Source organism: Podarcis cretensis (genome assembly GCF_951804945.1).
Source record: "Podarcis cretensis genome assembly, chromosome: 9".
NCBI classification, from domain to species: Eukaryota; Metazoa; Chordata; class Lepidosauria; order Squamata; family Lacertidae; genus Podarcis; species Podarcis cretensis.
In genome coordinates, this window is record NC_137178.1 from 48,713,583 (window position 1) to 48,857,761 (window position 144,179).

At 40.9% G+C, this 144,179-nt stretch overlaps 1 protein-coding gene and 2 long non-coding RNA genes across 5 annotated transcripts; 1 reads left to right on the forward strand and 2 right to left on the reverse strand.

Annotated features, from left to right (window-relative positions):
- Positions 1-8,283: 8,283 nt before the first annotated feature.
- Positions 8,284-88,712, reverse strand: GLRA3 (glycine receptor alpha 3). 3 transcript variants are annotated; one of them, XM_079991415.1, is made up of 10 exons: positions 88,016-88,712; positions 58,375-58,502; positions 49,649-49,716; positions 36,859-37,082; positions 34,378-34,460; positions 27,835-27,972; positions 25,380-25,462; positions 21,289-21,435; positions 15,541-15,660; positions 8,284-10,034 (listed from the first exon to the last, which is right to left on the reverse strand). In XM_079991415.1, the coding sequence occupies exons 1-10, from the start codon at positions 88,084-88,086 to the stop codon at positions 9,753-9,755; spliced, it is 1,344 nt and encodes a 447-aa protein (XP_079847541.1). In that variant the 5' UTR covers positions 88,087-88,712; the 3' UTR covers positions 8,284-9,752. The 3 variants fall into 3 exon arrangements, with proteins under 3 accessions (XP_079847541.1, XP_079847539.1, XP_079847540.1); XM_079991413.1 differs by having other exon boundaries at positions 25,380-25,594; positions 88,016-88,710; XM_079991414.1 differs by lacking the exon at positions 15,541-15,660 and having other exon boundaries at positions 25,380-25,594; positions 88,016-88,706.
- A 16,767-nt stretch (positions 88,713-105,479) lies between these two features.
- LOC307224152 lies at positions 105,480-111,858 on the reverse strand. Its single transcript, XR_013842446.1, has 3 exons — positions 111,602-111,858; positions 111,087-111,181; positions 105,480-105,716 (listed from the first exon to the last, which is right to left on the reverse strand). It is a non-coding gene; the product is annotated as an uncharacterized lncRNA (long non-coding RNA).
- A 17,282-nt stretch (positions 111,859-129,140) lies between these two features.
- LOC307223459 lies at positions 129,141-136,998 on the forward strand. Its single transcript, XR_013842096.1, has 4 exons — positions 129,141-129,265; positions 130,812-130,933; positions 132,808-132,877; positions 136,839-136,998. It is a non-coding gene; the product is annotated as an uncharacterized lncRNA (long non-coding RNA).
- Positions 136,999-144,179: the final 7,181 nt, after the last annotated feature.

Below are 144,179 nucleotides of genomic sequence, written 5' to 3' on the forward strand. Positions count from 1 at the left end.
TGCATGGCCAATGGCCAAAGATGAAGTTGCAAGTTTAGTTCAGCAACATCTGGAAGAACAAACGTTTCCCACCTGTGAGCTAGCTCAGTATTGCCTACACTTGACTTGCAGCACCTTCCTAGGGCAGATATGGATTTTGGCTAACATCTGTGCATACGGCTTCCTGTGGGAGTGCCCTGGATGCAGAGTAAACAGGAGTACGCACACAGCATTAATTAGAAGAGGCACCCATATTGAAGCTGCACCGCTCAGCCATTAGCTATACAGCTGAGTGGGATGCAAAGGAGAGATACGAACGTGAGGTAGGCATGGACTTTGCTAAAGTGTTTTATCTCGTCGTCAGCACTGCTGCTATAGTGAAATAAAAGCAGCCTAATTAGGCACACAATTTCCTCTAGCGTGCACATTCTCCTGGTGCCTGATCAGGGTTCCTAATTAGTAACACGGCACCTTTCAACTATGGTTTATTTGACAGTAGGAATGAAGCTCAGTCACCTTATGCATTACACTCTCTAACGGATAGGGAAAGAGAGCCATCTGGTGGCAGGCTTGCCGTGATACTGATAAGTAGACTGTGCTTGTGAACAGAGTAGCATTAGGTGACATTCTCAGGAAGTGATAAGCTGTGAAATAAAACCACATAATGGATACCCACGGCATATTTGGAAGCGATTCACATGGAGAAGAGATGGCATGTCCAGTGTTGTTGGTCTTAATAGCTTATAATTTCTATTTTCTGCTGACGTAGGCCACCCAATAACCCAGTCGGAGAATGCATGAAAAAGGTCCAAGTAAACTGCTTAAAGAAACTTTTGTGTGCTTTTTAATGTCCATTTATAAGAAATAAGTCTACACTTACTTCAGTCTTCGGTGCATATTTATACTAATTTATGACACTGATCCTAGCTGATTTCTTCCCAATTTTCAGGCGTGTAAATGCGCCAAGGTAAATGGTGTTGTAAATGATTTGGAAAATGTGGCAATTAAACAATTGCAAATGTATATGCCTATATAATTCCAAGGTTACAGACTGTGTGACAGAAAGCCAAATAACGTCTTATGTTGAAAAATCTGTGATTGGATCTCCAAACATAATTGTCTTCATCTAAAAGTAACTGGGGGGGGGGGCATGTCCTGATTTTGATAATATCATGTACCCCAAGAACTGCCAAGAGATGCACAGGGGGGAAGTACTACTAGGAAAAGAAGGAAGAGTATTTTGCTACCACCATAAAAGGATCAGGTCATATGGAAAAGTTTCATTATAATAAAGTTTGGGCTGCTTTCAAACAACCTGTTCTATTGACTATTCATCCTGATTTGTTTGCACAAAGTTTGCAGGGAAGTTTGATGTTTACTATTTCATGAGCATTTTCCCCAATCTGTTTCAACAAAGTTGTTATCTGGAATGTAAGCTGTGGCTAATTCATCAATCTATTTATATACTAAAAACAGTGCTTCCCCCCCTAAAAAAATGTTTAGGGGTACTCTCATTTTGACTCAAGAAAACCACCATTTTATATTTTAAATCAGGGAAAATAAATACAGTAAATGGACAAAAGTACAGAGATTCACAAAATGTTTAGGGGTATGCGTCCCCCTACTTCGCCCCAGAAAAAAGCACTGACTAAAAAGAACCGCACACGTGAAAATCTTTTTAAACTGATCACTTTAGTTTCTATTTTATCTTAATTTCATTATCTCATGCTGTAATTCTGTACTCACTTACCTGAGACAATGTCCCACTGAGTGCACTGTGCTTACATGTTCAACCTCTAAGTGAAAATGTAGAGGTTTGCAATGTTCACACGCTGATTCCATTGTGTCCACATAATAACTGCTACATGAAATCATCATTTCTATTCTTCACAACTTCTGCTTATCCCATACAATAATAAAACTGCATATTTTTCTACTTTTTCAATCAGTGAAAACATCTTAAAAATTTTTTATATGCTGTAAGCTGCCCAGAGTGGCTGGGGAAACCCAGCCAGATGGGAGGGGTATAAATAATAAAATTATTATTATTACTACTACTATGAATTGCAGGTTCAGTCCCTATATGGGGCAACTGCATTGGAGTGAGCTGGACTAGATGATTCCCCAGGATCCCTTTCAAATCTACAATTCTATGATTCTATATAATGTGTTCATATTATGTTCATGAATGTATGTGCTTTTATGCACACTTTCCCCCTAATATATGCATTTTTGTAAACAGAGGTTGGAGTGCCCTGTTGCAAAATTTGGATAAGTGCACATTTTGAAAAATGGCTGTTTTTCAGTTCTTACATTGTTTTGGAAAGTACTAATTTGATAGACAAAGAGTGAAGTGAATCATATTTTTTCCTTGTTGTTGCTGGAGACTGAATCCAGAGTTAAACTTACTAAAAGTTTAAAAGGTACTGGTATTTGGGGGATTTCAGCCCATGCATCTTCTTTCAGGATAACTGCTTAGACAAGCTGATGTGCATGGACTATTGCTTTTGTAGACAAATTATTCACCTCATGGCACCCACATGATATGCATACATTATTTTTTAATATTTCCTTAGAAGCATCTCCCACTCTGTAGTGAAGCCCCTGAACTTTAGAAGGCACTTGGGTATTGGGTACTGAGTGTTGCTCATCGTGGGAATTTCCATATTAGCTGCTCTTGAAGGAGGTAGTTCACAGGATTTTTGTTTATCGTTTCCTCTCATGCTTGCTCCTGTATTTCCACCAGAAAAAGCATTCCTTTCCCTGACCCCAGATTGTTTTCTAAATATTAGCGATTTGACACTCAATAGTCAGTGCTTAAATTGTGTTAACAGTCTGAGCAGAGTCTTGAAAAATGGTAGCTTTTATTCTTGTTTTAGAACAAAATATATACAGTTACATGAACACCATAGGCAGCACACAACTTAATACCTCTGTCAGCAGAGCATGTTAGCTGTAGTGCTGAATATAGGAATACAAGAAAGAAAAGGAGTTTAATTAAACTCATGCATGACACTTTTCATTGGATTTTACTGAAAAGAAATACTTCTAGACACAAATTGGTATTTCCTGCTGTCTAGACAGAACTCACAGGATGATATGTTTAAAAATCACAGACAAGTCATTAACACACTAGTATAACCATATATTTTTTTTTTGCTCTCACCTTTTAAAGAAGCTTGGCTCACTATCACACAAGCTACTGTATATAATGTTTAAACTCCATGTTAAAAGCTTATGGCACAGTTTCTTTTCATGTGGCTCACAATTAAATATCCATAGAATGTCAAAATTTACGCAGTTCATTTCATCCATTGATACTGTCCTGTTATAGGTTGACGTTTGCTAACTTAAGGAATGGCTCTTGCATATTTCATGGAGATGAAAGTGAAGAAGTGCAATAAATATCAAAGCATATCAAGAATACAGCATGAGCCATCATTTCATGGACTTTAACCCAACTATTTCCCTCAGTCTCATCTGTTTGCACAATTATTCCAAACTGATAATGGTTACGAGACCACTGTGCAATGTATGTTTTGCCAGGAGGCACCATTCTGTAACCTCTGCAAAAAGAAGAAGCTCCCGTACAATAGACACATCCCAAAACCTGTATGCACATCTTTGTATTTCCATATAGGTTAATTTGCAAAATAGATTTCAGAGCTGTTTTGAAAGCAAACAAAAACACCATTAACTCAATGTTCTCTTATCAAACTAACCTCTGTTAGTACAGATTCTGCATTGAGTTACAAGATTATTGTACGAATTACTATGAAGCAAATTTTGGAGAGCTATCAATGCATTGAAGCAAATTCTACCCCAACTGAGAATTGGAATTACATGTGGAGGGTTTATGTTGTGCTCTTAGTCTTACTGACTATGTCACTTTCTTGCAGTTACAATTTAAGCTGGGCTGAATGATAATAACAAACAGTTCTTTCATCTAGTAGAAAATATCATGAAGTAAAAATACAATTTTTATTTTTAAGGTTAGAGAATTTATTACCCCCAAAATATTTTTAATCTAAATATTTCTTAACCCTAAAGAATATTCCTTAAAATGATTACTTATCAGTGCTGTAACAGGCAGAGCTATGTTGTATTAGCATTTGTCTTTCCTTATGTCTAAAGTGCACGTTTAGATTGCTTTATAGAACTCTACCTGGTATTACACAGACAAAATATGTGCTTTTAATAAAGATTTGTATCAGTACTCTCAAATATAAAAATTTATAATAATGCCTAAAATAAAACTCAATGAAGAAATATATATGATTAAAATGGAACTGGTGGGAAACAAGACGTTTATTTTGTAACATCTCCAAGCCCATTTAAACAAATGGTACATGCACTCAAAACTCCTCTAGCTATTTTAAATACTGGGTCATATTTCCCTCTGAAATAACACCTCTTTCCCTCCACTTATGGAAGCTTCGTGGTGAATGAGAAGCAATAGCACAATAGCTGCTATACTTAGTAGTACAACCATACAACTTTACGATATCTTGCATCTAAATGTGTACTAAGCTGGCAAGAATTGAGCTGCTTTAAATTCAGGAGACTGATAATAGTGTGATATGCCTGCAACACAGGATAAATTGTAATGAAATCGTTCCTCGTTCTCCCTTCACATTTTATGTGGTTATAATGTATAAAAGAAGCCAGATCCAGGCCTCCAAATTTCAGGTCAGATATCAGTGCTTCATATGAAGCTGCTTTTATGCCTGATCAAATCATTTGTCAATCAAGCCCAGTATTGTCTAGTTTGACCTATAGAAGCTCTCCAGGGTTTCCCTCAGAAGTTTTTGATATGCTTTCTGCCTGATACTTTTAAATGGAGATACCAGGGATTGGACCTTGGACCATCTGCTTGCAAAGCTTGTGGTCTTCCAATAAGCCATGTCCCATCCTCCATGGCTTCTTCTGCCACACAGAAGACAGAGTGACTAATGCTGTCCTGAGCATTAGTGTGCACCTCAAAGCTAAGTTTCTTTGTGCTTGTTCCCAAAAGAGTGCCTGCATGATTACCTATAACTTCACTTTCCACTCCTTCAACTCTCTGATGGAAAAATCTAAATATCTGCCTGCCATGTACCAGCTCAGGAAGCAGGACTTGCTAGTGATCAGAAGAGATCAACTGGATTTCATCATGGTAATCTAACAACAATTAAATTTAAATGCATTTCCCATTGCACGGTCTTATGACCAAATAAATTGTTCTCAAAACATCCTGTGGTACCTTCTTCCACATATTCTACAAACAATGCTCTCAGTGAGGTTTTCTTTAATGTCCTCAGGTAAAAAAAGTAGGCTTTCACCTCAATTGGTGTCTAACATAAATTTTAACACCCTAGTGGTCAATATTTGCATTTGTGCATCTCCTGCAATGCCAGTGGGCATCGATCTCTGTCTGCCCCATTTCAAAGCACTTTTTAGGGGGGCAGCACAGATTAAAATTGTGCCCAAAATACATTAGGTATGCTGTTCCTTTTTTGGGGGGGGAAACTACATGGCTACAGTAGGGAGAATCCGAGTGTGTAAACTGGATTTTGAAGTGTTTGCATATGTTCCATAAGGATATAATAATGATACTTGCCTAAGATAACTGAGCCCTTTGATCATAATTTGGGGCTGATAAGGTCATTCATATTTCCATATAGATGTGGACTACAAACAGTTCTTGTGTTAGTGGACTCCGTAATAAATAATAATATTTAGAGAGTGGAGTAGGAAACAGAATCCTATTCATGTGGCTAATACATGAATGAGAGGTAGAACTACTATGCTGTCCTTTGTGTTGTGCATACATGTCCAGTTCTGCACCCTGAAGTTCTGAAGGTGGAATCAAGCAAACCTTAAGCAAACCCAATGTAGTTGGGAGCCCTGATCACATACAGGACCTACACAAGTACAACATATGGGGCTGGAGACATTGGAGGTAAGGCCAAATGATAGGGTTCCTATCAATGCATTAGCTGTCTCCATGGAAATACTAATGCCTGGAAGGGGTTAGAGACTGAAAGAGATAAATTCCACATATCTCCACCCATGAATGTTTTGAGCTTCACATATTTCCATATGGCACATAAGAATCCATGGTTCATTTAAGACAGCATTTTGGTTCCAGCAAAAGCCAGTCGGATGCTTCTATTCATGAAAGGGCTTGTCTACAATTCCACTCGTCCCATGTCTAGAAAGCATGGGTCCAAGTGGGTTCCCACTTTCCCCGTGCTTTCGAGGCAAGAATCTGAGTGGTTTTGCTTTTGCTCTTTCATGCTAAATCAGGAAAAAAATGGGAATCTGTGGAAAACGTGATTGCCGTTTGTTCCAATTCAGCACTTTACTGCAGCCTTGTTTAGAGGTTGTGAAGTTGCATCTGATTTTTGTTGTTGCTTTTTTGTGTGTGTGTGGAAGGACATGAAGTTCAGCCATTCTGGTGTCTCTGCCTCCTCCCTTATCCACGACTTCCAACACTAATTTCTTCTGGGTTTGTTCACAGGCAAAATAATGATCACCATGTTGCAAAACAGTGACATCAGATCAAAAGTGTTGCCCAGTTGCCTAGGCAATGCAGATACACTTCTCTGACTTTCTGTACTTTGCTGCCTGCATGACAGTGATTGAAGATAGGAAGAAATGTCCATTTGACTAGGAAATGTGGGGATGCTTCATTATCTTCCGGCAATTTGCTGGAGATCTTCCAATTTTCTGGCAAATGGTTCTTATCATCATGACTGTGAGCAGCCATGAATAACAAAATTGGTGTAAATTGGATTCTCTCCCCTACTGGGGATTTCACACACTGGATATGTCCTAATTCACCTCAGAATTTTGCAGTGGCTTATACTTCATCTCAGTCCCAGCCGTAGCACTATAGGGTGTATTTAACATAGAGCCTGCAGTAACCTGAATACAGGGGAAACATGTTTGCTAACTTTTGTCACTTTGCTAAAATAACTGGGGGTTTTGTAACAGTGCACTAAATCCGTAAGAAGCATTAGTTTGTCTGACAGGGTCTGCAACACCATTCCTGGATTTATTTGTGTGATAGGTTGTCATATGCCTGCTGGTATTTTAGACTTAATAAAATAGGCACTAGTGGGTTGCTGGTATTTTTTGGTGGCATGAGACAACACAAAACCTTCCTTTATCATTCTGCATTGTAAAGAAGTGAAATGAATTTGACGATATGCCCTTATGCCTCAACTTTATCCCGTTACCTGCACTCTATATTCAATAAAAGAATAATTTTATGCGTAATAGTTAAAACTTAGTTTAAAATGCTTTGTGCAGAACATCCCCCTAGGCCGGGTTAAAAGGTATATCTTAGTATCACACTCACGGCTCATGAACTGAGAAATACTGGATTTTCTCTGTAGGGCTGCTTGCCTCCACTCTTTCAAACTCACCACCTTTCTCATAGATTAGGCACCACATCCTGTTCAAATAGAAACTATCTCAAGCCATTCGGATCCTCAATAGACATGCCTAACTTTTTATGTTGAGTTACCAAAGTAGTATGGCTGCACAATCTGTGACTACTGGGAAGAAAGCTGAGAGGGCTCCCTCCTTTTTTTCTATTCATAGCCATAGAGTGTCTATAGAATTCTGTTATGTTCAGAAATTGTACAAAATTTATTTGCACGAATATTTAGTTAGATTTAACAATGCATTTTAAATCCTTAACCTTTGTATCGATCACACTGAAGGCAGATTCAGAAATGTATAAATGAGATGGCACAGTCCTCACAGATTGGCCACGCCATCTCAAGTTTTGTATTGGGAATCAATTGTTTGAAAGTACTTGCTCAAGAAAATATCTCCTGACACCAATATACAACAATGTTAGATCTGTTTTTGACACAGGGCGCAATTTGCATATGGTTTCCACCCACCCATACTTAAATAGATCTATTTAAATCAAATTTTCTTTTTCTTTTTTTCTTTTTCTTTTTTTCTTTTTCCTTTTTTCCTTTTTGCTTTTTAAAGTCATCTTAGTAAATATTTCTATAACAGACACATTACGGAAATAGTCCTGTATCACATTTGTTCTTATTTAAAAATCAAAGTAAAACTTCAGCTTTGATTTTCTTTTTCCTTCAAAGCAACATGTTTTCTCTCCCCTCTCTGGTGTACAACAATAAACTCTTGTGTTTTTTCTGTTGGCACATTTTCAGAACATATATCATTCCACTGCATTAGATATGCTGTAGAGCAAATATACTCTGTCTTTGCTGATGAGAACTGTCCGAAGAAACAAAAAACAGCTTCTGGGTGCAAAGTTCTATTCTATATTTTCTTTTAAGCCTATAACACAATATATAATTATTGAGAGAATTAATTTAAAGGGCTGTGCAATTCTAGAAAAAGGAAATAAATTTCCTTAATTTAAATATCTAGATGAACATTGCACCAGGAGGTGTGCTAGATTTTACTTCCACCATTCACACTGGGGCCCTGCAAACTACACCCAATCAGGGTTTCCCAACTACGCAGAGCAGATATTGGGAAATGTGGATGGGTGGGTGGAATCGGGAGGGAAGGGAACAAGAGCAATTCCTATTTGTGCAAGTGACAGTCAGTTGCACAAGTAGAATGCCATAGTTGGCTATATGGTATCTTTACTAAAGAATTTGACTTTCATAGGAAGGTTTTCATTTCCCCCAATTTTGTTCTAGCACTTCTTTTGACGTTCAGCACATATTTATGTAAAGTCATTTAAAATAAATGGGAGCTACATATGATTTTCAGCATGTTTACCTGGAAGTAAGTTGAACTGATTTCAATGACACTAACTTCCTAGTGTATATTATGTGTATATTACAGAATCAAATATGCACCACTGCCCCATAATTTCAATAGCTTTAAGCATATTTAACCTTCATGGAACAAAATCCTCTCCCTCTCCAGGGCCCTGGAGGTGACAATACTCATTTGAGTGAGTCAGAATATCTGACCTCACATCCTATCATGTAGAATCTATGTTACATTTTAGAGTAAATACCAGAAGCAAGTGATCTGTTTACTCAACAGAAGGTCTAGCCTGCTGAGTCATACTCTCTGTACTGGTAAAGGATGTGATTAGACAGTTTCCTGCCTTGAATGCACAGAGAAATTTCGCCAAGGCATACTTTTTCTTTTTATAAAACGGCCAGCAATCAACAAACTGCTTATTCCAGTGCAGAACTGAAGCCTCACCAGAAACACCAGCAGCATTTCACAGAGTAAGTGGTTTGTGGATTGTGTCATTATGAAGTATTTTATATGAGATTTCTCTCTTTAATGTGCAGCCTAATATATGCTCGGTGTTTATTGTAAAAGACGTTGGCAGTGTCTTTAAATTGAGAAAATGTGCTTTGTCACTTAAAGGGAAACTTCTTTTTTAACCCCGCCCCCATGGCAAATCTTGACTTATAAAGTTTAAAGGAAACTTTAAAGTGGAATAGCATTTCTGTTAATATGGCACTTTGCTGCAATAAACGTCAGAAAATACTATACCATTATGGAACAGCATCTATAAACACATTGGCAGTAGAGTTTTAATTTAGAATGTTGTGGTTTTTCTTTGCAAAAGCTGGCTACTTTTAGCTAATAAGAAGTTGAACTGCTGTTGCAGCAGATACTGTAGCTTCTTCGGATTCCACTCTTCTATCCTTTTGTGACTTTGCATAGCAAGTCAAATGTGATTTTTTGCCCTCCACGCCCTTTATGAGCCAATCGGTATTTGTACCATAGTAATAGAGAACCAGAACCGTTAAGCACTGGAAACCTTAATCTTGTTTTTGGTGAATGCCCTCGTGCCGAACGATTTTGTAGATGACCCAGTAAAAAATGTTGAATATCAGAAAGGCTAGTGGGAAAGAGGCTCGGGAGATGGTGTCAATTTTCTTGGCCCGATCAATGAATACCTTCCTCATGTCTTCAGGGCTTTTTGGTGCAGGTTGAACTGGATTGTTTGGTGCTTTTGGAACCACTCCATCTTTTGCTTGTATACATGGTGGCCCCATTCCATAGCCTGTAAAACTGAACCGATTTTCTCTTGAATCTTCGTCCTGTAAAAATGAACAAACAGGAAAAGTCTTCACCTGGAAATTCTAACAACTGAAATCTTTGAGACCCTTTATATCATTATTCAAAAAAATATTAAAACTATCGCTGTACAGTGGTACCTCGAGTTACATATGCTTCAGGTTACATACGCTTCAGGTTACAGACTCCGCTAACCCAGAAATAGTGCTTCAGGTTAAGAATTTTGCTTCAGGATGAGAACAGAAATTGTGCTCCGGCAGCACGGCAGCAGCAGGAGGTCCCATTAGCTAAAGTGGTGCTTCAGGTTAAGAACAGTTTCAGGTTAAGTACGGACCTCCGGAACGAATTAAGTACTTAACCTGAGGTACCACTGTATATCCTCCCCACCCACAATATAATCAGCTGCTGAAAATGCAGAAATACCAGTAGCCCAACTACTGATGTGTTGGCTGCAATTTGATTTCTATTTGAGTCGCAATTCAATACTTCTAAAGTACTTGTTGGCTATTTCATCTATGAAGCATGTATCCCTGGTTCCATCAACTCCTTCAAGCTTCTTGCATTGAATGAAATTGTCTAAATGGAGATTGTAAGCATGGCCAGTTGAATATCTTTTCTGCGATCTGGTGAATTAACATTCATCTGGACACACTAACAGTAACCCCTTCTGACCTTCCTGTCCAACGTGGGAAGTCAATTGCAGGGGTTGTGGAGCAGTATGCTCTCCTTTCTGTATTCACTAAAACAATTAAATCTGCATAGGGCTTTTGACATCTGCCCATGTGAGAAATTTTAAAATCCAATATCTGTTCCTGCCTGTCACTGAGTATTATGTTTCTTAGGATGCTATCTTACATCTGCCTATAGATGATCTTGTTAGCTGTAGCCAGTGCTATTTTTCTAGAAAAAGAAGTGCCAGAATTCACCACAAACACCTCCCTTGTTCTGTTAAAGAAGGCAGTGGCACTCACCTGAGAAGTGCCAGAACTGAGTTCTGGCAAGTTTCAGCTGAAAAAAAAAAAGCCCTGGCTGTAGCTGGGTAGATTGTAGCTTTCAGTTGCTTGCTGCAGTGGAGGACATTATATAATAATCACACCTCTCATAATAACTATGCTAACTTGTGATCCTGGGCTAGAACTGGGCTGTTACCAGTTATACATGTTATACATGCAATAATAGTTAATGGCCTAGATGACTATTACAAGTGTGTACAGTGGTACCTTGGGTTATGAACTTAATTTGTTCCGGAGCTCCGTTCTTAACTTGAAACCGTTCTTAACCTGAGGCGTGCTTTTGCTAATGCGGCCTCCCGCTGCCACTGCACGATTTCCGTTCTCATCCTGGGGCAAAGTTTGTAACCCGAGGTACTACTTATGGATTAGCGGAGTTTGTAATCCGACGTGTTTGTAACCCGAGGTGTTTGTAACCCAAGGTACCACTGTACTTGGTTCAGATGGATAACGAATTTTGGATTGAATCAGGAAGATTCAGAGATATTTGGGGATCTTCCAAGGCAAAGTGGGTCTCCTTTGAACTGAGCTGCTCCTGAAGCATCAAATAGACTCAGATTGTTGGTCTCTTTGAAATTTCAAGTGTCTAATGCAAAGATCTTTTTTTGCATAAGGTCAGGAAGGGGACTTTAGTTTTCTTTCTGACAGATCTACCTTCCAAAGAGGGAATAACTTTTCTACATTAGGAGTGATGAAAAAGAAGGAACTGACTGTTCTCAACTGAGCATAAATTTCCCTGCAAAACCCAAAAACTGCTTTTATTGATCACAAGTCCTTATCCCCTGCACCAATTAATTCTCCTGAAACATTACCGGCTACTGATCTGCAGGCATTTCTACAACATTTGCTATTTTCATACAAACTCTGCCCAAACCACAGGAAGGTAAGTAAATCCTTTTCTTCATTTAGTTCTCCAACCCCCCCAAGTGGTTTCAAAGGAACCCAACACAAAAAAATGTTGCACCTTTGCTTTTGAAATCTAGCATTTTTGAAACCTAGAAGCACCTCTTTGACATATACTGCTTTCATACCAACTGTCTAAGAAACAACAAAATTTGGTGAGGGTTATTGGACAACAAAACACAACAAGCAAGCACTTTCTGGGCTACCTTTTGAGTGCTGGCTGAAAACTTTTCTATTCCACCAGGACTATGCAGGCGATTAAGAATGCACACTTTCACAATGGTTAATTGGTTAATGTCTGTTTTTAACTTTTCTATGTTTTTTATTGTATGGTTTTATGTTTTATTGTTCTAAAACACGTTGATATAGTTTGTATGAGGTAGTGGTATATACATATTTTAATAAATAAATAAAAATTACCTGGGAAAAGAAAAAACCCTTTAAAACCACCCTAAAACTGTAAAGACTGTCTTGGTAGAAACTTCCTTGTACCTATCCTCCTTACATTTGATGGTACTCCTCCCCAGAGAAAGGGAAATGCCACCTTGCCAATGGAGTGGAAACAACTCTATCAGAAGCCCCTCTGGTTGGCTGCTGGAAGGCTCCACTGGCTGTAAGCACTGGCGGAGGAATGGGGGTGCAGAGGGAGCGGACCGCCCCGGGACCACTATTCCGGTAGGGTGCCATCGCAGCGGGGGCCCCCCAGATGTGTGCAGCGCACCCCTGAGCGCCGGGTGTCACACCCCCACAGGTGGCATGTCGCACCCCCATAATGTGTGTAATGTCCCCGCGGGCGGTCTGCCACACCCCCAGGATGTGTGCCACACCCCCAGGGTGCCGTCATGCCCCGGCTGCTCTCCGCCCCCGGTAGTGGAGCATGGAGCTTCGCCTCTGGCTGGAAGGTTTGCTGGCAAGACCTCCCAAGAACAGGATGCGAACATAGCTAGGTGTCTGTGTGTGTGTGTGTGTGTGTGTGTAGTTTCTGAATCACTGTGTTTTCGTCCTCCCCTTTTGAGTGAGAGACAGCCTGCATGCAGCGGAGCAACTGTTGGCAGACTGGGGGTGGGCCTCAAAACCAGAAGATTCCTGACTTTAGTACTGCTCAGTGCTGGACAGCTTCCAGGTTAACTCTGCTAAGATAATGTCACGTGAAGATTTTTGCCATGACATTTTAGTATGTTGAATATTGCATTTCAAGGCACTCCCTCGTGTGGTGAGATGTGGTGCTTTGCCCTCCAAGGGAACATTGTTTAAGGAAAAAACAACCTGTGCCCAGTGTGTAAAATGCTAGTTTCCTCAATGTGAGACCATATTCATACAAAATGAGATTGAAAGAGTTACCTCTTGGTAACTTTTTCACATTAAAAGGTGATGTGTGATTATACCAAATGATGGGTAAAGGTGGTGATTAAAATTATTAAATCATTAATTGATTTTAAAGGGTCTTAAAAACAAAAGAAGACAATAGACAATTATTTTATCAAGAAATACAGATGCATTATTTCCATAGAGTACCTTCTAGAGGAAACATGACACAGAGTTCCATGACAAGGGATTATTGTTTCTAGGAGACTTCTGCGCTCCTAACTTTCTCTAGACTATGTACTTAGTCTGCAACTGAGCTTGATTAAAAATGTTCAGTGCGAAATAGTGAAATCAGTGCAACAATAAAGAGGAAATTGCTTTCAAAGCCTGCAGGTGTATCCAGAAGAACTCACAAATAGGATGAACTGAAAACATTAACTGGTATCCAAAGAGAGCTCTTTTCAACAAGAATGTCTACATTGGCTTTCCTGCAGGTATGGCTCCCTCCCCACCCCTGAGATAAACAAACATAAATGAAGATTGAACACAACAAGGAAATAAATAAGCTGTGGATTGCTAACAAATGAAGAATAACAAAGATATAAAATGAAAATAGGACATGAATGGTATGACATGATTCAAAATTGTTTTTACTTCAAATACAGTGAAATATAACTTCTTCATTATAGTTAACCCTAGGCAATTATATATAAAGCTTGATATACATGGTCAGCAAATGTCAGGCATGTAGATTCTACTAATATGGAACCCATTTTAAACCCCTAGCAATGTATTATATTATCTTATCATTTTACCCTGTCTCTATATCCTGCATCATTCAACGGAATGAAGTCACATTCAATATATTTTTTTTCAATATTATTCATAATTTAACATTCTCCTATTGACTGCAAATAATGCGATTGCAATCCTTTTACTATTACTAACATTGTGCTGCCACAGTATGGTCACACCTGTCTGCCATTTTTAGTGACATAGAGTTGGATTGAACTACCAGATTCTTTTCTAGAAACGTTTTGGTGAAGTTTAATCCCACCCAAATTAGATTTTGGATTTGTAGTGGCATCTGGTAAAATGACAGACTGATTTCTAAATGGCTGTCAAATGGCTGCTAGATCTTGCCACACATATGTGGTAGCTTTTCATATGGCACATGGCCATGAGGGCCAACAACACTCTCAGCCTATACTCGTTGATGGAGATGCCCACAATCAGTTATAGCAGACCGAGAATATTCTGAAGCTAGTATTACCTCTCTCTCTCTCTCTCTCTCTCTCTCTCTCTCACACACACACACACACACACACACACACACACGTGAACTGGGCCTTTCTCAGATAATAATAATAATCTGATTAATTTTTATAGCAAGAGGATCTACTTAAACATACCACTTAGAAACATTTACAAATATTCAGTCCATCACCTCTCTACACCATGTCTTTTTGAATTGTTGTGATTATCAAAGATTGTACCTGATTTCTGCTGCACTGTCTCCTGTTCTCCTTGACTGACCAAAACTATAAGGTCTCACATACCACAGATGTACTTTATATCAGGCCCCTTAAGCTTACCCTGGTGTAGGGCCCTCATGAAGTACCCACTTGAGTACATTTAAGATTATGGAATGCACCTGACACTCAGTTGCATGGTTGAATCATTGAAGCTTCCAGAACCTATCCCACCATCTCCAGTAGCTTTTGAGAAATGCATATGCTTCTTTACAAAGACACAGTAGGAGTGAAGCAGACAATATTAGATCATTTCACAATGGTCATGTGCGAAGCATATTCATGCTCCTTTCAAAGAAGTAGATCTGGAGCTGCATTAGTAAATGGTGAGAGGTTGCTTCTTCTGGACCATGGGCACAAGGGGCACCCTATCACTGACTTTTTTGCTTATCTACTGAAGGTCTCTCAGATCCTGGCAATGCTTTAACATTGCATCAGTATAGGAAACCTTAATTGTTTCTTAATATTTATATTGTTTTTGCAGAAGTATTTAGGTGTACCATATTTAGATGTATTAATTTCTAAAGTGTGTTTTGAGGAGAAAGAAAATCAGATGTGAATTCTATGTTACGAGCTCCAAATTAACCACCACAAATTTTATTTCCATGATGAAGGGAGGCTGAACCTCTCTAGTTAACAATATGTATCATCACACAGAGGTAGTAATGGAAGTTCACAGAGTCCACATGGAAAGACATTAGTTCAGACAAATGGACTGGGCCTTTGTTAATGACTGGGTAGCATGTTAGGACAAATGGGACATCTTCTACATGGTTTACCCTTAAATTTATATTGTAGATTTGAGGCAAAGTCCCGTCTATGAATTCTGTACTTCTCAAGCCATTGCTACGCCGCAATGATTCATTGATTTCATTTCCATCAAGCACTCCCTCATAAAACTTTCATCAAAATGGAAGGCAGACCACAAAGACAACAAAAGAAAATAAAAGGGGAAAAAGGAAATGATTATTAGTGAAAAAACATATAATCAACCTAGTCTACAAGTAGTATGGCATATAGAACTTGGGTTAAAAGGTTGAAGAAAAGTTGAAAAGTAAATAAAGACTAGTAAAATGTAGCCTTAGATGTAAAACTATATTTTCTTCAACACAAGCACAAAATTAGTATGCATGCTTGCTTCTTTTAAAGTGGAAATTCCAACAAGCAAAGCAATATCCATATGTATCATTTATTTATGATACACCTCCAACTTACTCTCTGCAACCCCTTGTAAGTGCTTTTTAAAGGGCAAAATGGGTGTGAATTTTAGATGTATTCATCCTAAATATCTTTAGATCCAGTTCATGAATTTAGTGATACTGATTCATGCAAAGGCAAAACCCCAACTTGCACAGATGACTGCAGAATCTTCAAAATATAAATACACAATTTCCCAACGCCTCTTCCAAAAGTTTCCAGTTGTAATCACTGTTTTTTTAATCAGCTGCTGTATGTTTTGCATGCTTGCATTACTGATACCCCTCATAGATGTGATGTTCTCTCTTCTCAAAAATATTTCAGAAGGTACAGCTCCCCATCATTATGTGGGGAGCCCACTTTGTGCAATGCCCATGTGGCATGATGGAAGGGAGCCCCACTTCCTCCCCCTCAGAACCTCCCTTGAGGTCCAGGCCCATCCTGCTCATAGAAGCCAATTGGAAGTCCAGAGGGTAGAGCTGGGCAAGCAGATCTGAGGGATAACCTGTTTCCACAGGCCTGTTCCTAGATTATAAATTTGGGTATGGACCATAGGCATGGCACTTATCTTGTTGTCATGTTTCCTACCCACCTTCTTTCAGATAATGGGCATCGTTGCTATGGGCTTTGGTTCATCACTGGTTAATAGGCCTAGGAAGGAATGTTACTTGCAGCTGCAATTGACCAAGAAGCTGTGAGATATATATATATATATATATATATATATATATATATATATATATATATATAATGTTTATTGTCAAAACATTTATTTGGTTGGGATTCATAACATATTGAAAGGGGGACCCACCTCATAAGGGGTCTTGGGAGTGTCTCACTACAGCATCAGAATATGCTTGAGGGGCTGAGCTGCCCCACATCCAGGCTTCTGAAGGGTCTATGGACCATGTGGACTAGGGGAGACATAAGACAGCAGATGTTGTCTGCTTGTTTTGTCAGGATACTTGCCTATACGGTGTCAAAAGTTGTGGCAAGTTCCAATCCACATCAGTTGTCCTGTGTGTGTGCCGTGCCTGTAGAACATGCCATAAAGTGTGAGGGCCACAATCTCTCTCTTTGCTGTAATGATTTCAGCAGGTAGTGTGGAAACCTGTCCATGAATTTACTTGTTTGTAGTATTAGCTTCTGAGTATTCTAAACAGAGTAGCTGAAGTCAATTTGCAACTGCAGCTCAACCCTGGAACTATCTGGTGCAGATTTCAAGGTTAAGCATCAATTGACTTTTCAATATCTAATATTCAGTGCTCATCCAAAATTATCTGATCTTTGACATGTGATATTTTATATGCATCAGTATGCAGTGTTCGACACATTGTCTGTCAGGACTGCTGGTTTACCATATTTCCCCACATATTATTTCTCATTGAGCAATATTTGATACTTGGCACTTGATACCCGTCATTATCAAATGATCTGTTATTTAATAATCTGCACATAATATAGAATTTACTATTTAACATTTAGTTTTTTGCTATTTCTTGTGTTAGTTGGAGGCTGTAAGTGACTATTTGCTCGGCTGCCTATAGCAGGAATAATCTCCAGACAAGTGGTCAGGATTTTAATTTAAAAAACAAAAGAATAAGAAGATAATTGTTGGCATTTGTGGGCTGGTGGGCTCCCCCCCCCTTAAGGCCTAATTTCTCATGTGGGCATTTTTTCAACTAGAAGCTCTCTGAAGCTGGTGTTGTTTTGGGAAAAGGTCAAGCCACTTGTTTTCTCCCTCAGTTATATAGCTCACTAGGAAAAATAAGTAACACCAAAAGCATGTTTGAATGACATAAATTGAAGTGATACATGGAGTGATTCCATTAAATGAATGCTTGATGAGAATAATAAAAAAAGGGAAACCCAAATGGAATCTCACAAAATATTTACGTATCAGTGTTTGACTGATCACAACTTTGCTCCAAGAACTAATAGGAGGAACTGTGGTGAATTTGACACTGGAAGGGTTAAAAGGAAAAAAAAGAGTATTTTCTACATCTTGTCCTAGAACAGAGACTGGTCCAGCACTATAGCTCTGATCATTTCACTTTTTCAGTCAACTACAATTTGTTGACCTGAATATTCTACCAGAAACCACTAACCAGAAGACTATTTTAGCACTAATTCATGCAGTCTCAAAAAGTTGTGTGTGTGTGATGAGAGACTGTGCTCCTATGCATTTCCCATTGCATATAGATTGTAAGGAAGGTGGGACATACACATCTACAGCCATATAAACACAGGTTTGACTGCAAAAAGAATCCTTCCCAAAAGTGGAAGAATTATGGAAATCAAATGTACCTCTGTGCAAATATACATACCGGTATTTGTTCCATGCTGTATGATGCATACAGCATTTGCAGTCTACAGATTATATGGACAGAGCATTATTCAGCAAAGCAAAGCAGGGGGATTTAGCTAACAATGGTTCTCCAATCAGGAAGGAATGTAACAATTAAATGTCAATAATCATCTCACCAAGGGACAACCCAATCAATCATTCATTCTCAATTCTTGAATGCTGAAGTCAGATTTCAAAATCATTAACAGGTTTCTAGATCATTGGCCTGATAGTGTATAAAATAGCTATCCATATGTGAGAAACTTTGAGTGGATGGCATATGATTATTGAACGGCAGTTTCATTATTCTGACCACACTTCTCATACAGTATTTAATATTGCTATGTCAGAAATGGAATACAGTGGTACCTTGGTTCTCAAACATAATCCGTTCTGGGAGTCTGTTCAACTCCCAAAACTGTTCAAAAACCAAGGCACGGCTACCGATTGGCTGCAGGAGCTTCCTGTACTTAAGCGGAAACCGTGTCAGACGTTTGGCTTCCAAAAAACGTTCACAAACCAGAGGAGTTACTTCCAGGTTTGCGACATTCGGGAGCCAATATTTTTGGCAACTAAGCCATTCGAGAACCAAGGTACGACTGTACTGTGTTAAGCAGCACATTTCTTTGATCAATTTACACAGCATGCTTCTAATGTTCATGAAAGGAAATAAATGTAGAACGCAACAGATACCTTATGGTTGTATCCAACTAAGTCATATTCATAGTAGACCCCATGAAATCAATGGACTTAAATGAATTAATACCAAAAAAATTCAATGGATTGACACTGAGTAAGCCTTAGTTGGATAGAGCCCTATGGAAAAATGTTATTTCTTGATCTCTGCTCATCTCCTGGTTAGATAAAATCCAACTGGCTAAGTTTTTTTCTTTTTAACCTGACTGCAGATTAAAAAGAAAAAGAAAATTAAAAGTCCTAAACTAGAAAACTAGTGACTGTTTAACCACTGTCAGATGGATAAAAAATTAGAAACTAAGCTGTATAATTATCTGAGATCAAAAGGGAAAAGCAAAGCAGGATATTGCAGGTTGTTAATGAAATCCAATTACATGTTCTAATTTTCCAATGAGAAAATCCATTCCTCTTACAAACTGAAATGGAACCAACTACCGGTATTTGCCCGTGTTCACTAAAATTCATTTTTGTTCCATAGGGGCTTCACTTCTGCAGATTCTATCACATTATAATCTGGATGATTGAAGCTCATCTGCTAGCAATGTTAAATACTTCTAAGTTCTAGGTCACCTCCAACTGCATAAGCCTATAAAACATCTGTGCATATGTGTATGTATTTAAATTTGTGTTGCATTCAGTACCAAGAAGAATATTGGAGTTAACTCATTGTCCCATGAATACCAGTCATTTTATAATATGATAAAACATTTTAAGATTTGTCAAGACTCAATGTTGTGTGACTGAATTTATTCCTGCTGTTATCTGGGAAGAAAGATGAATGTCAGCTTTGAAACAGGAGGACTTTACAGCCCAGCCCTCAATGAGAGTTACATTAGTCACCACCCATAAGGAGCTGTTGGGTTATGAGATCACATTGGCACTCTTCTTGTCCTTGGATACTCATTTGCATCTATTTTTATTGGTGCAAAAAAGAAATGAAAATGTATTACAACTTATAAAATGGTTGATGTCTATTAAGTTGTGTGTGGGGTGAGTGTTAAACATCTTGCATTGTTTTGTTCCATTTACAACATCTAGAGTGCTTTACTTTGAGCATGCCACCAGCCTGGTGCTCACAGGTGTCATGGCACCCACAAAGTCTTCTAGTAGTGCTACACACTGAGTTTCCCTTCCTTCCTTCCTTCCTTCCTTCCTTCCTTCCTTCCTTCCTTCCTTCCTAGAACGCTTCTAGCCCTCCCAGAGATGAAGTTATGGGAAGGCACCTTCTAAGCAATTTATATGAAATGAGAGTGATATGGTTACCTTACATTTTCCCTCTGGTACTGAGGAATGCTCACTGTTGTTGTTAGACGGGAACAGCACCAGTTTGTGTGTGAACACCATAATCAGGACCAGCAGGACACAGCTGACTTCCCATGGTAAACACAGAGTTGTTAGGGTGATTGTCTCTCTAATTTTGTGTTATGCCATGCTCTTTGTGGCAGACATTTTGTTTTATGCCATTCTCCCTCCACAGCAGCCATTTTGTCACAGACACCCCCAGCAAATTCAAATGTGCACACTAGTAAAAACGTGATTGGAGACCCCTGATGTAGAGAATGTGATATGGATTTGTGGTGGCCGTCTGCATCCATATATTATTTCCTGCTGCAGTTTCCAGCCCCTTCTTGTTCTCCAGAGGATCAGTTCATAGGTGTCCTTCCTTCTTATGATGCAACTATGTCCTCAGGGTCCTTGTACCCCTGCTCAGTTTCCTAACCCCTTGGCTATTTTGTGGGCTCATCTTCAACTTGCTGCACAACCCATTTTTAAAAGGTCATGATAAAAAGATAAACCCATATTGATGCTGTAAGTGTGGAATCGAACTGCTAAATACATGCAACGTCTAATTCCCTCTCTTGCCTTTCCCCAATACAAAAGTACCAAAAACAAGTCTTATGTAAGTAAGTAGATTAAACAAATGTGAATACATCTATCAAGGTCTTCCATTGAACCATAGTAGGAAATTATTTTAACACATTTCAAACCATCAGTTTCCATCGTGAAGGGGCAATCTGCTAGTATTCTCAGAGGGTGAAATTAAACTCTGTGCAGCAAGCTTCCATGAGGCTCTTGTCCCACTTAAATCCCTTTTTAATCCTTTCTCTGAAGGTTTCAGCGGGATTTGTGAATTACACAGGCCTTGTGCTGACCTTAGGCAGACAGAATGTTATCCTGTGTTAACATGTTACTTGTACAGCCACTCCTAAGACACTGTACCATTGTTACAAAGCAGACAGCCCTTTCTGCTGCCTGTATTTCTTTAACCTATGGCTGTCATATTTACCTTGTTCTTCTTCCTCTTTCGGTGGAATCTCAAAAGTTCTTTATGCTGCCTTGACACAAAGTTTACAGCTGCATATTCCAGAAGTGCCGAGAATACAAAAAGCAGGCATACAGCCATCCAGATGTCAATAGCCTTGACGTACGAGACCTATAGATAGCACAGAGTATAAGACTGCTGGTATTAGAAACACAGATGGGAAGTGCAGTGTCTCCTAATGTCAAGGAAAGAGAAATGTGTTTCCCCAAGCCCAGAGAGAAAGCTAGTTTTACGGGGGGAAAGGGCAAAGGCCAAATCTATATTTCCCATAAAAGTAACATTTCCTGAACACTTCACACTAAAAGCACTATCCTAAGATTTCCTGTGCCATTACATATAAATATATAGGGTGAAACCTACCAGCTATTGCGCTAACACAGCATTGCAAATCATTCTTCTTTCTTCTTTGGCAATCACTCGTAGCTGAGTAAGATTGTCTTCCATAAACACGGTTTTAACAGTGAGTCTGTAAGTGACTATGGAGGATGATTCTGGAGCCACACGTCCTTCCACAGTGGGGACATTGGTTTATGGGCAGGAGTTGAATACCGTGTGGATTTGCCAAGCGTGCCTTTCTCTTAGCACATTTCTCCCTAGCGTCCTGAGTTCGAATGTCTTCAAAGCCCATGACAGCTTTGGTAAAGGCTGTTTTCCAATTGGAGCGCTCGCAGGCCAGTGTTTCCCAATTGTTGGTATGGAAGGAACAAAACCTCAGCACAAATGCTCACAATCTCGCCCACTGAATATTTTTGAATCTAACAAAAATGTATTATTATTCTAGATAGGACTATGGCTTTGAGCTCCACATGTCCCCACATGGTCATATGGTTCCCATTTCCAGCTTAGATGGGTAGAGTTCCACAAATTAACTTATTTTAGGATTTAAGCTGGTGGTAAGATTCAATGATGCCGGCTGCTTTTGGAATGGACCTGCTCATTTAACAGCACTTGCCCTTCTCTTTCCGCTGCACCCACTATCCTTGAAATCTACATTGTGGGGTTGGGGAACCCACTGTGGAAGATTGGGGGGCAGGGTTGCAGGAAGAACAAGAGGAGAGTCCTATTGCATCCATTTCCACAACACTGACACATACTAAAATCAAGAGCAGAAGGGGGGCCACTAGGTGGCGCATCGGAAGATGGCTGACAATAACATCTCTCCGACCCACACGAGGTAATTTGGAGGCTATGATGGGGGTAATTAGCCTCCTTAACCCCCCAGGATTATGGGGGGGACGGCCCTTGCCTGCTGTGCCCTATACCACCCCCGAATTTGTGGGGGTGGGGGCACTAGGCACAAAGCCCTCCTGTGGGATTTTCGGCACTCCTCGATGCCGTCCCCGATTCGCGCCGCTGGTTGCAATGATCTTTAAAAGAAATAATTTGGACATGATTAATTGCACATACAGCAAGGAAAAAGGGGAGTAAATACTGCTGACAGAAGAGATCTCTGATAACAACAATAAAATACGAGAAGAACGTCAAGATACGGTAATGACTGAGGGGGGAGGGGGGGAAAAAACCTGCCTCTACCTTTTTATGTGATTTAACAAGAATCCCCCTCCCCTAATGAGTCAGAAATTAAGGACTTAAGCTGTGGATTTAAGGCTGTGTGGAGATAAACTTTCGATCCAAAGCAATGTTTCAAGATGAAGCTGGAAAGCTAAGAGTTTTGGAGTGACGCAGTCAGGAAAAAATGCCGTTCGCCATTTTGTGAGGCATTGTGGGAGCTCTTGGGTCTGGGAGGAGAAAGAGAGAAATAGAGTTGTTTACATATCGTGAATCAACTCCTCGGTGGGACTTAAGAGCGACAAATGCCAAAATTTACGATGGATAAAGTGATGTTATCTACGAAGGAGATATATGGAAACCATCTGGACTTAGTGGAGGAACGGGAAATCCACGCAGGATTATTACACTTGCTATTGGCTTAAGGAGACTAACAGAAGAGATCGTAAAGGAAAAAGAGAAATTATACGAACAAGATATGATGTGGCAACACCAAGATAAGACTGGATAGAATTATGAACTTTGTTTGGACTGATTGGGACTGATTTGGACATTAACGCAGTAATAAGAAGATGATCTGAATTCCCCTTTGGATCTTGAAGTATGGGTTCCCCCAACAAAATTTAAAAATTTGGCTTTGTAATTCGGAATTTATATGATGTGATTTAATTTGATGTGATTGGCCAGTTAATAAAAATTATTTAAAAAAAATAAATAAAATAAAATCAAGAGCAGATGAGCTCATATCAGGCATTTAGCTTTTTAAAGTTGTTTGCCTGAATAGGAAAGTGAAAATTATCTGTATTTTGTTTCTAAGATCATGCTCTTTACAAGCAGTATTTTTTTAAAAAGAAATATTTCTTAAGTACTAGTGAGAAATAGATCAGTTCTCTTTAGATATTTAATCAGATTTGATGAAAATATTCACTGTAAGCCAAAAAGGAGCTGATTCACTTTGTTAAAGCATCTATAATGCTTTAACTTCAAAATAGTGCATTCCAGCTATTCAAAACCGTCAGAACTTTAGCTTTGCATCAAAAAAGCTTTGGAGCTAGAAAGAAATATTTTAATTTTTCTCTTATGAATAGATGGGATGTAGTATATATCTAGAAGCATTTGGAACCATTTAAAGAAGCAGCAAATATTCCACTTTTAGGTGCTGAACACAGTATTTTAGCCCAGTTCCTCACCACATCCATTATGACAAAAGAAATTAAGCTACACAGCCAAGTGGACTATTTCTTTTCTTCAGAGACATTGACCAATTCTTTCTCAGAACTGAACATCTAGTAGTAAAAGTTTCAAACAGTACAACACTTCAGAGCACTTTTTAGTTTCAGTTATATTGATGTACTGTTCCGTTGAAGTCAGCATCAGGGTTTCTTCAAAGTGAAAGGAAACGGAATTTGACCTTGAAACAGTAAATCAAATAACAGAGATCTCACACTCGTGATGCTTTATGTCTGCCATCACCTTGTGAACTACAGGGAATTGTAAGACCTGTATGTACAAATCAGGGTGTTGTAACTGCCAAAAATGTGTTCAGGAGAAAAATAAATAAAGCTACTACTTACAACTATATTCACTATTTTATGGCAATGGGTATCAAGTGGCTATTGCACAAGAGAGTTGCAATACTACTTCTGAACAGCAGGTTTTGTAATCATAGATTTATTATCATACCTAGCTTAGTCATTCAAGTGCAGCTATATAGAGATTTACACATATAATTGAAATAAAGGCTGAAGTGCACTACACAAATGGTTTAGCTTTAATCCCCAAAACTTGCCCCTCTTAAAAGATCTTTCAAGGTTTATGAAGGTACACTAGCCACCCCCCATCCAGATTCTGCTGAAAACACACTTTCTCTTCAATTATAATGTTTGCAAGTATCAATAGCATGAGATACCCCATGATTTGTGAATCCACCCACACTGGATTCTTGGTGGTATCTGGAGAAAGGCCAAAACTTACAAGATGATGGGCTAAGGCAACAATGAGCATTTACAAAGATTATGACCAGGAACGGGTATTGTTTGCCTCAGGGAAGCTATTCTTGGCAGCAGCAGCATGGCAACTACAGCTTCAGCTCTAGCCCTCAGCTTGGATCTCAGCAAATCTCTGGACAGTTCCACATGTGTGGGTCTAATATAACTGCCTGTCTTAAGTACTTTCGCTTCCAAAAGTAGTTGTCACAAGAAAGCACCGTTAACTGATCCTAAGAGGTTCTGAGGGAAGGTGGCACAAAAGGAAGTAGATCAATATAAAACAAACGCCCTACTGCGCAGTAAGGAATATCTCCAATGAGAATCTACATTTCCACCACCAGCAGAGAATTTGACATAGCTGAAAATGATTAAAGCAATTAAAGGTTAATTTACAAGATGAAAATGTCCTTTGCTACTGCAGTTCTTCCATAAACTGTGCAGCACGTGTTTTAAGACTAGGAGAGCTAACACACGATATATGAAAAAAATAATAGCCCCATGTTCAAGGAGGAGGAAAACACACAGAGAGTGTTATATAAAGTCCAAGAGCTTGCATACCTTTGGCAGGGAAGCCCGTGACCCTGAACTCTGTGTTGTCATGGTGAGAACTGTTGTTATTCCTAAAGCCACTCTTGCTGGCGCTGCATCCATATTGATCCAAAATGACACCCAGGAAAGTATGACAATGAGGAGGCTGGGTATGTACATTTGAATGAGATAATAGCCCATCTGCCTTTCAAGGTGGAATCGAACTTCAATGCATGTAAACTTGCCTAGTTACAACAGAGACAAATTGTTAGCGGAATTAGCTGTGGTTTTTTTTTATCAGCGGTAAGAAATGCAACAATACAGCAATTTTTAAAAATAGCTTTCTGTTTATAACAATTGATGAAAGTGACTAATCCAGGGGTTGGCAACCTAAGGCCCATGGGCCTCCGTGTCGGAAATAGCGTTTGAGCATGCGTGCATCCGTGCATACTCCAGCCCACCGCAGTGTCTGCAGGACCAGGAACTGGCCCAAGCTGTAAAAACTTTGCCGGCCCCTGCACTAATTCATAAATTTTTCCAGGCTTTTCTTGCTCTTTTCCATTTCTATTTAGTGGGGGGAAATACATTCATATGATTCACAGTATACTTAAATCATGTTACATGCCAGAGACAAACAGCGGGTAGCCTTTCATGTCATGATTGTGAACTCCTAGAACAGGTGATACTGTTCTAGAGAGAACAGTTATGAAGAGAATGCTGGACTAGGTAGACTTTTCATCTAATCAAGAAAAGAGTTTCTTAAGACTACAGTCACAACACAACTTTGAAGGCCACTTTAACAGCCATGGCTTCCCCCAAAGAATCCTGAGAACTGTAGCTTGTTAACAGTGCTGAGAGTTGTTAGGAGACAACCCACAGAGCTACAGTTCCCAGTACCATTAAGAAACTACAGTTCCCAATAGTCTTTGAGGGAAGTCATGACTGTTAAAGTGATGTAAGAGTACTTGAATTGTGTAGTGAGGCTATGACCTAAGTCAATTGGAGTGCTTCTCATGCAAATAGGTGTTTTAACCTACAATATTACAAATGTCTTCATCATAATCTGCTTCTGCATTAAGGAATCCAGTTTGAGCTTTGTGCAAGGCCTGATGAAAACTGGAATATTAATTTGGGAAGACAGGGAGTATAAAGATCAAAAATTAAATTCATGATAAATGCAAGAGAGTGAGTGAGAAAGAGAAAGAGAAGCAAGCAAAATACCGTTGGCTGTGTGTGAGGAAAGTCGTCATGCTGTTTTCTTGGGAAACTGCTTACTTAAATCATTGTTAATAATTCTCCATTTTCCCCTCTCATCATTTTATTTAATCAAGGAACTCTTATTACAGGGATTGGCATATGGTTTGTTCCACAGGTTGATCAACAGAGGCAGAGGCATAGCTCTGCCAGCTGACACAAAGGTGATTAAATTTCTGTTTTGCTATCTACCCAGCAGCAGTCTAGCTCTACTATATTTCTGTCCAGAAGCTAAAATATAGGCTAGGGTTGTTCTGAACATTCCACCTTGCTGAACTTTTGGTGGGTTCAAAGAGGGACCATTTTTTTTTTTTTTTATGCTAGAAATAATGCTACATTACCAGGCAGCACAATTTCCAGGGACATTCCAGGGCTGGTTTGAAAGCACATGGCTTTGTAGCCACATGCCCTAGTTCTTACTTTTAAGAAAAGTTTTTTTAAAAAAATGGATGTAAAGTCCTCAGACCACCTCATAGTATTGTAAGCTTACTATGTACTCTCCAACCCCTCACATGACTTTCTTTCTCCCCTGGATATTGCCAAATTCCTTCCCTTTTATGCTTTTCTTTCAGAGTCCATGGATAATGGGTATTGATACTTAGGATGCAGGTGAAAAGATGTGGTATTATTATTATTATTATTATTATTATTATTATTAATTACCCGCCCTTCACCCTAAGGTTTCAAGGTTACAATTTTTTAAAAATAGTATGTTCCAGAATGTGTGAGACTTAGGTTCAAATCTCTGTTCAGACATGAATTTATTGGCTTCGGTTCACTGAGTCTAAAAAGATCTCTGACAGGATTGTTGGAAGACTCCAACAATCTACCTGCTTTCATTTGTGTTTCATTGCATGCCTCTTCCCCAGCTTCTTTGGCTTTCACCCAAAACCAAACCTCCATGCACTTCTGCTCCTTTGTGTCTTCCTGCTTCCCTCTTGCCTTTCTTAAGCTCCTATATGTAAAATGGGCTCATAAAACTATACTTTGGATTCTTTTTTTCCTACTTCAAAAGTCTGGTGCTGTTTTTCCTATGAGATTATGATCCCCTTGGTTGCCACTTGGTAGTGGCTGCCATAATGTTCAGCAGACAACATCCCCATCACTCTCCACAAGCCATTGCTGCTTTGTCAGCACTTGTTTTGAGTACATTGCTGAATACTCCCAATGACTAACAGGAAAGAGAAACAATGGGACTTTCAGTTGTCAACAAACTACGTGATTCTTCTACCTGTGTTGTAATGCTTGGTGCAGTAACATAAATCTTTATCTTCTTTCAAGAGAAATTGTGGCAAAGTGAGTCCATCGGCCACCTGGACAGCCCCCTTTTCTTGCCACTCAAAGATGAGATCGTTCATCGTGTATCCAACTAGGAATTAAAAACAAAGCATACAGAAGATGTTGTCATAACATAAAATTTGCTTAATCTCCAGATTCCATTATGAAGGGAAATTTTCAAATTTTGCCTGAGATTTTCCTAAATGAAGAAAAGACATTTTCTTCTTTATCATTCTTCTTATTATTAATAGTATTATTATTATCACCATCATCACCATAATCATCATCATCAGTGCAAAGTGTAGGAGGAAAAGTTTTTGACATCCTGGCTCAAATTAAGCTCAGAGTATCCCCATTAAATGTGCTGATCTATGAAATCAGTCCTTATTAATTTCATCAAAATTGACCAGATGTTCTGAAATATTCAATCTATTTGTTTGTCTTCCATGAGGTTTTCCTTTGATGCTTAGCTGGGCAGTGATGAGAAGAATGCAAAAAGGTGTAGTGTAAATGTTTCCTGTTTTAGTTTGGATTCCTGTGTTCTTTTGTGTTTGAAGTTTTTAATAACTATCTAGAAAGCAACCTTAGCTCTAAAATGGTGTTATCATGTATATAACCTTACTGCTGTGTTTCTCAGTGAACAATATCATGCAATATTACCCTATTACAAATCCACAGAAGGAGCTTACAGAGAGAGAACCACAGATGCATATATTTTATCACACCTTGTATACATTCAGATGAAAACCAGCTGTGTGTAAAACAAATTATCATTTGAAGCATGTAGATTCTAGCCAGGAGTAAAATCTCATGAGTGCAACTCATTGAACTGACAAGGAACAACTGCTATGTCAAAATGGATTTTCAGAAATGAGATTCATTCATTTAATATGTATTTTAATTATAATTATCTGCCATGGCCACTAACTCGTTCTATGTTACAATTCATTTAACTATGAAAAATGCATAGGCAATTGCTGATACAATATCTTCTTTCTACCTTTTGTCCTTTTGAAGACATGAGACAACCTGGAATTCACTTTTTCACTGCTATGTTTTAAAATCACTAAGAAAAAGATATCAGACTAGTGAAGGTTGAGATAGCATAAATTATTCTACAGGGTTGTAGCTGGGTTGAATTTGTGCTTTTCATATATACACACTATATAGCCTGCGCCAAAACTTGCATTGCACCAGCGTGTACCTAATCTGTAACAACAGACATGCCAATTTTAATAAATCTGGCATTATGGGAGCAACAAGACAGCACCCTAGGCAGATATGCCAACAAAACACATCTAAGTATTTGGGTTCCATTATCAAAAGTAAACCATTTTAGCATTATATAATAGGCACATGGAAGAGACACTTAAGGGATTTTCTCCACAGATAATACATAAATTAAGGTGAAAGCCTTGGATACTCAGATGTCATTAACTGAGCAATCCTGTAGTTCCTTGGAGGGCATCTCAGGGGCCATATGAAACATCAGATCTCACTCTCTGAGTTCAGAGAGAGCGCTACAATAGGAATGGTGGTCTGATTTAAATTCCTCCTCCCCAGTGCTGTGGAAAGATGTAAAGCCTGGCCCCAAAGTCAGGAGAGTTCCACAAAGGGATCTGTTGGGGTGGTTTGGATCGTGTGACAGAGTGGTTTAAGAAAAGCTTTCTAAACCTTGGGTTCCCAGATGTTGTTGGACTAAAGTTCCCATCATCCCTAGCTAGCAAGACCAGTGGTCAGGGATGATGAGAGTTGTAGTCCAACAACATCTGAGGACACAACGTTGAGAAAGAAGGGTTTAAGGAAATGTGCACTAGCTCAGGAGCTGGTGTAAATGAAGCATCAGGAAAATCAGGAAAAGTACACAAAACACGCCTCCACCTTCACTTTCATCCTACTGGGGGAGAGCTCAGTGGGGTGTTTGATAAGGCAGAGAAAACACCTTCAGTCTCCTCTTCTACCCCATGGTCTTATGGATGTTCACAGGAAGAAAGGTTCTTGTTCTATCCTTTCCCCTCAAAATGCATCTCTGGAAAGTTGAGGGGGTCGTGCTCCATCCCTCATGGCTCAGGAGGCCCCCTCAATTGTTCAGAGAGGCTTTGAGGACAATCATGTGCCTGTGAGGCACTATTCTTGTGTGAACTTACCTAAGGATGGAAGCTTTTAATCTCAATGTGTACTTTACACACCAAGGAGACCCCCTTTCTGTCTCTTCCATATACCTATTATACGACAGTATGTGTTGTTTTTAAAGATGTGACCTAACACTATATAAGCCTGAGATTTTACACACTTCTTGTCTATCAAAGAATAAAGAGTGGTGGCATCAGCACTATTTTTAGGGTGTCTTTCTTCGCCAGTGTGTGATCCCAAACAATCAGGAATCACAAGGAGAACATGGTGTCCTTGTATCACATAGCTGGTCAAATTCATGGTGGTGTCACAAAGGGTAGACAAAACTTTTCCACTGCTCTCTCTCTGAATTGGGCAGGGAGAATGAATATGTTTGTACACATTAAAGGTAAAGGTACCCCTGCCCGTATGGGCCAGTCTTGACAGACTCTGGGGTTGTGCGCCCATCTCACTTAAGAGGCCAGGGGCCAGCGCTGTCCGGAGACATTTCCGGGTCACGTGGCCAGCGTGACATCGCTGCTCTGGCGAGCCAGAGCCGCACACGGAAACGCCGTTTACCTTCCCACTGGTAAGCGGTCCCAATTTATCTACTTGCACCTGGAGGTGCTTTCGAACTGCTAGGTTGGCAGGCGCTGGGACCGAGCAGCGGGAGCGCACCCCGCCGCAGGGATTCGAACCACCAACCTTTCGATCGGCAAGTCCTAGACGCTGAGGCTTTAACCCACAGCGCCACCTGCGTAATGTACACATTACCCAGGCAACAATTCCCTATTTTGCCACAATGCGCTAACAGTTATATTATTTTCCAAGGCTACGGTGCAAGAATTTTGCCGGAACCAATTTCTAGTTGCACTAGGTTCTGCATGTCTGGCTGGGTCAGATGGTAGACATAATGTAATGCAATCTTTATGTGCACCCCCATTTACATTTTGCAACAATGGGAAGTTAGTTAGGATTGGTGAAAGGAATTCTACCGAATAGGAGAGAGATGTTATGTGAGATCAGACTAACACTTCATGCATTAAGTTTGTACTGCAATAAATATATTACAGCACATTCCATGATCACATTCAGTTCAATGGGATTGCATTTTAAAGTGCCACATGACTATTTTCTGCTTTTGCTATAACATTGTCCCATACATGACAATGTCAATGAGAAAGCTATGTATCTTTTTACATGGCTATTTAGTTCATTTTAATTTATAATATCAAAATTTATAAGTGATCTTCATGGACAACTAGGAGACAACATAACATACTAAAGTATGAGTGCATCATTGGCTATAGTTTAGAAATTATTGGAACAGCCTGCCAAAACAGTGAGACTTTGGACTGATCCTGTGAGCAGTTGGCAGTCCCCCGTTCTTTCCCAATTCAGTAATATTAGCACTTTAGACTGCTTTGTTGATAAGAGTGTCAAACTTATTTCATTTCATTGCAATCATGAGCTGACCCAAGACATAGAAATATATTAGGAGAACTCTGTGTTAATGCACCAGAAATGACATCATTATCAAATACAGTTTGTGCACCAGAGGGCAGAAAGTCACTGTGCTTGCCTCAGTGGGGAAGAGTGGGATTGTGAAGAGATGGGAGCAGACAAGCAGACCATGGTGTGTTCAAACAGCCTTTCAGAAGCTGCCAAGCAAGCTACATTTTTGTAATTCTACATGCTTGATACAGGGTAGAACCAATAGGGATATGATTAACAGTCAGTATGATAGGACAGACTTGGATAATAAGCTTGTAGCATGATGCCTACATAGCAAAAATATCACCCATGGGCATCAAAGTCTTATTTCTCCAGCCTATCTTCTATGATTGCCATATTTTGAAGAGCAAAAAAGAGGGCACTCTGACGACTCTGATTTTAAATACCCCTACTATATTTAGCCTATAGAAGTTGCTGAGGGGGCGGGGAGGAGAAGAGAAGAGGAAAGCAAGTTTTCAACCACCAGTTATGTCTATGTCTCATCCAAAATGTATAGACAGAGACATTTTGGCAAATTTGAAAAATCCACTCAGAAGAAATTTAACCCCTGAAAAAGCAGTGTCCTGGAAAAAGAGGCACATATTACCCTACTTATCCCTAAGCTTTGACTATGTGCCATCTGCAGCCCAGTCATCCTGGATGAGAAACAAGCCCTCTTCAGGCATTGTCTGCACACAATCCAATTCCTGTGGAGGAAGGCAGTGGAGATGCATCCACTTGTCCTGCTGCCATCATCACATCCTTGTGGCCTGCTCCTCCATTGCCCACATGTTGGGGTAGTGTCTGAAGAGTGGCGCCTATTCTATATGTGACAGAGGTTCTAAAGCACAGGGAGACAAGCAGGCTCTTTCTTCGGATATCCTACCCGGCAACATGTAGCCACCAGGAGTATTGGATCTGTGGAAATGCTAAGGAGATAGTGGGAGCAGGAGACACAGCTCCATGCTCTTCCTCCATGTGATTATGGTCCATGAATAACCATAGTTTAGTGGTCCCGGGCCCTAAGGAAGTCAGACTATCCTCCACCAGGGCCAGGACCTTTTCAGTGATGGCTCTGACCTGGTGGAATGCTCTGTCCCATGAGACTAGGGCCCTTCAGGATTTAACCTCCTTCCGCCAAGCCTGTAAGACAGAGCTATTCCGCCTGGCCTTTAATTTGGATCCAGCCTGATCTTTTATTTCCCTTCTCTTCCCTCCCCCTCCCCTTTTATGAAGATTACCCGCTCCAAGACCCCACAGCTAATTCTCCCCTGGCTTCCTCGCTGGCCCAAGTAGGACTAATTCAGCCAGCTAGCCCTGGTGACTATCTAATGCTTATTAGATGGATTTCCTCCAAATTGATTTCTGAACTTTGAATACTATTGTTATTCATGTTTTTATACTGTATTTTATACTGCTTTTACAATTAAGTGTTTTAAATTTGTTGTTAGCTGCCCTGAGCCCGGTTTTCTGAACCAGGAAGGGCGGGGTATAAATAAAAATTTATTATTAATTTATTATTATGATCATATGGAGGAAAAGACCTTAAACTATGGTGAGGGGCTTTACTAGGGAAACTGGTGACCTATATGTGTCCCACAAAGCCTAGTCTAGTCTACATGTTGATAACTAATACAAGTGGTGGGCTCTGTGGCCTTAAAACAGAAAAAAGGAAAACTGGAAGAAATCTTTAATTTTATTTTTCAGTGTTACTTTTCCATTCTGCAGAATGACCAGCATTTATTGCTGGATGCCATCCCCATCTCTTAGTTTTGTCATATACACAAAAGTGCCCTCAACACAATGGAAGGCTCCATAGTGTTTTTGTATAGGAAGCTTTTGTTCACAAAGATCTCGATTGGTTTAGACATTTTGCCTTATAGTTCTCTGAGCTGAAGTGACTTATTTGAGTTCTGTTCTCATTATTTTTTTACAAATTACTATTTAGGGCACATGTTCCAGAGAAGCTTTGCTTTGCTGACTGAATCTGAGTGGATCTCTAGGAATCCCGCTGTGGTTCAAAAATATCAAAATGTTGACTGCAGTGATTTTACTACTTTTCTGCAAAGCAACCCAATAACATGCCTTTAGCAGGCCCAAATCCACAAGGCTCTACTTGAAGAGTAGAATTCTAGGAACTAGATATATCAAACATGCTTTTCAGTGGGACCCAAGTTCCACTGAGAAAAACAAGTGGATACTATGGTTTAACATTCCAGCCCGCTTATTCTAGTCTGACTAGAGGACGATCACTACTATTAATATAAATCTCACATACATACAATATATATCACCCAATAATTGCCATTTTCTGCTGCCCTATATCAGGACCATTACAGGTAACTACCAGTAGCAGGGCAGTTTGGTTATGACATAGAAAATGTGAAAGAGAAGGCATCAGTGACTGTGTTTCCACTCTCCAAAATTAGGGGTATCATTCAAAGAGATTGGGGAGATGAGTATATTCTTCATGGAGAAACGTGTATTCTGATCCCGAAACAAGGGGATCATTATAATTATTTAGAATTGATTTTTAGCATAATTCACAAACTTTGGCCACTATACTGCTGCTCATTCAATCAGACTTCCCTTTTCTCTCTTCCCCTGCAACCCCTCATGCTCCCCAAATTAGCTTTGAAGGGTCCTACAAGCAGAAGGAGAGGAAGGTCTGATTGTGCAGAGGGAAGTCCATTTCACTTCTGCATGGATACCATTGGATTTCACCCATTACTGCCTATAATATTTGATCCATATAACATCAACATGAAACGTGATGCATTTGAAGAAGGCAGCTTTTGCCTGTGAAAGCTTATGCTGCAATACTTAAGTTGCCTTCAAGGTGCCACAGGACTATGTGCTATGAACATGAGAATACTATGTTCACACTTACAGCTTTCCAGCTGCATGATACATGTTTGGACATCCATTGGGAAATTTTTGAGGTCCATTGGGCAGGAGAGTATTAAAGTCAATCTGAAAGAATACAGAAGAACTATTATAAAGCGAATGTTGGCCAACACACATTGTCTCATATTCAAAATTACTACACACACATCCATTATGCAATAAAGAACAAGTGTCTTGGAAAGCAGGCAGGTGTACAAATCATTTAGGCATTTGGAAAATAATATGAAGTCAGTATGCTTAATTTGTGGGGGGAAATTAGGTTTTCAATTCTACCTTACTTGGAAGTAAACCCCATGAAAATAAATGGAGCTTACCCCTGAGTAAACAAGTTTTTCACCACAGCATTTTCTAAATACAATTCCTGCCCTGATCGAATTGTATTAGCCTAGACCCTAATCCTGCAAGTCCGTATTAGTTGTTTGTGATATTACAACCAACAGCAATTTAAGTCTTTCAAATAAAAGCCCTCTGAGCCTGCTGGAAGAAACCTTCTGTTTCCTACAAGGAAAGCTGATCCTTTATGATTTCAGTGAAAGTGTTGCACTGGTATCCTCTGTCTACAGGTGCCAGAAAGGTAGAATGAGTTAATGGAAGAATCCCCTAACAAGAGTGCAAATGAAGGACCTTTGGGAAACAACATTCACAGAGTTGTTTTTTGTTTCCCCCCCGGGGAGGAACTATCTAAGAAGGGGTGAAATATAAACAATGTTACACTTTGCACAATGTTGTACAATGATCTACACATAGATTTCTCAAAGGATGAAAAGAGTAGCGCCAGAACTGGCTCTGTGTGTGTCTCCCATTTCATAAAGGCAACAGGGAAAAGTCATTTTGTGTCTGAGACCTGACCAAGGGGCAGCTATTACTGGGTGGTTAACTTTCTGGATCATGGTCAGAACTTGGGTCCAAGTCAGGTCTTGAACCAAGAACCTGAGAAACATCCAGCAGAGATTTCAAACCCAGGTTTGATGGTTACTTCAGTTCCAATTAACTTTATCAGTTTAATAGATTGTATGCTGCTGCTACATGATTGTGGTCATGGAGGGGAAAAAGGCAATTCTGCACAGCTCTTATTTATTTGACTTCACTTTAAATGTTTTCATAAAGGTAAAGGGACCCCTGACCATTAGGTCCAGTCGTGGCCGACTCTGGGGTTGCGGCGCTCATCTCGCTTTATTGGCCAAGGGAGCCGGCGTACAGCTTCCAGGTCATGTGGCCAGCATGACTAAGCCACTTCTGGTGAACCAGAGCAGCACTTCTGGTGACGTGATTTCGAACTGCTAGGTTGGCAGGAGCAGGGACCAAGTAACGGGAGCTCACCCCGTCACGGGGATTCGAACTGCCAAGCTTCTGATCGGCAAGTCCTAGGCTCTGTGGTTTAACCCACAGCGTCACCTGCGTTAAAACTACTATTATCTGCTGTATATGCTTAACTGAGTCATCAACACACCCCAATTGGTGGGAAAGACTTCTTTTTAACACACATTGCATACTTACACTATGGACTTCACTAACACTAGATAGCCACCAGGTTAGATGGTTTTAAAAGATTATACAACTTCATGAAGACAAAGCTATAAACAGCTACTAGTAACGTGCTACCTCCTGGATCAGAGGCAGCATGCCTGTGAGTATCAGTCACCAATATCAGGCAACAGTAGGAGAAAATATTGCCCCCATGTCCTGCCTGCAGCCTTCCTATAGGTATCTGGTTGGTCACTGCAGAAGCTGGATGCTGGACCGTTTAAGATTTGGCCTGATCCTGCAGGGCTTTTCTTACATCGTGTTTTTTGTTCTTATTTTGGTAACTGCTGATCTATTGTGGTCAACAATATATGAGAAATTAAATATTACAAATCTCTAGACATCTAGAAGTGAATAATCACTGAACTGTTTCTGAAGTAAGGAATTCAGAGTAGACATTTATCTAAGACTTCCATTCAACAGTATTACTTTACCAGAGAAAAGACTCGCCCCTAAAAAAGAGACACAACTCTTATTAGCACAACACTTTCCTCCCACATCTAAGCTTTTTGTTGTTGTTTAGTCGTTTAGTCGTGTCTGACTCTTCGTGACCCCATGGACCAGAGCACACCAGGCACTCCAATCTAAGCTTTAGTTTGTTAATAGAAGGCTAGAACCAGTAAATAAAACTAAAAATAATGGGTTGTGTTTTTTTTTGCTTTCAGAAGAAAATTCAGCAGTGAGACCTCTGTGTGCAATTGAAAGAAATGGCCTCTACATGGAACCATGGCATTTTAAACAGCCTCCAGTTATTTCACCAATTGAATTACATATGGATGACTTAGAGAAATCAGCCTATGTCCTTGTATCTATGTATGTGAACAATCCACAACAAGGGAATGCAGTGACTGTTTTCATTAAGGGAATGTGTACCGCATCCAAACTAAATCATAACCTCATTGCTTCCATATCACATCAGAGCCTTTTATTTGCAATTTACCTGATGGAATAGAGAACATTTCCATTTTTAAAAATCCGTAGCAATTTGTTGTCTGTTGTTACTTCATGAAAATTGGCGCCTTTTTCATTGGCAAAGAACAAGTCAGGTTTCCAAATAGAGTCCAACATGGATGGGTCCAAATCTAGAGAGTCATCTGGATATTCACTATAAGCAAGACGGGGGTCATTCCAGTTCTGACGGAGAAAGATGTTCACACGATAATCCTAAAGTAAAACCAAAAGTATTTAGTGTTTTTAGCTCCTACCTTTCATTTGGTTGAATAATATGGAATTTACTAGCTGTATCCTTCAAATAAACTCCCTGGAGTCCTTGATTATATTACTCATCCCTGGCTTCAACCTTATACTGTTTAGTCACTGAACATAATACTGTATTAAAACCTAAATTGCATTACAAATATTAATCCATCAATTTGGAAAGAAATGGTCACAGTCCTGAAACACTAATTATTTACAGAGAATAAAGCTTAAATGATTCAAACATGTATTATTTTGTACAATCAAAGAGCAGATTTATATTTGCAGAGGTAATTTGCTTTCCTGTAAGAGGATTATTATATAATAATTCAGTTTCTTCTGTTCTCAATTAGTATTAATGGACAAGAAATAAGCCTGACCTTATATAAGCCTAACAGAACACGCGAGTGAAGTACTTTCCCAAAACTCTGGAGAGATATTTGGGGGACTACAATATCCTGTTGTATGGCATGCCACTGACATTCTTCAATGAACTCAGCAGCTTCAGGTGTGGAGCAAAGAAGAGAGAAGGCAAATCCTCCTGGATAAGGAGTTGCCTCCTTTGTTCCTAAGGTTTTTTCAAATGGCTGCTAGGGCCAGTGCAGTGTAGTAATAAGAATGTGTCATCTGACAGAGGACTTACATCACTCCTGAGCTATGAAACTCACCGTTGTTTCTTATTTCATATATCAAGTTTTTCAAAAGGGAATGAATATGTCTCAAAATATAACAAAACAATGTGCAAATGATAAACATATAATATCCAAGAGTGATGCAAATGTATATTGGGAGCTTGTAGTGTAATACATTATGAGGACTGGGATAGCTGATAGTAACTGTGAATGAACAGGAACAAATGCAACAGTTGGAGATGTGAGTGTCGAGGGTGAATCCGTTGCGGGGAAAGCTGGATAGTGAAATATATAATATAGCCCTCCTGGTGGTAAAACAAGTAGATTATTTGTGCATTCGTCTCTAGCCAGTAGAAATATATATGAATCTGGAATAAATGGGGGGAGGGCATATAGTGGAAAAATTATGAAGTGCAAGGATCTTTACCCCAGTTATTACCGTATTTTTCGCTCTATAACATGCACTCGACCATAACATGCACATAGTTTTTAGAGGAGGAAAATCCGTAGGCATGCCACCTGTAGGCATTCCCTCCATAACACGCACAGACATTTCCCCTTACTTTTTAGGAGGAAAAAAGTGAGTGTTATGGTGCAAAAAATACGGTATGTTTTAGACATTAATTTCCACTCTTTCTTTTCCATTTCCATTTTCCATTTCCCCTTTTCAAAAAAGGGAAAGTCCAACATTTATATGACAATTATATTTACTAATAGTTTACAGTGCATGTTCACCTGATACATTTTGACAGCTTTCTAACTTTAGGAACAACTCAGTGAGCCATCAAGGCAGAATCAAAACCCCTCCGGAAATTTTGCACTTTCTCTAATAAAGCCTATGAGAGTGCCCTCAAATTTGGGAGTTTAGAGACTGCTGTTCTGCTGGGGTAGCATACATGCTCAGTGACATTATTCTTCCCATACATCTTTTATTCCTTTAGACTAGAAGTGAGAACACCTTTTTTAAAAAAAACAAATCTCTTGATAGTAAAATCCTTTACGTGGAATAGTTGTCGTAAGTGTGTGATGAAGAGACTGAAAGCTGGCATCGCTGTCAGTAGTGTGAGTCACAATAGTGCTGCTAATTTCATCAAGGTCATGCAATCAAAAGAACTGGGCACATTTCAAGGGAACAACAGGCTTGCACAAAACAATTGCTTTTCCTGCTGCACCAGCCCTTAAAGGAACCACCTTTCCTTGTCACCCTCCTTTTGCTTCATTTCAATATTTTCTTCTTCTTTGCTTAAAACACAAACACAAAAGCACCTTTAGCTGCTTGAACGAAATCTCCAGCGTCCCCTGACCTTCTAATTTCATTACCGTTTGCTCAAACTTGGATGAGCACACTGGGTGCATGTGCCAACACCCCCAAGCAGCTTTAGCATCTAATCTTTTTAAACCTCACATGGTAGAACTGCATTCTATAATTAAAAATACAATGAATGATTTGCAGTTAATTTGGATTGCATGCTTTACATGCTTACAACACAGAGATGTTTTAAAAAATCACAAAATGTTGTTTGACTAGGGCAAAGGATGAATGCAGCCTCGTTTCCTCAAACTGCAGACTCTTACAGAGCGTCCCTCCCAGGAATTGCATGCTCTGTGCCACAAGGTTAGCTTACCAGAGGAGGGAGCTGATAACCTCTTCTCTGCTGTACTTTGATGCAAATGTAGCAGATTGAAATAGGGTAGTATTGTAGGAGTTAGGTGCAGAGCTGAGCTGAAACAGTGTCTTTGGTTTTGTTTTCAGTTTCATTACAGTGGTACCTCGGGTTACATATGCTTCAGGTTAAAGGCTCCGCTAACCCAGAAATAGTACTTCGGGTTAACAACTTTGCTTCAGGATAAGAACAGAAATCAGGTTCTGGCAGCGTGGCGGCAGCAGGAGGCCCCATTAGCTAAAGTGGTGCTTCAGGTTAAGAACAGTTTCAGGTTAAGAATGGACCTCCGGAAAGAATTAAGTACTTAACCTGAGGTACCACTGTATTGCCAAAAAGCACTTCCGTTTTTCAGTGCATTTTCCACGGCTTCCTGAAATTTCATTTATTTTTCAGTTAAACTCTGCACATTAAACCTCAGACACAGCTGTAAAAACCCTCAAAGGATGTTTGTTTAAGACTCTGTGGTAGTGTTCAGGCCCTGAGCTAGCTCAGGGATGGATGAATCAGCTTGTTTCCTTACTGTGCTCAGTCATAATTCTGTTCCACCCTGTTTCCACATTAATCTGTGATCTGCATGCATATTTGCATAGTATTTCAAAGACACATTTCTTCTCCAGATAAGCATTTCATTTCTAAAGCTAGGATTTCTCAAAATATATATTTTGAAATGCACTTTAAAAAAGAAGACAATAAACGTGTCGCCGCAGAGCAAATCTGATAGACAGCTATGTTCTGATCGACAGATTACTCCAAGAGGTCCAGATCAGGTCAGTTCATATCAGGATTCACCAGAATAGATTCCTCCTGCATCCTTTGCTCATCATGCATAGCTCAGGTGAGCTCCAGAGCTTTTGAAGCAAATGAACTGTGCAGACAGGCATGTTGGAAGCTCTCAGACAGAACAGAAATGCTGTGACAACTAATCCCTAATCTTGTGTAACCAAGCCCAAGGAAGCTCCTCACCCAAAATTGCTCTTGTAACTCTTCTTTGCTATGTAGGGCTGCCAAATATTTAATCAGCTCCTACTACTTTGTTTATAAAGCAACATCATCTGCAGGCAGGTGATAATATTTATCTCCATGCTGTGAAAAGCAGCTTCACTTATTGATTTTTTTCGGAGTAGCTCAAACTGCTGGTCAGACTGTTTAGCTTTGATCTGGTCAATTGGCAATGCTGGGAGGGTGTTTTTTTTTGGGGGGGGGTCTTTTCCGCTTCTTTGCCCACCAGCCATTTAACCAACTCTACAGCTGCCACCATACAATGCTCAGAAGGTGATGGAATGGGAAATAAGGTAAGATCAGAACAAAAAGAATTTTGTCTCACTCATATAAATAGTAGGTAGACAGTCATCAATACCTTTTTAGATTATCTTGAATCTTTGCTGTCTACAGAATTAACGATTGGAGAAACAAGTCTCTTTTCAGATGGTGAAAGAATTTATTTGACAGACAGGCTCAATAATGAACCATGTACCTAAAGGTGTGATTACTGACTGTGACAGCAGGCGTATGGATTTTTAAAAATGTAATCCCTGTGTTTATCATCAGTGCTACTGCAAACCAGTCACCAGGGAAGTGAACTGTGGCAAACAATTTGCTAAAGGCCTGCTTGGTAAAACACGCAGACTTTTTGCTATTTTCTACGTACCATCAGTAAGCTACCAAAAAAAAAAAAAAATAAAATAAATGGCGAGCCTGATCCTATGCATATTTACTGACTGTGTTCAGTGGGCAAAGAACAACAGCACTGGCGTATGATATTGTTGTATCCTTTGTGTTTCTCTTGACTCATCTAACACTTTACAGATAGAATTCAAAAGTGACTAAAACTATGGAATGCACTTGCTGATACATTGTAAATGGTTCTAAAGTTAAAGGGACCCCTGACTATTAGGTCCAGTGGCAGACAACTCTGGGGTTGCGGCGCTCATCTTGCTTTACTGGCCGATGGAGCCGGCATACAGCTTCCGGGTCATGTGGCCAGCATGACTAAGCTGCTTCTGGCGAACCAGAGCAGCACACGGAAACGCTGTTTCCCACCCCCCAGAGCGGTACCTATTTATCTACTTGCACTTTGAGGTGCTTTCGAACTGCTAGGTTGGCAGGAGCAGGGACCAAGCAACGGGAACTCACCCCATTGCGGGGATCCGAACTGCCGACCTTCTGATCGGCAAGTCCTAGGCTCTGTGGTTTAACCGACCCCTCCCACTCTCCAGGCTTCAGGAAGCTATCAGCAAGCCTGGGGAGCCGGTGGGAGTTCCCGCAGGGCTCCCCAGGCTGCGGATAGCAGCCTGCCGCCCGGCGCGCAAGGTGCCCTGAAGCGGAGCGCCCCGCGTGCCAGGCAGACATCTGCAGCCTGGGGAGCCCTGCGGGAGTTTCCGCAGGGCTCCCTAGGCTGCGGATAGCAGCCTGCTGCACGGAGCACAGGGCGCACTGAAGCAGAGCGCCCCGCGCTTCGGGCAGACATTGGCCAGCCCCACAAGCTTGGGGGACAGTGGAGAGGTGCAGCGCCGCCATCCTGCTGTTCCTCGACCTGGTTTTGGGGGGGAAATAAAGGAATTTTCCCCTTTTATTCCCCCCCCAAAAAAAAACTAGGTGTGTCCTATGGGACGGAGCGTCCTATGGGACGAAAAATACAGTATATTTACATGTTATTTGTCTCAAAAGTTTTCATAAATGCATCTTCAGTTGATTTAAAACAAAACAGAACAAAACATGGGAGCAAGCTAAATGAAAGGCAGAAACTTGGGTAGTAAATACTTCAATATTTACTGTATGCAGGGGACGCGGGTGGCCCTGTGGTCTAAACCACTGAGCCTCTTGGGCTTGCCGATCAGAAGGTCAGCGGTTCGATTCCCTGCGACAGGGTGAGCTCCCATTGCTTGGTCCCAGCTCCTGCCAACATAGCAGTTTGAAAGCATGCCAGTGCAAGCAGATAAATAGGTACCACTACGGCAGGAAGGTAAACGGCATTTCCATGTGCTCTGGTTTCTGTCACGATGTTCTGTTGCACCCGAAGTGGTTTAGTCATGCTGGCCATATGATCTGGAAACCTGTCTGTGGACAAACACCGGTTCCCTCAGCCTGAAAGTAAGATGAGTGCCGCAACCCCATAGTCGCCTTTCACTGGACTTAACTGTCCAGGGGTCCTTTACCTTTACCTTTTATTTACTGTATGCAAAATATTGTACTTCAGTTTCCACATGAGAATAACTTTATATTGGTTTCTTCTTTCATTTACCTTGATAATCACTTCACACAAGAGTTAACACAGCAGATTCAATTTTGAGTGTGCAACAATTTCTGTTACCATCATGCAATTTATGTATATCTATACAGTTGCCCTTATTGTGTCAAATGCTTCCCTTGTTTAATTTGTGAACCTACTGGGACCAGTCTAAACATAATACGTGTTAAAAACAAAAAGTAGCCAGAGGGAAATAATTTTTTCCAATGTCTCCAGCTTTTAGCTGTCTCTCCAAGTGTGTAGGTTAATCTCAGCTTGATATATAGATGATTTTACCCTTAACTCCTATTAGAGTTAATGGCACTTAAACTCGCAAATCCCTCTCCATCAGCATAATGCACTCTTCTAGCCTATATTCCTTTTGCAGCTGACAGTTTATTTGCAGTCTTCTTTCAGAGCCAAAAGTCACAGAACTTTACAATAATGTGAAATCCGAAATAAACACAGAAGCAAAACAACCTGCCAACTTCTTAACCATCCATGGTAGTTGCACCATTAACAGCTGCTTGATATGCATCCCTCAGCAGGTGACAATGTTTATTTATCTACAAGGTGCAAAAAGATTTGCCTGTTGATGTCTGCCAAGCAAGTGGTGGCTGAAGGCTTCAAAAAAAATTCTCCGGCTATTGTAGATACAGTACAATACAACATTCTGTTAAATTTCTTCTCAGGACCAATGGACAACTGAAGCCTGAAACTTTCTATGAAAGTTTCCATGAAGCTTCTATGGGTAATCTAAAAGGTGGTGTTTCTAACATTTATAGAGGTATTTTATCTTGTTTAATGGTTTCCAACATGAGTTTAAAAGGAAGTATGGGAAGCTGATATCGGTTTGACAATAGATGATAAAACCTGGCAAACATTGTGGCAAAAGCCTCCAATTAGTGTTATGTTTGCTATCCATGATGAAAATAATGTTATGCTAATATTTTACCCCTGCTAAAATTGCTAGGAAAAATGCTGGTCTTTCAAATATATATTGGAGAGGGTGTCGGGGGTGGGGATTCTTCCACCCCTCTCTTTTTATTTTAAACTAATAAAAGTGTTATTTTTTAACAGAAAAAGTCAGGCCCCATTTTTTTCTCCATCAGTTAAAAACCCCATACATTATCATTTCCTTTATGATTATGGTGCTTCAGTTCCTAAACACTCAACAACAGTTGCCCCCTCAAACACTTAATTCAAAGCAGTCTTATTGACTTTCGTCTGCTCATTATGAATGATGTATGGTCTGCCACATTTTGCCTTTTGAACATACACAAGGCATGTAGCCACTTCTTTTTTACACCAGCAGCATGCAACCCGGTGCCCCCACATGATGCTGATCTACAGCCTCTATCATCTCTGACCATTGATCATAGCTGGGGTTGACAGGGGCTGGAATACAAACACATTACTGGGAGGGCATCACATTGTTCATTCATACTCTCTGTACCCTGGATTGTCAATGAAATGCAAAGCTACACACTTGCTTCTCATGAGCTTTCTGGAGGCTAGCTGGGCTAGCAGCTTTGGAGTTGGGACAGCTGAGGTTGTCACATCCAAACAATAATTATCATTTTTGCTGTTCAGGCAATCATCTGCTGTTGGCAATCATCTCCTTGTGTCTTTAAGTCTATTTTCTCAGTATGAAATGCAGGGAGTGAAAGTTCCACTTGTTGAATTTTTGTCACACAGCAAGGTACATGGAGTAGGGACGCGGGTGGCGCTGTGGGTAAAACCTCAGTGCCTAGGACTTGCCGATCGCATGGTCGGCGGTTTGAATTCCCACAGCGGGGTGCGCTCCCATCGTTTGGCCCCAGTGCCTGCCAACCTAGCAGTCCGAAAGCACCCCCGGGTGCAAGTAGATAAATAGGGACCGCTTACCAGCGGAAGGTAAACGGCATTCCGTGTGCTGCGTTGGCTCGCCAGATGCAGCTTGTCACGCTGGCCACGTGACCCGGAAGTGTCTGTGGACAGCGCTGGCTCCCAGCCTCTAGAGTGAGATGAGCGCACAACCCTAGAGTCTGGCAAGACTGGCCCGTACAGGCAGGGGTACCTTTACCTTTACCTTTACCTTAAGGTACATGGAACCTGCCAGAAGTGAGTTAGCATGCAAGCCTAATTTCCTAGGTCTTCTTCAAACTGTGAATAATGTGTTTCCAAGGCTGACTCTCTCTATGATTATGAGATTAACAGCCTCTTTGACCTGAGTTTTCTAAGAATAAGACAACTAGACAGCCTCACACAAAAGAGCAGATCTAGTGCCAGCTTCAGCATGCAAGTCAGATCAGTCACTTCCTGTTCCTGGTCCAGTCAATGTGCCTATTAGCAGCCAGCCTTGAAATGCCTGTGAGGAAAAGCTTGGCAGGACTAAGCAAGAGACATGGTTCCTTTACACAGATAATTGGCTCCATTAAAGTCGCTTGCTGTTCGATCCCTTTCCAAGTGTCAATGAAACAGTGGCACATTTACTAGTCTCTTAGGATCTGCTACTTATTTCAGAAGTGCTGCTGTATTCTGTTAAGCAGCTTAAGAACAACAAAGAACAATCTCTCTCATTTGGGGAGATCATCGCAGAACTACGGGAAGGGTCACTGGCAGGATCTAAAGAAAGACTTCCTGAAGAATGGGAGATTCCTGATGACAGGAAGCTGGCAAATACAGCGCTGACTTGCTGCCTCCTCTCCTTCTAACCCAATGTGACATGTAACAGCCATGAAAAATGCTGAAGGGCACTCTGCAAACAATATACAATGGTACCTCGGGTTACATACGCTTCAGGTTACATACACTTCAGGTTACAGACTCCGCTAACCCAGAAATAGTACCTCGGGTTAAGAACTTTGCTTTAGGATGAGAACAGAAATCGTGCTCCGGCGGCACGGCGGCAGTAGAAGGCCCCATTAGCTAAAGTGCTGCTTCAGGTTAAGAACAGTTAAGAACGGACCTCCGGAACGAATTAAGTACTTAACCCGAGGTACCCGAGGTATTGATAATGAGAAGAAGAGTCTACAATAAAATAGGCAAAAAATCATTACAGTTTCAAAACATACATCCCAGCAAGACGTACAAAGAACCATATAGCACAAACATTGTTACTGTATATATGTCTCTCTTGTATCGGTCTCTACAGCCACAGCAGGTGTTGCAGCCTTCCAACAGTATGACTTCACCCCAAAGGCACATTCCTCCATAGTATCCTGGGACAGATGGATGCCAGACCCAAGAATTCTCTAAGAAGCAGATGAGAGGCTTGCAGGTAAGATCCTGTTTGAAAGAACTTCCTAAGATGGTAACACCTTAAAAGCATTTTTTTTAACTTAAGGCCTTGATTGCAGTTTTCACAAATGGGTGGGGAGACTTCAGGAATGTTTAACTCTCCAAACTAACTTGATTCCAGGAGGGCAAACCCACTGCAGAGGTCTAAAATTATAGGCAGGTGATAATTTTGGGCTGCCTGGACATTCCTTGAAATCCTTTATGTGCAGTTTGGCCATTAGGCAAGCATGGTGATGTGGCAAGTGTGTTGTTACATAGAATGGTGCCCTTGCATTTGATTCCCCCCCTTCTTTTTTGTACAGTGTTCTGAACTGCCTAGTTCATGGGTAGGAAAATTGTGTTCCTACAGGGGGTGTTAGACCTGCAACTCCCATTGTCCCTGATCTCTGGCCATGCTGGCTGGGGCTGATGGGACCTGGAGTCCAAAAATGTCACCCAACGGCTATAGGCTAGCCACCTTCTGCTCTCATTCATTAGTACTCCTTGCTGGTGACAGGCAAACAGTGCTATCAGGCTACAATTCAGGATGCCTCTGTAAACCCTCCCCACAAGCAAGGGGGAGGAATGCAGCTGTGACTACCAGCTCTTGCATTTTTATTCCAAGTTTGATGGAAAGGAGAGACCAGCTGAAGAAGCAAAGCAGTCCCATCCTCTCTTGGAGTATATAAAGGTATAAACTATTAGTACCATATGCAGGCGGGGGGTGGGTGGGTGGTAACTTAATAAAGCTCAGCCTACTTGGATACTGTCACCATCCTAAAATTTAATTTTAAGAATTTATTTTGCATGTAGATTTCCTCTTCTTCATTTGCTCCATTACTATGTTTTCTACATTAGCTTCTAGCATTCTTTGATAAATGGGGCACAACTGAGCATGAGTTGATCTATGCTTAGAAACTATAACTGACCAAGCACATTTCTGTTGTGTTTAGGAAGTTCCCTTCACGCTCAGCTTCCCTTTTTCACTTAATGTAACAGAATCAAGCATGACCCATTTGGGAAGGGCCAATTCTTGGTGGTAGAGCATCTTCTTTAAATGCAGATCACCCATCCAATCCACAGCATTTCTAGGTAGGACTAGGAGAAAGCTCTGTCTGAAACCCTGGAGAGCTACTACTGTTCACTGTGGATGATGCTAAACTAGATGGACCAATGGTCTGAATCTTCATAAGGCAGTTTCCTATGTTTCCTTTACAGTTTAAAGAGTTATAGACAGGGTATAATGCAAAAGAGGATAAAGCTCCTGCGTCATTATTAGTTGTAGAGAAGAGGGAATTTCATCAGATGTAGCTTGCATGACACTCTCGTTGAAGATCTCTAACTTTTTAAAAGCAACCATCACACACACACATACACACCTTGTTTTGAATTTACTCAGCTGTTGGTTGTTTTGTTATGACCAAGCCAGGGAAATAACAGATTTTGGTCTACATATATTAGAGTAAACTACATTAAAATAAAATGGACTTTAAAAGTATTTATTCGATTCCTGTGAAATATCATGAATGCACATTTGAGAAGGTATGCATGTTAAATAACATAGATAGTTCAGAATATAGAACATACACTTAATATTTTTGTCTGCTGTGCACTTAGAACATAGTAAAATGTAGGGGAAATGTTGCACGCCTAAATTCTAAGCTTTCTTCAGAAAACTTCTCCTTCATCCAAAATAGTAAGTGAAAAGTAATAGTGTCATGTATAAAATAAAACAATATCTGAAAGGTGACCAATTGTTCAAGAAAACAGCATCAAAATATTCCCTAGCTATATTGAAGTATCAGAAGTTAACCTGTAACTAAGGTACATAACATCCCTACTTTAATTTTAAAGAGCTTTTCTTGTTCGGTACAGTGAAGTTAAAGAATATAGATGCTAAACCAAGAGAGGTTACAAATAGAGCCAAGTGTGTTTTAAACATGCTCATATTCTCAAAATGATGGCTTTGATTCTGACAGAATTTGACAATTGCTGACCGCAAGAAAGTCCTCCTTTGCGCTGCATCAATGCATAATTTAGAAGTGAACTATTACAGAGCCCTGGCATTCCTCTACATTCAGAGCAGCAGTTTACTAGGGAGTTCTGAAAATGATGTACTATGAGCAGTGAATTTTTTTTTTAAACTATGCAATAATTTATAATTGACTGCAGCCAAGGCCCTAGAGATGAATATGTATTGCATGTACCCAACTAACTGCAGCTTTCATTTTAGATGAGTGAGTTTCTGACTCTTATCATGGAATGAAAATATCTCAATGTGTGTGAGGAGGGTCTGCCAAAGACTGAGAAACTATGGAGTCTGTATGATCAGGATACAACACTTCTGTATATATCTGTGCATCTTCCTCTCTTCCCTAGGACCTTCCCGACTTTGTCCACAATATAGTTCCACTCAGTTGCTCCAGTCCAGTGGTACCTTGTTTTGATAGGATTCTTATGCAACGACTTATCCATTCACTTCAATGTAAAGAGCAGCTTTGCACATGTAGATCTTTCATTTCCATTCAAATAAGTGTGAATGTTCTCATATTGTTTCATAATGTGCAAATATGATAAATTAGGCTTGAAAGATGAAATGCATTGAATTTCTCCTTCACATTCACCCTTCTTTGAATTTTGCAATGCAGTTCTCCAATTTTTTTTTATAAAAATGTACATAAAAACAAATACAATAGTGGAAGTAACACAAAAAATGCATTATATTAGCAGAAATTGGTTGCAAAAATGTATGTGTTAGTCAAAACTACATACAAAATGTGTTTATTAGGAGAAATCCACTCTGAATTTTCATGAGGATTTGGTTTTTTGTTTTGTAAATTGCTGCAGAAACACTGAGAACTGAATTTAAGATTAGCAAAATGAGACAACTGAAATTGGCAGATCCTTCCATCCCTAGCAGTAAGGTGAAGGAAAATTAAATACAGTGGTACCTCGCAAGATGAAATTAATTCGTTCTGTGAGTTTTTTCGTCTTGCGATTTTTTCGTCTTGCGAAGCACGGATTTTGGAAAAGCTTCAAAAATCACCAAAGTCTTCAAAAACCTCAAAAAAGGCTACCACACCGCGTGCTATGAGTTGCTCCTCGAAGTCAAGTCGCAACTGCACCCCCTGAATGCACGGTTTTAAGAAAAAGGAAACAAACTTGCAAGACAAAGGAAACAAACTTGCAAGACGTTTTCATCTTGCGAAGCAAGCCCATAGGGTAGAGAGTAGAGGGATGAAAAGACCACCAGGTCACATAATAGCAGAAAAGAAGTAAAAGATCATGCATTTAAAATAAAGAAACCCAGATAGGTTTGTTTCCTTCAAAGGCATTCAACAGCCAAGTCAATCCTTAGCATTTAGAAGTTAGATTTTAATACAAAGTTCTGGAATTCTAATACAAATTTTCTTGAATGTATGACATGAGGAATAATCCTTCATACTTGGCAAAGGACATGAAGCTGCCCTTTTCAGTGAAAGGAATGGAGATGGTTATGCAGGAACCCTGCAAGTACATGGAAGCATATGCCCTGCTCAGCACTCAAGGGTTTAACCACAAATGAGTGTGTTTCATTTTAGAAGGCTCCACCTGCCATCTAAAGATCACTGATCAGGATTTCATGCAAGTAAATCCAAAGATAAGTGCTAGTAAGATCTGTAAGACTTACTTCCAGGTTAGTGTGCACGTGATTGCAGTCTAAATCTAAATAATTTGAAATGTAATTGTTTGTGATAAAGAACATCTTACCATGGTTGTTTCTGCAATGGATCCAAAACTGTTTATGAAGATGTTGCATGTCACATTTACTGGAGGCCCTGTAAATGAAATCAAAACATGCAGAAATTACTGCCCACACCAAACAAACAAGCCAAAACCTGTGGCTGCTAAACCAGGGATGGCAAACTTTTTTTTAGCTCAAGGTCCACATTCTCTTCTGGACAACCTTTTGGGGGACCACATGCCATGGCAAAAGGAGACGGAGCAATGAAGGTGAGGCTTATCTTTGCACATACGCTAGTTTCTACCCACCCACCCACTCTGCCCTCCATCCAAGCAAGAAAGAGACATTGTCAGGAGAAGGCATAGCAGGGGGGCAGGGTGGGGTGAGGATCATTACTTGAGAGAATGTGTGGCCTCTGAGGGCCAGGCTTTGCCCTCCAATTTGGCCCCATGCATGAGCTTCCCTATGCATGAGCTAAGAGAAAAGGAGGTAGTACTGCAGCCCTAAGACCACCTTTCATATATCCTTTTCTTTGAGTACCTTTCCATTTCTATGTGCATTTTAAAGAATTTCCCCTTAAAACTCCATAGAGAAATGGCATAGGATGGGCTTACTTTCATTCCCTTGCAGAACTGGAGTGGAGATTTTTCCACAACATCTTTTTTCTGTAATCCACAATAGGCTGCCACCCAGAGACCATGAAAGCCTATGCAAAGTTCATCTGAGGGCCAGATGTTTGGAGAAAAGGCATGTGGGTGAGTAGATGCAGAAAGTCCCAGGTTCGGTCACTGGTATCTCCAAGAAGCTGAAAAGGCTCCTGAATGGAGCTCAAGGACAGCCACTGTCAGTATGGGCAAGAATGAACTAGTTGAGCCAACAGTCTGACTCAACAGCAGGACTGGGACCATGTTGTGCTGACAAAATCACAGAATTGTAGATTTGGAAGGAGTCCAAAGGGTCATGTTGTGCAACGCAGAGATCACATAGAGGTTTAACTCTATTCCTGTGCACTAGAGTTTCCCCAAATACACTCATGTAGCAGATACTATGGGACGCAGGTGGCGCTGTGGGTTAAAGCCTCAGCGCCTAGGGCTTGCCGATCGAAAGGTCGGCGGTTCGAATCCCTGCGGCGGGGTGCGCTCCTGCTGCTCGGTCCCAGCGCCTGCCAACCTAGCAGTTCGAAAGCACCTCCGGGTGCAAGTAGATAAATAGGGACCGCTTACCAGCGGGAAGGTAAACGGCGTTTCCGTGTGCGGCTCTGGCTCTGGCCAGAGCAGCGATGTCACGCTGGCCACGTGACCCGGAAGTGTCTCCGGACAGCGCTGGCCCCTGGCCTCTTGAGTGAGATGGGCGCACAACCCCAGAGTCTGTCAAGACTGGCCCGTACGGGCAGGGGTACCTTTACCTTTACCTAGCAGATACTAGCAATCAAACTTTCCCTCCCAGAATTCATATCAGCTTTGGGAAATTTTTGGGCAGGACAGGCGGAGAGTAGAATTAATGTGGCTCCCAAAATCCTTGGCTCTGCTTACATGCATGGTGGTGTCATAATCTTTGTCCTTTTGGTTTTCAAGCATCTCATTCCGCTGCCCCCCCCCCCAATTTGTGAGTGGGAAGAAGAAAAGGCTGTTGCCAGAAGGAAGGTGATTAAATGCTCCAATGCACGCATGGAATACCATTATTCCAACACCTATTGCACAATTGCGCAAATTTAATTTAAACTGGATGCTAAAATCGTTTACCTTTGGAGGAGAAAAAGCAATCCAGCTGGTGCTACCAGTTGGTAGCTGATCAGCGCGATCAGCTAAGTGCCTGCTATGAGACCTATAATAATGGGCAGTATGCTTGTCACTTTCAGTGGAACAATGTACACTGCAGCCTTTCGGTGCAATGACTGAAAGTGACACTGTTTCAACAGATCTATTCCTTTAAGTTAAATCAAATCACATTTTACCGCCCTGACAAGTTAGACAGGGTTGTCAAGTAGAAGAAAAGGGACACACTCCCTCAGGTATCTGTCAAAGGCAGTCTAGACATGTTTCCTGCCTCAACATCCAACATTTGCAGAGGTCCAAAAAAACACACAAAACCCGCACACCCCATTCTGAACACTGCTTGTGTAGCCCTTTGTTTCACATGCATTTGAATGTATATCACTGGATTTTTCTATTCTTTGCTGGGAGATCCAGTAGTGAGGAAGGGGAACCTGTGGACCTCCAGGCGTTGTCAGACTCTGGTGCCCACAGAGGTGTGCCTAGCAACTTTACTGCGTTCCTTTTGCCATGTGCTGAAGATGCACCTCTTTACCGCAGCCTTTGACAGCTAAGGTATTTGCTGAATTTGTACTCTTTTGTTCCATTGGGATTGGTTTGATAGTTGTAATGGTTTTAGTTGTTTCTGCCCTTGTGCACTCCGTTGTTCTATCCTGCTCTGGGACCTTGCGGCAAAGTGTCAGCATGAAATCTTCTAACTAAATAAATAAATGAGACCCAGCCAGCATGGTCAATGGCCAACGGATAACTGGGCACTGGATCACTAGAGATTTTTCATCCCTGAACTAGAAGAACCGTATGTAAATTGCTTTGAGTCCAGTGATTTTTTTCTGGGGATACTCAAGTCTACGCAGTACTGGCACCTTCTCCCCCTCCCCCAATGTTAAAAGTGTGTCATTTACTGTAACAACTTCATGGTGAGTACCAGCACCATTTTTTCTTTTACAAAAGCACTGTTTGAGCCATTTCTGTTAGTAAAGTGATTAATTATCATTACTAATAATAAACACCCGTGGTTCTGCTCACAGACATGCCCTTCCTTCATGTGGGTACTGCGAGGATGAAATGCCCCTCAAACTCAACACTCAGGAGTGCATTCACACTGCACTGCTGAAGAGATGGAGCAATTCAGAATTGTTGCATAAAGGGATAAAATTTCGGAATAATAATCATTCAAACAGTTCTTGTTATGTCTGAAATGCAGCTTTTGTATGGCTGATGTAAGAAATAATGGATTATTCTTCTGACAGGAAAAGTGCTTTTTGCAGAAGTAATGATCTCCTTTTTAAAAAAATTATTCTTATTAAATATTTTCTTGGTTTACAAAAGTACATGCCCTGTCTCTTTTTTCAGGTTGTGCAGTCATTCTTACAAATCAGTTACATTTGTTGTGAGACATTAGTGTTGAGTACAGTATAAGGTTGGGGAAGAAGAGGGGGGAAGAGGAGGGGTGGGGTGGTGAGGCTTATATTATTTTGTATAGTGTACGTATGTGATCTCCTTTTTTAAAAAAATAAAATAAGGTGTCTTTTGAGACTCAGTAGTACTTGCTTATTGACACTGTAGTTGCTGTAGCCTCCTCACTTATATATATATGGTAACAGGCCAGTTTTGTTGTACTTTCCCTCTTTTCTTCTAACATACTGGGTGCACTTGTGGGGCTAAAGGTGAAATTCAGAAATGGGAAATATAATAAACTGTCATGTGAATGCAGCCAATGTTTCTCTCTCTCTCTCTCTCTCTCTCTCTCTCTCTCTCTCTCTCTCTCCTGCTCTGCAACATATCTAAGTTTCTGTCTGTTATTCAGGGAATAAATGTTTGGATGGTTTAACTTGAATTTTAATCACGAGGGGCAACTTGTATTAGTCTACTGAATGTTAACCTAGAATGTTTGAATTCCTCTCCCACCATCAACTACCAAGTGGACTTGGATATCCCAGACTTAGATACACATCTGTAAAATGGGAATAATTATATATTATCCAAAGTAGTTATAACAAAAGGAGGATATTAGTGCATTTTATTAATTTCCATTCTTATCTAATTCCAGGAAAATTAAACTAAACCTAAGAGCTTCCGTCTTTCAGTCCCAGCTCCTGCCCACCTAGCAGTTCGAAAGCACCCCTAAGTGAAAATAAAGACCGTATTTTTTGCACCATAACACTCACTTTTTTCCTCCTAAAAAGTAAGGGGAAATGTCTGTGCGTGTTATGGAGGGAATGCCCACGGGTGGAATGCCTACGGATTTTCCTCCTCTAAAAACTACGTGCGTGTTATGGTCGGGTGCGTGTTATAGAGCGAAAAATACGGTAAATAGGTACCGCTTTTTAGCGGGAAGGTAAATGGCGTTTCCGTGTGCTGCTCTGGTGCTGGCTCGCCAGAGCAGCTTCGTCACGCTGGCCACGTGACCTGGAAGTGTCTCTGGACAGCACTGGCCCCTGGCCTCTTAAGTGAGATGGGCGCACAACCCTAGAGTCGGACACGACTGGCCCATACGGGCAGGGGTACCTTTACCTTTACCTTTTAAGGTCCTTCTTGGATAACACAATAATTAACATGCAAGGTAGAAAAAAACCATTAAAAACCACTATGAAGAACCATAGGGTTGTGCCTGAATGAATAAAGCAATTGAATCACTGGAAGATTACAATGATGCTTTGCCACCATTTTGCTACAGGCTAAAAAACAAAAGTTTTTTGATTTATTTATAATGAGCTAGACTGTCATAAGGGATAAGCGGTTGTGTCACTGCTAATGCTTTCCTGCACAGAAGCCAGTAGTAAGAAAACAATGTTCTTGACAATCAATAATTGAAATAATAATTTGCCTGCCGGAAAGTGCTTGAACCATCCTAGAAAGAACCTACATACCCCCTCTCTAAGGTATGCAGTCCATACACGGCAAAGCTTTTTCAGATGTAAAGCTGATCGAATGGTGTCTATCAAGCACCAATTATACTCTACAATAGAGTTTGCTTTTTAAATGATTTTGCATTAGGCTATGGTTTACCATGACCACTTGAATGTGAGAGGTCCCAGAGAACAATTTGCACCTCCAATGCCCCTCTGTGGTTTTTTTTTTAGCTAACTGAAGTGTGGCAGAGTTTGTAGAAGATTTAGGACGGATAAAAGAAACCTCTACTTCATGCAGTGCACAGTCAAACTATGCAACTTGGTCTCCAGGAGGCAGTGATGGCCACTGATTTAGATGGTTTTGAAAGAGGATTAGACAAATTCATGGAGGAGAGAGATAGCTACCAATGGCTACAAGCCATGATGGCTATGCACCACCTCCACAGTTGGAGGCAGCAATGCTTCTGAATACCAGTTGCTGGAAACCACAGGAGGGCAGAGTGCTCCTGTGCTCCTGTTCTGCCCTCCTGGTTTCCCACCTTGTTGGCTGCTGTGAGGACAATATGCTGGACCAGATGGGCCATTGACTGTTCTTAGCTCATTATGAGTCTTTCAAACCAGTAATCACAGCTAAGGTCTCTCCACCTTAACCATGACCTATAGCCAAGGTTTGTTCCCATGCTTACAGTTTGTAAGCATACAGTTTGTAAGGAGGAGAGACCTTAACTGCAACCCCAAGTTCAGATTACATCCCATTCCAAACTTTGGCATAGTTGATGCACCATACTGAGCTAAAAAGCCCAGGGAGGAGAAGGAATGTGCAATTCTGCCCATTTCGGTTTCTATCGGGCCTCATCCACGCTCTTTCCCCCCCTGTGCCTAGAAAGCACAGATCTGAGCAGTTTTCTGCTAGTCCTGTGCTTTTCTAGGCATGGTTCCAAGTGGTTTTGCCTTTACCCCACCACTTTCCCCCAGAAAACCCACTCTTTAGCCCTAAGTCAGAACCAACAGCTATCCATGGAAAAGCCAATTGCTGTTTGTTCCAATTTAGCACTAAACTGCTGGTTTTCCCACAGGGAAAGCAGTGGGGCACACAGGGATATGGATAAGCCCTTAGTTTCTCATTTCCCCCACATATGTTGTTTTCCACATTTCCACATCAGTTTGCAGATTTTTTGAAAAAAACAAACCCCTTCATGATAATTCAGCCTTTTAGTGTGATTTTCTCCTAATATACACATTTTTGTATGCAGTTTTCCTTATATACACTTTTTTCAATGCAGTTTCTCCTAAAAAAGAATGCATTTTTGTATCATGTTTTCATTAATATCTGCATTTTTATGCACCCTTTAGACCAGTATATGCATTCTTATACATGCTACTTGTCTGGAAAACAGCACTGTTTAATTGGGAACAGTGTGAAGTTCAAGGGGTGTTGTGCCTTGTTTAAAAAAGTGTGAATTAGGTAGGTTCACATTTAAATTATAACTGAGTTGAAATTCTTCCTGTTCCTGGCAAGAAGCAATGTGGCTGCCTCAGGAGCCAGGACATTTGAGCATTCATGCTAAGTCATTGGTTGGCTTTAGGTGCAGAGTCCAAAATAATGCGAAATTCTATTTGGCAATATTTTCTCCCACAGTATAGAAACACACACAAACCAAAAACTCAGCAAAGAGGATGCTTATCTGAACAATAAGTCTGAACCTCTCCTTGCAGGTATTCCTGCAACTGACATCTTTAAATGGCATCTCAAGATGTCCCTGTTTATCTTTGCTTTTGGAACATGAATTGTATTGTTTCTGGGCTATGATTTTACAGATAATACTTAGTGCTTTAGTATTTTAATTGCAATCTTGCGATTTTATTGATATTTTTATAGCATGATTGTTTCAGTTTTATGTTTCTATTAAGCCACTCTGCGGCAGGACAGGACTTAAAAACATTAAAACTAACTACCACATAATAGTTCAGATTTATTTTTTTTGCAAAGTACGCTTTTAAGAAAGAGAAAAATGCCAAATTAGACTTGTGTCCCTTCTGTATTCCAGCAATTACAAAATAAGGCTTTTGATATTTGGAATACATGTTGCAGAATAATTCACTACTGGCTCAACATCTGCCCTATTCCACAGTTGGCATGACCTCCTGGCGTCTATAATAAGCTCCACTATCCAATCTCCAAATGACCCTCCATGCCTTCAGCTTTCTACTAATGCTTTCCCCTGGAGATCTTTAAAAGATTCCAATAAAAAGTGGAAAGACATTGGATTGCCTCCTATTATTTGCCTGAAGTCATCTTCTGTGCAGTGTAGCTAAGGTAGATTGAACTTGAAGTTTATGTGCTAATGGGAATAACTATGGTAAGTAAACGAGAACAGCTTCGGCTGCAAAGCAGTGGCAGTGGGGGAGAGAGAGTAATTAGGAAGATGATACCGCCACAACATCAGGAAAGTAATATTAGAAGTGCATATCTTATGTAACTGTGCAAGTTCACTTATATAGCAACCTTCTTTTTTCTCTCACCAAGCAAAAAACCCAAGCACACAAGGCTCAGCACATATGGAACAGCTGCCCATGGAGGCAGAATTAAATGGTTCCCTATGGCTAGGAAACTGTTTGTGTGAAGTGGTTCACTGAGTTGCTTTGCAGATGAAGGAATTCAGGCTGCTCCTCTGCACATGTTTGGGTTTAAGGTTTTGAGGACACTGAGAACACTGATAGCTTACTATGTGGTCCAAGTCACCATGGGGAATGATTTAAATAAACCTCCCTATGGAAACCATTTTATGTGAAAGAGAATATCTAGAAAGGGGGGAGCACCGTATGCAAGCAAATGGGATAAAATGGTCTAGCAGCCTACATTCCCACATTATTCTGAGTTTAAACTCTGCCACTGAAGGCTCTCTCCTGCATTTTGAATCCAGGCACCCAGCCAATCCATACACATGGGTCAAAGGGTTTCATATTTTCCTCCCACATATGATTGCATGATGCCGTCCTCCACAGGGATGGTATGCACACGGATACTGGACACGAATAATGGAATCGTGGGCAGGACAAACTGGGTGTGCCTTTCCCAATTAGGTGATTATTGTGTTTGAAAGACCCACACAATTGACTTATTCATACACATCACTATTGAACCCAATACAAGGGCAGAGCCAGGATCAGCTATGGCTGAGCCATCTGAAACCCATGTGGTCTTCTCCCTCCTTTAGGAATGGTGGGCATTGCTCTCTATTCTTACCCTGACCCAGTGTTTTAGTTTTAGTTTGCCCACAACACCTGTGGGGCCCTGACAGCATTGCAGCATCTAAGTTTTAGTTCTGACCAAATCTCTAGCACCTGATGGCTTGAAACAAACAGAAAAAATGAATAATGTAAGTTCTCAGCACTGCCCATAACAGTCCATCTTTTCAAGGGAGCATAGCAGAGTACCACTGGCCTAAGGAATCTCATATCTGTCTATTTTTTAATATTATTTCCAGCCAGTTCTAGAAATACTTGCACCTTTGTATATTTACATAAATGTCATGCAATTTCTGTGGTTGCTTTTAAACTATGTGGGCATGTGGATGTTTAACTGCAATAGGGTGCATTTTTTCACCCCATGCCTACTGATAACTAACTGTTTTATCACTGTGCTACCTCTTATAGCTACCCGCTTGTGTGATGTTTTGGGGACTTTCTGCTGGATAGCAGGGAGGACTAGCTGGGGCAAAGTCAGAAGGTTGGCAAACTAGTTCTGCTTTCTTCCCATTTTGTGTGACAAGACTGTCACATCCAGTTTGACACTTCATAACAGGCACATTACAGAACTGTTTGGCACTGAATAGCTGCAGTATCCTTTAATGTTTCTAACATAACCTTAACTACATTTTGTAATTTATATTCCGTCATCCAAAAATGTTGCAGGAATTCTCCATTCCAACTGAAATTTAGCACTGTAACGTCTCTAGAAGTTTGAACCAGCAGAAGAACATATAGTTGTTGTTTTAAAAAAGAAAAGATTGCTGAAGTGTCAATGATTGAAACTGTATTATCAATTATAAGCCAAACATTTTTCTTGCTTCTAAAACAATTCAAGCAACATTGTAACCCAAATGGACACCTGGGAGATGACATTACCTTTGAAGTTCGGTCTTATTCTTGCATCGTAGCCAGACATCCTACCCATTAATTTATCCAGGAAATCTGATGGAGACATTGGCACGCTGCGTGATCTTGCACTGTCTGTTTCCTTCGTGGCCACCAAACTAAAAGCAAGCAAAATCCACACTTTTAATCAGCTTAAGCATCCAACATTTTTGAGATTCAAAAATGATGTCTTTGTAAGAATGAGCTTAAATGATAATTGTTGAAAACTAAATTGGGAATTTCATTGGTACTACTTTCCATATTTTCCCCTTACCCTAAATTAACCAAACATATTTTCACAGAATAACACCAAATGAGAAAATGAATATACAGTATTTTGAAGGTTGCCATCCTAAGCAAATATCAGTGGAAACCAAAGTTGTGGCTTAGTGGAAAAAAGTTGTACCAAAGCTCTTTTAATAAATTTCATCTGGGATGCCCAAGAAGTGAATGACTCCCATTGTGAAATATATTTCCATGGGAAATAAACCCTATTCAGGAGTTCAACTCATGAGTAAGTGGCCCAAATGCTACAACGGAGGTTCTTACATGCAAGTAAGGAGGAAAGCTTTATTTATGGCTTACAATGACACAGGTCAGGCTATGGGTACAGATTGCCAAAAGCACAGCTAGAGAATTTAAGATCAGCATCAGGGATCTAAAACTAGATGAAGGCTGAAAAGATGTCCCAACTAATGGTCACACCTCCCTGTCAGATTTTGAGTTCAGCTGTGGCGTGCTCTCCCTGTGAGACTGACACACTTGGAGGCACAAGCTTCTATGAAGAGCATGTATCTGTTACCAACAGCAGAGGCAGCCCTGAGTTTTCAGTGATGGGATGGAGGTCACTCCCATTAGCTGAGGTACCACTCCAGCTGCCCAGACTCCCCTCCTGGCAGGTTAAAACCCTCATCCATTGCTAGGGAATCTTGCTGCTCCATGGCTAGAGCAGGATAGGCAGCTAATGGGACTGCCTACATTTCCCCCAACATCTAAATGCACAGGAGGCCACATCCTCCCTCTCAGCCTGCTCCCCACCTGTGGTGCCTTCCATGCTCTGCTCCTCATCTTCCTCATCGAACACCAACAGCTGCTCCACTTGGACTCACGATAGTAGAACATGGGAGTAGAAGTGAATACCTTAAGCTTTGGCCCCTCCTTCACCTGCTACAAACTGTGGCCTTTTCCTATTCATGGGGGCTTCCTGCACCACATATAATCCTGATTTCCCAGAGCTCCTCTTTGTGTGGGGAACCTACACAGTTAGGGCAGCATTCCCCAACCCACAGCAAATGGTCACCCTCCAACTTACTGAGGGAAACAGCAGGGGTAAGAGACAGCACATTCTGTTTGCCACCATAGCTTACTGGATGTCCACAGGAAGACCACAAGCTGAATTTGAGGGTAACCACCCTCTCTCTCTGCTGTTCTCCAGTGGTTAGTGTTCAGAGAACTGCCTCTGTTGATTCTGGAAGTAGCATACAGTGGTACTTCTGGTTACGAACTTAATTCATTCCGGATGTCCGTTCTTAACCTGTAACTGTTCTTAACCTGAGGTACCACTTTAGCTAATGGGGCCTCCTGCTGCCACCACGCCACTGCCACACCATTTCTGTACTCATCCTGAGGTAAAGTTCTTAACCTGAGGTACTACTTCTGGGTTAGCGGAGTCTGTAACCCAAAGTGTTTGTAACCCGAGGTGTTTGAAACCCAAGGCACTGTTGGTTTCTGCTCTCTTCACTGTGCAGCGAAGTGCTTGTCACGAGGCAATGTTTACATTCCACACTCAGAGTTGCTGTTGGAGTTTCTCACGGGAAAGGAGACTGGATGTGACGTACACTGGTTTCCTGTTTTTCACAGTTCTCTCTGTGCTTCAGAGGGAAAGGATGCCTCTCTGCTCCTTGCAGAAGCAAGATGCTTGTTTGTAAGCTCTTAGCATTGAAGTGTAAATAAAGTAAAATAATGTAGAGTATGTGGCACGTACTGCTCATCATTCCGCTGTGCTCGGGACTCTGCAAAATCAACATTCCTGGTTCCGGGCCCAGAAAAACGCAATCAATCTGACGGATGGACTTCGGAGTGCCGGCAAAGAATGCAAAGGAATGCAGAGGGACGGATCGGACGATATCTCTGTGCGTCAGGATGATTGATGAGAGGTATGTTGCTCATGCTCCGGGCAGCCTGCCAGCTTCTAGTTAATGGCTTTATGGCTGGACTTTGAACTTTTAGAGCTGTTTGCCGGGCACAGGCAAAGGCTCAAAGGCACAAGCTTAAAGGCTTGGGGAGGCTGGAAACTGAAAGCGTTTTTGAACTTGCTTTTGGAATGAGGTTTGAAGCAGCAGTGACGCAGCTGATTTAACGCAGCAGAGATGGCTAATGCAAAGCTAGCTGATGCTTTTGGGATTCCTAAGCTCAATAAGAAAAATTACACAGACTGGGTTCTCTATGCTGAGGCTGTTCTGCGGAAAGAGGGTCTTTTTGAGGTGATTACAGAAAACCCCCCAGCTCCATTGACAGATGCATGGAAAGCTAAAGATTCCAAAGCAAGGGGAACTCTTACATTGATAGTATCCCCAGAAGAGCTCTGTCTGTTGCGTGGTAAGACCTCAGCCAGAGAAATTTGGGACGCTTTGAGAGAGGCTCACTTGAGGACAGAAGCTGGATCCACTATGTTTTACTTTACCAAGCTGCATAATATGGCTCTTGCTGAAGGTGGAGATGTGCGTACACATCTGATGGAGATGCAGAATCTGAGACATGAGCTGCAACAGAGAGGACTCGCTTTTCCAGAGGCTGTGTATTCCTTCATGATACTACATTCTTTGGGTTCAAGTTGGGAGTCTGTTGGCACTCAGATTGCTGTACAGCCAACTGCTCAGCTGACAGTGGACTATGTTACTGCCGTGATTCAGAATGAAGCAGATCGCCGGGGTGCTAGCTGCATGGGTAAGGGGGAGTCTTCACAGACGTCATCCCAGAGTGCAGTGGAACCACCAGATGGCGCCAAAGCTTTGAAGGCAGTGAAATGCTACTCGTGTGGACGTCTAGGCCATATGAAGAGGGAATGCAAATATCCCAGGGCCAAGACAGAGCAGCGCAGCGGAAGCTCATCGCGTGGAAGAGGCCAGAGCAAAGGCAAAGGTCCGGTGTCCAGGACAACGCAGCACAAGGCAATGGTCTCACGCTTCACTCCAGAGGTTGCAGAGGTCCAGAAGACGTCTAGATCTTTCTTCGTTGTTGATTCGGCTGCAACGCACCACATGTGCAACGATAAGCGACTGTTTGTGTCTTTTACATCGCAGGAAGGTGCAATTCACCAGGCGAATGACCACACAATCCCCAGTAAAGGCTACGGAACTGTTGTTCTTCACAGTTTGGACTTATCGATAAAAGATGTGCTTTACGTACCAGATGCCAAACATAATCTGCTCAGCGTTGGACAGCTGAATGAGCGGAAAATTGACGTTTCCTTTAAGAACAGAAAGTGCATCATCACAAAGAAAAATGATTATGTATTGCATGCTGAATATGTTGATCGTTTGTTTGTTTTATATTTTGATGATGTTGTGCAGGATGAAACTTGTTGCATTGCAGGTTCTAACAAAAGTTTGCATGCAGAATGTATTCATGATTTTCCCCGGAAATTTGGTCATTTCCATTTTGAGGCAGTATCTAAAATGCCTGCCTTGGTTGAAGGTATGACTATTAAACCCTGCAGGTACCACATGAAGTGCAAGGCATGCGCAGCAAACAAGGTGAAAATGGCTGCGAAAGGTAAGGTGTCTAGTAGGCAAGCTACAGAACCATACCAAATTGTTCATGCTGATTTGGTTGGACCACTAGCGCCCTCTTTGGGTGGAAACAGGTACTTCATGGTTCTCATTGATGCATTTTCCAGGTATATTTATGTGCACAATCTCAAGCAGAAATCAGAGGCTTTTCCTAGGTTCAAGGAATTCTGTGCTTGGTTGGAAAATGTGCATGGTAAGAAGATAAAAATTCTTTTCACTGATCGCGGGGGGGAATTCACTTCTCAGCAGTTTGAAGCTTTTCTCTCTGAGAAAGGAATTCAACACGATTTGTCTAGTCCTCGCTCGCCATGGCAGAATGGACTTTGCGAGAGGGCAAATCAAACATTGCTTCAAGGGTTAAAAACCTTGCTGCATGATGCAAATCTTCCAGAGAGTTATTGGGCCGAAGCTCTCTCGTGTTTTACTTACAGTTATAATCACAGGTTATCTTCAGCGATTGGTTGTACCCCCTATGAGAAGATGTTTGGCAAAAAGCCATACGTCAAACACATGAAAATTTTTGGTTCTGACATGTGGGTTCACTCACCACAAAACTCCAAGTTAGACAAGCGTGGTTTGCATGGTATCTTTCTAGGTTATCAGAAAGGGTCTTACAGAATAATGATGACTGACTCTAAGACAATTAAGCTCACAAGAAGTGTTGAGTACAATGCCAAGTGGGGGGAGAATGTGGGAATTTTCCAATGTTATCCTGATGACAGTGATGAGACTGAGGATAGTCAAAAGCAGCCACAGCAACCCACACCCACTGATGAAGGTTCTGATTCTGAGTCTGAAACTGAATCGGGTGATTCAGAGGATTTCAAGAGTGCGAAAGCCTCTATGCGACCCTCTGAAAGCTCTGATCAAGAATTGGAGGAACCATTGTTCACAATAGGTCACTTTTCTCCTAAGAAGGAAGAGGAGAGTGTTGAAGACCTAAGGCTAATTCGCAGGTCACAAAGAGCCACAAAAGGCAAACGTCCAAAGAGATTTGCTGATGAGTTTGCTAGGATAGCAGTAACAGCTGTTAAAAGCTCCAAAAAGGTATTTGAACCTTCAAGTTTCCAAGAAATCCAGGATTTGGATTCAAAGGAAGCTGAGCCATGGTTAAATGCCATGAAGGCTGAGCTTGATTCCTTAGAAAGGAACAAAACATGGGAGCTTGTTCCAGTAGTTCCAGGAATGAAACTGCTTGGAAGCAAATGGGTCTTCAAAGCGAAGACTGATCAAAATGGCAAGATAGTCAGACACAAAGCCAGATTGGTAGCCAGAGGTTTTGCACAGGTACCAGGTGAAGACTATCACGAGACCTACTCACCCACAGTGAGGTATGAGAGCATTAGGCTTATGCTCAAGCTAGCTGCAGAGGAGAATTTACACATTAGTCACCACGATGTGAATACAGCTTTTCTGTACGGATCTCTAGGTGAATCTCTTTATATGCTTCCACCTGATGGCGTACTGGTAAAACAGGGATTTGTTTGTGCTCTGAAAAAGTCCCTTTATGGTCTCAAACAAAGTGCACGGTGTTGGCACACAAAACTCACTGAGGTATTGTTTTCTCTAGGTTTTCAGCAAGGGAAAGCTGATCCATGTGTATTTATCAAAGAGGAGGGGCAAAAGAAATTGTATTGCTTGTTTTATGTTGATGATCTTTTATTCTTTGGGGATGATGTCACAATGTACAATAACACCCTAGCTCAACCGAAAGAACACTTTGACATGAAAGATCTTGGTGAGGTAAACAACTACCTATCTCTTGAAATAGAGAGAGATCAAGATGGTAACATTCTAGTACACCAGTCACGGAAAATTGCTGATGTGTTAAGCAAACTAAACCTGATGGATGCTAACCCTGTAGACACACCGATGACAACAGGTTATCAGGTAGATGACACTGAAGAAGCATTTTCTGACACTACACTGTACAGAAGTGTGCTAGGCAAGCTAAACTTTATTGCCAGATGTTCAAGACCAGACATTGCTGTTAGCTGTAATTTGCTAAGCAGACAAGTCAACAATCCTACTGTTAAGGATTGGAAAGCTCTGAAACGTATAGCGCGGTATTTGAAAGGCACTATGCATTACAGACTGAGATTTAACAATCAGAAGTCTGGTGGTCTTGAGATATTTGCAGATGCAAGTTTTGGAAGTGACACTACAGACAGGAAAAGCACGTCTGGAGTTTGCTATATGTACAATCAGGGTCTATTTGATTGGTCATGCAAGAAGCAAACAACAGTTAGCTTAAGTACTTGTGAAGCTGAACTGAATGCACTGTCTTATTCACTCAAAGATTGTGAATGGTTGTTACAATTGTGCAAAGACATGAAAATTCCTGTCAAATGTCCAATCCAGGTTTACCAGGACAACAAAGCATGTTTGGCTTTGCTGAATTCTGAAGGTTGTAAGCAAAGCACGAAGCACTTGCAATTGAAGGTGCAACATGCTAGGGAACGTATTCAGAAGGGACTCGTAACGGTGTCCTATATGCCAGGTAATGAAATTCCTGCTGATGTATTGTCCAAGATTGTATCAAGGGATCAACACTGTACCTATGTGCAGAAGTTGGGTTTGTACTGATATTGTACGAACACGCTGCCCAGTGATGTTCACAGAAAGGGGGAGGATGTTGGTTTCTGCTCTCTTCACTGTGCAGCGAAGTGCTTGTCACGAGGCAATGTTTACATTCCACACTCAGAGTTGCTGTTGGAGTTTCTCACGGGAAAGGAGACTGGATGTGATGTACACTGGTTTCCTGTTTTTCACAGTTCTCTCCGTGCTTCAGAGGGAGAGGATGCCTCTCTGCTCCTTGCAGAAGCAAGATGCTTGTTTGTAAGCTCTTAGCATTGAAGTGTAAATAAAGTAAAATAATGTCGAGTATGTGGCACGTACTGCTCATCATTCCACTGTGCTCGGGACTCTGCAAAATCAACAGGCACCACTGTATAGCCACCATTACAGCATTACACAAGAATAAATTACAAGACTGACTGGTAATGCATACAAAGATTTCCCCAGTCACCCACCGATGGCCTAATCTTCTGTACTTATGCCGTGTTGTATAAATAACATACAGTCGTACCTTGGATCCCAAATGCTTTGGCTCCCAAACAAATCAGCTTCCAAATGATCAAAACCCATAAGTGAGTGTTCCGGTTTTTGAATGATTTTTGGAAGCCTGGCATGGCTTCCACTGCTTCCGATTGGCTGCAGGACACCCCTGCAGCAAATTGGAAGCCACGCCTTGGTTTTTGAATGGTTTTGGGAGTCGAATGGACACCCAGAATGCATTCTGTTTGAGAACCAAGATACGACTGTATAGGAATGGACTTGGTAGCACAGCCATGTGCATATATTCACAGTGTTCCGCTGGGTTTACATCCATTTAAATGGGCATAGATTGCAGCCTCAGAGTCTGAACATGCAGCTGAATGCAAGCAGGTTCCAATAATTAAGTGTCTGGATGTTGCAGCAAGAGCCACCCCTGTTGGGTTTTATGCGTGAAGGTGCCTATGCAAATTTGACTGCCAGTCATAGACTTTGAGGGTGTGGCAGAGAGAAATTGGGTAAAGCGATCAAATCCTATTCCCTTTTACGCATGTTGGATGAACCATTTGCACAGAGCTACTGCTGTATCTCAGATTAAAAGTGTTCCATGTACTGCAACCCAATGTCAAGCACACCTCTTAATGTCAGGGGGAAAGCATTAGAGTTTCAGAACAAGATGCCACCCATTATCTTTCATTCTTGTCTTTTTAACTTGGATCATCCTTCGACATGCTTCCTTCTGAATCTACTTCAACGGTTTGTCTCAGCCATTACCCAGAGCAACACAAATCCATTTCATACAAACGGTGAAGTAGGTGACTCCATATGAAAGCTCGGCCCACAGGAAAAACACATAAAGTACCCCTGCATCATGTGACTTTTGCTGCTTACACACTACAGCTTAAATCATATCACACACAGCTCCCTAAGAGGCTTTGCATCACAACAATTTAGCACGGTGGCAGCAATGACACCACAAGAGTAAAACACGTATTAAGCTTCTAGTGACTACTCTTCAACCAGGCCTTGGACTGATTAATACTCTACAGCCTTTTAAGTGTGTCTGTGGGAAGGGGGGGGTGTTATTGTTTTGTTGTTTTGGTTTAATTATTTACTTGTGTTTTACCCTGTATTTTATTCTGTGAACTGCCCTGAGATCTTCTGATGAAAGGCAGTATATTAAATAAATAAAAATAATAAAATAAGAATATCTTCTACATTTTACCTGTGTCACACATTTCGGGGGGGGGGATACATCATTTTCTTCTAAATGCATTTGAATGACCCTACAGCTGTGCTTCTAAAACAGTGGGGCATATGACCCACTAGTGGACCTTGGTGCCACAGCCTACCCTGCCCTTTGCTATTCCACCCCCCTTTTGCTTGGACTAATGCCAGCATCATAATCTTTTTGTATGCTGAGTAAAAATGGCTAGAAATCAAAAGAATTTGGAGGGTAGAGGAAAGTCTCCTTCTTCTGAGGCAAAAATGCAAGAGAAGGTGCTGAAGGAAAATTGAAAGTGAGATAAAATGTGTGGGTGGCATTCAGTTCTTGTCCAGATTAGATCAATTGAAGTTAATGGACATGGCTAACTTAGATTTATTATGGTATGTTCTACAGAAAGACAGCTTACCTAAAACTGCCAGCATAGTGCTTGAGGTGTTGTTATGCACGCCATAATCTGGATAAAACAATATCTCCCCTGAAGTAAACTCTTCACCCCAGAAGGTCATATGGCACCAGATTGTTCCAGATAACTCATTGTGCACAAAGTTCATCTTCCTTTAAAAGAAGCCTCTGCAGTAGAATTACAACTAAAAGCAACTCTCTCCCAGGCAAAATTGTCATCTTGGCCCAGCATGAAAAGTGTCATTTTTAATATCTTGCTCTTCTTGTGCGTTCTGAACTCTCTGTGACATTCTAAAGGATGTTCACATACACAGAAGATCACAGTCCCAGTATAACCTATTTCAACTACAATGTTAGTTTATTTTTATTTTGAATAGAATCGTAGGTCCCCTAAAAAGAATCTAGTCAATAAATACAAAGAATTATTACAGCAGTCTGTGCTGAAAAGAACCCAAAACACCCCTGAAGGGGAAAGAAATGTAATGTTTGGCTTCATACTATTTTTTACAAGTTCTTGACCCCCTCAATACATCACTCAGTACTCATCACAATATTACTCCAGTTACCAGGAGTCATGCCTGATTAATAAAAAATGTTTCTTTATGAGGCACTCATTCTCTGCTGTTGCTTCACCTGCTCCTGAGCCTCAACACTAAGAATTAGGTGTGGTGGAAAAATAAAATAAAAACCAACCTATACTCTGCACAAACTCAGGCATTCTTGATTCTTCATATCTGTAGTACATGACTTGAGTCCTGGCACTGAACTGAAAACAACATGTCCCTTCTAGGCCTAAGTCACTGACACAATGCTGTTGCTTGAGTGCAAAACCAAATGATACCAAGAATCATAGAGTTGGAAGGGACCCTGAGGATCATCTAGTCCAACCCCCTGCAGTGCAGGAATATGAAGCTCTCCCATACAGGGGTCAAACTTGCAACCTTGGCATTATCAGCACCATGCTCTAACCAACCAAGCTATATAGGCTGACATACAGTTGAAAAGGACCTTAATGCACAATGAAAACAAATATGTTGATGCTGAAGATCTGTGCTGTGAACATACAGCAATAGCTCAAGGACTTCCAAAGTTTATGCCACCACAAGGAGTATTTCTCTTCATATGATAACAAAAATTCCTGGATAATGTACATAATGTTTCTGTTGCTCTAAGGGTCCTTCTAAACACTTCCAGTATCAGTGGCATGTGGTAACCGCAGTTTCTGAAAGTGCAAACTTATAAGAACTTACATATGCTCAACAAATTTTCAAAAGAGACTACTTGGTTTGTCAATTATATCATTTGAACATGCTCAAGCATCAGCCCTTGACCTGAAGGAACTGGTGGCCAAATCAGCAAAGGAAAAGGCATGCAAAGTGATATTTTGATGTGCCTAAAATTGAAACTTTTTAGAGACAAGATTATTCAAAAAGATTTGTGTGCTAAAACATCTTCTGCATTTGAGAAAGATAATAAAAGATTGTTGTGTTACTTATTCTTGCAATTTAAATGAAATTTAGCAGTTTCAAGTTTTCTGCTTTTCATTTCCCCCCCTGCAAGTTATCGGTTTTCGAAAATTGAAGATAGAATTCTTTTCAGGTAGGATGCAAGTGCCTAGCCTTGCCTAGGGCACAAGATAACCCTGACAGCTGCACTGAACACAATGCATGCCTGAGAGATGGCCACCCAACTTTCTCTAACATCAAGGAATCATTTACAACATTCTGAGATGCTGTGAAGGAGCCCACCTTGGACCTAAACACCCATATTTCTGGTCTGACTAATGAAAGAGCAAAGCTTCAGCTTGAATGCTTGCTAAAAGCTGGAAAACACTTTTCAGTGGAGTGTGATAAGGGAATTCATGGAAGAAACACATTCAAGCACAGGCAACTAGGCAAGTACTTACAGTAGATGGGCATTAACAACATCAAAGTTTTATAAGCAGTGCACTGAAGGAAAAACTGATATCAGTTTATGTCTACATCTGACAAAGTATCAGTCTTGTGTGGGCATGCATACTGAATATCAAACATGTATACTACATCTGAAGAACATACCATACTATAGTGGTCTGACCACAGCTGGAGAGGACATCATTCTTGAATAGCAGTTAGGAAAGAATGACAGCCACATGTTAAGAAACTGTCCTTCCAAACAGACACACCCTAAATAATATCAAAGTCTGCTGCTGACAAAGAACTGCCAAGAATATTGCCACCTGTATATGTATTGTGCATTATTAAAAAAATATTTGCAGAATATTTTCAAGAGCGGAAGAAAAACAAACCAGCTTAGGTACTAGTTTCTTCTCCCACCTCTAGATTAGAGACTGGAAGCAATAAAGCAGTAAAGTCACCATAAGTGCTTCCTTACCAAGTAAAATCTTAGTATTGTGTTGTTATGAGTTTGGGGTGTTGCTGAGACCCACCAGATACCCTCACCTGGTTTAGCTGGCCAGTCGAAGCCATTCCCAGGGTGTGGCTGCTGTCACATACCAACAGCTTCTAGGAGCCACGGGTGAGAGCTGAGTGCAGGGTGGGGACCAAAGGTGGACAAACTATCCCAGAAGGAGTGTGATATGTCACCCACCAAAGGTACTACCCCTCCCCGAACCCCCATACACCCCAAATACACAAGCAACATTCCAAACATATAGTACATTGTCCAGAGGCCCCATCCAGCCCCCACAAGGACGACACACAACTAGAAGTTTAGTTCTTTATTGGCAAAGGACTAAATTACATCAGCTCCGAAGGCACAAGAATTGCATGCACCACTCCTGCTAAAGAGCTTGCTAGGCACGTCCCTCTTCAGACCTGTGCTCCTACCCAACAGTTGGAGCAACAGCGTGCCATGCCCCCTTCAGCACATTTAAACCCCTCCTCTGACATGGTGTGCACAAGTGTGGCATTCGTATGGAGCCCCCAGTTGTTTCAGGACTATTGACCCATCCACTGCCACCAACCAGGTTCTCCCCGGTAAATCACTCAGTCTCAGTCGAGTTTTCAAGTTAACAATGAAGACTGTAGTTTATTGCAAACACAAATAAACTTTAAATGCATTCGAAACGCTGTTACCCTTTACCCTCTTAGTCTTATTTTATCCTGTCTCTAACTCTTCTACCTCCCCTCACACAAGAACCAACTGCACTAACTGTCTCTCTATTTCCATCTGTCTTCCAACTGCTTTAACTCCCAACTGCTTTTCCCCTACTGCTTTTTACCATCTGTCTAAATCTCTGGCTAAGTCCTTTTAAAAACAGGTAGGCTCTGCCTCTGGCTTTTCTATTGGTCTACCTATTAACCCTTTCTCTCCCCCTGTACTGACATTTCCAAAAGAACAGGCAAATGCCGCAACAAGCAACCAGCAACTTCTCCTGCACTGCATTTCCAGCTGCTCCTGAAACTTTAAGCCCTTCCTTGTCCTTGGAGACAGTGGGGGAGGAGGAGGAGGAGATTCTAACAGCCCAACTCTCTTTGGGACTGTCTCTTCCACCTCTGCACCATCCTCCATCCTGCAACTCTTCCCCCACATCTGAGTCTTTTCTCCCTGTTTCACAGGTGGAACAAAACCACTCAAATCACTGGCCCATTTCTCTGGATCATTCTCCTGCCCCTCTGCCTCCTCTGCACAACCTTCAGATTCCTGCCTGTTCCTGACATAGAAAAATGCAAACAAAACAAACAAACAAACAAACAACAACAACCCCCAGCTTTTCAGGTTTTTAGTCCAGTGTCACAATGACTAAGTTCTGTATGTTTAGCCTAGATGGTAGATTTGCTAGCCTAGCCTAGCTCCACTGTAGGTCACTTCTAGTTACTGTAACATCGGCAAGTGAAGGAGTAAGTAGAAACACAGTTAGCGGCTATGTATTTATATATTTGACAGAAAAACAAACTCGTGCAGGGAACCTTTACAAGAAACTAATGAGACATATTTTGCTCACAGATAGTTTCTGTGAAGAATTGCCCAGTTATATCACATGCTGCCTTTGCAAAACAAGACTCTTTAATGAGTGGGTGCACAATATAAAGTCACGTTTCTTTATTACCATTGCAGTTACAGCTTCCATTAGTAATAATGCAAGTTTTATATATGCAGAAAGCATGGAATTATTCTCCCCATGTTCTGCATATCTTTATTAGCAGCTTTAAAAACAACACAACACTCGGACTTCAAGTGTTTAGACCAGCCTTCACCAGCTTGGTTCCCTCTAGACTACAAATGCCTACCAGCTCCAGCCATCACTCTCATGCCTCTGTGGGGTTGGCAGTCCAATGCATCTAGAGAGCAGTTGGTTGGCAATGGCTGGTCTTAAGAGAAGGTAAAATAGAAACTGGATGGAGGTCACCAAGAGAATTTTCACTAACTTGGCTTTGGAGAGCTACATTGTTTATATGAATGGATGGGAAACATTTTAGTTCCTCTTCCATGCCAGAGATGTGGACAATAACATTTTCTAGCTTCTTGGATTTCAGCAATATGCCAATGAAGGTGAGAAGGAGACACTGCAGCTGGGTCCCTCCCATCAAAGAGATAGATGAAGGTGCCCAACCATACTCCTTTCCCCACAGTTGTAGCCCCTGGCCAATATACAAATATGGTCTTGTCAGAAGCCATCACCTGGCTGATGCTTGGTGGTGCAGATCAGGACATTCTTAAAGAATTGGTGGGCACTGGAGGCCTATCACATCTGGGGAGTTCTCTGGGGCCATAGAAAGAGATTTCCCCACTCCTGCTATAGGTTATACTGGATGTTCTTAGTACCATAATGGAAGGCAGGGGGATCCCATGGGATTTAAACTTAGTGAAAAGCAGTATGTAGAGCTTGTAAAATAAAATAAAATAAAATAAAAAAGATTTTAAAATGCTGGTTTTAAAAGCTTAGGCTATATTAAAACCAAGGCTATTGGTTTTTTCTTTACAAATGCATTGCTATTTCATAATAGCACATTGATTCCAAATGCTAGAAAATTAAACTCCTCTGAATAATTAAACAGGATGATACTGTTTGGTTAAACATTATAACATTATTCATATTTTGAAGAGGAGAGGAATCCCAAAGGCTCCGTCGACATAAAGTGTTCCTGACCAAGAAAGGGTGGGTGGGAGATATCATCAATAAATCATGCTGCACAGAGCTACAACTATTCCATGTTATTTATCAAAATCTATTCTCATCTGAGTGAACTGTAAAACTGAAATACTGCAAAAGGCAAATTACAAGGCTCTCAATGCAGCTGCAATATATATTTTCTTCTTTTGTTTTAATTTATTCCTCAAAGTGAAACAGGATGGTTTAGATCAATAGCCTCCAGATGAGAGATGTAAAACTTCTAGAAAATTTGAAGCCATGGGAATGAAAACCCTTTCATTTTGCTTGTGTATGTGTGTGTAGGAAAAAGCAGAAATTATATATGCTTCCTTTTTTCATTGTAGAGATGGGCAAGCTCTCCCCAGTTTTGGATTAATTTAGAAGTGATACAAGTTATTAAAGAAAAAAATCAGCAAGAACTCTGAGACAATCCAAAGCTTAGATAATCATCCCATCCCATTTTTGCCAGACCTACCAATCACTCAAACAGCTTCCCTCACAGCCCCCAAACACAATCCCCCTTTCTCTTCCTTTTCCAGTGAAGCACTGACATAAACAACAGTAGCACATGGAGACAATGAAGGGATGGAGGTCTTCTCCTTTCTCCTCTCTCTCTTCACCACTAAGGTGTGCTGTGGAACAGCATGCCAGGAAGAAGTCTAGGTGGCCCTTTGGACTGGTAATTTACCCAGTGGCTACTGCAATGTGAAGACTATTAAGTTTCAAGGGCCACTGTGCCCTTCAACCACAGCATGCCAGAGCACAGAAGCAGGGAGGAGACTATCTCCCGTACCCTCATGTCCTGTTGTTGCTCCTGTTGCCACAAGTTTAGTAAAGGAGAGTGGAAGTTTGTTTGAGAGGTGCTGGCAGGAAGGATCTTGACCACTCTTTTGGACTCAGATTTTAGTCTGAGCTGGAGAAGAATTGAAGGGCTTGAAAAAGATTATTTCTCCATTCAGGAGAACTTTTGCAGTCTCCAAAATTCTCAACTGAGGCTGAGCTTGGAGAAGGTTGCTGGCATCTTGTAATCATTTACCAAAGGTGTCATGGACTTAGAAGACGCTCAAACTCAGGACGAAAGAGAGAAACGTGCAAAGGCACGTTTGGCAAACCCTCACCATGATCAACTCCCACCCTGAAACGTATGTCTCCACTGTGGAAGGATGTGTGGATCCAGAATTGGCCTCCACAGTCACTTATGGACTCACTGTTAAGACCATGTTCATGGATGACAATCTAGCTTGGCTACGAGTGATCACCGAAGAAGAAGAAGAAGAAGAAGAAGAAGAAGAAGAAGAAGAAGAAGAAATCATTTGTGAGGAGAAAGCTACATGATCAATTTGTGATCAGCACACAAATGGTTCAGTCTGTCAACAGCATCTCATCTTTCTGGATTGACTTAAAATTGACCTCTCCCTGGCCAATTTGTGCACATTTGCTCTGATTTCTGACATGCTACCACATTCTATGCAAAACAGAATCAGGTGATGATGAGTATCATGTTCCAGAATCAATGGGGAAAAGCTGGGGCACTTGCTAGACCTATCAAGAGCCCCATCAATGCATCCTAATGTCATAGCTGTGATGAGTTGTGGCCAAGTAGCCTCTGCAAATGTTACAACACATTTTTTCATAGAGCTACTCTGCAGAACAGATGAAAAATGCAGGGGATATTGGATCTTCTAACAAAAAACAAGATGGATGAATAATTATGTTGATTTTTGCAACCCCTGCACTGGCTAGATCAACTTAAGAATGAAATTGAAGGAGCTGATTCTTACCATTAAAGAGCCCTTGTGTATCTTAAGAATATCTCCTTCTGTAAAATCCCATCCATCCACCCACCCACCCATCCATAAAGATCTAGCGAAAGAGCTCTTATCATATCCCACCTATGCTGGAGATAAAATTTCTTGTCCATAGAGATCTCAACCCTTTGGAACCAATTGACTTACCATCAGAATAAGACTAACCTTAAAATTATAATGAGGCAGCAGTGATGCCTTCTGTTATTGGAAGACTTTCTAATACTGGTACACTTCATTTATTATGACCCATGGCTAGTTAGTAGCTTTCTGAAAATATGGCTGACTTATTATTCCTTATGACACTTAAATGACTGTTGAGTTTTTAAACTCTTACTTTATTACTTTGTAAGTGACTTAGAGAAGTGATGATGTATTTCAGTTATCGATAACTGAAATGTGGGCCATAACAGTTTTAAATTAAACTCTGTCTTGAATACATTGGAGGCCCACCAAACTCAATAATGTTAGAAGACAATTCAATAGAAAGATCAATAGCGCTCCAATGGATGGTGGAATTAGTGAGGAATGAATGTTATAATATCTTTACTTCACTGTTCAAGGAGAAGTTTAGCCCAGTAAAACCAGCAATCATTACTATTTGGAAACTTGCATTAATACAGGAGCTAACACTGATTTTCTCTGTTAAGTTAGCGCATATATGTGTTAGGGGGAATATAAATTGGGCAGTTAATGCGCATAACAACTGGCCATTGTGCACCTTTACCAGGCCTCATAGAAAATGTGCAAATAATTTGTCTATGAAGAGGGAATTGTGAAGATTTCCAGGTCAAAATAAATAATCTTTAGCCAGAGCTGGCTGAGGTGGGGTGAAGCAACTGCCTCAAGTTGCTAAGATGCAAGAGGTAGCATTTTCTACCCTACCCCACTGCTTCAACCACTGGTGGAGAAGCTCTGCTTTGTTGCTGATCTACAGCACCAAAGCTTTCTGGAACGCTCCCCCCCCCCACTTGCCAAGCTTTGACAAGAGTGGAGTGTTCCAGATGCCCTTGCAGAATTCCACCACCCAGCAGAAAATACTTTGCTCCGACCACAATGCAGTAAAGATGGAAATGAGAACAACAACAGCTGGCTCTTTCAGATGGAGAATGAATGACACCCTATTTAAAGATCCAGAAGGCCCAAAAGACTTTGAAGGACTATTTTGAGATAAATCTAAGGACAGAAGTGGAGAAACGAGTGATCTGGGACGCAAGCAAGGCCGTGATGAGGGGTTTCTTGATACAGCAGAACTCCTTGAAAAGGAGGAAACAACAGGAGAAGAAAGATAAAATTTTGGAAAGGATAAAAGACAGTGAAAAGAAATTGAGATCCAACCCAAAGTCACATGAGATCTTGAGACAAATCAAACTGTATCAGAAGCAATATATGGAATTGATGAATCAGGAGATTGAATGGAAAATTAAACGAATGAGACAAAAGACATTTGAATCGGCAGATAAATGTGGGAAACTCCTGTCATGGCAATTGAAGAAGAGATTGAAATTGAACACAGTTACAAGTTTGGAGGTAGATGGAAAGAATATTTCGAAACCAAATGAGATCAGCAACTGTTTTCAGAGCTATTTCAGAAGACTGTATGCACAAGGGCCGGAAAACGAAAGAGATATTGAAGAATTTCTTAAGAAATATGGATTACAAAAAATTTCGCAACAAAGTACAGCGTTTTTAAATGAGAAAATAACTGAACAAGAAATCGAGGGTGCCATTCAAAACATGCAATTGGGGAAATCTCCAGGGCCAGATGGACTAACCTCCAGATATTACAAAGCTTTGAAAGACTGGATAATTCAGCCACTTAAGGAGGTTTGCAACGAGATATTAGAGGGGAAAAGGGCACCTGAGACGTGGAAAGAAGCCTTCATCACACTTATACCAAAGACTGAGGTTGATAAAAAACAGATCAAGAACTACCGCCCTATATCACTACTTAATGTGGATTACAAAATTTTTGCAGACATTTTGGCAAAAAGACTAAAGAAGGTGCTGGTGGAGGAGATTCATAAAGACCAGGCAGGCTTTCTCCCGGGTAGGCATATATCTACTAATGTAAGGAATATAATTGACATTATAGAAATGCTGACAGTGAACATTAATACGAAGGCAGTTTTAATTTTTGTGGACGCGGAGAAAGCCTTTGACAATATATCTTGGAAATTTATGAAAAAGAATCTCCATGGGATGGGGGTAGGCCAAAGGTTTGAAAATGGTATAAGTGCAATTTATTCTGAGCAAAAGGCGAAGTTAATTGTAAATAATGTGGTTATGGATGAACTACCTATAGAAAAAGGGACACGTCAGGGGTGCCCAATATCCCCATTACTTTTTATATCGGTCCTGGAGGTCCTGTTAAATATGATTAGGGGAGACCAGCTGGTAAAAGGGATTCAGGTCGGAGCCAGACATTACAAATTAAAGGCTTTTGCAGATGACTTAGTACTGACCTTGCAAGAGCCAGACACTAGTACCAAAAGAGCTTTGGAATTAATTCAAGTATTTGGCCAGGTCGCAGGATTTAAGTTGAATAAACAAAAAACCAAGGTATTGGAAAAGAACTTAACAAATGTTGAAAGGGAAAGATTCCAAGAGGAAACTGGGTTAGTGGTGGCAAAGAGTGTAAAATACCTGGGGATTAACATGACATCTAAGAATGTGAACTTATTTAAGGACAATTATGACAAGTGCTGGACTGAGATAAAGAAAGATTTAGAAATATGGTCAAACCTGAAGCTTTCCTTGTTAGGTCGAATTGCTGTGATCAAAATGAATGTATTGCCTAGAATGTTATTTTTGTTTCAGACATTACAAATTGTTGATAAACTGGACTGTTTCAAGAAGTGGCAGAAAGACATATCTAAATTTGTCTGGCAGGGCAAAAAGCCCAGAATTAAGTTTAAGATACTTACCGACTCTAAAGAAAGAGGGGGGTTTGCCCTGCCGGACTTAAGACTTTACTATGAATCGGCAGCTTTCTGCTGGTTAAAAGATTGGCTACTTCTTGAAAATGCAGACATTCTAGATTTGGAAGGATTTGACAATAATTTTGGTTGGCATGCATATATCTGGTATGACAAGGTTAAAGTGTATAAGGGTTTCAAAAATCATATTGTCAGGAAAGCACTATATAATGTATGGATACGGTATAAAGATTTACTGGAAAACAGAACTCCCAGGTGGCTTTCACCTATGGAGGCTAAGGAAGTAAAGAAACTTAATATGACAACCAATTGGCCGAAATACTCTGAGATTTTAGAACAAGAAGGTGGTGAATTTAAATTACAAAGTTATGAGAAAATAAAGTCCAAGGTACGAGATTGGCTCCATTATTTTCAAATAATGGAGGCTTTCAAACAAGACAGGAAAATTGGTTTCCAGGTGGAGAAATCGAAATTGGAAACAGAATTGTTAGAACCCAATACTAAGAATTTATCAAGAATGTACAACTTGCTGTTGAAGTGGAATACAATAGATGAGACAGTGAAGTCTGCTATGGTTAAATGGGCACAGGACATAGGTCATGACATTATGTTTGCTGACTGGGAGCAGTTATGGACCACAGGTATTAAATTTACGGCATGCAATGCCTTACGAGAAAACATTATGAAAATGATTTATAGGTGGTACATGACCCCAGTCAAGCTTGCGAAGATTTACCATTTGCCCAATAACAAATGCTGGAAATGTAAAGAGACTGAGGGTACCTTTTTCCACCTTTGGTGGACCTGCCCAAAGATTAAGGCCTTCTGGGAAATGATTTATAATGAAATTAAGAAAGTGCTTAAGTGCACCTTTAACAAGAAACCAGAGGCATTTCTCTTGGGTATGGTCGGCCAGTTGGTGCCGAAGAAGGATAAGAATTTCTTTTTGTACGCTACTACGGCAGCAAGGATTCTTCTAGCAAAGTATTGGAAGACACAAGAGCTACCCACGCTGGAGGAATGGCAGGCGAAAGTGATTGACTTTATGGGACTGGCAGAAATGACCGGCAGAATCCGCGACCAAGAGAAAGAGACTGTGGAAGAAGATTGGAAGAAATTTAAGATGTATCTTAAGAATTATTATAAAACTGAGGAGTGTTAAAATGCTGAGGGAAAAGAAGACGTAGAATTGCAGCGATAATTGGGTTTAAAATTTAGGGTGGAATAGAGAAAGAGGACAAATTTTTATTTAATTGGGTAAGATAGGTTGCTGAATAATGGTACTAAACTAAGGATGCAAAAAGGGAATGGTATGGGGAAGTCCGGGAAAAGAGGGTTATGAAAATAAGGTTATGAAAATATGAGTTTTTTGTTTGTTTGTTTTCTCTGTTGTTTTTTGTTTCTGTTAAAAATTGGAAATTAATAAAAATATTTATAAAAACAAAATAAATAATCTTTAGCCAGAGCTGGCTGAGGTGGGGTGAAGCAACTGCCTCAAGTTGCTAAGATGCAAGAGGTAGCATTTTCTACCCTACCCCACTGCTTCAACCACTGGTGGAGAAGCTCTGCTTTGTTGCTGATCTACAGCACCAAAGCTTTCTGGAACGCTCCCCCCCCCCACTTGCCAAGCTTTGACAAGAGTGGAGTGTTCCAGATGCCCTTGCAGAATTCCACCACCCAGCAGAAAATACTTTGCAAAGACTTTTCCCTGAGGGGAGGGCAGCCAACCCTGGCTCCAACAGGCTCCTGAGAGCATGCATATATTGCCCTAATATTGCACATTCTTCTGTCATTACGCATAATCTTTAATAGGCATAGTCTCTATAAGTATTTGTGAAACTGCAAATTGGCCAGTTATTTTGCACATTAACTGTTAAACTTACATTGCCCTTAAAATATTTATCTGAAATATATTTATTTTTAAAAAGCAAATAACGTTGTCTTATACAGTGGTACCTCGGGTTAAATACGCTTCAGGTTACAGACTCTACTAACCCAGAAATAGTATCTCGGGTAAAGAACTTTGCTTCAGGATGAGAACAGAAATCGTATTCTGGCGGTGCGGCGGCAGCAGGAGGCCCCATTAGCTAAAGTGGTGCTTCAGGTTAAGAACAGTTTCAGGTTAAGAATGGACCTCAGGAACGAATTAAGTACTTAACCTGAGGTACCACTGTACATGGAAACATACGGTACATTTAATTACTCATAATCTGAATTGTGGGCCAACCATACAATTATCAGACATGCACATCATGTAACCCTCTTACCAATAATTATTAATCATATTGACTTAGCTAATAGTATGTACTTGATTCTTTGTACATTGTGTATATTAGTAAATGTTCTCAATCTATCTGTTAAAAAGATTTATGTTGCCTTTCATCAGTACAAGAACCAGAGTGGGGAACAATATAAAAAAACTAAACCTATAAAAGACGCCAGTAAAACCAAAGCCCACTTCTTAAAACACCAGTAAAAGAAGACAATTTTAAAAGGATTGACAGAGGTGAAGGCTAAAATAGATATATCTTTATGTATTAAAGTGGGAGAGCATTCCACAAATGGGGTGCCACAATGAAATGAGCCTCTCTTGACAGCGGAATTCAAGAAAGAGTCCCCTTTGCTGCTTCTAAAGCATGGACAGGCTGGTAATAGTGAGGAGCCCTTTTCACGTATTTATGACAAGGGTGAGAAACTGCATCTGGATGGAAGGCCGGATCATTCCAGATCATTATCTCTCTCACCACCCATATGCCAAGTTGGACAGGTGTGCAAGTCTGACAACTGGGCGAGTTAGACAAGTGTGCAGGTGACCCTTTTTTTGCTTGCATGGTTTGAAATCAAATTGTGAGGGCAAAGGCATTACCCATGGTCTTGGAAAGCCCCATGGAAGCCCCACCTCCAATCAGTTAGACAGCAGCGCTTGCAACCCTCATTTTGACTGCGTTGGCTTGGTTGAAATGGCCTTGTGGACACATGGGAAGGCCTGGTGAGCCTAATCAGACCTTCAGGCCAGAGCTTGCACACCCCTGATGTGGGGCTTTAAAAGTATGGCACAGTTTACTGCATCTTCACGCCTTGCTTCATAATTTCACTTTCCCATAGGGAAATTAGTATTATTTTGGAGGAGTTTGCACATTCTTTGATTGCTTTTCCATGCACAAGTCCATATAGTATAGAGTCATCAATATCTAAAGTCCTTAATATCTAAAGCTGAAGGGATCAAAACTGACACTAACTTTTGTATTTTTCTTTACTTAACTGGTTTGTGGTTTGGAATTCTAGTGACATGTGTTGTAAAGAATAACAATATTACTTCCACAGTGACTCACCTCTATTTGTAGAGCAAGTCAGTTAGCTTGGAGCATATTAAGAATGGTTAATAATAGGAAAATGAGTTTAGCACAGCATGAGGTGTGAAATGTAAATAGAAATCCAAGCATCATTTTAATTTGGTTGTCTTATAAACTGCCAAGTCCCATGATAGTTTCCAGCCTTGGCTTTTCCTTCATCTGAAAAGATGAACTGTCTCACTTGGACTTTCCTATGGGCAAGCCGATAATGTGCGTTGAGTCCATGTGTGCAGAATGTGGAATGTAGACAATCAACAAGGTCTTATGTACCATAGAGCAATCACATAGCCACTCTGTAATGTGTCAAAGTCCGCATGGAGCCGTTCAATTTCTAGTTTAGGCATGGCAGTCCCATTGCTCCCACGACTTCAAGAAGAGAGTCATTTTCACTGTCTTGGCTGAGATGAAGTCATCTGAAATCTGCAGCTTTGGTCACATTTAGTAATTTTATTATTAGGTTTAAACCTTTCTGTACTGGACATTCAAAATTCAATAGAATATATATATTTTTTAAAATCATTTATTCACAAAACCATTTAGAAGCCTGTACTTTGCTTCTAAATGAAGCGTAGGGAGGAGCAAGATGAGGGGAACCATTTTAATTCCTTTTTGAATGCTTTGTAGGTTGCTACCTTTGTGGCCATCAGAATTCCCACCCCCCTTGCTAGCGCAACAACACAACCAATGTAACAGACATATTCCTAACAGTTGTACAAGCGTAGCAATCGACTGTTTGCATGGGCATTGGAGAAAAGATGGTGGGATAAGGTAGTACAGGAGATGACACATCTGTGATGCACCATAACAAAGGCCTTGCCTGGTTTCCTGGCTCTATGCAATTCTACATGCCAGTTGTATCAGGGTAAGCCATGCTAATGGGATTTAAACGGACAGGCAGCATAGTAGGCCAGAATTGCTTCACACAGAATGCCTGTGAAGCGATGTCCTAACAAGCCTCTGTGTGCACTTCTGCAGCTACTCATATCTATACATCAGAGTGTGAAAGCGGAAAAATCAAAGGAGATAACAAAATACTGGTTTTCCAAAAGCAGAACAATCCTACTACATTTTCTTTTGATGAGATATTGTTAGACCAATTTGTGAAACGTATAAGGAAACCTTAGCTGACAAAGAATTTGAAGCCCTGACCAAGATTTGTGAAGAAAATGAATAGAATGTGATGGAACTGGCGGAAATGACTGGCAGAATCCAAGACTAGGGAGAAGAGTCGGTGGAAGAAGACTGGAAAAAGTTTAAAGACTATTTACAGAAATACTGTAAAATTAATGAATGTTAGAAAAATGTTAGAATGAAGTTATATGGCTTCAGTAGGAATGTTAGAAGGAATCAAATATAAACAGATTAATAGAGTATTAAAGGAAAAAATAAGGTTAGAATGTGTTAAGATAATTATAGGATAGAAAACAGAGGAAGATGGAAAGGAATTGCTGAAACAATTAACAGAAGTGGAATACAAAAAGGGAGGTGTGAGGAGGTCATTGAAATAAGTGAATGAAAGATAAGAGATTGAAATTGTTTGATGTGTTTTAAACTGTTTTTGTTTTGTTTTGTTTAATGTGCTTGTGTTATGTCTTTTTATCTTTGTTGTTTGTAGTGTTTAAATTGTTGGAAAACTAATAAATATTATTTTCAAAAATCAATAAATCAATAAATAATAAATAAATTTATTAAAAGATTTCCATGTAATATATATATATATATATATAAAGAAAATGAATAGAATGTGAAAACGAGCATAAAGATTCGTGACAGATTAATGGCATATCCCTCCCCTATATTGAACTTTTGGAAATAACTTTTTATTTCTGGCTGAAAACCTACTTTAAATGCATCTGTAAAGTTTGAAGGCCATAGAAATGGCTTGAATTAATTCAAATCTATATCTTGTTCTTTGAAGACCTTAGAATGGGTCAAAACATTAGAACAAGAACAATAATAAAACCATAAAACAACCACAACCATCCTCCAACTATCTGTAAACATAATAATACACAAGCCAGACATGCAGAGCTGTTTTCTGGGGGGGGGGGGGACAACAATTAAAAAACAGTGTTCATATATCAATAAAAGTGTTGTGGGTGCTCTATGCAGCAAAAATAGAAGTAATAGTACTCTGTACTGTTAAGTGCTATCACCAAAAAAGCAAAAAGCAAAAGCAAAACAGTGCAGGTGTATCAGTCAAAGGTATAACAAAAGAGATTTTTTTCTTTTAACCTTCCACCTAACAATGGACAATGATGTCACCAGCCAGACCTCTAGGTGTAACATATTCCACAATCTGAGAAAGCCGTATGCTGGGCTATAGATTCCTGGGTTGCCCTAAGAGATGGCATTTCCAAAAGGACCTCATATCATGAACAGATCTCAAGTCATGGGCAGGACTAAAAGAGAAGGAGTCCTTCAGGTAACCAAGACCTAAACTGCTCAGGAATTTGTATATCAAAACAAAAAACTTGAATCAGGCTTGGTAGCAAATAGGCATCCAGGACATGTCTTTACAGACTGCCTGACATACAGCACATTGTAGCAGTCTAGATGCGAGTTTACTATGTAGAACATGGATTACTGTTGCCTGGCTATATCTATTGAGCCATAGCTGAAAACAGGTCCTCTGACCCTTACACTTCTAGCAACAAGGTAGAATCACCTCTAGATCAGTGTTCCCCAACCTTGGGCCTCCAGTTGTTTTTGGACTACAATTCCCATCATCCTTGACCACTGGTCTTGCTAGCGAGGGATGATGGGAGTTGTAGTCCAAAAACAGCTGGAGGCCCAAGGTTGGGGAGCACTGCTCTAGATTATGCACAAAAGCAGATTTAGGACAATGTGACCGGTTTCCCAACACAGGGTGCAGGGGCCAAAGAGGCATCTTCTGGCCTCCTTCCCAATGTCTAGCTAGTGCTTGCCTGGCTTTGGAAAGAAGACAGGAGGGCTTTAGTACTCTGCCAGAGCCTTGTGCTTCCTTCCCAAAACCCAGCACCTACTTTGGAAAGGCGGCTTTGTCCCAAATTTTAGCCTCACACAGGATGCCATATTGCCAAGATTCCCACCCCTGTTATTCACCTGGTCCTTCAGGTGCAATGCAGGCCCATTTAGAACATACCTAATTCCTGCCTACTTAGTATATGTTTATTAAAGTTCTATACACTGGTACTTCGTGTTAAGTACTTAAGTTCCGGAGATCCGTTCTTAACCTGAAACTGTTCTTAACCTGAAGCACCACTTTAGCTAATGGGGCCTCTTGCTGCTGCCACCGCACGATTTCTGTTCTCATCCTGAAGCAAAGTTCTTAACCTGAAGCACTATTTCTGGGTTAGCAGAGTCTGTAACTTGAAGCGTATGTAACCCGAGGTACCACTGTATATGTTTCAGAATTCAAAAGAAATAACAAAGAAAATTATAGATGCAAAGATATGCCCCACAGAGTCACAATGAGCTGTTTATTCTAGAGCAGGGTTTCCCAAACTTGGGTCTCCAGTTGTTGTTGGACTACAACTCCCATCATCCCTGACCACTGGTCCTGCTAGGTAAGGGTGATGGGAATTGTTATGCCAAAACAGCTGGAGGCCCAAGTTTGGGAAACCCTGTCCTAGAGTAACAATGGGGAACCTGAGACCTTCTAATCAGCCCCAGCCAGCCTAGCCCAATCCAACTACATCTGAAAGGCTTCAGGTTTCCTATTACTGATGTAGTTTGGAACCCAGTATGCATTCATTTTGAGATTTGGTTCCCATGCCTGAAATAGTAACCTTCTGAGCATGAACTATATATGACCTACCTTAATGTCTTCCCAGTGTGAGGCAGGCTTCACCAACCTGATGCTCTTCAGATGTTTTGGACTACAACTCCCATCAGTGTTGGCCATCATAGCCAATGGTCAGGTATAATGGGAGCTGTAGCCCATAACATCTGGAGGATAATAGGATGACAAAGACTGGTTGAGGTGTGTGTGTGTGTGTGTGTGTGTTTGTGTGTGTGTGCAAGCTCCCATGTTCCCTATTTCATAAAATAATCTAAATGTGATACTTCGGTATCAACATTAGTGCTTTTTATTGCTCAGTATTCTCACTCATGGGGAAAAGGAACATAAAGCACTATCCTGGGCATGTTACCATGCTTCTTATAGTAACTATTGCTAATTATGTTTATACAAGTATATTTATACAACGTTTATAAAATCTTGCAGTGTGGAGTGCTCCAGTTCATGAGTTCAGCTAGCCAACCGTGTGGTCTTCTAGGCTACACCATTCCATTCCCTGTTCCAACATTTAGCATTCCATTACTACCGAGCATTCACAGTCCTCATTTGGCTGTTTAGTCCCCCCACCCCAATATTTTTGGTAGTTCTGCAAACCTTGGGGACCCCTGGGCATACAGATACTGTTCTCTTGTTTTTCAGTGGCCTTGAATTGGCTACAGTCTTTTCAGCACCCGTCAGATGAGTTTGCTTCTAGAGTTTGTGATATGCCAGAAATTTCCATCCACATAATTTCACTCAGTCTCACTTCACTCTGGGCGTTGTAGTCTTAAAACTGCACAAACTCCTTCCCTTCCCATCTCATCCCATGTCTGTTCTCTGTCTTTTATTTTGTTCTATAAAATCTTTAATTATCGTAGGATGAACACATAGTGAATCCAAAGCAGTGAGAATATAACTCATGCTTCGTATGGTTTGGTAAACAGTAGTCTTATATTTCACACAGGGATGCATTTAAAAGACGATTTCACCACACAGAATACTGCAGCAAAAAAAAGTCTGCTTCTGGAGATTTTTCACATAATACATATTCTGGTGAATTTCTTGTAAGAATGGTTGGATGAGAACATACACCTCCAAGTGAAAATTAGTTCTAACTTTAAATTATAGGATGATAGCTCTTATATTCTATGCTCCTACGTTATTGCTCAACACACCCACTCGCTCCATTTCCCTGTTGTGACTCAAGAACAGATCCCTCCAACTAGAGGTCACTCTCACTTGTCACAAACACTTTTATATGCGTCATTACCTCTCAACTATTGTCTGAGATTATTTCTCTCTCACTCAGATAGGGGGCTGAAGCATTGTGGCATCTATGTATAAAAAAAGCAAAATGTACTCTTCTCATTATTGTTAGCTTTTTTTTTAAAAAAAATGAAAGTATATTACCTCTAAGTTTTGGCACATCTGCGAAATTTTATCCAAAATTAGAAATACATTTTCCATAAAAAGATCAGAGGTATTGTCTACTGATCTTCAGCATATACAGGTCTGCTGGTCCCTACGTATTGGACATGGAATGGGGTGATGTTAGGCACATTTGACTAATTTTGAGACTACTGCTTCTACTCTCCAAACAAGTGGGGCACATGGCAACAAAGCAGGTGAGGAGTGCTTCTATTCTAGGTTCAAGACATGACATCTCCCTCTCCCCAGTTGTTCTTTTCCCTTCCAACAAGCAGTTAAAATTCCATGCCCACTGAGCATGCTTAATTTTCCTTGGGCTGGTCATTGAGATGGTATGCCCCTCTCCATTTTGGGGTTTTCCTTGGGCTGGGTCGAGGGTTATTTTTCTACGGGGGAGCAAGCTGGACATGATCTCAGTCCCATTACATTCTTAATTTTTCAGTTGATGCCTACATCAACTGTCTCAAGTACCTGAGGCATTAAGTAACTTCTCCGTGTTATCGAAGAAGTCACTTGCTCAAATAGGTAGACAAATACAAATATCTTCTTCTATTCCAGGCATCCCACTCTGTCACCTCTCCCCACAGTTGTATGCTTATCCCCCTCTCATCCATTCAACATTCTATCCCCCACAAAATTAAATATTGTCAATCCCGGAACCTCTCTCATTCTCTTAGAATGGCAATGGCGTCCACCAGAGAGGTGCTGGAACCCACCAGAGAAATGCCAGGACTGAGTTCCTGTGAGTTCCCCCTGAAAAAGCCCTGCCTGTGTGTATCTCTGGGTTCTGCTGTGTCTGAAAGTATTCTGTCTTGTGCATCAGTGGTTCACATAAGCACAAACATGGGAAGACTCAGATTACTATTAGCATATAGACTAATACCTCACTTTTTAATAGTATACCAGGAATTCTCAGGTGCACCTATGTCCCATTGAAGTAAGTGGATTTTAAGCGTGTGCAATATTTATTTCAAGAGATTTATATACATTTCTTGCTTTTCCAAATAGTTTTTGTCATACATTAAAAAACACATCTGCTTTAGTAAAATAAAATTAACAGCTAAAGCTAAAATATGTGGCTTGTAAATAACATGCCAATGGCATATCCTGTGAGGGCTCATTTTATTTCATTTCCCCCTCTAGCTCTGCATGTCCTCGCAATGTTGTGCACTTTCTCCATAACAACCTGATTAGGAGTTCCTCCCTTTGACCCTCTCACCCTTCCTAGTACCATCATAGCTATTATCTTTTAACCAGAGCTTGATCATTTTACCAGTCTGCGAAAGTGAAATTAAATGAGTCCATCCTGGCTGGTGTTCAACTGAAGATATAACCCAATAACCTCTGGAGTCAATATGAACTTGAAATGAGTTGGGGGTGCAAGGCTTCAAGTATAATTGCCCTGTTGACTTCTGCTTCTCAGAAATGCACCTAGCATAGTACCACTGAATAAAAATGGTTTAAAGAGCCCTTTGTAATACCCTTTCACCAAGTTGAGAATGGAGGCTCAGTTACTTGTTTTGTACATGAGCCCTTCAGAAAAACAAGATTTATCTTACCAGCCATGCCATAAAATAATCACCAGATCTACTTCATACCATTCCCTTCCATTAATGTTATAACCATCATGACATTGAGGCACAACCTAAAGAAATTAGTTTTGCATTTCATAATGTAAATTAGCAGCTTAAGAACATGCAGACAAACATGCAGAAGCTTCAGGTGATACTTGCTAATTTAAGTGGTCCCTCCATGTTTTTGTAGCGCAGCTCATGAATATTTGTATGTGAAAAGGAATTTCAGTTACACAACAGTTTTCTTCCTGCATGTTTCTGTATTTGAATATGAATATGTGCATAATATTTCAACATCTCGTGCATGTTTGTCATGTATGCTGTATGAAAAGTTCTTCAGATAAAAACATGAATTGCCTGATATTTCTGTTATTTTGGCATGCTTTTCTTCACAATAGCTGGATATCACTGTTATGAATTTTATTTTTATCATGAAGGGTATATAGCTTGGATACTCCTTTACGTCATCACTTATTTCTAGTTTTTATGGTTAGGTACTTGAGTTGGATTTTAAATAAGTTAAAATTATTACATTTAAGCCAATTCTGATGCATTTTTTAAAATAAAACTAAACTGGCTTAAATTCAAACATGTAAACTGAACTGTGGAATGGGCTATATCATTATTTTTAGGGTTCTGTGTGAAATATCCCAAGTGAGAGTGGAGCAACCCACTAAAATACACATTTGAATATCTGGCACAGAGAGTACACAGTGTAGTTTGGGGAAAACAATCCAATATCAAAGTCTTTCTTTTCTTTGTGAAGCTGGCAGCTACTGGGACCTGGGATTGGCTCTTAGGGGTTAATTGTCATATATTTATTTCAGTATGAAAGAATAACAGAGAGATTACTAGTTCTGAATAAACACTGTACAATTCAAATATTGCTCAATAATATTCTGTGCTTCGTAACAGAATAGCGGACAAAACAGGCTACAGAACTCCAGGAGAACCAAACTTGGGGAGGGGGAGGCGAAATTTAAACGTCAGGCACAGGAGTACAAAACAACAATGACATGGGATGCAAGAGACTATTGCACAACAGTATCAGAATGTCCACATAAATCTCGCTTGCTAGTCGACGTCTGTGGGGGCATTACGAGTGGAAGAGGCATTTTCCACAGCTCCGTCCATGAGTCCCGTTGCCTCTGCCGCTCAATCACACCAAGTAAGGCACATCTGGGAGATCTAGCGGAGACTCACCTGAGCAGCACCGCAGCTTCCCACAGATAGAATCCCGAGACAGCTGCACGCAGGTATCTAATCCGGGCCATGATATGGTGAGGAATTCACAACCTCCTCCCAAGCGAACGTGTCCGAGTCATGAGGGAATCCAGGAGAGAAAGCGGAGGAAGGGAGAGTTCAGCCTGAGAGCTCTTGGAGAGGCTGCCGAGTGTTCAGCACCTTGGAGAGCTCCCCGGCACCCTCCAGCACTTGTAAATCCAATCGCGCGAGGACGCCTCTGCCCCGGGTCGTCTATTCTCCAGCGCCTGGGACTTCGGGCATTTTGGGGTGGTTGTTGTTGGCAACCAGCTCGCCAAGGGTTGCGCTGTGCATTTAAAGAGAGAGGCTGATCCCAGGGGGGAAGACCAGGCAGTCGAGCAGAGGCATCGGGAGAAGCGAAGCAGCGGCAGGGAAGACCTACTTTCCGCCTTCGCTTCCTCCGGTCCTTCTTTCTCCGGCCAGAAGCCAGCTCGCCACATTCCTGAACACTGGGAATGCCAGGGCTCGGGAGGGGAGGAGAGGGGAGGGGGAGGGGGCGGAGACGGAATCAAAGCAGTGGACTTTCCTCAGCCAGTCAGGGGAGCTCCCAGGACGACGGAGCAGATAGGCAGAGCTGCCTCGCGAAGACGCAGAAAGGGGCGCTCGGTGGGAGCGCGTTTGCACAGAAGCACGGGGATTGACGAGGGATACTCTAGGCAAGGATGCTGTGGAGAAGGACGGAGGAAAGGATTCCCAACCGCCTCAAGGAGGAGGAGGAGGAGAGGAGGGAGATGAGGGGAAGTGTTGTTTGGGAAGGGGATTGCTCCTTACTGTTGCGGAAAGACAAGAAAGACCTTGCCCGAAGGGACACGTGTCCCCTTAGTGCTTTGTCTCTTCATGACGGGAAAGTTTATGTTGTGCAATGGTGTTGTGGAAGCAGTGGGGTCTCTCTCTCTCTCTCTCTCTCTCTCTCTCTCTCTCTGTGTGTGTGTGTGTGTGTAAACATCTGGAACAAATGTGGTGAGGTTGTCATGATTCTCCGGGTCGAAGATGTTGATGGATGACTCGCCCTAGAGTTCAGAAAGAGGACTGTTACAGCCACCAAGTGTGGCGAGTGACCATCAATGTCCAGCGCAATCAGTTATCTAAAATGAAGAAGGGAGGGAGAGAGAAGGATCGGCAGTACAATCCTGTGCATGTTTGCTCAGGAATGTCCTACTTTATTTAGCAGGGTTTACTCAGTAACTGATTTCAGGATCTCAGCCCACATGTGTATATTGGTGGTGGAGCCGCTTCTGCTGTTATCTTCATTGACAAAGCAACATGAACAACCTTCTTCTCTGCAGATGGTTGGGATGCATACAAATTGGCTTCTGCTCTTTTTGGTAGCATATCAGTTAAATTATAAAATTAGACCAATTTAATGACTTGGTTTAAAAAACACGCACACAGGCATAGTACTCAAATTTGGTTTTAGGCATTCTTCCTCACATTCATCTTGGGCAATGAATCCACCCACTACAAGAATAATGTTAGAAATCATTATATTATTTTAGGCTGCACTGCTAACTCTGTACTTGGATATAAACCCCAATGAATTTCAATGGAACTTACTTCTAAGCAGGCATGATAAGGATTGTGCTGTTAGTTATGTAAACATTGGGGGCTAGCCAATGTTGGTTATACTCAGAGTAGACGTACTGAAATCAACTGGGGTAAATAAATTTCAATGAGTCTTCTTTGAGTAAAAGTTAGTTGGATTCAATCTCTTATTTTTAAGAAACTCTGAACTGGCACTTTAAGAGAAATGTAAAAAATTCATTCAAATTAGTTTCTACAATCAGCTTTGATAAGCATGTGCATGTATCAAAGGTGAGAAAAGAGGCATAAAACACATCTCCTCATATTTGGAGTACTAACTTTTTAAACTAAGCCATTTAATTTGTCCTGTTTCCCACAGAGACTTAAGCAGATGTGTTTTGCTTTTCACAGTATTAATTAAAACTACTATCAGGAGGTTTCTAGTGTAAATAGGCTGCAGTTATAATTTATATACACCATCCTAAGTATGCCTTATTCAACTATGGAAATTCTTAAAGCGAAAGCATGTTGTAAGTGCTGGTTTTTCTCATTGTTAAATTCACTAGGCATATTTTGAATTGGTTCACTGATTGCCTTGTTCTTTGTTTTTAAGCTTATAGAATGGGGAGCTTGTGGAATGGGGAAATGTCTGCAGTATTGTATTAAAAAAATCTATTTGAACACACAAGACACAGGATGCACAGTACATTCAAACTTTCCATATTTTACTGGTTTTGACTGTGTAGTCACAACCTATTTGTTTGTGACTGGGATTGAGAATCTGTGACACTTTAGATGTTGTGTACGACACTCACATCCTTTTACTGCTTCTTTCATTGTTAACGCCACTAGACATATTTCCTGGTTAACTTCTTGACCATTGGCCATAATGGTGGCAGCTGATGGGGTGGAGGCCAGCAACTTCTGGAGGGACACAGGTTTCTCATACCTTAGGGTATGATCCAGGCAAAGTTAAGCACTTAACACCTACTGGGGAAAGCATGTGCTCTTCACATGTAAATCAACTGGATTTAAAAGTACAGTGGTACCTCAGGTTAAGTACTTAATTCGTTCTGGAGGTCCATTCTTAACCTGAAACAGTTCTTAACCTGAAGCACCACTTTAGCTAATGGGGCCTCCTGCTGCCGCCACGCCGCCGGAACACGATTTCTGTTCTCATCCTGAAGCAAAGTTCTTAACCTGAAGCACTATTTCTGGGTTAGCGAAGTCTGTAACCTGAAGCGTATGTAACCTGAAGAGTATGTAAGCCGAGATACCACTGTATACATTTTTTCCCCTAGGTTGTATACTGATTTGTACTTTTTATTCCTACACCAACTAATAAAAACTAAAACTGACAAAGGATCAAAAGAAAACCTAATCAAGTGTTGAGCAATGCCTGGGTTCTATTGGACTGCACAGCTATTTACACGGATCCAAGGAACCTTTGGGTTTGTTAGCCCTGTGCTAGATAGTACACTTTAAAAAACAACAACAATAAACTAATGGAATTTTTTTAAAAAAACAAACCATGTTATTGTATGGGCCATGGGTCTGCTATTCAAGGGGGGGGGGGATCCAAAACTACTTCTTGAGTTCACCTAAAATTTATTATTATTATTAACCAGGGTTTATTAGTCAACTGACTGTAATACATACCAGTAATCTTAGTGCCTGGAGTGTGAGAGCAAGCTTCATTTTTCATCCTTCTGTAGCAGCAACATAAATAAGTGGGCAGCAGAAAGTTGGAGACTAAAGGAAGGGAAGGCTGGAAAGGTTTCAGTTTTTCCTCAGAATCAGATCTGAGCTAGAATATAATTTAGGTAGTCAAAATACTAACCACAAAATACTAACCATCGCGGTCATGTGGCTGTTCCCCCTCAAAGTAGGGGGCAAGTTGACACCTCTGATTGCAGCTTGCTTGATTGTTTTGTTTAACTAGGAAGCAAACCTTGTTCATCTTGAAGTCACAAAGGTGATGTGTGCATGTAATTGAGTTCTGTGATGTGTCTTACAATTTTCCAGCTATCATTTATACACACAAAATTGTTCCAGTGTTTGGACAGGGCTCAGAGTACTCTCCCTGTTTCAAGTGTTTGCTAAAGCCCATTTTAAAGATTAAAATTCCCACACAGTGCCATCCCAGCACAACTAGCTATGAGAGACTACTACTTTATGGAATGATGGAGAACAGACAGAATTAACCGCTTAAAGGTTCAGGCCCACAGAATTTCTAGGCATTATCTGGGCATAAGCGGTTCAATTGCTGGGCACCTCCTTGAAATCTAACCTCCTTAAAATCACGATGGTCTTTTGTGCTATGGCATTATAGCCCTCCTGATATTCCTGAACTCCAATTCCCATCAACCCAGACAAGCATAAGATGATGGGAGTTGTAGTGTAACAACCTCTGGAGGGTCACAAGTTTCCCATCACTTGTCTAGATCATTTACATGCCAACTATTTGCATAAATCTTAAAGAACTATTTGTGGCGAAAGGTGTAAAAAGAAAATACTTTGTCTTACTCACTATGAATGGCTGGTGCAGTCATGTTGAGTGATTAACTAGGGTACCCAGTTAAAACAACAAGAGAAATGGGTTTCTAACTTGAGAATTCAAGAAAGAAAAGAAAGAAAAGAAAATGTGTCTTCACAGTTACAACCCCCAGTGGAAATTATACCACTATAATGTAGGGCTTAGGTTTCCTGATGTCCTTAATATCTACAGGCTTATCTAGTTGAATGGTCTGTTCCCAGAGAATGATAGATTCAGATGGCTTTGTGATGATTCTTCAGCACTTTCTTTTTGCCACTGCTTGCCATTGAGTTCAAGTTCTTGACAATATTGAGGATGCAGTAGTGTCTTGACGAAACCACTCACCTGGTTTTCTGAGAAACTACAGGTAGTGAAATGGAGGGATGATGGTAGACCAATTGGAGAGGGAAAACTAATGACCGATCTGATGAAACACAGGTTTTGTCTCACTTACAGGCCCACTCCATGGTGATGATGGTGGCAAAAACTTTCCTACCACCATTTCGATTGCACCGTCAGTCAACATAGCGATTTTATACATGTCTGTTCAGAAGTAGCCTCCACAGAGTTCAACAGAGCTTACTCCCAGCTCAGTGTATATAGGGCTAAAGACTAAAATGTCAAACTAAACTGTGACAGCAAAGCTTCATTTGATCCAATACTTGTTTCTCTTCTGTTCAGATAATTAATGCCTGTTGCTTAAACTGATTCTCCTCTTCTGAGATGATAGATGAGAGGATAGGTGTTATTTCTATTTGCTATGTTCCTCCTCATAAACCTCTGACTGCTGAAGGTCTGGAATGATAGATAATGTTCTAAGCCCCCTAAACAAGATGGTATGGAACATAATCCATTATGTTTGATCTCCAATAGCCTAGTCCAATGAAAAATAATATATTGCAATGAATTATGCAGTTCATATTTTCGTGTTTATTTTTAAAGTTAAGAATGGTTTAGTTATGTCAGTTATGGTGGTTTTCTTGACCCCAAAGTTTCCTCAAGATGTAACTCAATCAAGTGTGCAAGCCCAGAGGCTTTAAGCTATCATTAAACATACAACCACAGAGAAAATGTCCTTTGATTCATATTGCCTCACAATTCAAGAGACCAAGGAAACAGAAAGGACTGAGGACAATAGTTGTTTAAAGTTTCATACAATGACACTGATCCTGAAAGCAATTCAGGATACAAACCTAATAATTCTTACTCGAAATATCAATGAAATTAGTAAGACTTACTTCTCAGCAAACCTACTTAGAACTAGGCTTAAGACACTGATTTCTATTGTATGTAGCAGCTCATGTTAATTTTAGAGTAAGCAATTTGTCAACTACTGTGGAACAGCCTCCAGCATCTTCAGGCATTATGGAAAAGGAGGAATTACCATGTGAGATGAGACAATGGAGATGGGAGGACTTGGTCCTCCCCCTTCCACTCCTGGCTTTATTGCCTCTCACAAATTGGAAAGTAGCTGGGAACCTCTTGTTCCTATGGAAGTTCCTCATGTATTTTGGAGCCCTGGTTTTCCACAATACATATTCAGCTGATTATTTGCCATCAGGGAGCACTTGCTGCTTGATGAGTAGCATCTTCTCAGACAGTCATGGTCAATTGCCTTAGAAAAATGCAGAGTGTCTGCCAAATGCCGATTAAGTAGCTGCTCATAATTATCAGTGAACACCTATCAGATGCTCTCAACTAGCCTTGAGCAGCTTTCTGTTAAATTGGTTATCTTAACCCACCAACTTTTGTGATGTTTCAATAAAGGAGATTGGGTAGGATAGTACCTGGTAGACCCCGTCTCTAGTCTCCACAAATTGATCAGGTCATGTAAACAGAGCTGTAGGCCCCAGCTACAAGCAAGTTTAGTTATATTTTAGTCACGGAACATAAAACCCGAATTGACTGTATCCATAAGTGGAATTGTTATTGTTTGTGGAGCAAAAGAGACTCGCCATTTTTATGATAAGTGTAAACCATTACTCATGGTGCACTGGAAGCTGGACGTGTATTTTGGTGCCATTGTGGTCAAATTGTAACTGAATATTATGCCTGCTTTTCTATCAATGGAACAGTGGTAGGAATGCACTAATAGGGAAAACTTTTTTGGGGGGAAAGGGCCAGAATAAAATGCGTCCTAATAATGAGCGTAGTATAGCATTCTGCACTCTTTGAAGACTTGTTACTACACATTTAAAAAGCCATTAGGTAAAGGTGTGCAAGCATGTAAGAAAGGTACATTAGAGAGCTCCCCCGGTGAAAGCATCTAATTAAATGTCTAAGAATAGAATGCTTACAAATTAGTCATGGAACTTTCAAAATGAATGCTGATGCTTAAATACAGAAGAGCAGGTGTATAAATAGGATGATTTGTATTCCATTAACAGCTTGCCACTGAAAGATGAGTTCTGAAATTAATCTCGGGTGTTTATTTCTGAAATTGTAAATTATTAATGGGGTTCTGATTTGTACTCTTAATATGATAATGCTATGCTAACCTACATAGACTCTCTAGTTGCAGTTGCATCTTGAAACAATATGCTGTAAATCTTCCAATTATTTTAATGGATTTTCATTGCACTCACTAGTGCCCAGTTATAAGTACTTTGGTTTCAGTCAGTGTGATATAGTGCATAGTGCTGACTTTAGATTAGAGCAGGCATAGGCAAACTCGGCCCTCCAGATGTTTTGAGACTACAATTCCCATCATCCCTGACCACTGGTCCTGTTAGCTAGGGATGATGGGAGTTGTAGTCCCAAAACATCTGGAGGGCCGAGTTTGCCTATGTCTGGATTAGAGAGAACTGGGTTCAAAACCTTCTCAGTCATAAAGCTCACTAGGTGATTGTGGGTCTCTCACTATCGCTCTAATTAACATCCCTCCCAGGGTTGCTGTGAAGATAAAATGATGGATGAGCAGGATGCCCTTGAGGGTCATTTCACCCATTTAAAGCCCATCATGTTGTTGCCCATCATTAAGCCCATCATGATCATTTCAGTTACTGAAATGATTCTCTGTTTTTGGTTCTCCCTTGAGTTGGAAGGTGCTTCCAGATGGATGTTTATTGTCAGATAGGTGATCTTCATATATACAATGTTCATACAATCCCAGTGGCATCAAAATGCCAGCCCATATTTCCCCTTCCCAATTTAATCTGGATTTACCCTTTCCAGGAAAGAGCCAATAACTTTAAAATAAAACATGCTACAAAGGACCCAGTTGTGATATCTGAATGATCTGTTTTCACTATTAAGCCCACATCTGGAAGCTTCCAGAATGTAGGACTGTAAAGGGCTACCAGAATGTAGATACTGGATTTAAATTAATTCACATGTAGCAGCTCATTTGTGATCCTTCTGGCTTCCACAAGGCTACCCAAAATGTTGTATATGAAACCCCTGGTATGATCATCATTATTAATGGTTGTGAAACCATTCAACTGCCTTTCCCTGTCAAGATCCCCATTTTCTCCCTGTTGTTCTTGCTAGCGATTGAATCATTAGTCATAGCTATTTAAGCACAAGTTAAATGAGTCAAAATGAATTTCAAGGAAAAGAGACGTTATTAACTGGGGTATTGCTTTATAGAGTAATAGAAGTATGAGGGGCTTGCAGGGTCATCAAGTCCAATCTTCTACTCTGCAGCAATGCTCACTAAAACTAAATTGTTCCTGACAGGCATTTACCCAGTCTTGCTGTAGAAATAGAAACCTCTAGATATGGTGTTTTAACAATTTCTCCAGGCAACTGCTTCCATACAGATACTCTCTTGTGACAGATTCTAGATTCCATACTGGTTGCTTTACAGCTCAGGGCAGGTGCCCTGGCATTAGTTCACCAACTTCTCCTTGCCTAGAGCACAGATGTTAGCAAGTTATGCTACAGGCCAAAGCACCTGGGCTTCCTCCTCGGCTCTTCAGTATAGAAAAGGTTAGTTGCTGTCCAAAGCAGGCTGGAGGGGCCTCACAGCTGAGGCCGAAGAAATGCATTCCTATGTTGATATGAAATAAGCAGCCAAATATTTGGCTTTATATCTGCAGCCTTGTAAACAGATAGTACCTGCCACAGTGGAAAATGCTTTCAATTTGCTTTACATATTCTGACTCAGGAGCTCCAATTGAAACAACAGACTTAAACAATGTGAAAACGAGTGTCCCTTTGTACTGTTTATTGGCACTGTTGCTGAATGAGCTTTGATCTTATTTGGGAATGCCTCTCAGATGAAAATCCCCGCTCACCTCCTCCCAACCAGTGGGCAGAGTTTGCGACCCCATGTGGGGCTTATCTGGCCGGGTGCCACCCACCTGGTAACAGGGTGTGATTGGCCCACCTCTGCCTGGCAGGCCAATGGGCTGCAGGCGGGAGTGTGGCCAGGAGCAGGTACTGGGGCCGATCCTTCAGCCAATGCTCATTCTTTTTCCTTCTTTTTCAGGATTACCCACCCAACCCTCCCTAAATAATAAATTCTGCTTTCTAGTCACCTTTTTCTTCTTTTGCAGCTTAACCTTTCACATTCCAGGTTAGTGGGTGCTGCTATGGTCATAAGATGGTTGCTGTATTCAGAACCAGGAAGGAATTTTCTCTGCATTGGCAGGTTTTGCCTTCCCCATAGCTATTTGTCACAACTTTGGCAGTTTTGGGGCCTTGTTAGGTATCCTTTAGTTTATCTTTGAGTTTCGGGGGAGAGCATCTCATGCACCCCTATGTGGCAGCATTTGCAGGGCCCGTTAAAGGGTGATTGTGGGAGTCACTGGCCCTAGAGCGGCAGCAAGTAGGTCAAACTCCCAACTTAGGTGTAGTGCATGGGCACGCTGTGTAAGTTTACACTTTGCAGTTCCCTCACACGGCACCTGATTGACCCTGCACATCCTCAGCCTCAGTGGCCAGAGAGGGATACCTTTCAAGGCCAGGGCCAAGTTTCCTGCATCTGAAGTTCAATAAAGTTGTGTCCTAATTTGAACCCATACCTTGGTGTCTAGTCTCTTTCTTGTTGGGGGGGGGGCGGCAGGCTCCAAGGACAGGGTTTAGCACATGGGCTCACAAATTACCGTATTTTTCACCTTATAGGACGCACTTTCCCCCCTCCAAAAATGAAGGGGAAATGTGTGTGCATCCTATGGGGCGAATTCAGGCTTCAGGAAGCTATCCACAAGCTGTGGGAGAGCTGCGCGACTTTGTGCAGCTCTCCCATGGCTTGTGGAGAGCTGCCTGCACCCCAAAGCCTGGGGGCGCGCTGAACTCAGCGTCCCCCAGGCTTCGGGCTTCGTGCAGCTCTCCGCAAGCCGTGGGAGGGCTGCGCAAAGTCACGCCGCTCTCCCACGGCTTGTGGAGAGTTGCCTGTTCTGGGGGCTGGGATCGGGTGAAGCTCAGGCTTCCCCCGCCCCAGCCCCGCACCTGGGGGGGGAAAAATAATTTTTTTTCTTTATTTCCCCCCCAAAAAACTAGGTGCGCCCTATGGGCCGGTGTGCCCTATGGGCCGAAAAATACGGTATTCAGTGGGTTAGAGAAAATTCTGAGCATCAGGTTGGTTCCCTCTCCCCTGTTCAACTTCAGGAAATAAAGGTACCTATTTCTCTCATACACACAAACACACACACACACACACAGCCTATTTTGAAGGCCACAGATATGGCTTGACTTAATATTTTGAATATATTTTTAATTAAAGAATTATACATGTTACACAATTTAAAAATAACACGCAAAATGAGAGATGCAAATCTTACGTCACATGAAGCACTTTTACAGCCATTATGAGCTTTTTATTCTGTGAAGAGTCACTAAAGGGGGTGATAGGGCATCTGTGATAGAACGTGATTAACTACATGCCATTTTCTAATAACCAAGGGTAAAAGAGAAAGATGATATTTCATCTAGAACCTGAGCATAACACGGCAATAGATAGTGGATTTCGGAAATCTGACAGTGGCTATTTATTGCTTATTCCCAGCTTTTTGCATATTCTGTTTATTGCCATTGTTTTAGTAATAAATTGAACACTTAAAAGAATGAATACTTCCACACCAATCTCTTAATGTATCTTTATTTTCAGGGTTCCAGTCTTGACAGGCCATGCTGCAGAAGGCAATTTGTAACTTTGTTCGTTTAACAGCAGTAAAAATAGGGGGATTGTGCAAGAGGGTGATATGATCAGAAGTCAACAAGATGTTGTTTGTGAGACCCTTTCACCCCTCTCTCAAAAATCAGAGAGAAAACTAATTAATTTTCCAGCACCAAATGCCTGTGGCCAAAATTGCACAAATTATATTTGGAGCTTTAAAAGTTAATGCAGTTTTAGCCAGCTGACTTGTGGAATCTTGTACTCATGAATTGTAGAATTTGCCCTTTTAACACCGTTTCATTTCATTTTTCCTCATCACCTTTTAGAAACTTTCATGCACCTTCAGTGGTCCTCTAGCCTGTGAAGTTCTTCAAAAAGGTTAATGAAAAGAAAGATAAAGGTAACTCGGTGGACATAATTTAAGTGATTTTATAAAACTTTGATAAGGTCTTTGTAGGAAAAGGCAAATAAATAACACTGGTCTTCAGTCCACTCCAAGTTATCATATATTTTAAAAAGTGGATGCTGATAGGAAGAAAGTGTTAGTGCACAGATAATCCTGCAGTATGTCCGGGGGTTAATGTTATCTGCAATGGTAAACTTGAAGTCAGAGTTCAGAAACAATTTCCCTTGAACCAATGATTAATCTTTAACTTCAGCAAATCATTTTACAACTTGCACTCTTAACTTTATACGTGATGAAGATTGAAAGCCAGGTGTAACCAATGAAGCCATTAAAAAAAAAGAAAATTAAAAAAAGAGTTATCTCCATTGTGTGCTGAAAACTGCTCACAAATCAACATGGAATAACCAGACCAGTTATATACTTAGTTCAATTTTGCGTGCCTTGCACCTACCCCACATCATGAGGAATTTATGAGAGATGGGGAATTCCCTCCACACTTTGTATGTTTAAAAAGATTCACCGATACTAACCGTGCTTGAAGTATATATATTAAAAATAACAATTGTCCAGTAGCACCTTAGAGACCAACTAAGTTTGTTCTTGGTATAAGCTTTCGTGTGCATGCACACTTCTTCAGGTATCTTAGTTGGTCTCTAAGGGGCTACTGGACAATTTTTTATTTTTTTATATATATTTCGACTGCGTCAGACCAACATGACTACCTACCTGAATCACTAACCGTGCTTGTTTATGAAATCGTGTCCTCCCTAAAAGAGGGCATGTGTTGCGGTGAGACCTGGAGACTGACCACCTGACTTGTGGGTGGGTAAGATTGGTCAGCCACAACACCTGATTGGTAGATCCCTCGATGTTGGATTCAATCTGGCCAATGGGGCACAGTCTAAACAGATCAAGGGACCTGTATATACCCATGCACATGACCCAGAGCTTCCTCTTTTGGTTCATGCATTCGGAACACTCACCCACCTTCCCCTACTTTTAGGGCATTTTGCGATTGATCTTGCTATGACATCGTGTGTCATCTGTCATTGGGACAGGGGCATGGCAGGAATTTCCCCACTTGGCTGATTGGCTGTTGCCTTTTGGGTTTCGCCTGCCGTGTAGCAAATCATCACAACTTGTAAGGTTGTGGATAGGCACTGGTTCAGATGATAGAGATGGGAGAACAGTTTCACCATCCCTATGTGAAGGGTATTCTGTTAAAGGTATCCAGGGACTCAACTGTTTTGGTCAACCCCTGTGAGGGGGTTGTGCCCGTGCCTGAGTTCAGGGGGGCATCTGGGTGGTGAACAGAGTCTGTTCCCAGCTTTTCACCTTCCCAGGTGTTCACCTTGGCTGACCTATGCTGGTGCCCTGGGTCAGTGCTGCCTGCAAGGGTGCAGGGAGCTAGTTGAACCAGAGCCTATGCAACTACTCACTTTCTGTAATCAATAAAGTTGTGGCCTAAATTCTTCCAAAAACTAAAATTTTAGTCAAGTGTGTTTTTATTTAGGGGGGAGGTTTCTGGAACACACAAAAGCAAAGGCTGTTGTAGTGATCCATAAGGGGGGGGGGACAACCACTGGGCAAAGCTTTTGAGTTCTCAAAAATGCTTAATTAGACTAGATGTGACACAAAGCAGTGGGAAATGAGGGGGGGCAAATAAGGGCAAATGCTAAACTGGGTGTTTAGCCATGAGACCCGCATTTAGACTAAGAAACTGTTCACAATCATGTTTAACATACTAAAACATGCAAAATTTCTCAGGGATACAGTCCTTTGTCCATAATACAGCCAGGCATTGCAAGCTGGACACTTGCTCACTCACACATTAATAGCTGTATTTGTATGCTGCTTTCCACAAAAAGAAGCATGCTTACAAGAAAGAAAAATGGAATACATCTCAAAATCAACCATCAGAATAACATCATGATAGCAAATATGACAACATACAAAAACAACATTTCAGTACAATAAATATAATAATATTATATTAACAGAACCTCCAGGCAATAGCAAAAATAACAAGGGAGCTAGACATTTTCACCTTGGTCCTAGAAACACCCCTCCCTTGCTGTTGATCCTAGTGCTTCTCCTGCAGCAACTTGCAAGGCTTCCAAAGGCAGAGCGGGCTTGCTGGAAACATCCCTGCCATGATGTTGCAGCTTAGTATCGCCCAAATTCATAGGCCAAATCAGATGGCTATGAATTTCATTGCTACTTTGTACTGATTTCTGATCACAGCCATTTTGAGGGGTAAAATTAGCCCTTGGTAGATACACAACCAACAGCATACCAAACTAAACCATTATGATAATAAAAACCATTCCAAGTTTTCAGTTTCTTTCAGTAATGCACAGGTAAGTATTATTTCAGCTGAATAGAAACTGCCTTACACGTGTTCCCTGCCGTAATCCCCTATAGCAACAGTAGTCTTTTGACCATGTATGGAGTTTTGCTAAAGGTATCAGCCCTCCCCATCATTACTTCACCATATCCACTTAGCTTAACTATATCTGAGAATGATGAGGTGGCACATAGGGACAGGAATTGTAAAGGAGAAGTGAAAATTCTATTTTGCAGTGGTGAAGCATCAGAGAACTGGGAGTCCATGATACGTAGGTATCTTATGTCCTTTGTTCTGTAATGTCCCAAGACCTTTCTGATTGTGCAGTGTTGAAAGAGGCCAACTTGTGCCTGAAAAATATGCTTGTCCTGTCCATTTATGACATTGTCTTGTAGTCAACTCAGCACATTGGATGAGCCATGCAATATTCCACAACGTTCCTGAGATCTTAGCAGTCAGCAATGTACACGAAAGGTATTTGTGCTCGCCACAAGGTGGAATAATACCTGTCAGCAGGTTTCTTCTGTTGAACACATCACTTTGCAGCGTATAATCACGTTGGAGACAGCTACAAACACAGCTGAAATTCAAATGTGCTCAGTATGGCTAAGCTAAGAAACATCTTGATAGAAGAAGAAAGCAGTAAGCCAGCAAAACTTACCATGTAGAACTTGTTACTGAAAAGTTTGGCAGATGGCAATTACAAATGCCAGATGGATTTTAAAAAAGAAAAAAGAATAGCTGCGCAACAGATGTGGTAATCAACACTGGTAAAAATAAGCTAAACTTATATTCATAGTTGTACTGTATGCTTGCAGGATCCTTTGATGAAATCATTTCTGAGTTAAATTGGCAAATTCAAGAAAAGTCCAGGTTATCTATAGGCTAGAGACAGGAATGGCCCTGCCATTAGGTGGTTGACTCAGGCAGCTGATTTTGTGACAGGACAGGAAATTGGTACTTTCAGGATTATTGTAATAATATTCCTGGGGAATAATTTTCTGTCTCAAGTGTCTAGGATGAGCAAATCTGTCAATTTCAGTTACTGTCAGCTTCTCTTCCAGTTCTCCACATTTCCCCACCACAAAGGGCCAGCCAAGAGGCAAATTCAGAGCAGTCCATGGTCAGGTTTGGCATAGACAGGCAATCCAGCAGCAGCAGGAAGGGCACAGAGCTGGTACACAGACGTTGTTCCAGCAGCTCTTCCAGCCCACCACTGGGATATTTGAACTGCTGGAACCACGTCTAAACCTCAGCTGACTCCTATCAACTCCCTTCTCTCCAGAGGTCTCCTTGATATGAGCGTCTGACTGCTGAGGACACCTGAACTCCTGAGGAGTCCTTGCCTATAGTCAGGCCCTTCTCTGGATGTAGAATCATAGAATCATAGAGTTGGAAGAGACCACAAGGGCCATCGAGTCCAACCCCCTGCCAAGCAGGAAACACCATCAGAGCACTCCTGACATATGGTTGTCAAGCCTCTGCTTAAACCTCTGCTTAAATGTGCTAGGTTTCCACCTGGCATTTAGCATGCCACCTTTTCCTGAGGCTTGGGACTTATTTGGCCTCAATGTCAGAGACTGAAGTCATGCTGGGTATGAACGGTCCTCCTTGGCCTCAGTTCAGGATCCTGGCTCCTCACTCTCAGATGGACTTCCTCAGCTGGGACCAGACACTCACCCACAGTTTGGTTATTAGTTTGATCCCATACCTTGTTCCCACTATGTAGAATGGTTTTGTGTTTAAATAAATGTGGCCCAATTTACCCAAACTTTGGGGCCTTGTCACTTTATTTCCCCGTGTGTCCAGCTTGATAATTACTGTTAATATCTTTATCATCATCATTATTTTCAGTGTTGTAGTGGTGTTTGACAGATTCCTAAGAGGGAGCAAGGAAGTCCAGAAAACGTCTAAAATGTTTTCCAAATACACAGCTCTTAGTCTGGTCTAGTCTAGTCTAGTCTAGTCTCAAATACTCTTGTGTGCTGATAAAAAGTACTGGAGAGAAATTATGCAGCCTAAGCAAGAGGTGCAGAAATTAGAATGCAATCTGGAACTGCAAATGTACAGTAATCACTTGATGGAAATAGCAGTGCAAATGAGATTTTCTTAGGATTTTAAAAACTTGAAAATTTTGTCATAATGGAGTTTCACATTAACACTGATTATGATCATCTTGTAATCAATTTTTTTCGTGCTGGTAGGAATGCTATTTAAGCACACCCTCCCCCCAAAATGTAATTCAAACACTGAAGTAATATTCCCAACTGTAAAGGAATAGCAACATCATTTTCAGACTTTTTAAAGCATATTTGGAAGAGGTTATTCTAGACAAGATCAACAGTGAATTGATGAATGTCTGATAGCTGCAGTTTTAATTGTTTTCATATTGGTTTTAAATTACCATTGGAATTTTCTTGTTATACTCTTTCAGTGTACTGATGTTTGGCCCTGAGATCGTGACTGATGAAGGGCAGTTCAGAAATAAATGAGGAGAAATACTGTAATAGAAATGAAAATTTGCTGGAACATAATCTAAACTGCATTGCTACAACTGCTGGATGGTAGGTACACTACCAATTAATAGCTCAAAATGGTTGACTGATGGTACATAATGGCCATAGTTGGGAATCTCTTTGTGTGTTTGAATGACGCCCATTTGGAAAGGACAGACAGAAAATGAACTGAGTTGGCTGGAGGCACTTTGGGAGTCTGATGATGGGGAGCTATTGGTGGCCCTATGGTGTTTTAGAGGTTTTGTTACTCCCAGACCTAACCATGAGCCACCATTCCTGGCAGACTTTGGTTAGACTCTGAACTAGGGGTAACTAGCACGTTGCCCTCCAGCTGTTATTGGACTACAAGTTCCATAAGCCCCAACCAGCATGGCTGAAGGTCAAGGATGATGGGAATTGTAGTCCAAAAATATATGGAAAGCATTACACTGGCTTCCTTTGACTTAGATGCTGCTATGAGCCTTATTCTTTATAGCATATAGAGATGTTGGGAACCACATAAAATGTAGTTCCTTAGGGGCATCAAGAGTCAAGAGAACTATGATATATTTCCCATGGCTCCTGGTGGTGCTGGATACAGTGGCAGATAGGAACTAACATAGCACCTGCTGTGAGCCCTCCCAGGCATTAGGTAAATAATGCTGTGATGTTGTACTTCTTATCTGTTAATTCTCACCCCCAAATAGCTAAGCAAGCTGTAAGTTACTTGTGTTAACTGGGATATGTGAGAATGACATAGTTATAAGAGGCATTGTATTGACATTTAAAAACAAAACAAAACATTACTTTACTAAAACGAACAAAGCCTTATCTTAATTTCAAAAAATCTAATGAGATATTTATATTATGATACGCTATGATATGATACACAAACAAGTTTGAAAGCCTAGTTGTAACAAAAAAACCCCCTCAAATAAATCTTTAAGAAATTTGGGAATGTATTTAAATCAAAAATTCTGTCAGGCAGCAAGCCTACCTTGCCATACGTGCCCTAAAAAAAGAGTATAAAGACCTAATAACCCACCAAAAGATTGCCTATAACAGAAAATGTTGGCTGGAATTAATTAGTGTGGCAAAAACAAAAAATATCCCTTTTATGATAAAGCACGTAGAGAAACCATTGACCCCCTGCTGGTGAGGCTTGCTGACCTCCTGGTAAAGCAAAAATTCGATCTTCTCCTGTTAGGCAAAGATCACAATACAACCCGGATGTCACCAGATTCTGCGCACAGATTTGGAGGCACAGAGCATCCCCCGATTCAAACTAGTTTGTTAAGAAAATTCCCAAACTCGGATCCACGGGTGACTCTGGGTCATTTCTCTATGGTAGTCTATCTTAAAGATTTTATGTGTTTATATGCCTATCTCATTTTTAAACTTAAAATCCATTGTTGTATATTGTTTTAAATGCTTGTTTTGCTTTTGGGATTGTAGTTCCATTTGTGTTTCACAAGCTGGTCTCTGACCGTAAAAATAAATAATAATAATTATTATTAATCAAGATCTTTCTAGTTTTCCCAAGAGAGAAAAGAGGTTGAGTTAAAGAGTTGATATCAAGCTTCCTAAATTTTCTGACCCTCTTATTTACACCTGGAACTTCATGAGTTTGCAAAGAAGTTATTACTAACTTGAATGAAAACCATCTCTTCACAGTAAACTGTTTAAGCTTCAGGTTATACCTTTAAAATGTTGTTTACTTCATGCTCATGCCAGCATTTCCAAACAAAGACTTCAACAAACAAGACTCTTGACCTTAGATAATATTTAAATTTCCACCCTTTAATCCCTGTGTCGCTGGGTTAGCATTATTATTAACTGCCGAGAACTCTTAGTGATTTCTTATAAATAAACAAAAAACCCAGCATCTCAACTTCATTAATTTCAGCCTCATAAAGAATACCATTCCTCCACCATCTCTGCAAGATCCCAGGGGTTTCAGGCACTTACCCAGGGTTCGTGTTTCCTTTTGGAAATGAGGCACAGTGGAGACTGCGGTGTCTTTAGGATAGATGGTTTATTTACACATATATGCAGTTTGAGATTACAGTGGAGGGCTTCACAGCATTGACACCCCAAAAGGTGTCTTGCTTCTCCTGTGACCACAGCCGTGGATGCAGAAGAGAAATCAGCCATCATGGTCTGACCCTTTCTCCTGCTTTCTGCCTTAACCAAGCTGTAACCTTTTACCCCTTAAACATTCCTTCCAACTCTGACTTTGGCACAGAACCCCCCAGGTGTGCAACAAACGGTTTCCCTGTAGAAAAATAACAGCAAATTAGAGCACACAATCAAAAATGAATCATAAAGCACAATTACACTTTTAACCCAACACCAACACAGTAAGAGCTTATTTGTAACTAGCAAGTTCCAGGCCATTGGAAACAGGCCTCCTTCTTTCTCCTTGCTGCACACTCCTAGTCAGTTCTTCATGCTTAAGCAGCTTTCTGACTCACACACAGTTATCGGAACAATTCATAAAAATAATCAAGTAGTTCCTACCAGCACAGGCATGCAAAAATCAGAAATCAACCACATTTCAAAAATCATGGCCAAAATTGCAGGAAGGATAGATCAGCTGCTCCTACAAGTGGATCAACAGCTACCAACCCATAGCAGTATTTTTACTAACTAGCTCCTCCACTGATTTGCTGTGATCATTATCAATGAATTAAAAGAAAAGGGGAGGGGGACATACCGTACTTGTTTCAGGTCACAATTAATGAGGACCTACTTTATTAGCTCTTCCCCAAACAATAAATGAACCAAAAAACATACAGCTGTCCTTCAACATTTGCACTTTTCTAAATTTTGCAATGCAGTCCTCCAAAATGTGTACAAATATGTGTACGGTAGGAGAAATGGGACATATAAATGCACGTGTTAGTGAAAATAACATACAAAAGAGGCATTCACAAAAATGTGTCTATTAGGCAAAATTGCATACAAATATGTGCATATGAGAAGAAATGCTGATTGATTTTCAGGAGGATTTTTTTTTTTTTAAGATTGCAGTCTGATGTGGAAATGCGGCATACTGAAGTCAAGACTGGAAAAATAAGAAACAGAGAGATATCAACATTGAAAAATTCATTCCTCACTAGTTTGTAATCTTATTTTACAGTAAGGGATTTGTCAGGTTTGTCTTGTCACTACATCAACAGAGACAGAATGCAAAGGCAATATTTGTGTCCATGCCACAGAGCTCCCTAGAACCGGAACATCAAAGACACAAACCTGGGGAATTTATTTGTAAAGGAGCACCATGTGCTCCACTACTTCATTTCAGGCTTGCAAGAGAAGCATGGGAAGTGTTCTCTGGAAATGCAGGGACAAGGTTGCGCAGGAGAAAGCAACATTTGGTCAGTAGCAGATGGCATGACAGAGTAGCAGTGTTCACCTGTCCTCCTGACAGCTGAGTCACTGCTGCTTCCTTGGACAGAAATGGGGAGGTGGCAGAGAGGTTGGTGTGGTACAAACACACCAGCAGGAACATTTGAGCCATGCCAACTTTTCCATCACCTTCCAGGTAAGCTGCAGCAACCCAGCTTTCAGGAGGTTACATGAGCTCCACCACTCCACTATTGCATCTAGTACAGGATAGGCTGTTTTGCCAATATTCTTCGATTGCTTATTTCTAATGTGCACAGGGACCAGGGATCAGCAGGGCTATAATACTGTTACTTTACAGGAACTGAAGACAGTAAATTATAGACCTAATATGATTATGATAATGTCTTCTGATGTACCCTATAGCTTCTGCTCCCTGAATTACTGTGAGTTTAGATACTGATGATGATGATGATGATGATGATGATTTAAAAATTACTTAGGACAAATTTCTGATAACAGATAAAGGGGAGTTATTTCTAGAATCTGGCATATGCAGATGAAAATTGACATTCTTACTGACAGATGGGCATGCTGTACTTTTTTAAAAAAAATATGAATATGCATATATTATGCATCGTGTTTGAGGCTAGTATTGCTATTTATGGGTGACTGTTTTTTTATAGTAACTTGAAGAAGAGGTAGCTAGTACAAACATTGCTGCAAGCAATAGGCTGGACATATGAAGTACAACTATATATAAACTATAAGGCACACAGCATCTAAAATAGCAGGACAGTGATGGTCAGATGTTGTTTACAAGGACTCCCACATGACGCATGAATGGTAAGACATAGCATTACTAAGCATCTGAAATAATTTCACACGTTAAGGGTGTTATTCTTGTAAGTCGTGCCAGTGTAAGGAACTGCTGGAAATTCAGTGCTGTAAAGAAACAATAATTCCCCAATACCCTAAGTAGTGGTGATGCTAAGATGTTGCTTCAGCTGTATTGCCCAAGGCCTTCATTCTGTGTGCATGTGAAATTCCTGACTTCAGTTTGTTGTGTGGGCTTAAAGATCCATTGGAACTCTAGAAAGATGATGGGGTTTAATCTGTTATGGCACCTCTGTGGAGTCACTGCAGGTTCAAACAGAAAGGCAATTGTAAACACTTAAAAAGGGGGGCCACTAGGTGGCGCATCGGAAGATGGCTGACAATAACATCTCTCCGACCCACACGAGGTAATTTGGAGGCTATGATGGGGGTAATTAGCCTCCTTAACCCCCCCCCAGGATTATGGGGGGGGGAACGGCCCTTGCCTGCTGTGCCCTATACCACCCCCGAATTTGTGGGGGTGGGGGCACTAGGCACAAAGCCCTCCTGTGGGATTTTCGGCACTCCTCGACGCCGTCCCCGATTCGCGCCGCTGGTTGCAATGATCTTTAAAAGAAACAATTCGGACGTGATTAATTGCACATACATCAAGGAAAAAGGGGAGTAAATACTGCTGACAGAAGAGATCTCCGATAACAAGACAACAATAAAATACGAGAAGAACGTGAAGATAGGGTATGATAAATGACTGAGGGGGGAGGGGGGAAAAAACCTGCCTCTACCTTTTTATGTGATTTAACAAGAATCCCCCTCCCCTAATGAGTCAGAAATTAAGGACTTAAGCTGTGGATTTAAGGCTGTGTGGAGATAAACTTTCAATCCAAAGCAATGTTTCAAGATGAAGCTGGAAAGCTAAGAGTTTTGGAGTGTCGCACTTAGAAAAAAATACCGTCGCCATTTTGTGAGGCATTGTGGGAGCTCTTGGGTCTGGGAGGAGAAAGAGATAAATAGAGTTGTTTACATATCGTGAATCAACTCCTCGGTGGGACTTAAGAGCGACAAATGCCAAAATTTACGATGGATAAAGTGATGTTATCTACAAAGGAGATATATGGAAACCATCTGGACTTAGTGGAGGAACGGGAAATCCACACAGGATTATTATACTTGCTATAGGCTTAAGGAGACTAACAGAAGAGATCGTAAAGGAAAAAGAGAAATTATATGAACAAGATATGATGTGGCAACACCAAGATAAGACTGGATAGAATTATGAACTTTGTTTGGACTGATTGGGACTGATTTGGACATTAACGCAGTAATAAGAAGATGATCTGAATTCCCCTTTGGATCTTGAAGTATGGGTTCCCCCAACAAAATTTAAAAATTTGGCTTTGTAATTCGGAATTTATATGATGTGATTTAATTTGATGTGATTGGCCAGTTAATAAAAATTATTTTTTTTTTAAAAAAAGTAAACACTTAAAAAGAATGGTTTGGATGAGAAAAATGTACAGTAGCTTTGATGGATTGCCCAAGAAATCACTCAGAGCCAAATGCTTTATTTTCAGATACATTAACCTGAGTACAAAAAGGTAATAGAATACTTAAATTTTGCCTTTCTGGTTTTTTTTTAAGTGTTGCTTTATTTATTTTATGATGTCGTATGGCTTTTTGCCACTTATTATTAATTATGTGTTTTTTTATTGATTGTTTTTAGTACAGTTGATTGTATTGATTTATTGTAAACCATGAACTTCCCAGAGTACACAGTTATAGTATTATATTTATAGTATAGAAATATATCAATAAAATTAAAGATGTGTTGAGTATCTCTCTCAATCCCAAGGGATCATTCATCCCACATGAATGGATGTGGGATATTCAATTATTTTCACGGATTGGTGGTTTTAAAATATTTACTGAAGGGGGTTTATCCTTAAATTCTTAAAAATTGCTACCTATGAAGATTCATCAAATTGGGGGGGGGGGCGGTAGGGAGTATTTTCACTTCACCCCTGAAACTTACAAAATTCAGCCCAGCACAAATTCAGATTAATAATGGCAGCCTTATTTTAAGGTTCTATATGTAGCATTTTAGCATTGCCTCTGTTTGCAAGCCTTGTTGGCTTGCGAATCTGGCAGCATCCCAATCCAGTCATTCAGGAAGCCACATGAGGACCACAGTCTGTTTGAACTATGATGGGATTGACTTCCTTTCTATTTCCACTTGGAAACATTCCAGGTAAATATTCCTGCTTGCCACCTTCTTGGAGTTTGACTTCTGCAGTCCCCATACTGAAACAAGCTGTAGGACTGCAGGTTGGAATGGCAGATTGCAAATTTCATCACTGCTGCACTCAATCAAGTCAGTTTGTACTTGAGCGTACAGTGGCATGTGTTTCTGGCTGATTGGGCGCATTGTCTCTTTAAATGTAGGTCATATTTCACTTTCCACACAGACAAAACCACATTTCCCTTTCATTTCCTTCTTTCTGATTATCCCACACACATATAGCCTGGAATAATGCACATGGAAGATTTCAGAGGTACGCTCACAGCCTGAAGCACAATGTTCTAGAGGTTCAAAGGGGAATGTCTATGTCATGTCTATCTGAATTTATATTAGCGTTTGCAACAGTGTTGTCTTGAAGAACTCAAGTATTTGCTTGTGCAAATGTATCCTAGTTAAAGCTCTGCTCTGATCTTGCCACAGCATGGTATTCTTATAGCAAGGAGTCCGTTTTCCTCTGTCCTGTATTTCAGAATTTTACTGTCAGTAAGTATGAGAGGTGGTGTGAAACAAGGGCCTCTGGCATGAAAGGAGTTTGCAATATATCAACAGTCCACTTAATGCCAGAACCCAGAGGAGGTGAATGGCAAACAATTTACTCAGTTCATTACATACTGAATAGCAACCAGCAGCCAAAAAGTCACTCAGCTGGGACCTTTGTTTCCTTAGGAGCACATTTTCCTTTGATCTCCTTCAAACTAAACCTGTGTGCACTGAAGAAATACAGAATTTCCCCATTCAAGGCTGCATTCAACTATCAGGTACATGTAAATGAGGAATGTAATAGTAGTGTTGGTGGTGGTAATGACAGTAGTATTCATTAATATTTAATATTTATTTATTTAAATTATATCCTGCCTTTATCTAAGGAGTTCATGACCCGCCTCATTTTATCCTCACAACAACCCTGTGAGGTAGTTTAGGCTGACAGATGGTGACTGGCCTAAGGTCACCCAGTGAGCTTCATGGCTGAGTGGAAATTTGAACCCTGATATCCTGAGGCTTAGTCACATGTCCCATCACATAGTCATAATAGTGTTGCATGCCACCCCAATCCACTGGCGCATGCACACATGCCTCAAGCTTTTCCTGCGTGGTTTTTCTCCACTGAGGAAAATGCCACCATTTCCTCAAGCCCTGGTTGCTCCTCCAAGTCCCCTGGCACACCTAAAGTGAAGAGATCTAGAAGCAGCAGCTCTTCATCTCCATCCTGCAATTTGCCCTCCAGTTTTCTCCTGTACGCCCTTTTCCACAGCAGACTCCTGTGGAACAGAGAAATCAATCAGAAGCAGTTCCTCAGTTTATGAAAGTACCAGCTGCTTATACACTGTTTAGGGTTTGTTTGCCAAATTGGATTTATTGGATTTATGAATCCAAGTGCTTCTTCCTTTTTAGGCTAATCCACCCCCACCCCACCCCCCACCCTGAGAAAGAAACAGTAATGAAAGAGTTGACTGTGGCGATCACACAGGGTCCCTGGATGTGTGATGGTCTATTGATCCCTGTGCCACCACTATGATCACTTCCCCGCTGCCACCAACCTGTTTCTCTCGGGTACACACTGAGTCCAGACAGTTGTTAACATTAAATCAAATAAGCAAGTTTATTTTATAAGCATTAACAAGTTTATGGTTTCAGATAATTTTTCTTGTCAGTTTCTTAATCTTAGTTTCTTTACTGGCCTATACCTTCCTAATAACTCCTAATTGATTATCCCAACTGTCTATCTGACTCCTCCTAACAGTTGCTCTCACTCTCTCACATCAAAACTAGACCAACCCACAGACTTATCCTCCCTCTTCCTTCTCCAGCTCCCAACTGACTTCCACACAACTCCAACTCTAACTCTAACTCCTCCCCTTGGGTTCCCACTGGCCAATCACTTCACACTCATTTAACCCTTTCCTTATGACCCACCTAGGAGGCAAACGCCACATTGACTTTCGTATGTATCAAAGTGCTGCTACTTGGAAGGTAGTGCTAGATTTTGGACTAAACACTTAACCAGATGATAAGCAAGATGTTTTGGTAGGCTATGCATGGGGCAGAAGATAGCCAAAAAGAAATACGCAAACTGTATGTTTGTCTGCATGAAAATCTGGACACAAAAGTTGTTAAGGTTTTTTTTGTTTTGTTTTGTTTTGCCTAAGTTGCCATTGTTGTATTTTCGTCAAAAAAAGTCAACACTTTCAATATGGGCTGCCATATCGAATCACATCTATGTCTGGGAAATTCTAGATGTATGGCAGTCCTACCTATCAACCTTGAAATACCTGGCATACTGTTTTCATGGGGCCATTCTCGTCCACCACAATTGCTATTAATTTACTTACAATTCTTCTTTGCCATCTCAGATTGTAGAAAGGGTTGTAGCTCAGCATGATTATTTTAGCATTCCACTTATCAAGTCATGCACTCAGTAGATTTGCTATCATCTGTCACCATCCTCCTTTCACATCATGCAGAGTATTAGGGCTGAAGTGATAACACTGATCTAGTTCAAGATATGACCTTTCTTCTCCACTGCATAGTTTTTGTGCCTGTACAATTCAGATTCATGCATGATAAAATGAACTTTAGTTTTTTCTCCAGGCTTTACTCTCTCTGTTGCTCTCTTTCACACACCCTGCATCACCGTTATTGTTTTCCTTTTGGCATGCTTATTTTTCCATTTTGCACCTTTGTTGTCATTAAAAATAAAAATAAAAATCCAGCAATGGTTTCTCCCTGAAGTAATCTCATCTATTCATCGAAGATCACTTAGGCCAGCGTTCTCAAAGTGTGTGGCATGCCACACTGGCAGGAGATAATCTCAGGTATGGAGAGAAGATTCGAGGACAATTGAAGAAACATTTCAATGTTATATAGCATAGTATCAATATTTTCTTCTTCTTATGTAGCTGCATTGTTTTAAATTTTCTCAGTGTCCCATGATCATATTATAAAGTAGTTGTGTTCTGTGTTATAAATCAAGCACTGCTATGGATTCTTTTTTGTTTTGTCTTCCAATGTATTTCTTATCAATAAAAAAAAATTGTGTGGTGTGAGCAGATTTCCCCCCTGAAAGTGTTGCCCACTGACTTAGGCAATATGATGATGACATACCAGTGTTTCCCACATTCTAAGCAAATGTCCTGACAATGTTAAATAGCCAATCAGATTTGGTTATTTGAAGATATCATGAAGCCAGATCAGAGTAAGGCAATCTTCAGTCTGAATGGGCAAATCCTTGTACCAAAATGGGGCATTTTTGAAGCACACTTTGGCTCAACCCTAGTAATGCAAGACACCTAGACTAATAGTAATGTATGCTAAACTCATGATGGTAGAGAATTCTCTGCCCTTCTTCTTGCAGGCTGTCGAACAGCTTACAGAAACGCTAGTAATAGTAAGGGATTAGTGAATTATAATGACATGCTTAAGATTATAGACTGCTCTGCTGTACATGAGTCAATTTTCAGACATGGTAAATGAGAATGAAATTATCACAGTAAGTGTCACCTCTTCAGCACCCTGTGCCACCATCCCAACATATCCATTGCTGCAGTCAGATTATGGCAGGCTGCAAATCATTTCTATTTCCCCTGTTTAGCTGGCAATGGAATTATCCACGCTTTGCTTCCTGAACTAATAGCTGACTAAAGAGCTCTGATTCCTCTCTCTCCATCTGGCCATCATATGAAGCTTATGGCCTACACTTCCCATTACTACCAGGAGCTGTCAGTGTGGAGTGGTGCTATTGACACCAGTATGATTGCTGCTTACCAATGCACAGGCACACCCACTGATGTAACCACATAGCCCTTATCTTACCAGTGATCTGCCCCGAGCCGCCCCCACCTCAGTAAGTGGCAGTGATGATGTCAAGAGGGTGCCACTGCAGAACCACCACAGTGACCACTCCCAATGAGTCTGTGAAAGAGTGACCTGCCATAAGTGTGGAGTGCTCCTGTTTAGGATTCTAATCAGCCAGTCATGGCCTCTTCCACGACGCTCCATTCCATTCTTCTCCCACATTTTTTCATTCCTCCAGCAAATACTCAGCTTTCTATGTCTACTGAACACTCTCAGCACACACTATGCAGTTTGGTTCAGGGTTGACATCCTTAGGCCTCCCTTCTAGATCTTTTGTTTGTAAGTCTTAGAGTTCTCCCAAAAGGCAAGTGCCTTCATCTTGCGTGTCAGTTGCCCTGTTTTGGCTAGGATCCTGGTAGATGCACCCACTATTAATATATATGGTGATTTACCCATCACCCATCTTCCTTTCTGTTTTCTGCTGGTGTTTTTGTTAACAGCTAGCCTGTGCCTGAAGCCCATTTTTCTATAGAAAAGCTTTCCTATAAAAATTAAGGACTGGGAGCCAAAGTCTATCCAGATTGTAAAACAAGCTCCACCCCCTCTGTTTCCATGGAGCGTTATGAAATCCATCCACACCAGGGCTGACACATAACACAGTTGCTATGAACAGAAACAAACAGAACTACGTTAAAACCAAAATGTTAACGCACAGAAAATTTCTTGTTCCAGTACTTAAATACGCACATGCATTGCCATAGAAATATAAACTATTATTAATACAAAAAGGTAAATTGGGTATAAGTGTCTGAAATAAATTCTGGTAACAATGCCCTTTACAATTTCTTATCTGTAATGGGTGGACAAACTGAGATTTTTTTTTACTTTATCTAGCCTTTCATGCTTTCTAAACAGTGCTTCCCTATAGAGTAAATGCCAATGTATATCAGAACACAAAATTCATCTGCTAGCCTTGAGGGAAGAAACCTTCATATAGCATAGCTGCATTAGCCATGGTACTGTAAGCTACTTCTGTATTAGAAATGAGTCAGTTCATCCCAAGGAGTTCATGCACTCTTGCATAAGCAAGAGTGCAACAATTATACTATCTAAGAGGGAGGGAGAACAAAACGTTGATATACTGTTAGTTGTAGAAGTCTCTTATAATTACTGAGTTTGGCTAACAGGATTTAGGCTGAGGAGGAAAATGGACAGTGCCTGTATTTTAGTGTGCAGGCTACATAAGAGAGAAATACATATCTTAAACATGTATAATAAAAACACAGCTGAAAATGTTTATCTTGATGATAGAACTTAAAGAAATAGCAATGAGGGTGGGTGGGAATCTCCTAAACTCAGATCCAACTGATTCAATTCAGATGGATCATGAGTAATGGTAGGTCATCAATTACAGTCACTCAAAGAGGTGTATTGCAGGGTTAGTCAGTGTTGGGCCCTCCAGATGTTGGACTACAATCCTCATCATTTCTAACCACTGGCCATGATGGCTGGGCTCATGAAAGCACAACAGCTGGAGGGCACCATATTGGCTATCTGTGCTGTACTGCATTCAAAGTGCATGGAGCCTTGGAGGCTAGACGCTCCAGGAATATGTCTTTTCCAAAAAAATAAAAGAAAAAGATATATAATTTAGAGGGACAGAGGCAGTGCTGCAGCCCTCACATTTTAAAGGATTTCCCCTGAAAAATCCACAGAGAAATGGGACGAAATGGACATAGTCCCATCCCCATGCAGAAGTGGAATGGACTGGACTTCAGTGGGCCCAACCCTTCCTATAAATATGCTTACAGGGTATGAAGTCAGAATGGGTTACAGTATATTTAACCAGGTGTAATACACTGAAAATAACCTCACTTTCAAGAAATTATGCTATTGTGCTTAAATATTTTTTCCTTATACAGCTCAAGACAGCAATTAAACATCATTGGAGAGTCAGTACAGTGGTATCTCGGTACTCAAACGGCTTGGCTCCCGAACAAATCAGCTCCCGAACGCCGCAAACCCAGAAGTGAGTGTTCCAGTTTGTGAACGTTTTTCAGAAGCTGAATGTCTGACGCGGCTTCCGCAGCTTCTGATTGGGTGCGGGAAGCTCTTGCAGCCAATCGGAAAGTGTGCCTTGGTTTTCGAACTGTTTCAGGAGTCGAACGGACTCCCGGAATGGATTAAATTTGAGAACCAAGGTACCACTGTACAAATTTTTATGTTCAGTCGTCAGTAAAGCATGAGACTCTTTATCTCAGGGTTGTGGATTCAAGCCTCACATTGGGCAAAAAGATTCCTGTCATCACAGAGGGTTGTATGAGATAATGCTCATGGTCTCTTCCGACTCTACAAGTCTGTGATTCTAGCTCAAAGAGGTCTATGATTAACATGAAAAACCATCTTATTTGTTTAATCTCAAACTAAACCTAATAAAGTAGTTCCATAACACCTTTTCTGTGGTCCACAATATGCCGCAATCCAGAGATCTTGAAAGACTATGCAAAGTTCATCTGAGGACCAAGCATGACATTAGGAGAAAAGGCCTGTGAGTGAGAAGATGCAGAAAATCCCAAGGTCAGTCCCTGGCATCTCCAGGTAGGGTTGTGAAAGATTCCTGAAGGAAACTCTTTGAGAGCTGCTGCCAGCCAGTACAGACAAGAATGAATTAGATGAGGCAATGGTCCAACTCAGTATAAGATAGTTTCTTGTCTTACTATTAAGTTATCAACATCAGGGGGCATCAACAGGATTGGAGCCATGTTGTGCTGGCAGAGGGTTGACCATATGCATTACAGTCCCCCAAAATACATTCCTGTAGCATATACTAGCAATTGAACTTTCCTTTCCAGGATTTATATCAGCTTTGGGATTTCTTCCTTTCATTTTTAAAGGACTGGGGAAGAGAAGGGTTAATCCAGCTCCCATATGCTTTGGCCCTGTCATGTGCAGTTAGGTCATTAGGCATGCAGGTAATGAGGCAAGTGTGTCCTTTTGGAGGCTAAGCATCCTATGTTTGCGACTGGGAAGAACAAATGCTGTTGTCAGAAGGGAGCTGATTAAATGCTCCATTGAGTGCACGGAACACTATTATTTTATCTCTTATCACTTGATAGTTTTGATCTAAGCTTAATGTGTGAAGCTCCCTTAATTTGCTAAAGTCACTTTACCTTTAGATGAGAAAAGGAATCCAGTTGGTGCCCTTTCTCATGTAAATTACTGTGTGTGTAGTAATTTACTATGACGATAGGGATGACAATGATGATAATCTGGAATAGAACAGTTTCCTTTATTTTTAGATAATGGATCAAGTGATTTACTTAGCTTCATGATAGAAGGTGTAAAGGCTAAGAATAAAATCTAGCCTGCTGACAGCTTTTCCCAAGCCCCTCTAAGCCTCCTGGATGGAGTGGGCAATGAGTGCAAAAGAAGTTGTGAACAAGTATTTTATTTTAAAAATGGAAATAAAAGGCTTTCCTTTTGGTTTCTTTCTCCTTGAAACCAAACTGCATTCAGTTTTGAGAAAAGTCTTGTGTGCATTTACTGCAGTATACGCAATCTCTGCTCAGGGTGCTGGTTTTTAAAATGTATCAAAGGATGGTTTTGACTCCGTTAGCCCTCCAGCATCCATACAGTGGCTTTTGTGAACATACAACTTTCCATGGGAGAAAAGGCTTCTTCAATGCCAGGTAAAAAGGTAAAGGTAAAGGGACCGCTGACCATTAGGTCCAGTCATGGCCGACTGGGGTTGCGATGCTCATCTTGCTTTATTGGCCGAGGGAGCCGGCGTACAGCTTCTGGGTCATGTGGCCAGCATGACTAAGCCACTTCTGGTGAACCAGAGCAGCACACGAAAACGCCGTTTACCTTCCCACTGGAGCGGTACCTATTTATCTACTTGCACTTTGACGTGCTTTCGAACTGCTAGGTTGGCAGGAGCAGGGACCGAGCAACGGGAACTCACCCCATCGCGGGGATTTGAACTGCTGACTTTCTGATTGACAAGTCCTAGGCTCTGTGGTTTAATCCACAGCACCACCCGCGTCCCTCAATGCCAGGTAAAGCTCTGCAAACATCTGGGGAAAGTTCAGAGAGGAAATCCTTGCTTGATTGCAGCTCCATGTATGCATCATTTATCCACAAGACCATGAGGACATCATTTGTGGTTGATAAGCAGGAAGGTCATGATTATACTGTGTGGTACACATTCACTGAGCTATGAATTCTTATGGGCTGAAAGCATTCATCTGTGCTGATGCAATTTTGAGACTATTGTTACTTTCTAAACTTTCTTTTGAAACCAAGAGCCATGTAGGTTATGGCCATAGGATGAGACGCTGCTTGTGGGGAAGGACTTCGTCTTCCTAGGTGAGATGAGCGGAGAAGGTATTTGTACTGCCTCAAGTGAGAGATATGGAGGAAATTATTGTGGGTCTGGGTGTTTGTATGCTGCTATTGGACTTTTTGTATTTATTTAGTGGACTTATTTTCCTGTTAGTTGAATGTTTGAGCGCTATGTCAAAGTGAGAACTTAGTGGATGGAGTGATATGGTGGGTGTAAGGAGATTGTTGAATGACTGTGTATGTGGGTTGTGTAGATTTTGTGTAGTGTGAATGTGTAGGTGAACGATTTTGCAATATTTATGACATTTTTATGATGATACATTGTAGAGATGTTGCATTTTGATGTGTTGTGATGTTTAGTATATGGATTTTCGTTTTACTTCTGTACATTGATACATGAAATGTGAAGCCATTAGTAGTAGTAGTAGTAGTAGTAGTAGTAGTAGTAGTATTTGGTGTTGAATGTGGAATTTGCATTTCTTATTTTGAGGGGGATTTGTAAATCACTAAACGATTCTGTTGAAATATGAAGTGGTATATAACAAATAAATCAATAAATACAAGTAACTGCATTTGTTCGTGTTCTTTCAGTCTCCTTTTGTCTCTCCCTCTGTTGCCTCCCGCACAGTCAAAATGTAGGTTACAGGGTCATTTAGGGACATGGTGCTCTGGCCGTAAGCTGCCACTTGCTTAAGGAACTTTACAGAATGCTACATATGATGACAGCACTATATACATGAGCATTGTACAGGAAAGCATATTATTGAAAAATGGATTATAGGAAGAATAGCTATCTTGTGCTGTGTATTCAAGAAATCTTCAGATAATCTCTCATCTGCTTTGTCTTTTCTAACTGGTATGCAAGAGCCATCAACACTCAGCTTGCATTTGCGTTGAAGGCAGAAGTTTCAGGGAAAGCAGATGCACAGTAGAATGTGTCGTTTAATCTAGGCTTTTGTATTGCACCAAATCCTCAGAGAATGGTACCATCCAGCACAAAGCAGTTGTTTGCAGTGCTGATTAGTGCTTAACCTTTTAATACCACCATGCAAGCACAGCAGGGGTCCCAGGTGGGAGAGTGGCAGCCAGCCTGTGGCAGAGTTCATTGTCACTGAAAGTCTATTATATGTTGGTAGCGGAGGAACAGCCAGAAAAAAACTGAAGCAAACTTTACTAATGTGGCATCGTGATTTTCTATCTAGGGGTATATATTAGGAAAGAGCATTTCTAGCATAAAGCGAGAGCTGTAGAAGAAAATGTATTGAAATGGCTGCATATGGGCTAGCTTCCACAATTAGCTTTTTCCTGCCTTATTTAGTCCATAGTGCTCACTTGTTTCCTGGAGGAGATTCTGAGATTAAATCTGATGCAGAACCCAACACCATGTTGCTCCAATGACCATATGCTGATGAATGTTTGGACTGTCCCTTCATTTCAACGGAAGACCAGCTTCCCACACATTATGTGGGGCTGGAAAAGTGCTCCCCACTGAAGTGAATATCTGAAGGTCTGTGTCCAAATGGGAGTACCCTGCAGAAGATTAAACCCAGACTGGGTTTAAAAAAGAAATAGATTTTATTTACCTTTTAAAATTAGACTATTAACAAAGTATGGATTCTCATGGAGGGCCTTCTTGAGGTAGAGCAAGGGTGGGGAACCTCAGGCGCAAGGCCTCTCTGTCTGCCTAGACCACACCCCTCACCAGCCTTGCTCTGTGCACCTTTACTTCTCATTAACCCCCATTGTAATCAGCTGGATCTTCTCCAACCCACTGGGCTGACAAGAGACGTAGCAACACTCCATTTATTCTCTGCCTGAAGGTCTAGCTTCCTGCCAATGCCCAGGCTCCTTAGGGGCCCAGCCCGGACACTGGTGATGCACCTGCCAGGTGATCATTATATGCCTGCCTCAATGGAAATGGTCATACAAGAACTGTTTAGGCTGGAGAGAATACCCAAAATGGAAAGACACATAGACTGTGGATGGAGAGGAATAGAAACAAGGGGAGTAAGACAGATTAGGGAATGGAATGTCCACAATATTATGGATATGGGCCTGCATCATCCTTTCGTCTTCCGACCAGAAACATAAACTCTGTAACCTAGCAGGTGGGGGTGGAATATGAGTTTGCGATGCAGGCAATTCCCTGAAGAAAAGAGCAAAGAGCATACTGAAAAATATAGAATGGTTTTGTCTAACTTCTGCTCCTTTTTTCTAGGAATATCATGTGAAGAGATTCATAGACCTGTATCCTTTAATAACAATAATAATAATAAAAAAATTTTATTTATATCCCGCCCTCCCCAACCAAAGCCGGGCTCAGGGCGGCTAACAACACTAAAACAGTGCAACATTATAAAAACATTATAAAAATTAATTAAAATCAAAATTGATGGCAACCATAAACTAAAGTTTTGTAAAGATTGCCAAAGGAGGGAGTCAGGCTGCGCCCTGACCAAAGGCCTGGTGGAACAGCTGTCTTGCAGGCCCTGTGGAAAGATGTCAAGTCCTGCAGGGCCCTTGTCTCTTGTGACAGAGCGTTCCACCAGGTTGGAGCCGCAGCCGAAAAAGCCCTGGCTCTAGTTGAGCTCAGCCTAACCTCTCTGTGGCCTGGGACCTTCAAGATGTTTTTATTTGAAGACCGTAAGTTCCTCTATGGGGCATACCAGGAGAGGCGGTCCCGTAGGTACAAGGGTCCTAGGCCGTATAGGGCTTTGAAGGTTAAAACCAGCACCTTAAACCTGATCCTGTACTCCACCGGGAGCCAGTGCAGCTGGTATAGCACCAGATGAATGTGATCTCGCAGCGAAGACCCCGTAAGGAGTCTCGCTGCGGCATTCTGCACCCGCTGGAGTTTCTGGGTCAGTCTCAAGGGCAGCCCCACATAGAGCGAGTTACAATAATCCAGTCTGGAGGTGACCGTCGCGTGGATCACAGTGGCTAGGTCAGGGCGAGAGAGGTAAGGAGCCAACTGCTTAGCTTGGCGGAGATGAAAAAATGCCGCCTTTGTTATAGCTGCAATCTGCGCTTCCATGGAGAGGGAGGTATCGAAGATTACACCCAAACTCTTAACGGACGGTGCTGGCACTAATTGCACCCCCGCAAGAGATGGGAGTTGCCCCCTCAATCCCATATCGTCCCGTCCCAGCCAGAGGACCTCTGTCTTCGAAGGATTTAACTTCAACCGGCTCCCACGTAACCATCCAGCCACAGCTTCCAAGCATCTGATCAGTGTGTCTGGGGCCGAATCAGGATGGCCATCCATCAACAGATAGAGTTGGGTGTCATCAGCATACTGATGGCAGCCCAGCCCAAAACTCCAGACAAGCTGGGTGAGAGGGCGCATAAAGATGTTAAAAAGCATCGGGGAGAGTATCGCACCCTGGGGCACTCCACACACCAAAGAGTGGCGGGATGACAATTCCCCCCAAGCGCCACCCTCTGTCCCCGACAGAGACTTTAAAGACTTAAAACACATGTTCTGTACACCAGATGACATCTTGTAGTAGTAATAAAGTTAAGTGCCATGCCAAAGCCTTTGCTTGATGGGTTTCATGGCAACCAGCTGTTTTGGCTTTTTCTAGTCTAGTCTATTCCACAGGCTGCACAAGGCACCACTTCTACTATTAATGAACTGCAAAACTCATCTCTTTGCCCCAAGAGTAAAGGTTCTGGAAGCTCTTGTTGTGCAATGTGTGCTATGAGGTGGTGCTATAAGCATATCATGCCACTGAAAGTCAACAGAACACGAGCCCTTTGTATGCAAAGCGCACCCAGAGAAAGAAGGTTCTTGGTTCTCTTGCCAGAAAAATAATTGAAAGGTTTTTTTTCCGGGGGGGGGGAGGAGTAAGTTTCAAATGTAATGGAATTACCGGTACTACAGTGTCTCCCATGAGGAGTTAATTCTACATGACTGTAAGGAGCTTTTGACTGTTATATGCCATAAAACAAAGTCTGAGTCAAAAGCACAAACCACTCAATCTACTGTTTGCACTAGCCTTGCGAAAGACAAGGCCTTAACTTAAACTTCAAAATAAAAAATAAAAAATGAAGAACAACTGGGGATGGTCTTATCTTTATTGTTTTCAGTGAACTAGTAATTAATTGTGTAACAAAAGCTTAAGGGTCATAATGTACAACAGGATCTATGTATTCTTTTCTCAGATAAGTACTGAAGTTGTAAATCACATCAGCCTATGAAAGCACACAGCAAAGGGCACACCATGAATGTATTTGTTTAAATTTAGCTTTTATTTAGCTCATCAGCGTAATTGGAAGTGACCACCATCAGCACAACATATTAAGTGAGCTTGCTGCTGTTCTGAGCTATGCAACTCAGCTTCCTTTTCTGTATTTCAGAATGTCATCATTTTTGACACTGTTAATGCCTTTTCTCTACAAATATTTGCCCAATTACCTCTATATGCCAAGACAAGACAGAGCACACTATTCTTAAAAGCTTAATACATTGCCTTGGGGTATTTTTTTAAAAAAAAAAAATAAAACAAAAAGCCTACCAGCTGCTTTGCTTTAACTTGGTACTTAAAATCTGCAAAATCCCTTTTCACTGCTGATATTATTAGCATTTGAAATGAAGTAAGTCTTTGATAAAATGTATAGTGCACACTTTTTAATATTTACAAGATTAGTCTATCTTTTCCTATACAGCAGCCTGCTTGCATGAATGACATAATTCTTTGCCTTTTTTACAGCAGAAAGTTGCCATATACTCAGTCAGACCATTGTACCACTTAGATAAGTGTCAGCTATGGTGACCACCAGTAGCAGCTTTATAAGGTTTCAGACAGGAGTCATTATCCATCCCTTCCCATGGATTGACCTTAGGACCCTCTGTATGCAAAGCATTGCTCTTCCCCTATGAACTTTGATTACAGCAGGAGTGGGCAACATCTGACTTGCAGGCCTTCTCATTTGGTCTGTGACACAATTCTGGTCAAGCCACACCCACTTACCCTACACCTGGGATCATATATGATATCAGCTGTGGGGAGTTCTGACATTCTATGTGGCCTTTAGTCACTCTGAGTAGGAATAACTTTATCCTTTATTCTATATTCAGGTGTAGGGAAGGTAAAGTCATAGCAGGGTCAAGAAAGCTTTGAAACCCCGACTTTCAGCTGGTTGCAGGGCTTCAAAGTGCTGCACAAGGCTCTCTGGAAGCACCAATGATCAGCTGGTTGTCAGTCCTTGCAGGGAGCCCTGCAATGCTTTGAACACCTGACAATTGACTGATAATTGGGACTTCAAAGCACCATGCAGCACATGGGTGAAAACAAGTCACCTGGCACCATTGTGATGTCAGGTTATGCCCACATTTCAAACCTAGCCTATGGGGGCGAAGAGGGCTTGGCCTACTGTCCAGCTCCAGCTCCAGAACCCTAGAGCCCTCCAGAGCCCATCAACTCATCAATCAATGATGGTTAGCTCTGCTGTGAGTCAGAAGGATATGGAAGGCACTCTGGGGCAACCCTGCTGATGAGCAGAGTGGGTGTCTTTTGGTCCAGTGCTCTGTCACAAGAACTCATGCCAGAGCTCTGAACCAAAAAATGGGACATTCTGGGATACAAACAGAAGCCAGGATGTTCTGCTTAAAACGGGACAATTGGGAGGTATGAATAACTATGGGGGTAGGACAGATTCCATGTGTCTCTCTCACAGAATCAGCACACCACTGGGAAGCAGGGTGCTAATTCTGTGGAAAGGCCTCATGCAATCGGCCCTGCTCTTGTAGTTTTAATAATCAGACACAGCCCCAGCCATGTGGGGTTGCAATAGAATCACAGAATTGTAAAGCTGGAAGGAACCCTCTTCCAACTCCCTGCAATGCAGGAATCTCAGCTAAAGCATCCATGACAGATGGCCATCCAAACTCTGCTTTAAAATCTCCAATGAAGGAGAGTCCACAACCTCCCAAGGGGGACTGTTCCATTGTCAAACATCTCTTACCATCAGAAAGTTCTTCCTGATGTTTAATTGGAATCTCCTTTCTTGTAACCATTGGTTCGAGTTCTACCCTCCAGAGCAGGAGAAAACAAGCTTCTTACCTCTTCCATGTGACAGTCCTTGAGATATTTGAAGATGGCTATCATATCTCCTCTCAGTCTCCTCTTTTCCAGGCTAACTAGCTTCATTCACCATTCCTCATAAAGCTTGGTTTCAAGACCCTTGATCATCTTGATTCCCTCCTCTGAAACATTCCAATTTGTCAACATCACCATAAAGAGAGAAGTGACTCCTAGGCACTAGTAGAAAAACTTCCAGCTCTATCAACTTAAAGATCATTTAGCTGCTTATCCAAGATTCAACTAATTTTCCTATTATTATTATTATTATTAGGATGAAATCTATCACTCCATTATTTGAAATTAGTGCAAGTAGATAAATAGGTACCACTCCGGCAGGAAGGTAAACGGTGTTTCCATGTGCTGCTCTGGTTCGCCAGAGGCGGCTTAGTCATGCTGGCCACATGACCCGGAAGCTGTACACCGGCTCCATCGGCCAGTAAAGTGAGATGAGCGCCGCACCCCCAGAGTCGGTCATGACTGGACCTAATGGTCAGGGGTCCCTTTACCTTTACCTTTATGAAGTGATATACAACAGAGTGTTCTGTGAAACTTTAATGTATATGTCTGTGAGAGCATTATGTCATTTAGAATCTCAGGATGTTCATTCAAATCAGACCCCTTACTCTACAATCCCTGGATGATTAGCTAGCAATGCCAGTCTGTAAGTTGAGTCTTTGGACAAGAGGAAGACATACAGCCAGCGGAAAAATACAGAGGTGGCTTTTATCATTTCTGAACAACTAAAAATAATGGGCTTTTACCCAAACAGATGGGCAGCTGCAAGGAAAATTTGTCCATCAGAGAATTCTATTCTTGGAAAGATATTGCCCCCTTTTTATTTCTTGCAGTATAAACCATATTGATTTTTTGCTGTCTTAATGCTCAAAGTATTGCACAATATCTAGGATACAGTACGTTGACCTAAATGGCTTTTTTTCTTTTTACATCGCCACAAACTAGGGTGGAAAGAAAAGATGGGAAAAGCTCATCAGTTTTTCATGTATTTGCAAGTTTAAAGTTTTATAGCAAATGTGCAACATTGTGCAGAGAGAAATTGTAAATGGATAATGAAGAAACCTCTTACTAGAGCCCAAAATATCCTTCAGGCTGACATGTTACTTTGCTCGTGAAAATATAGGTAGGTTCTATGTGGATCCCAGCAGCTGCCAAAAGTGGCCAGTGAAATATCTGAAAGTCTTAACAGATAGATGATTATAAAACGTACTTTCCTGCACTTTCCTGTCATAGAACCTCTGCTTGATTGAAGAATGTGCAACAGAGTCAATACAAAGGAAAAGTGACTTGTCAGCATGCCTCATGCTTGCTTCAGTTACACTGTCTTTTATCAGAGCTTCTGAGTGGAACTGATACCAATGGGACCTGAATTCAGCAGGGAGTGATTTTGCTTGGAAACTCTCATTGGGGCCTCCTGAATGGAACCAATCCCAGCTTGCAAGGAACTGGAGGTTCTCTATACCTGCTCTAAGATAATCAACTTACCAGCAAGGTGTTCCTCTTTTCCCATCTTGGGCTTCAGCTCCCTCTTTGCATCATTTATTCTGTTATCACTAGGTTGGACACGGTTTTCCTTTTGGGTGAAGACAGAGGCAAAGTAGGTGTTGAGCAGTTCTGCCTTCTGTCACCAATAGCAGTTCTTCATCTTCTCCATGCAGAGGACCTACTATTTGCTTGTTCTTCCTCTTACTTCAAACAGCTGAAGAAAGCTTTATTATTTTTAACCTCTCTCCTGTAGGACCAACAAGAAAGAAACACTAGTCCCAAATCTTAGCTTAAAACGATGGAACTGTAAATTTGATGTCTGTAGTTGTGATCAGATTGTTTTTGAGCAAATTCTCCCTGCCCTTCAATTTCATTTAGAATGTCAGTCTCCGCAGGAGCTAAAATTAACATTTGATTATGGCATGCCATCTTTAATATTTCAATAATTTATGTAAGTTGTAACAGGAATGAAAAAAATATAGGAATGTACTAATTGTTTAAAGGCAATTAATTAACTGGCTCCTCTTTCCTGCAATTACAGTTAAGATGGCTGAAGGATATTCTTATAGTTCAACAAGATGAGGAAGCTTTGAAATATGAGAGCACAGGATGAAACTTAAACTACTTGCTGACATATGACCAAAGGGTTTCTTCAAAAGACTGACAGATGAATATTCCCCTTTGTGTATACCTGTTTTTATTTCTTTGGAAAGTGTCTGATTTCATGAGAAGCCAGACTCCTTGAATTCACTAGAGCAGAATTATAGTAATGTTAGAGATCAGCTATAGAAGTCATGTTTCACAGCTGTCTTTGTCCAGAAGTTGATGCGTATCCTGTCAGAGAAGATAACAACACAACAAATAAGACACTTTGGGTGGTATTCAACCAAGTTTTACTTAGTTTATGAATTTCAGAGGGTCTGCTCTGTGTAAAACTTAGTTGAATATCATCATTTGATTCACAGTAGTTTTCATAACATTTTCCCCCTGCAGACTAGTCATTGGGTCCACTGCACATGCAGGTCTCTATTGTACTGTTCATTGAGCTCTGAGTGGTCGCTACAATGCTGGGGGATGCTCAGTGCATATGAGAACCCTTTCTTTCCTCACAATAGAAGTGAATTAGGAACGTCCAACTTGCACAAAGCCCACTGTACATATTAGAGGCTTAAAGCAGTATGGCTCTAGTCCTGAACTGTGTGCTGAGACTAGAATAGGGTAGAACCTGATTTCTAGACTTTGTTTGGTGGTATGCATAACCACCAAGGTGCAATCAAATGTATGCTTACACAAAAGTAAATTCTATGTTTAAGGCAGCTTACTCCCTGGCAAGTGTTTTAGGATTAGAGCCTTCAATTGCAAAGCTACTTGAGAAATGTTTATTTTCATATGTTCCACTATGTAAGCACTAGTTCATACATGCATGTTTTTTGTTTGATGCACACATAGGAAAACAGTGTTGGATCCAGGTTTAGGCACACATGGAGTTATACCCCTGAAATCAATGGGATTTAGTCATGACTAGCTTAAGTCCATTAATTTCAGTGAGTCTGTTCAAAGCATGACTACGTCTAGACTTTGTGCATCATCACAGATCACATCAAGCACTGTGATTCTCAGCAGAGTTAGTCCACACATTCAAACTGCTGGGCTTTAAATGCAGAGAAACCAATTGAGAGACAAGACTGTAAACTAGCTTTTAACCCATCACTGTTTGGTACAGGCATAGAAAAGGAGGCACAATGTAAGGGGATCTTCCCCAATAATCCTGATTAAAATCCATTTTGTGTATTTTTAAGGAAATACATCATTAAGGTATAGCATAGTGAAAATAAGGTCCTACAGTAGCACTCAATGTATGAGATTAGAGCAGTAGTTATGTTCCTTGACGGGCTGCATGGGAAAACCCTACCTTGCTTCATGAACTTAATGGTCACTTTTAACACACTGCACACGACTGATCTGCAGTTGAGCTTCCCCCAACCCCAGCCCCCAGAACAGGCTGCTATCTGCAAGCTTTGGGAGCCCGGAGGGAACTCCCGTCAGGCTCCTAAGGCTTGCAGAGAGCTGCCCGAAGCCCGGGGTGCGCTCTGCTGCGCTCCCTGGGTTTCGGGCTGCAGGCTGCTGTCTGCAAGCCTTGGGAGCCCGGCGGGAAGTCGCAACGGGCTCCCAAGGCTTGCGGATAGCTTCCTGAAGCCTGGAGAGCGAGAGGGGTCGGTGCGCACCGACCCCTCTCGCTCTCCAGGCTTCAGTGAAAGCCTACATTCGCCCCATAGGATGCACACACATTTCCCCTTCAGTTTTGGAGGGGAAAAAGTGCGTCCTATAGGGCGAAAAATGTGGTAAATTTTAACAAATTCCATTTTGCTCAGCAGAATAGCAATTTCTTCAGAAAGCAGGCCTATTATTGTTCATTTGATATGTTGTGAGCCACTTTGGGCACAAATTTGTGAAGCAGCAAACAAATAAACCGATGACATGAGATGCTCAGGGCTGAAGCAAGGAGAAGTCCTGCCCTGCCCAGCTTTCTTTCATTCTTCCTAAATAATTTTTATTGGTTTTTACAAATATTTTCCAACACAACATCGTTTTTATATAATAACAAATAAAACATTTGGCTATATAAACCTGAGACTTATATAGGGAAGTCTCAAAGCCCTGCCCAGCCTACATCCAGTCTACAGCCCTCTGTCCCTTGAGGGTGAAGCTTTGAAGTGTGGCAAATGGGCATCTTTTGTCCAGCTGGACGCTCCCTGTGTGACTTAGTCCCCCGCATAATCAGATCTTTGCCTTCCAACTCATCATGAGAGGAGCTGTAAATGATATGAAGGTGATGTGTGACAGGAGATGGGGCTTAGAAGACATGAACCCAAGAAACAAAGATCCAAGAGGGAATAGGAATGTGAGTGACTTCCAAGTCCCAAGCCTTTGCATCTTTGCTTCTTGGGGTAGCGCCACATGCAACATTTCCCCTTTGGCTAACAAATATGCACATTGCCACAATACAGGTGTGTAATTAGTGTAGATGGGGTAGGGGTAGGGGGTTTCTGGGAAAGGGAAATGTCATATGGGAAGCTGCCCATAATATGCTGTAAATTGCTTCCTTCCACAAGACATTTTATCGAACACTTATTTCATCACTAATTTCCCCCTTTGAGTTTTTAATTTACAAATGACGTTTTCATAAGCATTTCCATTTTCTCAAGCAGGTGAAATAAAACCAGTTCATATTACCAATAATTTGCTAAATATTATTGTTGCCTGTCTGACTCAATTTCACTTTGCCATTTATGCAGTTGTGCGCATTTTGAACAGCTAAGCTACCAATAACCTTTGAAAGGCCACTAGAGATGAAATGTTCTCTGTGGGAAATTCTCTTTCGCTTCTTATTGCTTGTCTTTAAAACTTTATTAAGATTCTTTGTGAAAGAGGAAATTAATTATTCTGTATTAACATTTTATCTCAAACATCACCTAAACAATGTCTTCTTTTCTAAGGGAAGTACTTTCCATAAACTCAAAGGCTGCATTCCTCCCTGTCCTCACCATGTTGTTGCTTCGGCAGATGAGGATGGTGTCGGTGGAAACTGGTGCCTATTGGTATCAGATGGACAGATGACAGGTAAAAACAACTAATTCTAGTTGTCCATTCCACCCCCCCCCCCCCAGATTCTGTCATCTCAAGTTGATTGAGGGGGACTGATGTGACATCCTGAAATGATGCATGTGACTTGCAAGGAACCAGCCCCCCCCCAATTGCCTTGGCCCCTGGGAACTGGTGTGTATGTTCCCCTCCCCATCTTCCTCTCTGTTGATGTCTACAACAGTATCACTGAGACTGGGGAGGAAGAAACTGAAAAGCATCTTAGCCCTCTGGATTTGTTATTAAGAAGGCAGGAAAGTGGGGCTGGCTGAGAACAAAGTTTGGTGGGGCACTGTCCATTCACCTTAATGGACCAGCCTGCACTGGATGGTGCATATTCATCTCTGTGCCAATTTCTGCCAGAGGAAAGGAGTAATAATAATTTATTTATACCCTGCCCATCTGACTGGGCTTCCCAGAAGCACTGCAGCAGAGGCTACAACCATGCCCTGGGCAGATAGTTTTGCTGCTGATAGGAAGCAGCACAAAGCCCCACAATGCACAAAGCTTTATTTCCTTTAAGACAGGAGACAGGTGAAGGGCCTTTCCTAGCTCTCACAAGTGATCCCCACTCAGGTTACTCTTTCCTTTCAGGACTGTGAAGGGATTTGTGTACTGGCAGAAGAGCGAAGCGGTTCCTTATCTATTTGTGGGGTTTCTTTTAGCTTTCTTATGAAAGACTCTAAAAATTGTGGTTTTTAAGAAAGCATTTACTCAGAAAGCTTTATCTTTTTTGAAACAAAGATGCTTAGGGTGAGCTGAGGGGAGTTTGCCCATCTGTACTGACTGCATGGCATCTGACAAGGTGGCTCTCTAGATTGCTTTCATGGGGCCCTGGCGTCACTTGTTTGGTACTTGATAGACCTGGACCTCCAAAGGTCAGATTTGATAAAGAAAAGCTGCAAATAGAATGAAGGTCTTGCCTAAAATCTGACCATGGTATTGTCGTCAATTCAGATGATATGAATCTGTTATGTGGACATAACAAAATGGTGCCTCATTAACTCACCAAAAAAAGATAAGATGTGTTTGCATTCTTCCTTAATAGAGTATTTAAAAGATTTAGTTTTGTTTTGGGGGTGTTGTCGCTGTTTCTGCAGAGGGAGTATAACTGAAGAAAGCAACACTTTTAATCATCATAGCTAGCAGCAAACATGCCTGGTATTTATCTGCAAAAAGTGATTCATCAAGTGTGAACAGCACTGGGAGTTTTATAATGACAGCGATGGTGCATGTTTACATTCTACCTCTTTAGAGTTTGCAGTTTCTAAATCCCTAAGTGCTTGATGGAAACAGTGATATGTGGCATGGTTAGTACAGCAATCTTCTAGAAATAGAATGTGGCAATCAATGCATAACGGTACGAAATTATATTTAGCAGGCTCTTTTAGTAAACAAGCAATGTGGGTTTGGCGTCATGGCTGCATTTGCCGGGCGGCGGTGGGGAGAGGTAAGATGAGGCATGTCCATTTACATTTAAGGCTGTGTCAAAGTGATCATAGCATTTTGGTTTATTTTCATGAAGCTTCTGGCCAGAGATGTAGGGAGGAAACACCATAATTGCCCTTCATGCAGAAGTTCAGGATCTTTACAACTCAGGCACTGGAGCAGGCATTGGAGGATAAAAACTATTACAGCAAAAAGCAAGTAACGAACTCCTAAAGTGAAGTCCAAAATCTCTGGATCATTCTTGCCTATTCACAAATGTCATACCACTGCAGCATTGTTGAACTTTAAGAAGGTAACAGCTAATGTTTATGTGCTCACTCACCCACCTCTGCTGTTGCCAGGGCATTTCAAAATTCAGTATGAAATTCAAACAGTTTTGAGAACTGCTAGGAACTTTTTGGTAAGCTTTGGGAGGTAGCAGGTGGGGGAGCTGGGAATGAGTTTGTTCCTTTGTTGCAATATATATTCACCACCATCAATTTACATGCTACCTTTCTGCAATAAACCATGTTCCAAGAGGTCTCACAATGTCATAACATTTCACAGAATTCTGTAACAGTTACAAGATATAATGGAATTTAAGTAGTCACATAAACAATGAACTAATGAAAATATCTCATGCTAACAAAGATACAGTGAAATTAAACAATCCACTGAATATTCATAATATGGTCAACATTAACAAATCCAGTGAATATTCATAATAAGGTCTGACAACAACATTACCCAGATTAACAGCAAAAATATTACATTTCCCGAAGTAAATCTTGTCCCAGGAAAAACCCCAATCAACAGCCCACCCCGATGGTCTCTAGATATCCTGGACAGCAGAAGTAGCCTTTGTAGCTGGAGACAGTCAAGGTCTTCGCAGGTCAGGTGGAAGGGAGAAGACAAGCAAGGAGCGAGGTCTTGCAAGACTAGCAGAATTGCAATGCAGGTATTATTATTTTTAGACCACATTAATGTTTTGGAAAGGTGGAATAGATATGCTTTTAAAAAAACCAATAGCACAATCATTGGCATGTTTACTTGGAAGGAGTTTTGCTTACTCTCTGCTCTTCTAGTAAGTGTGTTTTAAGACTGAAGTCCAAGGCCCTGAGTTTTGAACTTCTGAGTTGCAATGTACAGGACTGTGCTGTGTGATTGTTCTGTGCATTGTAACATGACCCAAAGAAGCAACCCAGAGAAATGACAGCAATGAAGAGTGCTTCTTAGCTATAAAGTCTGGGAACGTGAAAGTTCCTGGCAATTTTGTAAACAAGGAGCCTCTTACAATGAAATCTTGATGCTTTTTCTTTTTTAGCTCTGGAGTACTTTCAAGATGCACTGCAAGTGCTTGAATGGAATATTAAGCTTCTTTTTCTTTTCTTTTCTTTTCTTTTCTATTTTCTTTTCAGTTTTGTGCATTGTGTTGTTAGGCACATACACTGAAGTAGACAAAATGATAGGAAACAACAATGGCACAACATTACATTTCTTTTTTGTTTTCTATTCTCTCCTTCAGCTTCAGGGGTTAGAGAGGTAAAGAGCAGGATGCTTTCTCAAAACATTCTGTTCTCATACTTTTTTGTTGGGAAAAATAGGTAGAGGAAAACAAAGATAGTAGAGATTGCCAAGGGGAAAAAATGAGGCCAAGGAAATCTTATGAATCATCCATGGATTTTCTTGTTCCTAAACAAAACCCCAAAGGTAAGTCCCCCCTCCCCTTTGTATAATGTTGTTGTGTAAAGTCCATTTCTCCTTGCAGTAAGTGCTAAAAGTGTTACAGGATCTGATAGCCGTGGTATGTGGGAACATGTACTTCTAGGCATGCCAAATCGTTTTTTTTAAAATGGAATGTTACATTTTGTGAGAAAGTACATGGACATGAAAAAGAGTAGAAAGTAAGTGTGTGTGTGTGTGTGTGTGTGTGTGTGTGTGTGAAAGAGAGAGAGAGAGAGAGCACACACCAGCCTTTGTGTTTTTATTTTAAATAACTTACTGGTTTGGGGAGTACATGAAGAGAGCAGCAGCAGCAGCAGCCCTCACTGCCTCTCAGGACTCATTATATTTTCACTTTGTTTACTCCTAAGTGTCAGTCTGACCCAAGCAATACCAGAATATTAAACTGCAGAAGAAAACAAAGCAGAAATATTATATAAGGTAAGAAGAAATCAGATTATGGGAGCATAATTCAGATCACTCTTTGTATATCCAACTTTCCTTTCTAATTAAGCCTTGCAAGTTTGATTATGACTTTAAAGATTGTTTCCCTGGGAGGTTGCAAAGAGGGAATCATGGGAGAAGAAAAGGATAGAGTGTTCTGTGAAAGTGAAGGAAGATGAGGAAGTAATATGGGAAAGAAAGAAAAGAGGAAGACCTTGCTGCTGCCACCACATCCCCTGACCCAGGGATTATGAGAAAGAAGCTGCCATTTTGAAAGAACTGATGCAGATTTGAAATGATTGAGCCCTGTTTCTAATGGATAAAGATGTGGGTGTGTGTAGGAGGCAGACAGATGGTGTTCTATGGGTCATTGGTTCATGACAGAGCAATATTTTAGAGCATGGCATCTATCAGGCACTCCTTAGGTCTCGTTAATTTGCCCACAGGAGTGCTGGGACCATGACCCAGTTGGGATCCTCTGAAGATATAAAATGATCTAAATGGAAATAAGGGATCCCAAGGGTTATCCAGTCCATCCCCCTGCAAAAGAACCAAATTGAACCAAATTGTGGGTGCCTTCAGAACATCTTGTATGTATAAAATGGCTATTTGATGTGCATGGTAATCTCTGGCTTGCCTCATTTGCTTTGGCTGTTTGTAATCAGGTGCAAATGATCGTTTCCTTTTTAGTCTGGTTTATGTTCCTATTAATCCCATATTTTCATTGGTGAAATGTTGGAGAGTGCTGCGGGTATCCAACTTGATTAATAACAATTCCTCTTTTATATATATTTTTGTCACCATGCAGAAGCCACCAAGGATGGTGTTGAAAGTAACCACTACATGTAATTTGAGAATGAATCTTGGAATTGTGCTAGGACATCAAATAATATTTCCATCGTTTAGAGTGGCAGCAGTGGGGAAGATAGCAAAATCACCCCCATCATTAAAGGGCTCACAGACAAGACACTTACAAAGGGAGCAGAAGTGTGCAATGTGTACTAATGGAAGGACTTCCTCACCATTGAAACACATTGAGCTATTCTTGCATTGCTGACACAACATGGAGAGCAGCTGTTTTTGAGCTCTCATATAGAATATTCAGCAGATAGTTCCCCCTAGAAAAAGGTCATACACATTACATTGCTACTCACTTGCTCATTATAAACTGAGTTGTGCATCACTAGAGATTTATTTCTCACATTTGTGTTCCTTGCTTCCTTGAATGAGCTCAGGGTCAACCATATGGAGGTTATTTTGCTTTGTTTGCTTTAGTTAAAATTATTTAGATCTCATATGGAGCAAAATTTGCCAAAGCCATTCTCAGCAACCCAGTGATTTAGGGGAAGTACACTGGAACTACTGAATCCTGGAATATATACAGTGGTACCTCGGGTTAAGAACTTAACTTGTTCCGGAGGTCCGTTCTTAACCTGAAACTGTTCTTAACCTGAGGTACCACTTTAGCTAATGGGGCCTCCCGCCGCCGCTGCACCGCTTCTGCACAATTTCTGTTCTCAAACTGAAGCAAAGTTCTTAACCCGAGGTACTATTTCTGGGTTAGCAGAGTCTGTAACCTGAAGCGTCTGTAACCTGAAGCGTCTGTAACCTGAAGCATCTGTAACCTGAAGCGTCTGTAACCCGAGGTACCACTGTATTGAATTGGGACAACAAATCAGTTAGGAAATAAACTTCCAAATTTCCACACATTAAGATAGAAAAAAGGGGTAAATGGAAGAGAAATACTGTATTTTAAAAGAATTCTAAAGCCCCAAACAAAGCATTATTGTGAGAGGCTATATTCTAGTATAGCTAAGGCAGCCCCCTCCCTTTTAAAGTATTTGTTTTCATTTATTTCATAAAATTTATATACAGCTTGATAGTACAACAATTGGAGGTGGGTGAATGCTAAGATAAATACATTTTGTTAAAAATAAATAAAAATGTGAATGAAACTGGGATTGGTTGGGAAAGGATAGAAAACAAAGAGAAGCTGAACAAATGCCACCCAATTCCACCAAACACTTGCTAAGAGACAGACTTCACTTCTGCAAACACCACAATTTGAAAATGTTGGGTGGAGTGAGATCATTCAACACCTCCTTTAGCTCCTCTCCTCTCCACACTCTGGTTTTCATCTTATACAGTGTTGTAGTTAATTATCGCAACATTTTGGAGACAGTCTCTCTGGCTTTCTGAGAGACTGTTTGGAGCTACAAATCACTACAGATCAATTGGGGAGAACCCAATCCACTCTGTAGCAATTTGCAGCTGTTTCAACACAATCAAGACGAGGCACAAATCAGCCCAATTCTGTTCAGCCCAAATGCATGTACTGTTGATCTCTGGGCAATCTGGAATTCTCCATAACTGGAGGTCAGGTTTACACAGAATGGTGCACATAAGGTTCTCAACACCAGACACCCGCATGCAAAACATGGACATCTGGAACAGAGCCAGAAAAGCTACACAATATATGGGACTGTTAGGGGCAGGGTAGAGGAGGAGGAGTGGTGGAAACCACCTCCCCATCCTAACCCTTCCAGGGAGGAGGAAGACAAAGACAGTAAAGATTTACAACAGTGGTTTGCGGGAGGTCACAGCTCAGAGGCAAATGAGGGGGGAATGTTGGGAAATAATGGGAGAGGAGGAGCAGGCAGAGCTGGAGTAGCAACTGGCTGACACGTCACTAGAAGACATTCCAAACCCATCATCTCCCATCATCTCCAGCACCTTCAGTGCCCAGAGTCCCGTTTCACTTGATTTTAACATGAAGGGGAGTTCTTAAAACTCTGATTCTCTGGGTTAAAAAATTGTTGAAATGTCCATATAAATTTATTTTAGTGTGGTGGTTAAGAGCGGTAGACATGTAATCTGGGGAACCGGGTTCGCGTCTCCGCTCCACATGCAGCTGCTGGGTGACCTTGGGCTAGTCACACTTCTTTGAAGTCTCTCAGCCCCACTCACCTCACAGAGGGTTTGTTGTGGGGGAGGAATGGAAAGGAGAATGTTAGCCGCTTTGAGACTCCTTAAAGGGAGTGAAAGGCGGGATATCAAATCCAAACTCTCTTCTTCTTCTTATATCTTATTTAAGTGTTTTTAGTGTGGACTTTCCTTTTTTAAAAAACACCCTCTAGCAATAACCTCTTACTGCAGGAACAAGAGCAGAAATGTTCCCACCTGACCACAAAGGATCAGTCCTGCTCAGCCATTTATGGTATTTTATAGTTGTACTATAATTTATAAATCCACATGGGTTCTGCTCATTGGACTCAAGCCATTAAAATAGAGCACTTGAGATCCCCTAAAGGGACACATTATATGAACCTAAGAGAAGTTAGCAGCGGAGGTAAATGGTAAAACATGCAAGAGAAATCTAGTTAAGAGCCTAAAATGTAGCAAACACTCATCAGCCTGACAGGCCCTCTAGCTATATAAAAGAAAAACGCAAGGTTTTGCAATAGATACTATTAAAATGCTGAAAGAAAGCCAGATCTGCCACAGCTTAGCCCCGTGTAGAGCTGAGACAATGCCTACGGGCAATGAATACCCTCAAGTTACTGGAAAGGAGGAAGGTAGGTCATTTGATAAGGTCAGGCCAAGTACAAGAAGCCTTAAAGCCACAGGTGTGTCTAAATGAAAATTAAATGGATTATCTTTGTTTACAATGAAGCCAAGGCAATTCACAAGTTGGGACACCTACTGGAATGAATGGAACAATGTGGTTCTGCACAAATGAATTTGTTGAGAATTTCATTTCCTGAATTTCCAGATAAACTTCCAAGTTAAGTGTATAAATAATTCCAGAACTATAGTCAGAGCATGGAATTAGCAAGAGCTTCTGCCCTTGTTGTATTGGATGATATAATTGACTCACATCGATGTACCTCCACTCAAAACTATGTATAGGTCTCTTGTGTTAGCCCTAAAGTGGTAAATTTGGTTTCTCATTCTCCAGGGTTGATCTGACAATCTACCACCACATTCCATCTTATCTGAAATTTGGTGGCATCTCCATACACAAACTGATCACTTGCTTTTCTTAGAATCGGATCTACTGTTGAAAGGGAAGCGGGGAGGACTAGTATTCCTTACATAATATACCATGCATAATTCCAGGAGCTCGTTTTTTAAAGTAATATATTTTTAACAATAAATTGAAATTTTGACTTGTGTTTTTTTGATTTAATATTAAACGTCTTGAGAAAGCAGCGGAACTCAGTGACAAAGCATCTATATTGCATGCAGTGGTCCCAAATTCAATCCCTGATGTGTTTCCAAGTAGGATTGGGAGAAACTCTTGCTTGATACTACCAGCCAGAGTGGGCAATACTGAGCTAGATGGACAAGTGGAGTCAGGAAAAGGCAGCTTCCAATTCTCCTTTTTTCTCCAGAAGAAACATTCAATAACTGCTTGATTTGAGAGGAATGCATACATCTCTGTAGGAACACATCCTTGGATATGGTGCTGATTTGAATTCTCTCAATCTTTCCTTTCTCCATCCTTATATTCCACCTTTCTATGAAATGAAATGTTCACACTGGCTCACAGCAGAAGTAAAAACACACAATCACAAAACAATTGGTGTCAGTAAATCACAGAAATGTTGTTAAGAATTGCTTAAAGATAGCAGCAGCATAAAAAACATACCATGAAGGAAACTCTATGAAGTCATGATGGAATAAAATACAGTGGAAGAGCATAGGAGTTGGCAACTTGTGGTTGCCCTTATGCTGGTGGAGTACAGCTCCCCTTGGCCATACTGGCATTTTATAACTCAGTATGGCAATTTGGAATCCCAAGTTGCTTGTTTCCCTCTTCCTTTCTCCTTTTCCTCCAATTTTAATGTTTACTGCATTGTGAGCCTATGCATCGTGGGTACAGCATCTTGAAAAATTATCTATGTTTATCCATTAATTAATTCAAAGTCCTGGTACTTTCTTTCCCCATTGTTGGTACAGCAACTTGGGGGCAAATGAATGATTTTGAACCCCAAAGTGGCCAGTGGGAGAAAGAGCCAACTTGACAGCCTCTTCTTCCTTTTGCCTGCATGTCCATTGAAAAATTTTTTATATGTTCCTGTGAAATACACAGAAGTCTGATGAGGAGCCCCCATGCCCAGGCTCATTGGGGCAGGGCATGTCTATGGGCCTGTGCCCCACTCATGGATGAAACTGAAGGATCTCCTGGGGTCATGTAATTTTAGCCTATGTGCAGTGTAACTTACTTCCTGGTAAATTTGCTTAGTACTGCTAATGCACATAATCAAACACACATACAAAATGCTCTTGAAATCTATACAGTACAAGAAAACATGATACTACAACACAATCCTGTACATATCTGTGCAAAAGGAAGCCATGTTGAATTCGATACAGTTTATTACCCATTAAGCTGATATAGGGTTTCACCATTAGACTCTGTGCCTCTCTCTTTGCCACCACAATGTACTCAATTAAACCTTCTGGCCTTGTTTAGATTCTTTATGGCAAACTGTGTGCTCAACAGCTCTTAACTCTTTTGATAATAATTTGCTTTACTTTACAAATAATTTGCCTTACTTTGCAAAAGTACGCTTTGCAAAATGCTATGGTAATCACTGTCGAATCCTGACCTTGCTCATCTGCAAAATTGCATAATTAAAAGGAGTGAAATTATATGTGCAGCTGAAAAGCTTGTGCATTCATGAAGGATCAAATAAATGACTCTTCAAAGGTGTACAAATTTCCTTCACATCATGCCACCTTGAGTGTTGTAAAAAATAAAGTGGAAAGGTGGGTTAAAGATTCCCAAATGAATGGATTCAAGTTAAAAGAAAGGATTATCCGACTGAACATCAGGAAAAACTTTCTGATAGTAAGAGCTGTTCAGCAGTGGAACAGGCTCCCACGAGAAGTGGTAGACTCTCCTTCCTGGGTGGTTTTTAAGCAGAGGTTGGATGGTCATCTGTTATGGGTGCTTTAGCTGAGATTCCTGCATTGCAGGGGGTTCACTAGATAGATGACCCTCGGAGTCTTCCAACACTACAATTCTATGATTCTATGATATCTTAATCATACTATCATTGTACCAGAGCAGCTGATTTCTCATACTATTATTACTATTGTAAAAGGTTTATAAGTGGTAGAAAGAACATGCACTTCTAAACAGTGGGGCCGTGAAATGAAATAAGTAATGAGATTTCTGGGACATATGCATTCAATGTCAAAAGAAACGGACAGTACAGTCATACCTCGTGTTGCATTTGCTTCATGATACGTTTTTTCAGGTTGTGTCCCGTGGCAACCCGGAAGTACCAGAAAGGGTTAATTCCAGGTTTCACCACTCGCGCATGCACAGACACGCAAAATGACATCATGCGCATGCGCAGAAGCGGTGATTATATAACATATATAAATGTTACAATAAAGTACAAAGACTGTACAATAGAAATGGATCTTGTTGTTGTCCATTAGATGACTTTGCAGTAGTATAGAGGTATTTGGTACCCTGCCTTCATATGCACCACTCCCAAAACAGAGCTTCCATCCTTCCTTATTGCTCATGTGTGTGATAAAGGAGAAGGATGAAGGACGTTCTGTCTGGGACAGTAGACTGTTGCTCCTTGGCAGCCCCTATGTGCAACAGATGAACCAGTTGTTCTGTTGAAGAAAGACATAGGCATACTTCTGTCTCAGAAAACGTATCTTAACAAAGGCATGGTTGTACTCTGATGTGTGGGGAAAGGAAAGATTGGCACTGACTTCTGTTTAATTTAGTTTAATTGGGTAAAATTTGCTGCATTTTCCAAATAAACATTTTAAATTGTTGTTCTTAAAGTACAATCTGCACACAATAACGATTCCACCAAAGCATTTAAACACCCTTAATTAAAATGTACAATAAAACAAGCCAGTTAAAAAGGACAATTAAAAACAGTTAAACAGTTTTAGTCTTCTAAATGCCATAAGAATATTTTTTCCTTGTTCCCCCCCCCCCCTTGCCTGAGTTTTAGATGATTTATTGTGATGGAGAGCAAGCGTTGTTATTCACTCTTCCGGTGCAGCTCTTCCATTGGTCTTAATCCTGCTTTGCAGTCATGCTGATGCTGCTAGTTCCTTTCCATAGTTTACACAGTGGGCTTCTGCATTGGCAATAGAGTTCCTGCTGAAACTGTACTAGAGAAGAAACGAAGATCAGTACAGCTCCGAGGGGGAAATAAAATAATCTCGGCAGGGATGACTATCTTCAAAGAACAGAACTCTCTCCTGGAGCTTGAGATTTTGAGTCTGGAGTAATTGGCAGGCATCTTCAATGTAACAATAGATAGATAGATAGATAGATAGATAGATAGATAGATAGATGACAGATAGATAGATACACAGATAGATAGATAGATAGATAGATAGATAGATGATAGATAGATAGATAGATAGATAGATAGATAGATGATAGATAGATAGATAGATAGATAAATAGATAGACAGACAGACAGATATTGCATATCTATCTCACTTTTCATCAACAAGTGATCCCAGGGAGGGTTACTAATGGCTGAAATATATGATAAAGGGAGTCAATATGTTTTGTTACCTTTTAAAAAATGTTAATAGTTTTTTACATTTTAAAATACAAAACCATACCCTCCAACATTCCTCATATGAAAATAGGGACTAGGGACATCCTTAATCCCCTGCAAATGACCCTCCTCGACCCCCATTTTTTTGTCCTCCCTGCACTGCTGCAGAGCATTTCCTACCAGAAGAAGGGTGAGTGCTACCACTAGTACACCAATGGTTCCTTGGTGGTCCTGAGAAAATCCCTTAATCCTGATTTATTTTATTTTATTTTATTTTATTTTATTTTATTTTATTTTATTTTATTTTATTTTATTTTATTTTATTTTATTTTATTTTATTCTTTGGTATAAAAAACACACACCAATAAATAAATTTTAGAAAGGGGAAGATTAGATGCAGTCACTCAAAGCTTTTTTTATATAAAAAAAACCATCATGTCTCCTTGTGCCCCACACTACTCCACCTTTCTTCCCGCCCAGGGGGTTCTTGTCCTCCACCTGCCCCTCAGAGCTGGTGTGTCACATGGGGCTGGGCCTCAGTGGCGACAACCTGTCCTCCTCCTTATGGGCTCTTCAGCAGTTGCTATGAGCTGGCCAAGGGAGGAGCTTTTCTTTAATTTCAGCAGGCAGTAAGTTTCTCTGTTTTTAATGGTGATTTTAACTGATTTTATACTGTATTCCTTTGGTATCCCGATTATACGCCACTAAGAAAAAGTAGTATCAAGCCACATGTAAACAAGTGGTTAGTAGCACTAAATAATATTTTAGATTTTAAAAATCCAGATATTCTAGATAAATTCTAAGAATTATGTTTAAAATCTAAGAAAGATTACATCAAAATATCAGAATTGATTTGAAATGTGCCAAGAATAAAAATGGATCTCTCTTTTCTGGAACCTATTCAACAGTTGAGCATTCAGCTCCATAACTAAAACCATGCTCTCTTAGTGTAATTCCCGGAGTGCTGAATGCCACCTCCATTGCACTTTTGTCTGGATTTCCAGCAGATCACATTTTAACTGTTTGTACATAATTCTTGCCTAGGATGCCTCATTCCCATCTGTTGCAGTGGCATGCTGCCCATTCACCTGTCTACATTTAATTGAATAGGTTCCAACAAGAGATTATGTTGAAAAAGGAACATCTGGAGATCTGAGAAACTATACCTGGTGGAAAAATGTACTAAATGGGATTTGCCGGTTTTCACTGGCACACATAAAGGCTTTACCAATACATTTCAGCCTGTAAATTTTTATCCCTGATATTTAAATTATTGGAATTTTATGCAGGTGCATGATTAATTAAATAGGGGTTCACACCTCTAGATGTTATTGCAGTACCCTTGAAATCATTGCACTAGGTAGCTTATGTTACTCAGGAAAGTATCACCGTCAGTGTATTGTGGTCCCTGGGTGAGCTGGAGATGGAGGTGGTGGATGCAATTCAGATCCCAAAGTCCCCTGAGCTGTTCCCCTAGTCTGCAGGTGGAGGAAGGGAGAGGCAGAAGAAGAACCGCAATTACAGCTACAACCTGAGTGGCATGAGGGTTCTGCAACCTTGAAGGTTTGTTATGTCAAGGGCCTGGAAAATTGGGAAAAGAAGACTCAGTGGACCACTGCAACATGTCTGCTAGAACAGAGCCGAGGAACCAGTAGCCCTCAGGATACTGTTGAACTCCAACTCCCATCAGCTCCATCAAACATGGTCAATGACAATATATGGAAGGCCACAGGTTCCACTTCCCTCTGCTAGAAGCTGTGCAAATAGTTACCTTCACCCACTTTCATTTAGATTTAGCTGTCATAACAATAGTGGATCCTATGGAAGTACCATCAGTAGCTGCCTGTCCTCTTATTATGGATACTGTTCAATTTGTGTGACCTAATGATGAGGACAAGACCTCTGGATATGTGAAATTGGCCTCTTGCATGATAGGCCTTTGATTAAAGCAGACAGAGAAGTCTTGGCTTGGTGGGTAAGCAGAGTGATAAATGCTTACCCACCCATTGCCTGTTGTGAAAGCTTTGTTTAGGGAGTCTCCCTGGATCCCAACATGTTGAATAATTTCTGGCCAGCCTCAAATCTCCCAGTTTTGAGCCAGATGCTTGAGCGTGTCTTGACTTCATATGTTTGAGGGTGGTAGTGGCACCCACTCTGTGGAATGCCCTCCCATCAGATGTCAAAGAGAAAAAAACTACCAAACTTTTAGAAGACATCTGAAGGCAGCCCTTTTTAGGAAAGCTTTTAATGTTTAATAGGTTATTGTATTTTAGTGTTTTGTTGGAAGCCGCCCAGAGATAGGCGGGGTAATAATAATAATAATAATAATAATAATAATAATAATAATAATAATAACAATTGCTTAGACTAGTGGTCCCCAAATTTGTTTCCTATGGATCACCTGGAAATTTCTGAGGGTCTTGGTAGAACACTTAATGATTTTCTGCCTGTGCAGTACGCTGTGCTAGGTATTGTATGATTTATTTAGTTCATTTATACTCATTTATTTATACTACAGACCACCTGAATGAAGCTCATGGACCACTGGTCATTTGAGGGCCACACTTTGGGAACCCCTGACCTACACCCATTTCAGTTTGGGTTCAAGACTGGTTTTGTGACTGACACAGCTTTGGGTATCTTGCATTGCACACCATCAGCAATGGCATCCTTCTGGATAACCTGGATGTAATGTGCTTGGGAGGCACTGTTCCAGTCCTTCCTTGGGGCTCAGTTCTGAGGTTCTAATCTTTCCTTGAGGCTCATTCCTAAAAGGTGCTGGTGGACAACTTAGGTTTGATCTCTTGGCTCAAAGATGAAATTTGTCTCCCAACTACATGAAGCTGCTGGGAAAGATTGTCTTGTGAGCTGATATGTGTGCCATCAATAGGAATTGAGCTTATCTTGAATAGGGTAGCACTCCTCTTGAAAAATCAGATTTGCCATTTGGATTCAGCTTTGCATCTAGATATTTTGTAGTCAGGGTGCATTTACTAAGCTGAGGGTCCTGCCAGACATCAGACCTGGCCATTTTAATGCATACCTTATGTGAATCTCGGTTAGATTACTGCAATGATATCGACTTGGGCCTGCCTTTGAAGAGTCTTCTGGAACTTCACTTTGGCCTAAAACGCAGCATCAAATATGTAAGCAGAAACTCACCCCTGAGATTTTACATATTCTGCAATAGTTACACTGGTTGCCCCTTAGTTTCCACGCACAATATAAAGTGATGATGATTTGCTTTAAAACCCTAAATGGCTTGGGTCCTGGATACTCAAGGTTTTGTCTCATTCCGCTCCATAGGTTTTTACCACAAAGGCCCTTTTCTGTGCCTCATCTAGGAGTTGTTGTTATATTTTATAATGTGTATAGGCAACATCTCCTGAAAACGAAAATCAAATTTAAATTTCATAGTCAATGATCACTTGAATTGCCAGATATATAGCATCCTGGGCAACTTAAATATATCTCTTTATTCATTGGCATTTATATGGTGCCTCATTAAATGACCATGAATAACCTTTTCGGCTGAAGTACTGCGTCATTTATTGTACAAGGCTTTGATCTAGACAAAGTTATAGACTCTCTTGGGATCAAGGGGGAAAGCACATACACATTAACAAACTAGGCAGAGTGCTGATACATGTGGAGCAGAAAATCGCATTATTAATAGATTTTGCAGTTCTAGATGTGGATAGCACCTTAAAGATGGAAAACAGATGGGTTTAAAATATTAA

What these genes read in the sequence shown, in the direction of transcription:
- GLRA3 (XM_079991413.1), bottom strand. Translation starts at nt 88,086, where the DNA reads ATGGCCCGGATTAGATACCTGCGTGCAGCTGTCTCGGGATTCTATCTG. An exon ending in CCATTGCAGAAACAACCATG is followed by an intron (nt 37,083 to 49,648) that starts GTAAGATGTTCT and finishes GTTTTACTTTAG; the next exon opens with GATTATCGTGTGAACATCTT. An exon ending in CACCAAGCATTACAACACAG is followed by an intron (nt 25,595 to 27,834) that starts GTAGAAGAATCA and finishes TGTTGTAACTAG; the next exon opens with GCAAGTTTACATGCATTGAA.